Below are 121896 nucleotides of genomic sequence, written 5' to 3'. Positions count from 1 at the left end.
AGACACAACAAGAGTATTAGCTTAAGTTGCTGTCATGACCTTCCTCACCTGTGTGGATGCTTCCGGACCCAGAAAGTGTTGACAGTTAGTTTGAGTCAGTGAAGTGAAAGGCAGGTGGAGATTTTCCTGGGTAGATAGTTGTGGGTTTTAGTTTTGTGTTCCCCCCAGGGGTGGGGGCACACCTGGCTCTGTGCTCAGGAGTCATTTGGGATTCCAGCTTGTAGGCAGTTGCATGCTAGGCAAGCCTTACCTCTGTAGTATCTCTTGCCCTGTCCAGAGAACCCCCACTTTTTTTTTCTTTTTGGGTCACACCCGGAATGCACAGGGGTTACTCCTGGCTCTGCACTCAGGAATTACTCCTGGAGGTGCTCAGGGGACCATATGGGATGCTGGGATTTGAACCTGGGTCAGCCGCTCAGCCGCATGCAAGGCAAACACTCTACCCGCTGTGCTATCGCTACAGCCCCCCAGAGAATCCCTTTTTAAGAAAGTTATCTCCACTTCTTTTGCATGTGGGAGCTCTGGGTTCGATTTCTAATATCTCATAGTCTCCCCACTAGGTATAAACCCCAAACTAGACAAAACCAACAAGACAGAAGTTTACTCCTCTTTTCAGGGAAGATGGGGTGCAAGGTTGTCTTCTTTGTAGCAATGTATCTGGGCATTCCTGCCTTCAGCTTAAGTAGCTTGAATCTCCTTTTTAATGAGTATACATGGTATGAGGCCCTTATCTTTTTTTCCCCCCCGCAGGGCATGCTCCCAATTAGTGCTCAGCACTCTGTGCCCACTCCCAGCAGTACTGGCTAAACTGACAGTTCAATGCAGGAAGCTGGATGATGCCAGGCCCAATGGTGCTGGCAACTCCCTGAAGATGCCCTTCATTTTTGAGGATCTGGACTGGTACCCAGGAATGGGTTTGCAGTGGAGACTTTTCAGAAGGACTGGTGAAGTGGTGGAAGTAGTTTGGACCTTGCTAACTGTTTCTCGAAGTCTTCTAAGATGGAGTGTCCTTTCTTAGGGGAGGGGCGTGGGGCCAGCCAATGGGACTCAGGACTTACTCCTGGCTCTGTGCTCAGGGATCATTCCTGGCAGGGCTTGGGAACCCTGTGTGGATCAAAGTTCAGTCAGCTATGAGCAAGGGAAGTGCCCTATTTGCTGTACTACCTCTTTGGCCTGGGGGTGCCTCTTGTAGCAGTACAACGATAATGTCAGAGAGAAGGCCACTGGTTTTGTAAACAGGGATTTATGAGGAAGCTGTCACAGTTTTGAAACCAATGCAGCTACAGTCACCAGGCTGTCAGACACTGGCTTACATGACCCAGGCTTGCTAAAGACTCAAGAGGGAACAGAACGCTACTTCACAATGGGGCTGTCATTCCTCAGTGACCCAGAGATGCATGTTATGTTCTCATTGCTAAATCCTGGACTCCCATAGAATCAGACTAGTAATCTAGAGGTTGTTTGGATCTTAAAGTCACGAGAGAAATGGATGGTGTTAAGGGTTGAATGGAGTTCCCCTCCAGTTCACATGTTGAAATCTTAACTCCTACTGCCTCTCCAAGGCCTTATTTAAAAATAGAATCATTGCAGATACAATCAATAAAGATTCAGCATTGGAGAGATTAAACAGGGGTTAACTGCTTGCCTTGCCTTGCAGTGCCAGGGATTGAATCAATTCAGAGTTCAACTCCTGGCACTACGCACGGTCTCCCAAGTACCACCGTCATCAGTACTCTTGAGTGTAGAGCAAAGAATAGCTTCTGGGTACTGCTGGGTGTGACCCAACCCCCATAAATAATATGCCTTTTATCTTGGAAGGTACTGGGAAGGCACACCCCAGATTTTAGTATTTGAGTTTCCTTTTCCTAAATCCAAAATACCTTGTGTCTTTTGTTTACCAATTATTCTGGTAGGTTAACACCACGGACTATGTCTCACTTCTCCTCTTCTTACTCCGGTTATGTCTCAGAGGATCCTTGGGTGGCCCAGCCAAGCACTTTTATACACCCCTCGATTAGTTTCAATTTCGGTGAACAGAGGAACCACCTGTTGGTTGCTGACTTTTTTTTTTTTTTAAAGTAAAACAGATTTTATTTGGCGGTTTTTGAGGAAGGGGAGGAGGAAGAGAAAGGGAGAAAGAGTAACAAACTCAAGAGAGAACGCAGGTTTCTCCAAAGATGGAGAACCCCAGTACACACCTCAAGAGGAGGGACGCAGGCAACACATGTGCACAGGCACCACGTGTGCTCGGCCAACTTGGTTGCTGGCTTTTAACACAAAGAACCACCTATGGGCTGGGACTGTTACTCAGTGGGCTGGGTGTGTGCTTTGCATGCTGAAGCACAGGTTTGATCCTGGGTACCCCATGGTTCCCTAAGCACGGGCAGCCATTGCCCTTAGTCACTGAGCAGGGAGGAGCACCTCAACACCAGTGGTGACTTTGAAACAAAAGCAAACAGAAAGGAGAAAGAAAAGCTGATTTATGATGTCTATGCCGTGAGATTTTGATCTTCAGTCTGGGTCAGAACCCAAGAATAATCATTTAAATGAGAACCACTGGTGCCATGGATGCCACTGACAATTGTTGGGGTCCCAGTCCTGGGACACTGCCTTGGACCAGCTTCGGGAGGTTCTGCTCCTGGCTTTCAGGATACAGGTTTTCCCCAATCAAGAGTTTGAAAGTAAAGTGGATGTCCTAAGCCAGTCCCATCCATTCATTGAAGAGTTTTTGAATTCCTATCATTAGTCAAATACTGTTCTAGGGCCTGGGAAGACATTTTAAAAAGTAGGTATAAATGTGTTACATTCTAGCTGGAATAAACAGTTGATGTAATATGTATGTATGTATATATGCATATGTATATGTATATGGGACTGGAGTGATAGCACAGTGGGTAGGGTGTTTGCCTTGCACTCAGCCAACCCGAGTTCAATTCCTCCATCCCTCTCAGAGAGCCCGACAAGCTACCGAGAGTATCCTGTCCACAGAGCAGAGCCTGGTAAGCTCCCCATGGCATATTTGATATGCCAAAAACAGTAACAAGTCTCACAATGGAGACATTACTGGTCCCCGCTCGAGCAAATCGATGAACAATGGGACAACAGTGACAGTGCTACACACACACACACACACACACACACACACACACACACACACACATAATACATGTGCTATATAAATAAGCAGGTAGGGTAAGTGTGAATGCCAAGGGTCTGTGAACATTTCTGGGTTTCTGGTGTGGGCATGACACTCATCACTGTGCTGTGCTCAAGGGGCAGTGGAGGGTGAGGTGGGGTTGAAGCCTCACATGGGCAGGGCTTGTGCTCTACTACTTCAGCCACATTCCTGACCCTTGAGCCTGACAATTTAATTCATTAATACTTTCTTTTCTTGTGGGGCCACCCCCGTGGTGCGAGATGACACCAGGGCTGCACATGTTGGTGCCTGGGAGGCTGTGTGATACCAGGACTCAGACCTCAACTCCTGCACTGGCTAGGTATGTGACCCTTTGCGCTATCTCCCCACACAACGTGGCAGTTTTTAATGGGGTGTTCTGGGTAGGGCCTCAAAAATGACTCGAAGGTGAGTAATTCAAATCTCCAGATGAGTGTCCCAACCCGGAGGGGACCACAGGCACCAGGCCCCTGATTAGAAGCTGAACACATCTGGTGTCAGTAGAAACAAGAGGCCAGTATGGCTGGGGTGGAGTGAGGGGTGACAGGGTGTCTGGAAGCTGAGATCAGAAAGATTTAGGGGTGCGGGGAGATAGTACAGTGGGTAAGGTGCTTGCCTTGCATGCAGCCAACATGGGTTCGTCTCCGGCATCCCAGACCATCACCAGGAGTAAAACCTGAGTGCAGAATCAGGAGTAAGCCCTGAGCATTCTTTGGGTGTTGCTTTAAAACCAAGAAAGTAAACTGAAATAAAAGGTTACAAAAGAGTCAAGTCATACCCTTATAGCACATTTAAGAGCAATTCTCTGAGCGGGGAGCAAACCCAGGCCCTATACCTGCAGACCATGAGAACCATGTTCTTTATTGCTGAGCCTCATCCCGGGCCCTGGTTGTTGATTTTTGTCCCACTGACTTAGGAATTATTGGAGGATGCTGAGCAGAGACAGAACAGACATTTTGGGTGGTTGTCTGCTTATTTGGGGGGCGGGGCCTCACCCTGTAGTGCTTCGGGAACCATCTGCAGTGTTGAGAATGAAACTGGTGTTGGCTGCATGCAAGGCAAGCTTCTCACCCCCTGTACTATTTCTCTAGAGTCATGATCTGACATTTCAAAAGTCACTGGCTACAGGGCCGGGGAGACAACACGAGTGCTCGAGCACCTGCCCAGCCTGAGCAAGGTCCTGGGTTCTGCAGCCAGCACCATAGAGTTGGGTGTAGGCCTGATGGTCTCTGAGTTCCCACCAGGTATGGTCACCCCCTGAGTACCGCACTGCCAGTCTGAGGACCACAAACATGGGCCTGTGCTAACCCTGTTTTGGGATATGTGTGGTGTCTTGGGAGACAAGTTAGGAGGAATCTAGGTGGAATATTGATGGCTAGAGTAGGGTCTTGGGGTAGCAGTGATTATAGTAGAGGTGGTTGGATGCCGGATATATTTTGGAGGTAGAATTATCTAGACAGACTGGAGGTGGAATGTTGAAGAAGAGAGATGCTGAAGAGGAGTCTAATTGGGTAAATCTCAGTGTGTGTGTGGGGGGGTTGGGGGGTGAGGGTGTGGGTGGGGGGGGGTTGTCAGGGATTCAAAATCCAAGGTTTTTAATGCTATTGAATTTTTTGGGTTTGGGATCATACCCACTTGTGTTCAGGATTTATTCCTGGCTCTGTGCTTAGGGATCACTTCTGTCGGCTGCCCCATCCCTGGTAAGGCAAGCACTTTACCTGTTGTACTCTCCCTCCAGTCCTGAATTCAGGGTCATATGCATGCAGGCATGTGCTCCACCATGCCATAGTCCGTCCCCTGAATCTTGGGAACTTTATTTGGAATGTTGAGCAGAAGCGTCCCCGAAGAAAGAGGCATGTGGTCGTGTGGAAGGGGGATATAATCCTTGCAGTTTGGTGAAGGCAAAGTGGGGCCGGTGCTGTGCTTCAGGGCAGGTTAGTAGCAAGAAACTGACCCGAGGGCAGAGCTGAGCTGAGCCACACGCCTGTGTCTCCCTCTGTGTTCAGAGCAGCCTCACTCACAAGTCCCCTTGGGTGAGTTACTGCTACTCTGACTCAGACTAAGTGGCGTCTCCCAGATGTGCTCTTGGCTTAAACAAATGTTTCATGGGGCCAGTGATCTAATGCAGAGATAGAGCACTTGCCTTGCTTGTGTGAGACCCTGAGTTCGATCCCCAAAACTGCAAAGAAGAAAAGGAAAAAGTTTTTTTTTTCACAGCTACTTTCCAAATGTTAGGGTGACTCCTTAGAATACTATGTCAAGAGCAGAACCATTGGATCTAATACAACAGGTCACCTGACTTTATTAACAGACCATCCCTAGTGGTGGTGCTTGTAGTATCCCCTCTATTTTGCTTTGTTTTCTTTGAAGGTTTTGGGGCCACATGCAGCAATGCTCAAGGCTTATTCTGGCTCAGTGCTCAGGTATCACACCTGGCAATGCTCAGGAGACCATAGGTGGTACCAGGGGTCAAACTGGGGTTGGCCCTGTCCAAGGCAAGTACCTTAATTCCTATACTATCTCACCTGTGTTTTTCAAATAAAGTTGAGAGCAGAAATTAAGAAATTTACCCATGAAGCTATAGCACAGTGGGTAGGGCATTTGCCTTGCATGTGGCCAACCTGGGTTCAATTCCTCTGTCCCTCTCGGAGAGCCCGGCAAGCTACCGAGAGTATCCTGCCCACACGGCAGAGCCTGGCAAGCTACCCGTGGCATATTCGATATGCCAAAAACAGTAACAACAAGTCACAATGGAGACATTACTGGTGCCCGCTCGAGCAAATTGATGAACAACAGGACAACAGTGCTACAGTGCTACCCATGATCAGAACATCTTCAAGCGGGGCCTGAGAAATAGTGCAGGGGTTAAGGCTCTTGCCTTGTCTGTGTTTTACCCCAGTTAGATTGCCGGCACAACATACGGTCCCTTTGCCATCACAGGAGTGATCCCTGAGCACTTCTGGGTATGGCCCCTCCATCAACAACAAAAAAGAAAGTCCTCAATTTCAAATATAATATTGATTTGTGGGCCTGAGAGAGAGTACAGAGGATAGGAAGTTTGCCTTGTACGCAGTTGACCCAGGCTCAATCCCTGGCATTCCATGTGGTCCCCTGAGCTCTCCAGTGATTCCTGAGTGCAAGTCAGGAGTAAGTACTAGGCACCCCTGAATGTGGCCCCAAAAGACTGATTGATCTGGTTAACCAAGTACAATGTAATGCATCTATAAAATAGATAAGATTAGAGCTTTTCGTGGGGCTGGAGCAGCAGTACAGCAGGTAGAGCATTTGCCTTGGAAAAAGCCAACCTGGGTTCGATCCCCAGCAACCCATATGGTCCCCCAGTACCATCAGGAACAACTCCTGAGTATAGAGCCAGGACTAACTCCTTAGCATTGCTGGGTATGGCCCCAAAACCGTACAAACAAACAAGCAAACAAACAAAAAAAGGATTAGAGCATTTCCAGACCCTATCAAATTGGCTGCTTCAATCGTGATATGTAGGTACAGATATCACAAAGCTGATCTTAAGCTTTGCAGATTCAGTAGTTACTGGGTTGGAAAAGACATCGATTTTCTATAGGCAAACATGTAAAAGACTGATGTATAAACCAGCTCATCAAATTACTTAGGATAGTAAGTATTTATAAGATTTGAAAGTTGTAGACTCTTGGATGTAGCCATGTTTGAGAAATACTTCATTCACACATTATGAAACTTTAGGTGATCACCTGAGCTAAACACTCATAAATTGACATTTGGTTTCAGTGTTGATATTACATGGCATTTTTTTCTATTAAAAACATGGCAGGGACTGGGGGCATTGGTGGTGGGAAATGTACACTGGTGAAGGGATGGGTGTTGGAACATTATATGACTGAAACCCAATCGTGAACAAATTTATAACTGTGTATCTCACTGTGATTTAATTTAAAAATAAATAAATTTAGGGGCTGGAGTGATAGCACAGCGGGTAGGGCGTTTGCCTTGCACGCGGCTGACCCAGGTTCAATTCCCATTATCCCATATGGTCCCCTGAGCACTGCCAGGGGTTGTTCCTGAGTGCAGAGCCAGAAGTAACCTCTGTGCATTGCCGGGTGTGACCCAAAAAGCAATAAATAAATAAATAAATAAAAATTTAAAATATATGTGGCCGAGAATCCTGCATAAGAGACCCTCTCTCATACCATAGGAGGCTTCCTGCCTCTTTCCCTTTCCTTACAGTTTCAAATAAAATTTTCTGAATTAAAGAAAACATAAATAGTGAAGCCAAGTCAGCTGGGGTTCATATTAAATTTTTTTTGTTATCCTGGCCTGGACAAGACAGCTTAACAAGCTGAATCCTGCTTTGCTTGCTGAAGGCCTACATTTGATCTCCAGCATCTCGTGGTCCCCAGAATACCACTGGGAGTGACCCCTGAGCATCACTGGATATGGCTCAAAACACTTTTCCCTCTAGTATCTTCAAAGTGAAAAACAAAATGTAATAAATGTTCTGGCAGGAACTGGAGAGATGGAGCAATGGGTAGGCCTTGTGTGCAGCTGACCCAGGTTGGATCCCTAATACCATGTATGGTCCCTTGAACACTGCCAGGAGCGATTTCTGAGCACTGATCCAGAACTAAGCCCTGAGCACACCTGGTTGTGCCTCTTCCCCCACCTCAGCTCCAAAAGTAAAATAAAATTAAAATTCTGGGCAGGAGAGTTAGATCAACAGGCTAGAGTACATACTTTGCATGCATGTAGGAACTCTGCATGTGACCCCCGTTTCTGCATGATCCCCCACCCAGCACTTTCAGGAGCTATTCCAAAGTACTGACCTGGGAGTAACCTGCAAGGACAGCCAGGGCTGTGGACCCTAAAACAAAATGAATGAATAATTCTTCACGAGGGTCCCGGGGTGTAGCTCAGAGGTAAAGCACATGTCTCCAATCTGTGGGGTTTGAACCCTGGCACTGCAGAAAATTAAAAAGTAAAACAACAACTAAATTGTTCATGGACCTTGAGAATATGATGAAAGACTCCAATCTGGAAAACAATGTAGTAGGAGAAAGGCTTTGTTTGAAAAACTAGGGCTGGTTCTATACACAGGATGCTCCGCTGCAGGTCCGTCCCCTCAGGAAACGGGATTGCGATCGGAAGATGGTTAGATAAAGATTAAGAACCCAGGGAGTTGGCTGCTGGAAGGAAACACAGCAGCCGATGAGGACAGCTCACTATCCCTTCTGTATTTGTGACACAAATATTTTTTTTGAGACAACCAGTTAGAACCAACTAACCTCCATTTTTCTCCGTTTTTGTAGAGAAAGACAATGTACCCCATTTGTAGGTAACTAGAAATTGTACTTGCTACTGACCTACTATAAAGAAAGGGGCAAGTAGAGGGGCAAGTGTTCTGGTGAGTAGGAGCTGGTTTCTGTCTGAAAGTATGTGGAACTGAAAGTATGTGGAAGTTTTACAAACTTTAGGTCATAGTAAAAGCAACTTTTCTGTCCTCTTCCCAATTTTGTCTACCACAGACTGAGTGGCTCATTCTCTTCAAATAACATCTCCCCGGGTTCTCTGCCTACTCCAACTTGCCACCTCCTTTTGGTCAGCCCTCATGTTTCCACCTCCTTCCTCAGTTGAGTTAGTAGGAACCAGGGAGCACCCACCACCCAGCGCTGGTCCTCCCTCCTGGCTCCAGGAGCATATTGGACTAGAGCCAGGCTCGGCGCTGGGCTGCCTCAAGGCCACCTGGGAGCTATATCCTGTTCCCAGGACATGATCCCAGGGCCAGATCCAATCACCAGATCTTCTCTCAGAGCTGGGCAAAGAGATGACCCTTAGGTCGCTTTGTAAATGCCTGCTTGTGCATCAGTATGCATCAGTGGTCAGACAGGGGACAGGATAGTGCTGGCCAATTCAGAAATGAGAAGGCTTGCAGCAAGCACGCCCCCAACCCTCAGCAAGCACTGCTCTGGGGCATAGTTATTGGGGGAACCATTCCTTATCTGTGCTAATGGCTGTGCCTGGGCCAGTGGTCTCCAGCCAGGCAGGTCTGCAGCTGCTGCCTTAATCTTTCTTACTGTTTCTGACCTGTACGTTGCTGCTCTGTCTTTTCCCTATAGTCTGGAATGCTCATCCTCCCATTTAGCTTCTTTTCTTTTCTTTTTTTAAAATTGAATCACCGTGAGATAGGTACAAAACTTTCATGATCGAACACCCATCTTTCCATCAGTGTACATTTTCCACCACCAATGTTTCCAGTATCTTCCCTTCTTCCTACCCCCTCCCCCTGCCTCTATGGCAGACAATTTCACCCATACTCTCTCTCTACTTTTGGGCATTATGGTTTGCAATACAGATACTGAGAGGCTATCACATCTGGTCCTTTTTTCTACTTTTAGCACACATCTCCCATCCCAAATGATCCCTCAACCATCATTGACTTAGTGATCCCTTCTCTATTCCAGTTGCCTTCTCCCCCAGCTCATGAGGCAGTCTTCCAACTATGGAGCAATCTCCCTGCCCTTGTGTCTACTGTCCTTGGGTGTCAGTCTCATATTCCTGCCACTTATCTCTTTTTCAACAAATCATTCCCATCCTTTAAAAACCATAGCTGGAGGTTGGAGAGATGGTTCAATAGCTGAGTGCATGTTCTGCTCATGGAGGCTGGGGTTGAGGGCTCATCCAGTTCCAGGCACGTGTTCCCAGGAACACTACCAGGAGTTATCTCTGTGCTCAGAGCCAGGAATGGTCCTCAAATATACTGGGAGTGAACAACAACAACAAAAAAAATGAATTGGATTTTTAGCATGATAGTGTCATTTTCTGTGTCTATGAACATGATATCTGTTTATAGTACTTCTGTAACTATAGAGTAAATGCACCAGGGCTATCATAAACTAGAGCTCAATAATAATATAAAAAAAATTAAAGCACTGAAACCCAACGTTGGTATCGAAGAGCTATTTGAACATGCACTGAACCCGAGTCTGCTGCATGCAGACCAACACCGTAGCTCCTGTACTATCTTTCTGGGAGGCCCTCGGTTCCATCCCATGGAACTGCCTCATCCCTGAAGCAGTGTCAGGAGTGCCCCTGTGCAAATCCCTCTCCCCACAATACTGCAGGGTGTGATCTACCCTGTCCCCACACCCCCAAACAAAATAAAATTGAAAAAAATAAAGAAAAACCCACAGTGCAGGAGGCTGGTTCCATCCCTGGCATCACCTGGTTCTCTGAGCACCATAAAAGTAAAACCCATGGCTGAAAAGAGCTCTATAGAAGAAAGTGTTCTATGAGCCTCTATCCTAAATGATCCCTCCCCCCCACCTTTTTCCATTTTTTGGTCATTTGCCATGCCCTGGGGCCATCTTAAGCACAGAAAAATCTAATTTCTATTGTGATTATTGAAGTGCAGCTCATATCTATTCTACCAGGACATAAGGTCCAATGTGAGGACATGCCTAACTGCCTTTGTTTTTTCCACAGTGCTCTGAATGGTGCAGGGATGGAACATTTTATTGGATGACTAATAAAATCAGATACACTGTACATGTGGTACGCAAATTGAGACAGGATTTTTAAAAAGCTTTATTTTTTAAAAAATTTATTTTATTAAAATTTTTTAAATTTAGTGTTATTTTATTTTGTAGTGTTACTCTTCCTGTACTTGTATAATTTAACAGTGAAGATGAAAAGTTAAAATGTTAAAATGATTATCACTGTATCACTGTATCACTGTCATCCCATTGTTCATGGATTTACTTGAGTGGGCACCAGTAATGTCTCCATTCGTCCCTGTCACATGCTAGTGTTGCCCAATAGCATCTGCTCATTCCAGGAACATGAAGATCACGTTGTTGTTACTGTTTTTTGGCATATCAAATATGTCACGAGTAGCTTGCCAGGCTCTGGCTTGGAGGAAAAAAAAGAAGAAAAAAAGAGGTCTCATGTCTGCGAGTGGCGTCGAGAGCTCCAGGAAAAACTGCGTCGCTCTCTTCCCAGAGGTTGGTTTTATAGTCTCTGGATCTTGACCATCAATGAGATTACATGGTTCTGGGGGCAGTTTGTGGGTTTGACTGCCAAGTTACTGGAAAACTGGGGATCTGGGTGGAGGAGGCCCAGTCCTGATCTGAGCAGGCTTGGAAATCTCAGTCACGGGTCCCGCACACCAAGGTTCCTCTGTCCGTTCCTTCATGGGTGAGGCTCATCCGAGCATGTGGAGAGTGATCTTGAGCATGGCTGTGGTTGGGTTCTGGAGGTTTTTGGCTGCTGGGGCTTTGCTTGGGGCAGGAAAGGAAACTCAACCCACTCCCCTCCTAGTGGGCCCTGGTGAAGACAGCCTGGTGAGGGGGGCAGGATATTCTGCTGTTAAAATGATTAAAAGTTTAAAAATGTAAAAAGTTAAAAGTTAAAATGATTGAGCAGAACAAATTATGAGCTGAAGAGATAGTATATTGAGTAGGGCACTTACCTTGCACATGGCCGACCTGGGTTCAATCCCCTTGCATCCCATCTGGTCCCTTGAGCACTGCCAGGAGTAATTCCTGAATGAAAAATTTATTCCTGAGTGTAGTACTCCCTGAGCATCATCAGGTGTGACCCCCCAAAACTTTTTTTAAAAGAATAAAACAGATGCCTGTGCATTGATTTTGTTACAGTATAATTTTATTGTTTATAAGGAGTTTCTATGGAGTCAATAGGATATGTCACGCTATCTGCAAAATAGTGATAGTTTGACTTCTTTACCAATCTGAATTCCTTTGATTTCTCTTTCTTGTATAATTGTGATAGATCCTTGAACAAGTTTCCCTTAATTTTGTAATTTAATTGTTTGGGTTTTGTTTTTGGCTTACTCCCAGTAGTACTCAGGGCTTACTCTTGGCTCTGTGCTCAGGGATTACTCCTAGCAGTGTTTGTGGGCCATATAGGGTGCTGGGAATTGGTGGTGCTGGAATTTCTCTGAACTCCCCCAACATCTGAGCCAAAGGAAGGAGAGCCTCCATGGTTTTTGTTTGTTTTGGGGGGGACACACTGGGGTACTCTGGGGCTTCTTCAGGTGCATTAGAGCTTCCACATGATTATCTTCCTAGCTGCCTCCAGGTTCTTGATCCAGCAGCAAGCCAGCATGTTGGGGTTTTGTTTTGTTTTGTTTTCTTGTTTTGATTTTTGAGTCACACCGGGTGGTGCCTAAGGGCTGACTCCTGGCTCTGCGCTCAGGGATCACTCCAGGCAAACTCAGAGGACCATATGGGATGCCAGGGATCAAACCTGGGTTGACGGCATGCAAGGTAAGCGCCCTACCTTCTGTACCATGGCTCCAGTCCCCTGCCAGTATGTTGTTATGGCAGTCTTTAACATTGCAAGGTAATATAGGTTGTTGAATATTTGAGTATCAGCCTGTGTTGAAGACAGGTCAAACTTTCTACCTTTCTACCCAATATCATAGGAGGCACAATGGCCAGAATTGCACCTTTCAGCAGTCAGCCTTCCCCTCCGTGCTAGGCACAGGCTGTAAAGGAAGGGCTGATGGAGAGGAAGGGAAGTTGGGGGTTGCTCAGAGCTGGAAGGCAAGAAATCATCTTACCTTCAGTCAATTAGTCATCTAGCCTGGACAAAGAGCATTGGCAAGGCACTGAGGTCAAAGTTCTAGTACAGCTGGTTGGATCTTGGGCTTACTGCTTCTTCTAGTCATAGTTTATTGGCACAGTAAGACAGATGGTAGAGGTTTTGGTGAGACACTGGATTACTCTAGTGGACTTTAGAAGTCATAAATGAAGCCTTGAGAATGAATAGAACAAGGCTGGGGAGGTAGCTTGAGTGGTAGAAAACATGCTTGACCTATGTGAGTGCCAGATTGCATCCCCTGTACCACATAAATCCCAAGAATTGCCCGATTTGGCCCTGGCGACCCTCCCTGGCCCCAACACTGCTGGGTGTGGTCCCTATAAATGAAATAAAATAAATGAACAGATCAAAGGGAGAACATTTATATGCTAAGCCCGCCTGTGGAAGACACATCTATTTTATTACTGTGCTTTCACAGGACGTAAGACTTTGGAGTTGAGTGTCTGGGAATGATGGAGAAAATAAATGATTTCAACATCAACCTGATTATGTACACCAATAGCCTACAATATTTTGCATGAAATAAATTATTTATTGTTAGGTCAAAGTACAGTTAAACTTTGCTCCTATGTCTTTGTAAGGACACTTTTTTGGGTCACTTTAATCCTCTGAGAGTGCTCACAGCACATCATCAGAGATGCCCAAGCATAGGAAGGACCTGATGTCTGTCTCTGGCAAAGTTCAGTTTATCACCACAGCTTTTTTTAAAAAATCATTTGTTAGTTATATTTTTCTATGCAAATAAAATTTTTTAATTTAAAAATAAAAGTGAGGGTGGGAATAGTGCAACTGTTACTGAATTACCCCAAAGCAGAAGCTGAGTTCCTTTCATGCGTGTACTCAAGTGTTTCAGCCAGACACTGGTCCTGGAAGCTCAGAATGGGGGAAGGCGGAGTAGTGTGGAGCAGATCAACAGTGGTGATCTGTGGGCAGCCAGAGGAGTTGGGGCAGGAAGTAGACCTGGGACGCTGGCCTGAGGGATGGGCCTTTGCAAAGAACCACTTGGTAGCTGTGAACAGCAGAACAGTGCTCACAAACTCAGTTCCTACGGAGAATAAGAGACAAACTCAGATACAATCTTGTGTTTCAGGAATCTTGATAGCTTCCTTGGAAACTTTCTCTGAATGACTTTTGTTCAAGACCAAACTTCTAACTGGCTGACCAGAGGGTCAATTTCCTAGATTTGGGAGGCACTTTCTCAGGTGGTCTGGGGGTCAGTTCCATGTGGACCTGACAGTTCAGTGCTAGGGGTATTGGCACGGTGTGAGATGCCACCCACCAGGGCCACACATGAAGGTTGCTCATATTTATAGTCCCTAATATTTACAAGGCATGTGTTTTAGCATTGAGCCACACTCCTGGCCCACAACGAGAATTTCAACAAGCGAACTTTGTTGTGTTAAGTAAAGTATTTGGGATTTGGTATTTTAATATATCCTACCTTGGAAAACTAAGTTTTCTGATTGCTTTTGTTGTTAAAATGTAAGAGTATAAATAGGATTCTTCAACCTTTCTATACCCAAGGAACAGTGATTGAAAGCCACCAGTATAAAATATGAGTCTGAGGGTAATTGCCTCTGCTTATTTAGATATAAGTTGATGCTGTTTTTTCTATTTTACTGTAAGCTTGATGTTTCAAGAAAGTCTCAAGCTGGAGAGATAGCTGACTGTGTTGAGCTCATGATTTGTATGTGGGAGACCCAGGTTTCCATTCTCAACAGAGTATGGTCTCCTGAGCATCACTGGGAGATGACCTTTGAGCAAAGAAGCAGAAATAACCTCTGACCAGCTTTTTTTGGAAAACAATATGGGCATTTCTCAAAAAACTAGAAATTGAGCTTCCATATGACCCAGCAATACTACTTCTGAGAATATACCCTGGGGGCCCAAAGAAACACAGAACAAATGTCATCTGCACTTGTATGTTCATTGCAGCCAGAATCTGGAAACAACCCGGGTGCCTGAGAACAGGTGATTGAATAAAGAAACTATGGTACGTCTACACTATGGAATACCATGCAGCTGTTAGGAAAAGTCTTGAATTTTGTTTATAAATGGATGAACCTGCAGAGTATCATGCTGAATTTGAAGTGAGGCAGAATGAGAGGGACAGGTATAAAATGACTGCACTCATTTGAAGGATTAAAAAAAATAGTATGAGACTGATATTCAAGATCAGGAAAAACAGAGGCCAGGAGGACTGGTTAATAGTTGGAAGCTTAACAAAAGTGTGTGTGGGGCAAATGGCAATTAGGATAGAAAAGGGACTAATATGACAATAATAGTTAGAAATTCTCGTTCTGGACAAGAACTGAGTGTTGAAGTAGGTAAAGGGATGTACATGATAACCTTTCAGTATCTGTATTGCAAACCATGATGCCCAAAAGGAGGCAGGGAGAGGATAGAGAGAGAAAGAGAGATGCAGGAATAGAGAGAGAGAGAAAGACAAGTGAGAGAGAAAAAGAAAAGTACCTGCTATAGAGAGGCAGGTAGGAGAGGAGGGGGTCAGAAGGGAAACTGAGGACATTGGTGGTGGGAAATGTACACTAGTGAAGGAATGGTTGTTGGAACATAATATGACTGAAATCCCATCATAAACAACTTTGTAATATTTTGCTGTGATTCAATTTAAAAAAATGAATATCTATGAAGGATAAAAAAGAAGTAACCCCTGAGCATCACCAGGTATGGTCCAAAGCAAAACAAAGAGAAGACTTTAAATTTAAGTACTATAACTAAGAGGCAACACAAACTGTTTTAATGTTGTCCCCTTACGGCTTCTGATCAATGTCACTATTTCCATAACACCTTCTTTGTCCACTTACAATTGTGATATTGGACCCAACTCCATATTCTTTCTTCCACAGTACATATCACTCTCCAGCTTGATAATTTACTTGTTTATGTCATTGTTATTGCTATTATTATTTGCTATAACCCTCTTCCAGGGAAACAGTCAAGGGATTGGTCTAAATGACAGGAACAGGTATTTAACAGGTACTGTTTTAAGTTCCCTAAAAACCTCAGGGCTACCCTAGTGACAGGCCTGCTCAAGGAAAGACTGGAAATTATCTCTGCTATGGACAATGAGGAATCTGGGAATCTGCAATGACTGACTAGGCCTGGGCCTTGTAAAAGCCTGGAAACCAGGACCACTCCCAGCCCTGAAGAAAGGATGGGGGAGACTCCTTTCTGCCGGGTCATCTCTGTGGAAAATGAGGCTGAAGGTCACATCATTTAACCTGAAGGCTCGAGGCACCTCCAGTTCATCGTGGGACACCTTATGGCCAGGCCTGGGTAACTCTGACGTGCCAGATATGATCAACACCATTATTGGTGTGTCTCCTGTCTTTTTTTTTGCTTTTGCTTTTTGGGTCACACCTGGCGATACACAGGGGTTACTTCTGGCTCTGCACTCAGGAATCACCCCTGGCGGTGCTCAGGGGACCATATGGGATGCTGGGAATCGAACCCGGGTTGGCCGCATGCAAGGCAAACGCCCTACCCGCTGTGCATTGCTCCAGCCCCTAATGTGTCTCCTGTCTTTAGCCAACCCCTAGGACTTCTCAGTAATGGGGTACCCCAAATGAGAGTTCTCCAATTTTGCTGTGTTTGTGCAAAAGAATGAGCCAGGTTTGTTAAGCCATCTGGCAAGTTTAAAATGAAGGTGGAGAGAAAACTGTGCTTCTGTAACTTGTTTTCTATAAGAATCAGATTCTAGTTTTACAAATGTGATTGAATAATTGGGTAATTTAATGAGTAAGCTGTCTAGTCTATAAAGAAACTTAGTGTTGAGCATGCTGTCACCAGGGACTGGAGCAATAGCAAGCGGGTAGGGCGTTTGCCTTACATGCGGCTGACCCGGGTTCAATTCCTCCATCCCTCTCGGAGAGCCCGGCAAGCTACTGACAGTATCCCGCCCCCATGACAGAGCCTTGGCAAGCTACCTGTGGCATATTCAATATGCCAAAAACAGTAACAACAAGTCTCACAATGGAGATGTTGTGGAAGTCGATGTGGAGGTCTTGTTCTGTTTAGCAGGGAGAACCCTTCATGGGGCTGAGAAGGGGACACAGCTGAATGAACAGACGCAGAGCCTGGAGGAGGGAGAAAAGGCATTTATTCTATGGCAGTTACAGTATTTTATACCTCCCTGCTGGGAGGAGGTGGTATAGTATGCATGCCGGGACCCCCAATAGAAATGCAGGGTGTGGCACCAGCTTTAGCTAGTAATAAACAAATACAGATCAGTAAGATTAGCAGTGGCAACCTTTGCTAGGTGTGGCATGGGGTTAGCTAGTGATAAACAAATAGTGACAGGATAAGATCAGTAAGATAAAATGGTTCCCTACAAGACATTACTGGTGCCTGCTTGAGCAAATTGATGAACAATGGGACGAGTGCAACTATCTATCTTCTACTAGAAGGTAACTCTCAAGAAGGCAAGATTGTGTTGTTCACAAATCCATTTTTTTTTTTTTTTTGCTTTTTGGGTCACACCCAGCGATGCTCAGGGGTTACTCCTGGCTTTGCACTTAGGAATTACTCCTGGCGATGCTTGGGGGACCATATGGGATGCCGGGGATCGAACCCGGGTCGGCCGGGTCGGCCGCGTGCAAGGCAAACACCCTACCCGCTGACAAATCCATTTTAAGTGCCTTAAATGGTGCCTAGTATACAATAGATGCACAGCAAGTTCTTGTTGAGTGAATGAAGGGGCATCTGTATGTTGAATTTTCAACTCCTCTTTTGATAATAGACTGCTACTGACATCTAAAACCCTTAATGTGCATTTCTTTAAGACACTGTGAGTGTATGTGATCAAATTAGAGTGAGAGAAGTAATGCTGGGCACACTTACTCGGCACTTTAGTGGTTCTTTGAATATTTACTAGGAACAGCTAAGTGTCAGCTCTGCATAAAACAAGAAGGAAAGCTGTCTCAGTTACTAGAAGTTCAAGGTGTGTGTTTGTAAAGAACTCATTTCTTTGTAAAGGGACTGAGCCCACTGGGAGGCTCTTTCACAAGGAACAGGACATGGCTTGGTTCCTGTCAAGTTGGCTACCTGGGAAAAAAGTGTCTATAGCAATTGCTCCATATGGTTAATCTCTCTGGTTAGCAAGAGGAAGTGTGTAAGTTTGACAAAAGAACTGCTCCCACTTGAAGACTTACTGAAAAACAAAAACAAAACAACTCGGACGAAGACAGATCATTAAAAACACTCTCAATCACTGGCTCCGACCAGTACTTTCAAAAGATTTGTAAAAGGAGTGAGGCTGGACTGAAGATTTCCAAGTTATCTACCTAAGCATGCTTGTGATGAGCACAGGCAGGCTTCTCAGCTGTCCTCTGCTTGCTGGAAATAATCCTGACATGATGGCACACCTGAGTCTTTTACCTGTGTTAGATACAAGTCTGTGCATGACGCTCTCCTCACTCACTAAACAGGGCCCCGGGTCCTTCCCAATAAGGCCCTCAGCTTTCTTCACTGATACAATCATCTGCTGGGCTCATGGTCTCTGGACCCTCCACCTCCAGCCTTTGCTTCTTGCCACAGACAGATAAACACTTAAAAATCATAGCTCTGACCTTAAGAATTTAGGAATAACAGACCATTGAACTAATTCCAAATTCCTCCTCACCCTAGAACTTTAGCCTTCCAGCAAATACTTCTGCCTGGCTTCGATGACGTTGGTTCTACTCCTTGACACATTTGAGCATTTACTATGCTCCAGTATGGTCTCATTGCCATCCACTGCTTCATTTTCCTTTTCCCAGATCCTTCTCTCCATCCTTATATTATCTTCTTGCTTTTGTATATGCTGTTTTTCACTCATTCACTCTCCCATTCATTGATTAAGTTGTCAGTAAACTTCTTCCATATAAGAGGCAGAAATGAATTTGGGCCTAGAAACATAAGCCCGGTGACTTGATTTGTTTTTTATAAAGTAGTTCACAATATTTGATTACATTTAATATTCGAACACCAATCCCACCATCATTACACCTTCCTATCACCACATTTCATATTTCTGTTCATAGCAGAACTGAAATAATTTATTTTGTATTGTTTTTTAGGAAAAACCGCTGAAAATGCTCCAAAAAAGTTTCCTTAGAATAAAGAGTACGAAGATTGTTGTATTTTACCCAAGGCCATTACGCCCTGCTATAAGAGATCACTAACATATTGTTAAAGGTTGAGTCTTGTGTGCTTATATATATATATATACATACATATACATATATATCTGTAAAAAAAAATATTTCCCTAAGACTGCAGCAACTTGATTTATACCTTCTTCTCTTTCAATCCTAGCTCATCCAAATCATGTCTTCAAGAGCCAACTCAGTGAACATTTCCAAAGGTTTTCTGACCCACTTGGGCCATGAAACGCTATCAAATGCAATGGCTTAGAACAAACAGTTAAAAATTAGATAACTTTGAGATGGAATTTTTGATCTGCCATAAAATAGCCCTAGTGGGTTGGGAAGATAGTACAGCAGGTAGGGTGCTTGCCTTGCACGTAGCCAATGCAGGTCCATCCCCAACACCCCTGGGCACCTCCAGGAGTCATCCCTGAACACGGAACCAGGACCACTATGGGTGGTCCAAAAACCAAAATAATAATAATAAAATTATTTAAAATAATAGTTCTAGACTCTTAGGAAAATTAGTTTTTTCCAAATCTCCTATTACCTTAACTATAAACTATAAAAGAGAAGAAGGTATATGGATCATAGTAGCTCAAGGGTGTGTTTTATATGTATATATGTGTGTGTGTGTGTGTGTGTGTGTGTGTGTGTGTGTGTGTATGTATTCCTCACCCATCCAAGAATGAGGTTTGGGCTTATACCCAGTAGGGCTGTTCCTGGCTCTGTGCACAGATTGTGACAGGGACCAGAGGAATAGTACAGAATGTCGGGTATTTGCCTTGCACTTGGTTGACTGGGGTTCAATCCCATCTGGTCCCCTGAGCACCACCAGGATTAATTCCTTTATGGAAAGCCAGGAGTAAGCCCTGACAATCACCAGGTGTGGTCTAACACCTACACACACACACACACACACACACACACACACACACACACACACACACGTGATTCGTAGCAGCACTCTGGACAGCATAGGGAATCAGGTTATTAGCTGCACGGAAGGCAAGTGCCTTAACCCTGCACCATCTCTCTGGCTCCTGTCATTATCTGTCTTCTGAAACCTTGCAGTATACTATGGCTGGCTCCTCAAACATGAGTGATTGTTGCCTGTATTGCTTTTGTGTGTTTGGTGGAACACCTTCCTGACTTGGCACAGGCTCACAGTTATGCGATGAGGGTAGAGGATGCTTGGCACTCCCATCCTCTTTCTCCTAGACTCCCCAAATCCTCCGATACTACCACTGTTTCTCCTTTCCACACCATCAAGACAAACCCCTTTTGTGATCTGAAAGCTGTCAGGATAGAAATAAAGGTGCCCTCTAGGAGCTGGGGCTAATGGGAGGGGGCAACTTTAGCAAACTGGAGGGCGCCTGAATTGCCAGTGTTAAGTAGCCATAGTAAAGTTAAACCCGCAGCTTCAATTTGGTCTGCCAGAGGCAGAATTAAAAGTAAATTTGAAGTTTCACAACATAGTTCTCTCTATTATGGGTGCTGCTGTGCATTAAAATCATCTGTGTGAGGCTCACTGGGACGGGCAGAGATTCAATCATTGCTAATGGCTTGGGGAAATGGGGTGATGAGAATTAGGGTGATCCATCCCAATTGGGGCAAGAAAGAGAACCAGGAAATGTGTTTTTCAGTCTTGACATCTTGCCAGCTGGAGCTTTTCTGAAGTCATTGAGCACAAATCATGGAGCTGGCTGCGTTCACTGAGAAGGGATGTAATTTTTATGTGGTCTAGTTAAAGGTTTGTACCACCCACTCAGAGCTGAACAGAGCACCCTTTAGAGACCTTTGAAACAGAGCATATCACTATGTAGAAGCCCATTTTAGCAAAGGTCAAGAGAACTGGTTTTATATACTGAGGCTATTTACATATTTTCAGTAGCAGGTTTTTTTTTAAGGGGTTTGAGCCAGCACCCAGTGGTTCTCAGGGCTTACTCCTGACTCCGTGCTCATGGGCCATTCCTGGTGACCAAGTGCTGGGGATCAAAGCAGAGTTGGCTATGGCAATGCAAGTGACTTAACACGACTCTCCAGCTCCAATAACAGTTTGGCAGATTATAAGAAAAAATATATAGTTGTATCCACCAGATTCCACAAGCTTTACTATGAAAATATTATCTACTAGGTATCTATTATTTTGTAGGTATCCACGTAGGTGTTGTGGTGCCTGGTTTTTAATTTCTATTGGCTTTTTTTTTTTTTAAGAGAATGAATATTCTATTCAGGCGGAAAATCAACTTCACAGGATTTTGTTTGGTTTGTTTATTTGTTTTGGAGTCATACCCTGCAGTGCTCAGGGACTTACTCCTGACTCATGGCTCAGGGATCACTCTTGGCAGGCTCAGGAGACCGTACAGGGTGCTGGGGATCAAACATGAATTGCCCACATGCAAGGCAAGTGCTCTGCCTACTGTACTATTGCTTCGGCCCCCTCAACTTTGTAGTTTTCAAGAAACTTTCATATAATCTCACCTGTAGGACGACCTTGGGACAAGGGCAAGGTAAAGAATTATCACCATTTTACAGGTGAAGAGAGACTAAATGACTTGGCCCAGATCAATTACTAAGTAGCAGATCTAGGACAAGAATCCTAGTAATGGTTCTTTAATTATTATCTTGCTTTTTTTTTTTTATTTTGCTTTTTGGGTCACACCTGGCCATGCACAGGGGTTACTCCTGGCTCTGCACCCAGGAATTACCCCTGGCCGTGCTCAGGGGACCATATGGGATGCTGGGATTCGAACCCGGGTCGGCCACATGCAAGGCAAACGTCTATCTAAAAGGCTGTGCTATCGCTCCAGCCCTATTATCTTGCTTATTATAATGACTCCCATTCATACTTCTCTGCTTTGCCTGCTCTTTTATCTTGTACACAGAGATTTCTAGGGGCTGGAGAGATAGTACAGGGGTTAAGGCTCTTGCCTGTAGCTTGATTCCCAGCATCCCTGGTCTCCAGCACCTCAGGGAGTGATCCCAGAGCACAAAACTGAAAGTAGCATCCCAGGACTGCCAGATGTGATCCAACACCCTCTAAAAATATTTACCATTATTACCACCACCATCCCCGCCGCCTCCCCAAATAATACAGATTTAGAATGCAGGTACCTTAGAGTGATTTCTGACTAGTTTCAACTGGTGGGGAGCAGGATATCCCTGACTTCTGTGGGGCCAGAAAGGGCTGGGAGCCCCACTCGGGGTGCTGCCTGGGGCCAAGCATGGGTGAGAGTTTTGAACTGGAGCCCTTTCTACCTTTCATGTTTTTCTGGTTTCTGCAAGTGCAACTGAGCAAGAAACCCCTGCAGTGTCAGTGTCCTGTCACTGTTCCAGGCAGGGCGCTCTACACTGGTCCCCTCCGCCTCCTGTGGAAGGCTCTGTCTTCAGGCATTTCTTCCCCACCCCCACCCCCACCTACACAAACACACACACCTTGATATATGATCACTCTGATACGTTTTAAAGATAGATATATTACATTCGGTCTCCACATCTGACTCTTGGCTTAGAAAGCAAATGCAGCCTACATCCCAGGTTATGTGGTTTCATTTCATTAAGAAGCAGAGCAGGCTGGGAGTATGCCTCGGAGCGCAAAGCATGGGGGGACCACACAGTCCTCTGAGCACCATAGGGAGTGACCGCTGAGCACTGAGCTGGGAGTAGCCCCTGAGCCCTGGCTATTGAATAAGGCTCAGAGACCCGACTAAATAGAATCCCACCCACCTCCCCCCCTGAAAAAAAAGCCCCCAAACTTTTCTTTAAATATAGAGGTGCTCATATTTCCTCATGAATGGGTTGTGAGAGGGGAACATGCCTGGCCCCCAAAAGGGTCAGGAAGAGCTGGTAACCAGCCGGAACTAACACACACTGGATCTGTGCCTGGGCTGGGGGTTTGGCGGGGAGTTGTTATCTTAGAGGTCTTTCACTCTTCTCTGGTCTTTGTTTCAGTTTATTTTGGAAACAGAAAAGAAACACACCCAAAATTCCAAGTAATGAAACTTCTCTAAATCAGAGGCCCCAGGGTGGCACCAGAGGGGAGAGAAGAGAACGGAGGAAAGGTTCTTGCTCCTTCAAGGTCAGAGTTCACTCAGGTGGGCACAGCGGCCAGAGTCCCGCTGTCCACTGCCGTTTCTGAGGGCAAGGATGGGACACGGGAGCCGAGGCAGAGGAAGCCTGCAGCAGCTCTCCCCAGACCCGGCAAAGCAGTCACAGAGCACTTAGGCTCTGGGCTCCTGATTCTGGGTGGCTCAAATGGGCGGTGAACCGAGCTTTGCCAGGTACACGCAGTTTTTTTTGGGGGGAGGGGAAGGGAGGGAGAGAGAAGATGGAGGCGGGGAGGCCTTCTCTGTATTAAATGGCCAAACAAACATGGGGCACGGGTGGGGGGGGAGAGCAAGCGATGGAGCTAGAGAGAGGGAGAGAGAGGAGAGAGAAAAGAGAGAAAGGAGGAGAGAAAGAAAGGAGAGAGGAGAGAGGGGGAGGCAGAGGAGGGAGAGAGAAAGAGGAGAGGGGAGAGAAAGGAGACAGAGAGAGGAGAGAGAAAAGAGAGAAAGGAGGAGAGAGAAAGAAAGGAGAGAGGAGAGAGGGAGTGAGAGGAGAGAGGGAGATGAGAAAGGGGAGAGAAAGGAGAGGAGAGAGAGGACAGAGAGGAAAGAGAGAGGAGAGAGAAAGGAGAGGAGAGAAAGCAGAGAGAGGGAGAGAGAGAGACAGAGAGACAGAGAGACAGAGAGAGGTCCACAGCAGGCAGGCCAGCTCCCAGCACCCTCCCCTGTCCTGAAGAATCGGATGGTGCCCTCCAGATGCCTAAACAACTGAGGGTGGGAGCTGGGTTTGACCCCTCTGGGTTTCCTTAGAACTCTAAGTTCTGAGGCAGGGAGAAGGTGTGGATGGTGAAGGTATGCGCCCAGGAGCAGGGTGTGGGGGGGAGGGGAAGAGGGGTTCTTATTTCGTCTCAACTACATGGTGAGCAGCTGGAGGCTCAAAGGGACCGTAGTGTTGTCGTCCCCCTGGCCCTGGCCGGCTGTGTGACCAGGAGTGGATCTCATCAGAGCAACAGCTGCTGTCTCTCCAGCTGTGAGATGCAGGGAAAATCCTACCCGCGACTGTCCAGCCCTGCCAGGGGAGACGGGACTTACTGAGTAAGTTGCCTGTGGTTGGCTGGAGATTGTATTCAGCGCCTCAGAGTCACTGGAGACAGTTCTGGAAGCTGTCTCCCTCTCAAACTCTGCAAGAAAAGAAAGATGCATTACGGCGTTTGAAGTGTCTGGGAGGGGGCAGAGAGATAGTACAATGCGTAGGGCATAGAGTACTTACCTTGCACACAGCTGACCCTGGTTAGATCCCTGGCACCACATATGGTCCTGACCTGGCCCAGTCAGAAGTGAGCCCTGAGTGCAGAGCCAGGAGTGACCCCTGGGCTCCACATGGGATTAGTACTGCCCCAGTGGGGGAATCGGCTCCTCCCCCTTGCTTCCCTGGGCCAGCCTCCCCCAAACATCAGCCTTCCCCCTCTGCTCAGCCCTCTTGCCTTCTAATGCTAAACTCCTAGACTCTGTTTTCTGCTCCCAGAGATCTGCTATATGAGAACAGCAAAGGAATCTCTTGGGTGTGTTTGGGGAGGAAGCGCGGGGGAGGGTGACCTCTGAGCTAGCGGAATCGAAAGCTCTGAAGTCATTTGGGAGCTGTTCAAAACTCAGGCACCCTGCCCAGAGAGCCAGTTCAAAGAATCTGGACAAAGGTGATTTCTTTAAAAAAGTTTATTTTAATTTTTGCAACAATTCCCAGGTGGTTCTGAGGGCCAGCTAGGCTTCGCAGCTGGACACTAGCACAGATATCATCTGTCCTGGCCCCCCCCCCCACCCCTGCCTGCCAGCGTCTTCCTCTCCCCTTCTCCCATCCCCCCATCCAAACCTTCTTCTCTGACAGGAAGCCCCTCCTTTTGGGAATGGGGCATGGGGGACCCTTTGGTCCTCTCTTCAACTCCAAGACACACCTATATTGCTACAAACTTGAGGGAGCTGGTCCTGGGGGTAAAGAAGCCAGTTTGGGGGGGGACCGTAATGGTATAGGAGCTTGCACAGAGTACGCAGAGGGGCTGAGAACTTGCGAGCATGGGGTGGCAGGAGTTGTGGGTGAGGAGAGGAGAGTAGTGACTTTTGTCTTTACTAAAAGAACTGCCAGAGGAGGGGTAGGGCACAGAGGAGAGAAAAGGAAGTGAAATGGCAGACACGTGGGTTGTCGGGAGAGGGTCCAGGAAGAGACCCCAACTGCCACACACCTGTACTTCAAACTTCTCTGAACGTTGAAGCTTTCAACTTCAGCCATGAAAATGGTCTGGAAAATTGTCGCTCATTTATGAGCAGCTATCACTCTGGCAGCTGCTTTGGGACAGTTATTTCAGAGTCCCAGAGGAAAGATATTTTGGGGTTTAGTCCTTGCCAGAAATAAGAACTAAAGGAAAAGGAGAAACATGACAGAATTTCCAAAAATATGTTGATAGCAATGCAAAAGTTTGTAGAGGCTGAAAGAAAAATTAGACTTAAGCTCTGCGCTCATCTGGGAGCTGTTCAAAACTGTTCAAGACATGCGTGTTTGGAGAATGCTCAGTGCGGTGGCTTTGTATTTGGACTGGCAGATTAACTCTGTTTCCCTGTGTTCTCACGTGTGTGGACGTGTCTGTAAGTGCAGTGATTAGACACACAGGCATGTGTGTGCAAATGTGTGTATATGTATTCAGTTGTTGATATCTCTTCTGTGTTATAATTGTTGACTGTGGAGCCACCACCTGGCAATGCTTTGGGGATCATGTGACGCTGGGGGTGGACCCCAGGCCCCTACCTGCAAAGCCTGCTCACTGGCCCTGCCAGCCATCTTCATAACCCTCTGGTTTTTGCAAGGTTCTCTGCATGATGCTCTGAGACTGGGGGACTGTTGCTGGGTGCTGGGATCAGTGGTGTGAACTGGGGAGGCTTAGACCTGGCAATACTGGAGTCTTTTTTTTTTTTTTTTGCTTTTTTTGGGGGGTCACACCTGGCGATGCACAGGGGTTACTCATGGCTCTGCACTCAGGAATTACCCCTGGCGGTGCTCAGGGGACCATATGGGATGCTGGGAATCGAATTCGGGTTGGCCTCGTGCAAGGCAAACGCCCTACCTGCTGCGCTATTGCTCCAACCCCGCAATACCAGAGTCTTGAGGGAGGGCTCCACCCTGCATTGTTCTGGAGGCATCATGGTGTTGGGGTGAAACTTGGGGTCTCATGCATGGGAAGCCCTACATTCTCACCTTGGTCCCTTTAACTTTTAAAATAATGTAGAAATGTTTTTATTTTGGAGAAGAAGGGAGATGATATCAGGTCTAGGTTTGGGAGGCAAGTGAAACGATAAGCGATTGAAATCAGTTCGTGAATTAAAGTGGGTTTCTCCAGGGGCTAGAGAGATATAGTGCAGGAGGTAGGGTGCTTCATTTGCACACAGCCAACACAGGTTCAGTCCCCAGCATCCCATATGGCCTCCTGAGCATTGCCAGGAGTAATTCCTGAGTGCAGAGCCAGGAGTAATCCCTGAGCATCACCAGGTGTGGCTCCCCCCCAAAAATGAGTAAGTCCTGAGTACAGATGAATATGATCCCCCTAAAAGAGGCATTCTTCATAGACTATCCCCTTCTGTGGGCCTCCTGGTAAGGGGTGGCCTGTTTCTGTCACGTGGGAAATTTGGGTGGCCTGCAGGAAAGGAAAAACTCTCCTTAGCTTGATGGTTCCTTCTCTCCTGATCCTTTCCTATACTAATCCCTCCCCCTCTAGCACTGTTCAGGAAAAAAAATCTCTCGAATGCATCCCATTCTTTGCTCATTCACAACAAGATTATTAAACAAGTTCTTATTTTTAGATTTGTTTAAGCTATTAGTTTAGTTTGTGATATTTTATTTGTTATAAGGTGCCCATTTTCTCTACAAATGACCCAGGACAAGAGTTGCACAGCAGGCAATTTATTTTTTATTTTTTATTATTTTAATTTTTAAATGAATCACCATGAGGTATAGTTACAGACTTACAAACTTTTGTGCTTACGTTTCAGTAATACAATGATTGAGTACCCATTCCTCCACCAGTGCCCATGCTCCACCACCAATGATCCCAGTATCCCTCCCACCACCACCACCCCATCCCCCCACCCCTTCCTGCCTCTGTGGCAGAGCATTCCCTTTTGCTCGCTCTCTCTCCTTTGGATGTTGTGGTTTGCAAAATATGTATTGAGTGGCCATCATGTTTAGTCTGTAGTCTACTTTCAGCTCATATCTCCCATCCCGAGTGGGCCCTCCAAGCACTCTTTACTTGGTGGTCCCTTCTCTATCTGAGCAGCCTTTTCCCCCAGCATGTGAGGCCGGCTTCCAAGCCGTGGAGCAATCTATCACAGCAGGCAATTATTTTTAATAAAATAACGTGGACTGGAGAGTGGATAGGGCATTTTCCTTGTCTGAAGCTAACACAAATTCCATTCTAGCACTTATATGGTCCTTGGAGCTGTACCAACAGTGATCCCTGAGTGCAGAGTAAACCCTGAGCACCACCCCAGGTGTGGCCCAAAGAAGCAGAAATGAAAAAATAAAATGTTAATTATGCCCTGGAGGTTCACTGTATCACTGTCATCCCGTTGTTCGTCGATTTACTGAACGGGCACCAGTAACGTCTCTATTCCTCCCGGCCCTGAAATTTTAGCAGCCTCTCCTTACTCGTCTTTCCCAACGATTGGAGGCTCTTTCAGGGTCAGGGGAATGAGACCTATCGTTACTGTTTTTGGCATATCAATACACCACGAGTAGCTTGCCAGGCTCTGCCCGCGCAGATAGGATACTCTCGGTAGCTTGCCGGGTTCTCCGAGAGGTGTATATTACTCTCTATGATTTGTTGTCTACTGTCTGAACTCCATCAAATATGGTGTGGTAATTATGGAAAATGGGTAGGAAGTATCTTATAATGTGTCTGGAAAGCGGCCTGGAGCATGGTAGCAGTTGGGTAGTGCAGGTCGGCTGCCATGGCTGGGTCCCTTGGGGCGGGGAGAGTTCTCACCTGAAATCCTCTGGTGCGCCCCAAGTGAAAACAGCCTGGCTCGGAGTCTGGTGGTATGGCTATGGGGGCCTCATTTTATACTCCGTCTGGAAGGAGAAGCCATTGAGATCTGGAGGTTGGCTGATGGAATTTAAGAATTACTGCATTGTTGGGACAAACAAAACAAAACAAAAACAATAAAAAAGAATTATTGCCTTGTAAGGGCATCCCTCAGTTCTGCACAAGCTCATAAATAACTGATCATCCTTACACTTGTCTGGGCAATCATATCTGTAGACTTTGTTTGAGATTAAAAGTACCCACAATGGCACAGCATTGATTATCTCAACACCAAAGGTCTTCATGAGATTTGGGGTCTGCTAAAAAACATTTCCATGATGAAAATGAAGACTTAGGCTCAGAAGGAACAAGATTTTTTTCCCCCAGCTGTTCAAAGTGTGAGCCCCTTTGGAGGGTGAGCAGTACCTTTGTTCTTTTGGTATTTGAGCCACAACTGGTGGTGCTCAGGGTTTATTCCTGGCTTTACACTCAGGGATCACTCCTGGTGGACTGGGTGGGTAGGAGAGGTGGAATACAGGGTGCTAGGGATTGTGTCCAGCTCAGCTGTGTGCTAGACAAGCATCCTGCCTGCTGTATTATTGCTCTGGCCCTAATTGGGATTCCATTTGCTCCCACGCTCCGCTATAGAGTCAATAGGATCCCATGTACGTTGGAGATACAACATAGAAGACTGGAGCGATAGCACAGCCTTACGTGCAGCCAACCTGGGTTCGATTCCTCCAACCCTCTCGGAGAGCTTGGCAATCTACTGGGAGTATCCCGCTCACATGGCAGAGCCTGGCAAGCTACCTGTGGCGTATTCGATATGCCAAAAACAGTAACAACAGGTCTCACAACGGGGACGTTACTGGTGCCTGCTCAAGCAAATCAATGAACAGCGGGGCGACAGTGCTACAATGCTAATTTTAGAAATATTTTTTCTCAACAGAGGGTTTCATTGTAGGTATTATTAAGCAAATAAAGAAAAAGTTTTTGTGGGTTTTTTGTTGTTGTTGGACTTTTTTTTTTGCCACACTTGGCAGGGCTTATTCCTGGCTCTGCACTCAGGGGTCACTCCTGGCAAGCCAGGGGGAACCATATGTGGTGCTGGAAGTAGAACCTGTGTTGGCTTCGAGCAAGGCAAGCATCCTACCCACTGTACTATTTCTCTAGCCCCAAGGCAAAGTGTTTTTATTTATAGATGCAGGACTTCATTTTGCTTCTTTGAATTTTAATATAGAAAACATGGCAGTTTCTGTTCATATTATTCCTAAATTTGAGGTGAGTTCAATTAGGATGGCCTTCTTGTTCATCGATAATAATAATCGGCATTTTATAGTGCTTTGGAGTTTATGAGAGCATTCACATGCTTACTCATGATTTTCACAATGCGTGGAGGAAGTGGAGGCGAGCTTTATTATATCCACTTTATGGGAGTACAGACCAAGGCTCAGTAAAGAATCTTGTTCCTCAAAGGCAGAGCCGTAGACCAATGGAACAGGGTGGAATATCCCTACACACAACCCCAAATGTATGACCATCTAATCTTTGATAAGGGAGCAAGAGAAGTGAAGTGGAGCAAGGAAAACCTCTTTAACAAATGGTGCTGGCACAACTGGACAACCACATGCAAAAAAATGGGTTTAGACCTTGACCTGACACCATGCACAAAAGTCAGATCAAAATGGATTAAAGACCTCAACATTAGACCACAAACCATAAGGTACATTGAAGACAAGGTCGGCGAAACCCTCCACGATATTGAAGATAAGGGTATCTTCAAAGGTGACACGGAACTAAGCAATCTAGTAAAAACAGAGATCAACAAATGGGACTACATTAAACTAAAAAGCTTCTGCACCGCAAGAGATACAGTGACCAGAATACAAAGACTATCCACAGAATGGGAAAGGATATTTACACAATACCCATCAGATAAGGGGTTGATATCAATGGTATATAAAGCACTGGTTGAGCTCTACAAGAAGAAAACATCCAACCCCATCAAAAAATGGGGCAAAGAAATGAACAGAAACTTTACCAAGGAAGAAATACGAATGGCCAAAAGGCACATGAAAAAGTGCTCTACATCACTAATCATCAGAGAGATGCAGATCAAAACAACCATGAGATACCACCTCACACCACAGAGACTAGCACACATCCAAAAGAACAAAAGCAACCGCTGTTGGAGAGGATGTGGGGAGAAAGGGACCCTTCTTCACTGCTGGTGGGAATGCCGACTGGTTCAGCCCTTCTGGAAAACAATTTGGACGACTCTCAAAAAATTAGATATTGAATTCCCATTTGACCCAGCAATACCACTGCTGGGAATATATCCCAGAGAATCAAAAAAGTTCAATCGAAACAACATCTGCACATGTATGTTCATCGCAGCACTGTTTACAATAGCCAGAATCTGGAAAAAACCCGAATGCCCCAGAATGGATGACTGGTTGAGGAAACTTTGGTACATCTATACAATGGAATACTATGCAGCTGTTAGAAAAAAGGAGGTCAAGAATTTTGTAGTTAAGTGGATGGGCATGAAAAGTTTCATGCTGAGTGAAATGAGTCAGAAAGAGAGAGACAGACATAGAAAGATTGCACTCATCTATGGTATATAGAATAACAGAGTGGGAGACTAACACCCAAGAACTGTAGAAATAAGTACCAGGAGGTTGACTCCATGGCTTCGAGGCTGGCCTCACGTTCCGGGGAAAGGTCAACTCAGAGAAGCGATCACCAACTACATTGCAGTCGAAGGCCATGTGGGGGAAGGGAGTTGCGGGCTGAATGAGGGCTAGAGACTGAGCACAGCGGCCACTCAACACCTTTGTTGCAAACCACAACAGCTAATTAGAGAGAGAAAGCAGAAGGGAATGCCTTGCCACAGTGGCAGGGTGGGGTGGGGGGGAGATGGGATTGGGGAGGGTGGGAGGGACACTGGGTTTACGGGTGGTGGAGAATGGGCACTGGTGAAGGGATGGGTTCCCAAACTTTGTATGAGGGAAGTGTGAGCACAGAAGTGTATAAATCTGTAACTGTACCCTCACGGTGATTCTCTAATTAAAAATAAATAAATTAAAAAAAAAAAAAAAAAGAATCTTGTTCCTAGTCAGAAACCTAGACAAGAGGAATTTCTGTTCTCAAATCCTTGCTCTTAGCAGTGAATTGCTTAATTGGTGAGATTGTTAAAACTTCTAATTACGCAGGGGTGCCTTGGAGCATGTGGTTTCTCATTCAAGTTCTAAAAGTGGCAAGGGTTCTTTAAGGGAACTCCTCCCTCAGTGAGCAAGCCCTGTTCCCTGGGGTCTGCCTCTCCCCCTTACTCAGCAGCTTGGTGGGCTCTGGGCTGCTGGTGCTCCTCATGCTCACGTTGAATAAGATCTCAAAAGATTTCTTCTAAGCTGAATCCAGCCCAGCTGTGACAACACTGGACTCTTGGGCTCATCCCTCTGAACTGAGAAAACAACGATCAAAACATATAAGTGGGTTTGTTTATGGAACTCAGATTTTAGACTCTAATTTAACTCCCTGTTGGCTGGCCTACTTCCTTAGCAGCTTTCCGGACACCCAGTGCCACTTCCGGTTGCTTTTGTCTCCTTTGGGGTGGCAGAGAGGATGTGAAACCAAGGTGTTCAGATGCCGCGCCGAGGGTGGTTTCAGGTCTAGCAATATATTCCGTCTCCCAGGGTCTGCTTTGCACATGTGCGCACTCTCTGGCCATGAACTTCTGCTGTACCTCTGTGCTGTACTAGAGCCACTTTAGACCATTTGGCTTGTTAGATTAACCAGGGTGGTATGTCACTATGTCACTTACAATGTAGAAGTACTGGACTAAGAGCAAAAGGCCAGGAGATAAGCCCAGATCCCACCATAAGACACTGGAAAGTCCTTTTGTGGGGGCGTGTTTGTAGGCTATGTTGGGTGGGAAGGGTGCTGAAAATTAAGAGCCTCACATTGGGAGGCATGTGCTCCTCTACCACCAAGCTATCTCCCTGGCCCCCTACCTAGCTTTGCTTTTTCTGGGTATCCCTTTCCACCGGTGCGAAGAAAGTAGGTGAACTCATAGCCCCCTTCATCCCCCCTGCCCTCCATCTTTGTCCTGTCAGCCTCTCTTAGTAAGTGTAGATATCAAGAACTAGTTTCTAAGATTAAACAGCTGTAATAGGGAAAAGAATGCATGTGTGTGTGTGGGGAGCTGGGGGTCAGGATGGAGAGGGTACCCCTCTGAGGATCTGCTTGGACTTGGGACCCAGAAATGCAGAGACCCTGCTTCTTCAGAGACCTAGGGAATCAAACACAAACCCATTCTGAGTCCAGTGATGCAGATAACAGAGACCAGGGAAGATGCAAGATTTGAGACTGAGAGAAAGTACAGAAGTGCCAGCAGGATCAAAAGATGCCCTGAGGTTTCAAGAAAAACTCGGAGGGATCAGGATTTTTGTTCTGTTTAAGGAAGAATCCCATCCAAAGACATCTTGAAATTCATGGTGTGTGTGTTTGTGTGTGTGTGTGTGTGTGTGTGTGTGTGTGTGTGTTTGGGCCACACCCTGCAGTGCTCAGGCCTTACTTTACTCCTGGCTCTGTGCTCAGGATCACTCTTGGTAGTGTTGGTGGGGAACCATATGGACTGCTGGGGATAGAAGCCAGGTCAATAGTGTGAAAGACAAGTGTCCCACCTGCTCTACTACCACTCAGGCCCAAAAGTCATGATGATTCTATTTAAAATAAAAAAAAAAAAAAAGACTGTTGACTGGCAGTGACTGTTTTAAGCTTGTCATAAGCTCAGTGAACCGTGTGAGATTAAGTCATTTCTGCAGCTGCATTCGCCCTCAAGCTGCCCCTTTGGCCTCAGGCAGGTCTCTGGGCCTTGGCAGTTCATTCAGAGTCCTGAACCGCGTCCCCATCCCGGTAACCTCTCACTGGCTGCCTGCCTTCTACTCTTTGTCCTTTCTCTGATCTAACGCTTGCCTGGGAACGGCTCCATTCCACGAGTACTCTGCCTGCCCTCAGTTAATAAACATCTCCAGAAGAATCATACTGTAACAAGCACGTCACCGAGCTGACAGCGTCAGCCTGCTCACACCACCCTCTTGGGACTTTGCCCTGGACGACGGGTACATGAAAGTGTAGGAGGATATGTCCGTCAGTAAACATTAAACTGAGGAAAGGAGGCGGAAGGGAAGAGAAAGCTGCCAGGCCTCCATGCATGCCCCTCTCTCTGGAAGCCAGGGGGTGCTCAGACCTGAGTAGACTCTGCTCAGCCTAAGCTCCACTCTGGAAAGAAGACGCCATCACACTGTCCCATTAGCATCATTTTACACATGATCATGGCATCCAGGGTGTTTCTGAAGACCAGGGAAAGGCCTGGCACACATATGGAACAAACCAAGTAGGGCATTAGGACTAGAAAAAACAACAAATACTTTGGCAGGTCTCACAAAACCCAGGTGGAGGCAAAGTGAAGGCTCTGAGCTGTGGCCGGCTGCACCTCCTGGGGGAGCTGCTGCTTCTCCCGCTCGTCCTTGGGCCACATTCAGGCCACCCTCCTGGTTTATCTGCCGTTCACAGAGCAGTCCTGACTCCTGATGGCTCTCCTGGTCTGTTACCAGTCACTGCTTCCCCCACCTCCTGCCTTTTTCTGCCAACCTCTTAGACATCTGGGCCTGTGTCTTCTCATTGGCAGGGCCTCTGTGTGTGTGTGTGTGTGTGTGTGTGTGTGTGTGTGTGTGTGTGTGTGTGTGTGTGTGTGTGTGTGATGGCCCTCACCTGTGTGTTCCACCCAGCCAGCAGGTAGGTGGACTTAGCCCAGCTGGATGTGACCCTCAAGCACTCTACAACCATAAGCAGATAAGGCAGGTAAATAAGATGAGAGAAATAAAGTAGCAGCTTAATGATAACAATAAAATGACAAGGGATGCATCAGTTAAAAAAAAAAAAGAGCGTTTTGTTGTGAGAGTCATGGTTATTCCTGGATATATATAGAACAGGCCACGGGGTTCAGGGTTCAAATCCAGGGCCCCAGTACACAAGGCACACACTCTGCCATTGGAGTATTATATTTAAGGGAATATTTATTTATTTAAACAAATATCTTTAAATTTTTTTGTTTATTAATTTTGGAGGGCTTTTTTTTTTTTTACACAGACTTACAAACTTTCGTGATTATGTTTCAGGCATACAATGTTCAAGTACAAATTCCTCTACCAGTGCCCATTCTCCACCACCAATGTTCCCAGTATCCCTCCCGCCACCCCCACCTTTTCCCACCCCCTGCCTCTGTGGCAGGCACATTTCCTCTTACTCTCTCACTCTCGGGTGTTATGATTTGCAATACAGGTACTAAGCAGCCATCATGTTTTGGCCCGTAGCCTACTTTCAGTGGAGGTTTTTTTTGAGGGGGGAGGTCACACCCTGTGTTACTCAGTTGTTCTCCTTGCTCTGCACTCGGAAACGGAAACCCAGGTTGGTCACGTGCAAGATAAGCACCTTACCCACTGTACTGTCTCTCTGGCCCTGAAGGAAATGCTTAAAATGTGCAATTTCTGAAGCAAGGGCTTGAAGGACAAAGAGCAGGCATTGTATTCAGGAGGCCCTGGGTTCAATTCCTGACACCATATGGTCCTCTGAGCACTGCAGGGAGTGACCCCCAAACTGGGCCTGAATTAGGCCTACAGCATCACCAGATGTGGCCCAACAATCAAAATTAAAGATAAACTGTGTCCTAGGGACACAAGCAACTCTAAGATAAGGGAACAATGAATTTTGGACTGCTGAAGATGCAGGCACATTTGAGGTGGGCTTGAAGCATAGATACTTCACGTATTTTGTGTTTTCACAAAGTATTTTATTAGGTCACTGAGATCTCGAGGTGAAAGCAAGTCTCATTAACCAGTAAAAAACAACAGTATTTGTTTAGCTTTGTGCCTGTTTTGGGGGACAAGATCATACCTGGCAAAGTTCAGGGGTTACTCCTGGCTCTACACTCAGAAATTACTCCTGGTGGTACTCTCAGGGGATCATATGTATTTGGTGATCCAACCTGGGTCAGCTGTGCACAAGGTAAGCGCCCTCCCCACTGTATTATCGCTCCAGCCCCACTTTGCACCATTTCTGCCACTATGGCAGTCTCAGTATCAGAGAATCATCTGGCCCCAGTATATTTTTGGCAGTTGCCAGTTCTTAAACTTTCGAGGATGACTTCCTTTTTTTGAGACTCTAAGAAACACAAGAAAATATTTCCAGAAAAATGAACCTGCTGTCTGTATGTTGCAGGCAGTTTGCAAGAGCTCCTGGGCCCTGTGCCCGCTCCTGACTCCCTGGGGTGGAGACCCCACATTTAAGACATTTTTGCCACAAGGAACCCCTGAAGTGGGCAAACCAGAGGTGTCCTGACACAACAGGGCCCACACAGCTAGTGCCTTGGGTACTCTCTGTGACTATGCTGGGGATCAAACCCAGAGCCTCACACGGGGGAGGGGGTGGGGGCGGGGGCAACAGGTCTGCCACTGAGCTGCATCCCTGAATGAAGCTTTGGGGAACTTTTTTGTGGGCAGGGTGTTGCATTCCTGGGTCTGATCAGAGGACCACGTGGTTCAAGGGATTAAACTTGAGGCTCTTGCATGCAAAGAATGTGATCCAGCCTGTTAAGCTGTCTCTCTGACCCTGAAGTTCTTGGGAACTCAGGTACTGCAGCCATGGTGTATTTCTGGGGTCCTTGGTGCTTCTGGGGCAGGCTGATCTGCATAACTCCAAGGCCAGTTTGTCATTCTTTGCTTCATGTGTCCCTGTGAACACATCTATGCCCCCAATCCCCAGTCAGAATGAGGGCTGCATTTGTGCCAGGCATATGTGAGTCTAAAAGTTTTCCTTTTGACTCTGATACTTGTGATGTGTCCCCCCAACACCCACTGCCTTAGGATGTTATTTTCTGAAGCTTCATCAATCTGTCATGCCGAGAATGCTGGCAAGCCCTGCAGACATGCTCAGACGGATCCGAGTCCTGGCTCAGAGCCCAGCTTCGGCTCAGGCTGGGACATCCCTGCACTCCCCTTCCATGCTAAATTAATATTGAAACTGGATGGCGAAATAAGGTCGCCAATGAGGAAACGCTACGAGCAGGCAGTTTACGAGTGCTAAAGAAAACATTTCTCTAACACAGCTTCATTGAGCAGGAACTGGGCTGGAGCCTCTCAGAATTAGGGATGTGACTGGGGTTTGTGGGCTGAATGTTGAGTTGTTCTGATCTGCAGCTTTTAGACTGAGACCAGATTCTAGGAATTGTGAGTAGCTTCATTGAAACACCACACCCCCGTCACTCATCTTCGTACCATTTAATGTCAGTCATTGTGGGATGTTCTTCAGGACCACAGCTGGGTAGAGTCAACTCATGCTTAAGGCCCCAGAGGCACCCCCATCCAGTTTCCACTGCCATTTTCATCAAGATCTGCTGGATACTTCTCTCCGTCAACACCTCTTTTCCAAGTGAAAAGGGTCAAGCAGGCAGAATTGTAGTTTATTTCTGGAGGGCATTCTACATCTCTGAAAACTTGAGGACAGACCTCAAGTATTCAGTGTTTCCTGAGAAGGGTTGCCTTTCTAGTAGCCACTCACAAATACTCTGAGTATTGGGTCACACAGTTAGGTAAAGCGTCATTTATTGTGGGTTGTGGCAGGTAGGTATTCTGTGGAATGTATGAGGAGGAAGCCTTGCCCTGACCTCTTGACTCACAACACAGAAATGATTATATTTACTGTCTTCCTTGACTATGTTCTGCCTCCCTCCCTTCCTCCCTCCCTCCCTCCCTCCCTTCCTCCCTCCCTTCCTCCCTCCCTCCCTCCCTCCCTCCCTCCCTCCCTTCCTTCCTTCCTTCCTTCCTTCCTTCCTTCCTTCCTTCCTTCCTTCCTTCCTTCCTTCCTTCCTTCCTTCCTTCCTTCCTCCCTTCCTTTCCCTCTCCCTCCTTCCTCCCTTTATTTCTTATTTTTAAATTTTAATGTAAAACCTGCTATCTTAAATGTATTTTTGTGTGTGGGGGGTACCCACACCAGATGGTTCTCAGGGTTTACCCCAGGTGGTACTCGGGAGACAGTACATAGTGCCAGGGATGGAACTGGGGTCAGCCACATGCAAGGAAAATTAACCCTTGTGCTGCTCACTCTCTGGCTCCCTTAAATGTTGCTTTTTTTTTTTAAAAGGAGACAGAAGATTTTAAATCTTTCTGATCCTTTTCGACAGTTTTCAGTCCTGTCATCTGCTTTGAAGTTCTCACATTCTAAAATGGAGGTAGAAGAAGGAGCAATAGGAAGAGAAGTTCTGGCTTCCTCAAGCCTCCCAGCCTCTCTTCCCTGTTGTGGGGGGACCCTCAGAAGGACTTGGAGGCTGGGGTACAACTGAGCAATGAATTGGGGTTCCCTCTTCTGTGCAGCACTAGACCTATTGAGAGCTGGTGATTTGGGAGCGGAGTCATTTTCAAAGATTCACTCTTTGGTTTTCTTTTTATTACTGTCCCTAGGATTGATTTCACTGGAGGTGGATAACAGCCTGGATTTAACGTGTTTAGGTACTATGCTTTAAAGTTGTTTTCTTCACTCCTCAGTGAAGGGGCTATGGAGGTCTAGGCATTGCCTTTTGTGCTGAGATGGCTGGGCCAAGGCTTCCTAGACACATCTGAGTTGTTCCAACATGAATAACCCAGGCTCAGTACTGAGCTCAACAGAACCCAAACCCAGACTAAACCCAACCCCCTATCAGTTACCAAATGGCGGATGACAAATGAAAACGATTCTTGCCTCTGAACCAAAAATATCCTTACAAGGCAAATGAAAATCTGGGAACAATTTTTGCAACTAGTAGGAAGAAAACCGGAAGGAAACTGGATGTCATTCACAGGCACTTTCAAGCCAGTAAAAAATTAAGGAATGCCTTCAGAGGGAACCAAATAAACAAAAATGCATACTATTAAGAATGCAAATAGGGGCCAGAGCGGTAGTACAGCACGTAGGGTGTTTGTCTTGCACACGACCAACCCAGTTTTAATTCCTGGCAACCCATATGGTCCCCGAGCACCACCAGGAGTAATTCCTGAGTGCAGAGCCAGGAGTAACCCCAAGCATCGCTGGGTATGACCCCCAAAAAAGCTCAAAAAATGATAAAAAAAAATACAAATGGCATCAATCATTTAAAAATTGCTCATTCTTAGTGATTAAAAAAAAATTGCAGCTTAAAAGAAGTTGCATAGGGGCTGGAGCGATAGCACAGCGGGTAGGGCGTTTGCCTTGCACGCAGCTGACCTGGGTTCGATTCCCAGCACCCCATATGGTGCCCTGAGCACTGCCAGGAGTAATTCCTGAGTGCAGAGCCAGGAGTAGCCCCTGTGAATTGCCAGGTGTGACCCAAAAAGAAAAAAAAACAAAAAAACAAAAACAAAAACCAGGTTCTTGCTCCTGAATATGTACTTTTATGAACTCATGTTCATAAAATTGGTAAAACCAAGCTGGCAGTGCATGTCAAAAGCCTTGCAATTGTGCATATCCTTTATTCCAGCAAGTGCCTTTAAAATTTTTTACCTTAGGAAATTATCAGGAATTTGTGAAACGGTTTAGCTACACAATGTCAAATAATATTTGAAGTCTCAATATTTGAAGCATTCAAAATTAGCCTACAATCATGTCACCTTTTCTAAAAATCTTTATTTTTTTCTGGGGGGGCACATCTCGTGTGCTCAGGGCTTACTTCTCCCTCTACACTCAGGGATCACTCCTGGCACTTGTGCAGCCATATGGGATGTTGGGTATCAACCCAGGTTGGTCACGTGCCAGGCAAACGCCCTACTCACTGCACTATTCCTCTGGCTCCTCATGTCACCTTTCCCAAAGAATGTCTTTTATTATTTATTTATTTTGCTTTTTGGGTTACATCAGGCAATGCACAGGGGTTACTCCTGGCTCTGCACTCAGGAATTCCTCCTGGTAGTGCTCAAGGGACCATATGGAATGCTGGGAATCGAACCTGGTTCAACTGCATGCAAGGCAAACACCCTACCCACTATGCTATTGCTCCAGCCCCGCCTATTTTAATCTTAAAAAATAAATGTCTAATAAGGTTGGAACAATATCTCAATAGACTGGAGCACATACTTTGCATACAGGAGGACTGGGTTCCATTCCAAAACTGCCAATTTCTCTGAGCACCACCAGGAGGGACCCCAGAGCACAGAATCAGTAGTTTCTGAGCACTGCTGGATGTGGCCTAAAGACCCAGACAAAACCAGTCAACCAACATATCTATGCTATGGATATTATGCATACATTAAAAATAATTCCATAAATAGTTAATTGTAAAAATATATCTATATGTTAATTTTAATTTTCAACTAAAATTAATATATAATGGAATAATATCATTGTTTGTTGTTGTTGCCAGGGATTGAATCCAGGGCATTCCACATTCAAGTGCTCTTTCACTGAGCCACATCCCGATAATGCAACTTTTATTCAAAAAATGTATATGTATATGCATAGAGAAAAGACAAGACCTATATACAGAAAGGTTAACAGTTACAATCATTTTTTTCTAGGGTGGTGAAAGGGTGTGTGACTTAATTTTCATCCTTTTCTTTAGCACTATTTTCTATTTTTGGTTGTGGGCCACACCCAGAGGTGGTCAGAGCTTACTTTTGACACTGTGCTCAGGGATCGTTCCTGGCAGGGTTCAAGGGACCAAATAGGATACCAGGGATAGAACCCCATGAGCTGCATGCAAGGCCAAAGCCCTACCTGCTCTGGCCCCCATTAACACTGTTTTCTAAGTTTTCTACAAAGAATATTATTTTCCAGGCTGGGGAGGTTGCTCAAAGGGCTGAAGGCATGGTTCACCTGGAGAGGTTTACTTGCACTCTGGGAACAACCCCTGATCATCAAGTTGGGAATAGCTCCTGGGTGGGTACTGCTGGGCTAGGCCCCCGAAAACAAAAGAAAAACACTCCAGGAAGGAGCTGTGCTAGTTTGTGGGCGGTAAACATCCAAAGATGGGAGAGCTGGTGTCCGGAAGAGACCACTACAGCCATCTCCCTGTGCCTGGTGCTCGGGGCCTCTTCCATCTGGCTGTTCCCTTAGGCTTTGTAACAAAGTGATGCTTTTGTGAGTGAAAAACAAAGTTTGTACTTCTCACTCCTTTAGTTTGCCCTCCAACCATGTATTCTATTTACCAAGTATTCATTACTTTGTTTTTATGCTCCCATTGTTTTCCTTGAGAAAGCTCCCACCTTAAGCCATGTTAACCCCCTCTCAATACAGGTTGTATGTTATTTTCTTCTAAGTCTTTAAAGATTCTATTTACTTTTTCTCCCGGTTTGAAAAGTCAGCATATATTTTACATAGTAAAACTCACCCTATTAGGCATAATTCTGAATGTTTACCTACTAGATTTTGACTTTTCTAATTCAAAACATTTGCATCTTAATTTTTAGTTTAAGATCAAAGAAATGCATCAATAAAAGTGATTTGAAATACTCTTTGTTTTTATGTTTGCCTTTGGGCCACACCCAGAGGGGCTTAAGGGCCATGTAGCTCTGTACTTTGGGGTGGAGGGGGTCTCTCCCCTAAGTGCTGGGGGACCATGTGGTGCAGTGATCTGCCCAGACCTCCTACATGCAAAGCCTCTGCTCCAGCCCTTTGAGCTCTCTGGTGCAATTTGATTTTGTTTGTTTTGGGTCATACCAGGTGGTGCTCCCGGAAGTCTCCAGTATCAGGAATAGAACCCGGGTCTGGATCCTGCAAGACCAGTGCTATAGGATCTCTCTGGCCCTTTGGGCTTACTTGGAAAAATCTTAAAATTGTTTAGATTTGCTATAACAACAAGCCTCTCTTTTATTGTGCATTTCCTATATCCCTTTTCTCCTCAATGCAAGATTGATAATCTTTCATTTCTTTGAAGGATAAGATAAATTTTAAGGCATTGATGATTTGAAACACTAGAAGATTATGGGTTTTTATTGGTTTCTTTTGTGGGGGAGTCACTGGGCAGTGCTCAGAGGTTACTCCTGGCTCTGTGCTCTGGGCTCACTTGAAGCATTTCTTGAGGGACCCTGTAGTAGTGGGGAGTCTAACCCAGGTTTCCTACATGCAAATCATGTGGCTGGCTTGTTGAGCCCTCTCTCCAGCTTCTGGGAAGTTATGGTTTGATGTGACGAGCCAATAAGGATTCAAATCGTCCGTGCTCAGTGATACGGGTAAGTCAGGATCAAATAAGAGCCAATATCAGTTGAGAAACTCACAAGCCAATTTCTTGGGATAAAGCACCAAGCAAAGAATACTACAAACAACATAACTAGAAGTTGAGAGGTATGACACAGAGATTAGTTACTTAAGCAGATTAAACATTGACTTTAGTTTAAAAAAAAAAAGTGAAATAGTTTGGAATGGATGGATTACTGAGCTCCAGGGATCAATATTAGAACCAATTTTATCCATTTTATATGTCAGTGACTTTGAAGAAGGAACATGCAGTAAGCTTGTCATATAAACGTAGAGGGAGGGGAAGTCCATTGAAACAGGGAATTGACTACTTGAGTAGACGAGGAACATAGCAGGTAAGTGGCTTATTTAATTCAATGTAGAGGAAATATGAAGTAGAAAGATTATCTACTTCATATAGTATGTGAAATCAGGATGTTCAAAACAGAGTGAAGGCTGTAGTGAAGGCCGGAGAATAGCTCAAGGGGCTGAGCATATGCACTGCATAGAGGAGGCCTGGATTCAATCTCTTCAATGTTGGGAGTGACCCCTGAGTACCAAACTAGGAGTAGCCCTTGATCACTGCAGGGGGTGGCCCCAAAGAAAAATAAAACCAGAAAAACAGAGTAAAAACAAAAACTTAGGAGTGAATAACCACGCTGGAAATAAATTAAAACAATTTAAATGCATTGAGTAAGATAAAATGTTATATATTTAATATACTAGACAAAGAAAATAACTCACTGGAATATACCTAAGGGCAAAAACAGTGACACTTGATGTCAAAGATGATAGGTCCTTTACGTGGTGATGGTATTTCAATTCTAGAAATTTCTTTAGAATGAGGTGATGAGATCACTTCATTTATTATGCTTTATTGTTTACATGTACATTGCACATATTGCATATACATCATCAAATAGTGTGCAATACAAACATTTAAGGATTTCATTAGCAGTGTTTTATGATTGGTTCAGCAGTGAATTCTAGTGTAGTGGCCCCTTTACCATCAGTCAGTGTTCTTATTACTAGCAGTTTCTCTATTGAAGTTGGAAGTTGTTTTCTTTTCTTTTCTTTTTTTTTTTTATTGCTCTTTGGGTCACACCCCGTGATGCACAGGGGTTATTCCTGGCTTTGCACTCAGGAATTACTCCTGGCAGTGCTCAGGGGACTATATGGGATGCTGGGAATAGAACCTGGGTTGGCCGCATGCAAGGCAAATACCCTACCCGCTGTGCTATCGCTCCAGCCCCTGGAGTTGGAAGTCTTAAACTTTCTAGGGGCCATACCTCATAACCCTTAGGGGCCACCAGGGCTATTCCTGGCAGTGGGCTGGTGGCCACACCAAGCCGGTGATCAAGCCTTTGAACATGCAAAGCATGTGCTCACCACTTGAGTCATGTCCTCAGTGAGAGGTTTGGAACTTTAATTCTAATAGAATCCAAGTTTATGGAGCTCACATGCTCATTCAGTAGCTCCTGTGAATCTTCTACAAATTCAACCTTGTAACATTGTTTTCTTGAATTTTTGTGTTAAATATCTTTTTTTTCTACATGCCTCTTTTGATAAAGCATACAAATATAATGCTTTCCTTTAATATTTGAAATTCAAATGAGTTAAATTCATTGTTTTAAAGAAAAGTGCGGGGGCCTGGAGCCATAGTACAGCAGGTAGAGTAATTTGCCTTGCCCACGGTCAACCCCCAGATTAAACTATATGATTTCCAGAGCACCACCAGGAGTTATTCCTGAGTGCAGAGCCAGGAGTAACCCCTGTGCATCACCAGTCCCAGTGGGACCAATGAAGAACTATTTGGTCTTCTAAGTTTACCTTTCTCTTTCCTGGAGGGCGCACTGGATGAGTTGCCATATTTGTGCATAAAATGCAGATGATTCAAACAGTGGAAACAGAACTTTCAGGAATTAAAATTAGGGTACAGTGGGGGTGTGTGGAAAGATAGTTCAATAGGTAGGTACTTCTCTTGTATGTGGCTGGCCTGGGTTTAACCCCTGCACCTCAGAAGTAATCCGTAAGTGTGTTGTTAGGAGTGAGCTCTGAGAACTGGCAGATGTGGCCCCAAAATTAATTAACTAAGTAAATAAAATAAGGGTATATACTCTAAATGTGAAAGATAAAGGCATTACAAATATCTGGAAGCAATGGCCTCATGGAAAGAAGTTAAGGCTTATGAGAATTTGCCTGGCTGGAAGGAAGGACACCTGACAGACAGTAAGCACTCAAGGGCTACTCCTGACTTGGTACTCAGAGATACGCCCTGGTGGTGTTCAGAGGACCATAAATGGTTTCAGGGTTTCAAACAGTGGTTGGCCACATGCAAGGTAAGTGCTTTAACCACTGTCCTATCTTTGTGACCCGTCATTGAAGTGTTTTGAGCAAGATATTGAAAGATTATTACAGTGGCACCTGTCTTGCCTGTGGCCCAGCATGCTACCCGAGGTGGCAGACCCACAGACCCGTTGCTTCCAACCTTCCTGCCCCTGCAGACCCACTCGGGTCTATGAACCAGCAGTTAAAGACCACAAACCTAGATCATAGATTCTTAAACTGTGGGTCATCATCCCCCATATAGAATCATGTAACTGAATGTGGAGACTGAAAAATTTGTCAGCAATAAAAGGTTTCTGAATGCGCCAATGAACAAAAAATTCGAATTTGAAACCAACCTCTAACAAAGCCGAAGTGTTTTTGGCAACTCTTGACGAGTTGGATTTCTCAGGTGCAAACAGGAAGGGGGAACGTTGAAGCAGGGGCTGGAGAGATTAGGACAGTAGGTAGGGCATTTGCTCTGCACGCAGCACCCCATCTGGTTCCCAGAGCCTGCTAGGTTCCTAGAGCCTGAGTGCAGAGGCAGGCACAGCCTTGAGCACAGCTGGGCGTGACCCAAACAAACAAAATGTTGAAACAGCCCGGCCTAGAGCTGCAGCCAGGGTAAAGCGTGCTGAGCTCGCTCCGACAGAGTTGTTGGTCTCTCCAGGAATTTCTGGATGTGGAGGCTGCTGCTTTGGCAATGTACTCAGCATCCTTTAGACTTTGTCTTTTCTATGTACCTGAATTTGTGTTTCTATTTTGTCGCTTCATGGAAGCATTTGCTTCTAAGGCTAGGAGCTGCAATATCCTGCAGGGGAAGGGGCTGGGTAAATCTTGTGGTTTCAATGAACGTGTGGTTCAGAGATTGTGTGGGGAAATCTTGTTGGCACTTGCCAAGACAGGGGGAAAGCCAGAGAGTTGTCAAAGGTCATTTCATGAATGGGCGTCAGAGAAGGAAGGTGTCATTGCTGTCGGAGACAGGGAGGTCAGAAGGGAGCAAGGAACTCGTCTGCAGAGATCAGCTTTGAACATTCTGGGGGCTGGAGGGATAGTACAGTGGGTAGCATTCTTGCCTTATGCAGCTGACCGCACTTCAATCTCTGGCACCCACAGGGTCTCTGGAGCACTGCCAGGAGTGACCCCTGAGCACAGAGTCAACAGTAAGCCTTGAGCACCCTTGAGTGTGACCCAACAACCTTCTTCCCCCAAACAATGACAACTTTGACATTCTGAATTTGAGGAGTAAGTGAGGAAGGAAATGGAGATGCACAGTGCTTAATGCTGGAACTCAGAACTAGAACTCAGATGACAGGAGTCAACAAAAGGTAAGATTTGGGACTACATTTGGAGATGGGTCACATCCTTAAATGGTTGAGAGTCTGGAGGGTAAACTTGTAAAGAGAAGCTTATAAACTCAAACATAATAAAACTGAAGTAATATTTATAACTAAGGGGCTTAAAGGGGAAAGAAAATCTAAACTTCACTGTCCCAATTTGGTAGCCGTCAAACACATTCTGACCGTTTATATTTTTAATTTTTGTTTTGAGGCCACACCGGCCTGTGCCAAGGGCTTACTCCTGGCTCTGTGCTGAGAGATCAGTCTTAGGGTTCTGGGGTGTGGGGGAGAGGCATACAGAATGTTGAGGGTCCAACCTGGGTCAGCTGCATGCAAGGCAAGTTCTGTCTCCCCAGCAGCTGACCATTTATCTCTAAATTCACTAAATTAAGAGAAAAAAATTCAGTTCCTGCTCACACTGACCACAAGGGCTCAATAACCATATGGAATTAGTGGCTACTGCAAATGGAAACGGCAAACAAAATGTTTCTATTATCACAGTTAGCTTTATTGGACGAGGCGGCACACATACAAAGAAAAGAGAAAAAACAGAGGAGATAAACATTTGTAGAGGAAATGTGTACAAAGCTATGTGTTGAGAAAAGCTAAAAAAGAGTGAAAATATGGGGGGAGGGGGTAATTCATGAATTTGGCAATAAGGAAGTCATTGAAGACCTTTAAGAACTCGATTTTGGGGGCTGGAGCAATAGCACAGCGGGTAGGACGTTTGCCTTGCATGCGGTCGACCCAGGTTCGATTCCCAGCATCCCATATGGTCCCCTGAGCACCGCCAGAGATAACTCCTGAGTGCAGAGCCAGGAGTAACCCCTGTGCATTGCCAGGTATGACCCCCCAAAAAACAAACAAACAAACAAACAAACAAACAAACAGAATTCGATTTTGGGGCTGGAGCAATAGTACAGCGAGGAGGGCCTTTGCCTTGCATGCTGCTAGCCCGGGTTCGATCCCTGGCATCCCATATGCTCCCCTGAGCACTGCCAGGAGTGATTCCTGAGTGCAAAACCAAGAGTAATCTCTGAGCAAAACTGGGTGTGACCCAAAAAGAAAAAAAAAAACTCGATTTCAAGTAGGATGATAGGCACAGAAACTGTGTGTAGAGGTAAATTACAAAGTCAGCCAATAGGGATCAAGGGATTGAAACCTTGGCCAAGGAAAAAGAAGAAAACAGGGTCGCAGGAGATGGCTCAGCGGCTAAGGCACTGGCTTTGCCAGCAAGAGGCCAAGATTTCCATCCCTGGGATCACGGGCATGTGTGCAGTGCAGTCCTGGCAGTTGTGGGCACCATATGTGTTTTCCTGGCATACTACAGCCAGGTGAGTTTTACATGAGTCCACCACAAAAGGTGTGGACCTTTTGGTGAGCACTGCAGCTCAGATTCTCCTTAGGCACTAAGGTCAGGCTTGCAATCCTGGGCAAGCACGTGTGTGAGTGCTTTAGCCAAGTGTGCGAGCACCAGAACAAAGCCGGTTTGCTTCTGGTCACTGCAACAATAGGATCAACAGAGGGAGGGGAAGGGGTGGGTTAAGAAAGAAGACAACAGAGAAGCATATTCACCTGGGAGGCTTTTACAGATGGAGAAACAAACTTGTTCATGTGTGATAAGTGGACACAGCCCTGAGAAGATGGTGAGGGGATGCTCTTTCTCTCCACTCTCACACATATGAAGTCCTCACTTTAACATTGTCATCAGTAGGTTCTTATAAACAGCAAGTTTAAATAATAGCATTTCTTTAGCATGAGAATAATGGTTAACATCGGGAATAATGTTTCTTTAACATTGGCTAGAAATAGTTTCTTTTCCTCATCAAGGCTATGACAAAATGACATTGAATGAAAAGATGTTGAGTGAAAGGTTAGAAGTGCTGTACTTAGAACACTTCACTTTTAGTCACTAAATGTGTGTTTATTCTCTAACCCCAGCTGGGTGTCCTACAGTTTAATTGTTCTGACACTACCTGGAATTAGCATCAGATCATGCCGGTGAAGGGCTTAGCCCCATAAAGTGCTCACTTCAGACATCAACCTAAGTCTCAGGCACTTCTGATTGGATGTAAGTAAAGTTCTGGCAACCTCTTGCTTGAATGTGATAGATAATATGCTGGAATGATTCAAAGAAATCAAGGCAACACCGAACATTAACCAGTTTATTATGTCTCATGTAGATGAAGAACCAAGAAAGAGAGAGAAGGTATTGGGAAGGAATGTGGCACTGTCTGGTCCCAGGCAAGTCACCTTCCTAGCACTATGCATTCAACAACCCAGAAATTCTCCAAACTCCACACCTTAGGGATTTTTATGGAGGCTTCATCATGTGAGACAGTTCTGCAAGTTTGTTTGGTTTTGGGTCACATTTGATAGTGTTTGAGGACTACTCCTGGCCCAGTGCTCTGGTATTGCTCCCAGTGGTGCATCATGGACCACGAGGGGCCGAGGACTGAACCCTGGTCTCCCGCAGACCAAGTATATGCTCAGCCTTTGAGTATTTGATTGATTTTTTGATTGATTTGCGTGAGCGTAATCCTCACGCTCCAGATAGGCTGTTTTCCTTTTTCAATTTTTTCCAGTTTTTCAAAAATTAAAACAATTTCTTTCATTTTAGTCACTGTGAAGGTTCTTTTAATTTAGTTACCATGAAATGAAAAAGTTATTCATGATTGGGTTTCAAGAATCCACTTGTCACTTGTTATCCCATCGATCCTCAATTTGCTTGAGCGGGCGCCAGTAACATCTCCATTTGTCCCTGTTGAGTGCTAGTGTAGCCCAATGATATCTGCTCGCTCCAGGAACAGGAAGAGCCTTAATCGTTCATTCAGGGTTTTGACGGAGAAGTCTGACCATCTCCTTGATGGGCGGCCACGCAGTCTTTTGATGTCCTGTGGAATCCAATCGGTAACAGCTCTAGTCCAGCAGTCGTCTCTGAATCGAATTACGTGTCTGGCCCATCTGATTTTCGGCGCCTTGACAATTCAAGCATCCAGTGTTTCAATATAGATTCCTTACCAGTGTCTGCACCAATGTCCCCCATCCCACCTGTTGGCCTCCCCACCAGTCTGCTTCTTGAGAGGTGCTTTTTTTTTTTTTAACTTCTTCACACTGTGGTTTACAGTACTGTTGCTGATAGGTTCTATATAATGCTTCACTAATTTTCAGCACCTCCTCCTCTCAGTTTAGTGCTTCCCCCCACCATAGACGTTGTCTCCTCTCCGTCCTATTCCCCAGCTTCCTCAAGTGACGTGTTTCCTACCAAATACCAGTTCTTATGTGCTTTGTTTCCATTGAGATGGCTGCTTTTAAACTCATTTCAGCCTCTCTTGGAGGCTCATGGTGTGTATGGCTAAAAGTTCCAAACTTCTAATCATGACTTAACCATTCTACTAACCAGTTCCCATCCAGAAGCTTATCAGGACAGAGCAAAAGATACTCCTATCATTCAGGAAATTCCAAGGATTGGGAAGCAATCTCAAGATCCAGGTTCAAAGACCAAATATCAGAATAAAAGATGAGTGAGTGCTCTTATCACTTAAGAAATCAGAAAATGTTTTAGGAGCACTTTGCCAGGAACTGAGGATAGGGACAGAGACTAATATGTCACTGTATCACTATACCACTGTCATCCTGTTGTTCATCGATTTGCTTGAGCAGGCGCCAGTAACGTCTCCATTTGTCCCTGTCGAGTGCTAGTGTAGTTTGATGGCATATTGGAGGCTCTTTACAACATCGTTACAACATGCCAGTCGGCCAAAAGCTTACATTCAGTAGACTGGGAATACCTGTAAAGGCGATTAGAGGCCTCCCCAAAAGCCTCCATTCCTCTCGGAGAGCTGGGCAAGCTACCAAGAATATCCCACCGCACGGCAGAGCCTGGCGAGCTACCCGTGGCATACTTGATATGCCCCAAACAGTAACAATGACAGTCCTCATTCCCCTGATCCTGAAAGAGACTAATATGTAAATACACATTTTTTTTTTTTGAGGGGGGACTCCCAAGTGATGTTCAGGTGACTCCAAGTCCCTTCCCAGAAATTCTCAGCTAATTTGGCTGGTGGTACATTGCCAAGGGCCTGAAATGCACATCAAGGAATTGCTAGGGATTACCTGGGCCACCTGGATAGTACCCAGGGTTGTCCGGAGCTGCACCTGGCAATGTGCGGGGAACCATGTAGTGCTGGGAATGGACCTGGAGCCTGCTGGATGCAAGGTATGTGCTTTAACCCCTTTCTGGCTCCCCAAAATGTCTGTTTTCTATCTTATAGATTTCCAAATCCATGCACTACTCGTGCGTCTCATTTTTAGCCCTAGATTCAAATTTATAACAGGCTGCTGATATCACATAGATCTCCTCCTAGCACTTAAAACATCTAAAACCAACTCATGACTGTCCCTCCCATGCCCATATTTTATATTTTTTAATACCAGCTCATCTTTCCAGTAACTGAAAGTCACATATGAATCACTCTTCCCTTTACCCTACCTTCGTCAATCAGTTGCCTGGGCATGCTTATTTTACTACCTCTGCCAAGGATTCATTTATTTATTCATTTTCTTATTTGTTTAATGATTATGAAGTATTTTGGGCAAACAGATTAGTAATAGCAAATGATATCATAATATACTCTGTAGGCCATAGAAATTTCTCAGAGGGTTGAAGCTCAGAACTGGCTTGTGGGAGGCCTGGGTCTGATCCACGGCAGCTCACGGTCCCCTGAGAACCCCTGGGAGTAACCCCTAAGTAATAAGCTGGAAATAGACTCCAAGCACTTCCTAGTGTGCCTCCCAAACAAAAAATAAAATGAAATAAAGTAAAACAATAGGAACTGGGAGAAAATATAGCAGTTAAGGCACACGCCAGACATGTTCCTGATCTGGGTTCAATTCCTGGCACCACATGGTCCTCTGACCATCAGGGCTGCAGCCTGAGGTTCCCTTCCACCGCCCCCTCACCTGTCACCCCTACCCTCAGCACTTCTGAGCATAGCCCTCGAGGTTCCCAGCATTGACACGGTGATCCAGGCAGGTATCCCCTGCACTCAGGGCTGAGCAGCATCATATCCTTGGATCCTTGCATTGAACTACTGTCTTTAGACTGGGGATTGCCAGTGGTCCCACCACCCCCACCCAACTCCTGAGAACCACTTAGGAGGCCCTCTACCTTAAAAAACAAACAAACAAACAAACACCACCACCCAAAAAACCTGCTTTTACAGGGCCAAAGGAGAGATACCATCTCTCAGGAGGTAAGACCGCCTTGTGTATGGCCCCGGTACCACATATTATCCCTTAGCACTGCCAGGGATCATATCTGACACTGATCCCAGAGCTCAGGAAAGCTTCTGAGCACTGCCAGGTGTGGCCCCCAAATCCACATATCAAATAAACAAAAAACAAAACAAAAAACCCAGACTTGTTTTCATCATTTTCTACAGTTTTAGCCAAACTTTTCCATGCTTTCTTTTCTTTTTCCCCCTACCTCCTCTACCTAGGCTTTGGATATAATTGACTGTTTTTAGAAGTTGTTGGGGGTTATGTCTTATTTGCAGAACTAAAGGAAAGGACAAAAATCCAATATAAGATAGAGATTGAATCACGAAGTAATTATGGATACAGTTCAAGCTGACGGTTGTTGCTTATTATTTAAGGATACTTTACTCCAGGGCCAGAGATATGACTCAGTGGTAGTCATGTGACCTACCATGCCCTCAATTCAATCCCTGGTGCTAATGGGGTGGGGGTGAGGGGAACCAAGGACACTAAACTTAGTGCCATCAGGTTATTATTACTTATTAAGTAAAGCTACCTCATAGTTTGCTGCTTTACATACATGAGTTTTCTATATTCTTCTAAGACAAATTCTACAAGGTGGAACTACAGAAGCCATCTTTTCTCAGAAAATTGGGATGATTCAGAAGTGTGATGTCAGTGGACTAAGCTTCCTGAATTAACATGAAGAATTAGGGGTAATTAGAAAATCCAGAACATTCAGGGTTGTCAACAGGCTGGAAAAGAGAATGGGATTCCTTGAATTATGAGAACCTCAGTCCTTTGTACCACGGTAGTATTGTTTGTGAGGAGCTTGAATGAAAATGAGGGCCTAACTTTTATGGGGAAGGTGCTCTTGATAGATGTGAACTATTATAAGGTGAAAGAAATTTTATCATACAGTATTAGTTCATTGTAATTTTTAATTCATCATTCATTTCCCCACAAGATAATTGTCTTGACAGACTTTCTGCTGGATATTAAACATCCACAACATATTAGGGATTGGTTAGTACATTCAAAATATATGACCCTGAACACAAGGAGCTCACACTTTAAGAAAAGTTTTTCTCGGGGCTGGAGAGATAGCACAGCGGGTAGGGCGTTTGCCTTGCACGCAGCCGACCCGGGTTCAAATCCCAGCATCCCATATGGTCCCCTGAGCACGGCCAGGGGTAATTCCTGAGTGCAGAGCCATGAGTAACCCCTGTGCATCGCCAGGTATGACCCAAAAAGCAAAAAAAAAAAAGAAAATTTTTTCTCAAAATGATTTTTCCTGGGGACAGAGCAGTAGTACAGTGGGGAGGGGAGGGTGTTTGCCTTGCACGCAGCCAACCTGGGTTTGATCCCTGGCATTCTATACAGTCCCTGGAGCACTACTAGCAGCAGTAATTCCTGAGTGCAGAGCCAGGAGTAATCCCTAAGCATCGCCAGGTATGACCCAAAAAGAAAAAAAAATGATCTTCCTTATAAATAGTATGTACTGTATCTATTTTTCAATGCTTTATCCTTTTTTTCTCATATAATAGGTGGGTAACTGTGAAATTGATCATTTAAGAAGAATTGATAGGTGATTTGTGTGGGTTTGAATATTGACTGCCACTTAATTTGAAAAAGAAAGAAGTCATAATATCTTACTAAGCCTGTTTTCTCATCGATAAAATGAGAACCCAAAAATAATGACTGTGAAGATTCAAGTGAAACAGTGAAAGGGGTGGCTTACAGCAGAGGCTTGAAATGTTTTGGTAGGTTAAGAAAAAAAAATAATAGGGAAGAGCTAAGGTTTTTCAAGCATATCTTTTAGAAAGTAGAAGGGATATGAAATATAAAAGTGGTTAGCTTGACCTAGTCAATGCCATATGACAGTGATAATGTAAGACCAAACATGAAAATTCTTTAAATTTAGTGTAAATGGGTTAAAGAGATCCAGGGACGTGTAGGAGGGTCATAATTTCAGCATCAAAATTTATATACTTAGACATTTATTCAGGTGGAACTACATTACATGTTAGATTAAGAAATGGTTAGATTCTAGCAATCTCATGGGACCTACTTAACAGATGCTCAGGAGGGAAGGAAAGCAGCAAGGGCTATGAGGGAAACAGGAGAGAAATGCAGGTAACTAGGGTTGGAGCTGTTTTCAATACATAATGGTTAGGCACCTGCAATTGTATAGAAGGCATTACTGTGTGGCTTTCTCTTTGTAGACAAAAGGGGGCTTGAAGGTGGGTGAAAGAACATGTAGAAGTGGAACTGTAGCAATCTCTTAGATTCATTGACATTTCTGATGTTTCCAAAGGATTTGAGAAAACATATGGAAACATGTATAAGATGGAAAAATAAGCAGGCTGGAGTTAAGGGGTTAAGGCACTTGCCTTGCATGCTGCTGACTCCGGTTTGATCCCTAGCATCTCCAGGAATCACCCCTTAAACAGAAAGCCAGGAGTAAGCCCTGAGAAGCCCTGGGTGTGACTCCAAACTTCCTCCCCAAAGTGTTGAAATTAAGAATAAGGGAAAATGAAGTAACACCACACCTCCTGTGATGCAAACAGTGGCCAGCAGAGCTTCCTCAAAACACCTTTGAAAAGGACAAAGTATCAATGATATCTAGCATTGACCTTCCCTTTCTCCTTAGCAACTGCAACTCAGATTTCTAGGTAATGGACCAGTAGGCACAACAGTGTCTTTTACTGAGAGAGCAAAATATTTTAATTATCGTAAACTACTGCAAGATTTGATTTGATTGTGGTATTGGACTAGAAAGATAAAATTAGTATTCTTTCCAGACTCTATTCGGTCTTCATGTTTTATAACAGTAACTTTTACATATAGCCTGAACGGGTTCTCTGTATCTGTGAAGTAGTGGTATTTTTGATGCATACCTCTAAAAATATTGCACTAAAAGAATAGTTTAATTTGGTAGGTTATTATTGGCTCTTTCCAGAAAGACTAGAGGAAGTGTTTTTGCTTCTTATCCGAATCGCCTATAGACCAAAGAGTTTGAAATGATTCCTTCATCTCAATTTGATTAGTGGCAATGAGGAAATGAATTGAATTCCTGTGGCCTAGCACTTTGCTCTTTGGTGGATGAACTAAGACTTCAGTTAAATAAGGCATGGTCAGGCTGTGCTGAGACCCATAAAACATACCCCCACTTCTAAGAAACACTGGAACATCTCTGAAACATCTCTTTTATGGAGATAATTTCTATCCAGCATATCCATGAAAGTGATAATACAGAGACAGAGACCTGGACTTGCACGTGAAGGCCTTGGGTTCCATTTCCTCCACCCACACCAATAGTGACAACACAGATTTTTCTCTCTCTCCACTTCCATTTTCCCTCCTTTTCAAGCACCTTTCCTTACTTTTTAGAATTCAACATATTCTACAACTTTTCCTTTGAGACCTAAATGTAATATGGCGCATCATTTATACTATTTACTTTTTAAAATTATTCTTCTACTTAACGTGGGACCAAAAATCTGTTTACTTTTTTATTAAGTGAATCACCATGAGTTAGTTACAAACTTATGAGCTTTCATGTTTGCATTTTGTTTATATCCCTCCACCAGTGCCCAGTCCCCTCCACCAGTGTTCCCAGTATCCCTCCCACCCTCCCACCCCAAAAGTCTTTCTGTTTAGAAGAGATCAACCCAATTCTTGGATTCAGGATTTCAAATCTTATTTTAGCAAGTTTGTTTTTTTCAGGGTCATTGCATTTCTTTGGAAATTCTCTCCTGCAATTAAGTACCAAGTCGCTACACAATGCTTCCCTTCTTATGAGAAGTCACAGGTGCTTTAGAACTGAGATGCAAACTCAGTCTGAAAATTTTCTTGGGGGGAAGGATTTGGGCACCCAACATCTAACTATTCATCTATACTGACTGCATCTACACCCATATCCCCCAGGCACAACTGCTTAGATATTGCAAGATATTATGGTCACAATAATCTCCACTGATTTCTCAGGAATCACTGTTGGCTTTCTAATTACAAAACTACCGTGTCCACAGCTGGCATCCTACCTACCTCTGCCTCTTTCCTGGAAGAGCTACCAAAAAAAAAAAAATCACAAATAGGCAAAGCCATCTATCTCAGTTGGCCTCGCACTCACTCACATATACACAAAACCTGGGCATTTTTTTCCTCCAAGGACAGTAGGCAGGAAGGATATCAGAGTAGAGTGTTATCCTAGAGCATTAAGTGAATGGGACTTAAAAATGCAATCAAAATGTTCCAAAAACAAAACTTTGCCAAAATTTGCTGTGTAAACAATGTGGGTAATGGATGAGGGGCTTTATTTTTTTTAAGTTTAACCTTGTCAAGTTTTTTTGTTACCAAGAGAATGTGCAGCAAAATTGTGACTGCGGTTTTTGAAAATTGTGTTTTGATTGTATTTAGTTGCCACGTATTCCGTGAAATGCACCGCCTGTGTCGGGGCCAAGTGGCCAGACTGAGCACTCCTCCCCGTAGGTGAGGTGCCCTGAGATATTTTCTTGTTTGCGTTTTACACGCCGGCCTCCTAGGGTACCTAACAGCGGGAGTCGGGCTGGAAACCCCGGGGCTCAGGGGGATGGGAAGGCGATGGCTCCGGCGGTGACTCTAGAAGCTGAACGTGTGTGCGAGAAAAATCCTCCTCCAGCCTCGGAGGGGGTGTCTCCCCCAATACCAGCTCCCTCCCCTCGGGCCCGTGGGGCGGGTCTGGTTTGCTCAGCAGCGGCAGCGGCCGCAGCGGCAGCCCCGGGGCTGAGCGGCGCGCGGCTTCCCGGCGGTGCGGGGCAGCGGCGGCTCCGCGAGAGCGAGGCCCAGGGGAGATCCGGCGGAGGCTGCCGCCGCGATGGAGGAAGCGTCGAGCGGAGCCGGAGCCGCCGGGGACGGATTTCCTTCCAGGCCCGGCTCCCCCGCGACCTGGCGGGGGCCGCCCCGAGAGCCTGCGAGGTGGGCCAGGCGCCGGCCTTGGGGGCCTGGCAGCGGCAGCCGGCGACCGAGGCGGGCACAGCGGGGTAACAGGCGAGCTTTGGCCGCTCTCGGGAACCTACGCCGCCGCGGCCGCTCATTGTCTCTCCCCTTCCAGCCGGGGGGGCAAACAGGAAGCGCGCCGCCGGCCCGCACGACGGACGGGCGTCCGGGCCAATGAGCGCCGTCGGTGGGGAGCGCGGCAGCGAATGAGCGCGGAGAAGAGGGGCGGGACTTCCGTGCGGGTTGTCACCCTCTTCCCCCCTTTTGGGTTGGAGGCTCCACCTTTTGTGTTTCCCGCACAGTCAATCAAAATAGGAAAAAAAAATCCCCGGACCGCTCCGGCCGTGTCCGCCGCCGCTTCCCGCATCCTCTCCCGCCGCCGCCGCCTTCGCTCCTCACCATGTGTAAGGTGGCGGGGAGCCCCGCCTGAGGTGCCCTAAACACACTATGACCGGTACGTAAAGCCGAGAGAGCAACCCTTGCCGCCGCCGCCGACCACAGCCCGCCCGGGGCCGCCGCTGGCGGCTCCCGGCCCCGTCCGTGCGACCGAGTGTCTGTGACAGGCGGAAGCCGCACTCCCCTCCGCCTTCCTCTCCCTTTCCCCGGCCAGCCACTGTCCGATCCCCCGCCTCAAGCCCCGGCCACGCTGCTGTTTTCCCCCCCGCGTCAGGGCCCCGGGGTTGGGCGGCCCGGCCGGCTCCGCCGGGAGCGCATCCCCCGGCGTGCGGCGCGGGCGGCGGGCGGGCGCGTGTGTGTGCGAGTGACTGACGGTGCGAGAGAAGCGAGCGCGAGTGCGAGCGAGCGAGCGGCGCGAAGGGAAAGGGGAGGAGAGGAGAGAGGAGAGGGGGCAGGGGCAGCGCGGGGAGGAGGAGGAGGAGGAGGAGGGAAAGAGGAGGAGGAGGAGGGTTACAGGCAGCGGCGGGCGGGGGCAGCCGCGGGAGGGGAGGAGGGAGCCGCCGCCGCGCCGCCGCCGCCGCCGCCATCGCCGCCGGGGGGCGGGTGGGGGAGGGGCGGGCGCGGGTCCGGGCTCGGGGAGTAACCTCGGCGCGGCCCGCGGGCCCCCTCCCTCCCGCCTCCCCCCTCCCCCAACCCCTCCCCCCCGCGCTGTGCCTGCAGCTCCCGAAAAGCCCGTGAAACAAGAGGAAATGGCTGCCTTGGACGTGGACAGCAGCGGCGGCGGCGGCGGCGGCAGCAGCGGCGGCGGCCACGGTGACTATCTGCAGCCCCAGCAGCAGCAGCCGCCGGGGAACGGCGCGGTGGTGGCGGCGGCGGCGGCGGCCCAGGTGAGGAGCGGCGGAGCCCCGGGGCGGCGCCCCCCACCCCTCCTCCCCTCCTCCTCCTCCTCCTCCTCCTCCTCGCCTCTCCTCCCCGCGCGCCGTTTTCTCCTCCCCTCGCCTCTCCCCTCCCGCCCCGCGCGCGCCTGGTCCCCCCGCCCGCTCGCCTGCCCGCCCCGCGCGCCCCTCCCCCCGCCCGCCCCGGGAGCTGCCCGCGCGCCCGCCCGCCCGCCCGCGGCGCCAACGCTCCCGCCCCGCGCGCCCGCGCGCTCCCCCGCCCGCCGCCGCCGCCGCCGCCGCCGCCACCGCCGCCTTTTTGTGTGTGTGTGTGTGTGTGTGTGTGTGTCCGCGTGTCCGCTCGGGTGTGCCTCTGTGTGTGTGTGTGTGTGTGTGTTTGTCTGTCTGTCTGTCTGTGCGCGCGCGCTCCACCCCGTCGCCAGCGAGTGTGTTGCGCGAGGCCGCGGGGGCGCCCGCACGGGGGTGGGGGCCGGCCGGGAGGTTGCAGGCCCCGGCGCGCTGCCCGGGGTGCGCGCGAGGCCGCGGAGGAGCGGGAGCCCGCGGGCCGCCGCAGGCGGAGGAGGAGGAGGAGGAGGAGAAGGAGAGCGCGGGCTGGCGAAGGAAGACCCGGCTCACTTCCTGCGCGAGCGGCGGCCTGGCCCTAACCGCCACCCCCTCCCCCCTGTCTCCCTCTCTGAACCCGCCCACCGGGGGTAGGACACTCAGCCGTCACCGCTCGCTCTGCTGGCCGCTACCTGCAGCAAGATAGGGCCGCCATCGCCGGGCGACGACGACCATACCTGCAGCACGATAGGGCCGCCATCGCCGGGCGACGACGACCAGGAGGCGGCCGCCGCCGCCGGGGCCCCCGCCGCCGCCGCTGCCGAAGCGGTAAGTGTCGCGCGGCCCGCCTCCGCCGCGGCCCGGCCTGCCCGCCGCCCGCCCGCCGCCCGCCCCGGCCTGCCCGCGCCCGCCGCCCGCCCCCCGCCCGCCCGCTCGCCACCCGCCGCCCGCCGCCCGCGCCCGCCGCCCGCGCCCGCCGCCCTTTCTCCTCCGCTCCCCGCCTCCCGGGAGCAGCTTGGCGGCCCCAGGCGCGCTCGCTGTTGTCACTGCGGCACCGCGATCTGAAAAAATTCTCGACAAAATGAAGGCGGAGAGAAGGGGGGGTGGTAATGGTGGTGGTAATGGTGGTAGTAGTGTGTTGGGGGCGGGGGGATGAAGGGGAAAGCGGGCTCCAAAATGGATGTTGGGGCAGTTGGTCTGCGTCCTGGGAACTCCGGGGCCCGAGCGCGTCCGCGTGTGCAAAGCACAGCCCTCCAGGCGGGCCGCCCGCGGGGAGCAGCAGCCGCCGCAGCCCGCGCTCGCCTTTGGGGGGCTTTTCCTGCTTCTGATGCCGGCGCCTTCTCTGCGGTTGTGAAAGGGGTTCGGTGCAAGTGATGGAAGTCGTAATCGGTTTAAAGAAGCGAGGAAAGGGACGGAGGCCTACCTACTCTTTGAATTGGCCTTTTGTGTGCTGTGGTGAGCGAGCACACTTTTGGAATACTTTTTTTTTTTTGGTGGTGGTGCTTGGTGGTCTCCTTCTTGTTGAGGTTTTTGGGTCCTGCAGATCCGAGTTAGATTTGGCCTTAAGTTCCCGTGAGTGAAGTGAATCGTTTGATTAACGACCCATTGCAATCTTTCAAGTTACTTAGGGCTTTTGAAACTGAATGTGAATACCAGGGTTAGGAACAAAAGTACTTGTAAGAGATTGTCTTTTACGTCCTTGTTAATGTTGGCCATGCGCAGAGTTGAGTTTGGTTGAAAAAGCTGTATTTTTATTTTATTGTAATTGCTAGTCTGATGGGTTGTGGTGGAATCCTTGTAGTGCTTTTTAGTGGGGCAGGGGGAGGAGCCGACTGATGTTACAGGAAGGCTTAATACAAATTAGCTAGAAATTGGTTTTTAGACTTGTGAATTTTGTATTTGTTTGGTTTATTGTGCTAGTTTAACTTAACATGGTTGAAACCTTTTTCAGTGTTGCTTTGTAGGAATTAGTTTGTGAAAAGTATACACTTTCAACCGATTTTTCAGGACAAAAAGTTTGTTATAGTTGGTAGGAAATTCTTAATAGGGCCAAGCATTAAAAGTTAAGCTAATGTTATGTTAAAGTTAGACCAAGTTGTTAAGTATTTAACATTTTAGTGATAGAGATTATATTGGAGAAGGATGTGAGTGGTTTTAGTGTCTTGAAAGTATGATACTGGATTTAGTCGCATTTTATAAGCAAATTAACAATTCTGAGAGATGCTGCTTTTTAAGAGAATTTAGGATGAACTTTTAAGAAAATGAACTATACCCCTCCAGCATCTCAGTGCCAAAATAAGTCGACTGTTAATCTTGATAAAAGCACTGTATAAGTGAAATTGCAAAAAGACTGCTTCTAATTATTATTATTATTATTATTATTATTATTATTATTTTTTGGTTTTTGGGTCATACCTGGCGATGCACAGGGGTTACTCCTGGCTCTGTACTCAGGAATTACCCCTGGCCGTGCTCAGGGGACCATATGGGATGCTGGGATTTGAACCTGGGTCGGCCGCGTGCAAGGCAAACGCCCTACCCACTGTGCTCTCTCTCCAGCCCCAACTTCTAATTATTTTTTAAAATTTTCAATTTGAGCAAAATAGTTTCTCTGCAGTGAAGCAGATTTAAGTATTAGCTCATTGATGGGGGTGGGGAGGAGCAAAGGAGGAAGTCAGGGATGAAAAATATTTATATACCTGTCATAGATACGACTCTGCCCAGGGAATAGAATACTATGTCCAAGTTTAGCTTTCTTTGATGATACATACTTGTTGGAAAGTTGTTTCCATGCTTCCTTCAGTCCCTCCTGTGAACTGGTAAATCTCTGTTCACATCACATTTCCAGCCAGGTAAATATGATCTAGACTAAGTCAGCATCTTTCTCCTCCCCCACCCCCTTTTTTCCCTGTGTATGCCTGGTACCTGTGTATAAATTTTTGACCGAGTAAAGACCTGCTTGATAATGTTTGACTTAGCAAATGAGTTGTTTCCCCACTTCAAAAAAATGAAGTTTAGACATGTAGCTCTTAGGAAGTAACTTTAAGTGATTTCATAGGGTCTTTTCCCTATTTTTCCTATAAAAATGTGTGCACGCAATCTTAATTACTCAGATAACTGGAAAAATACTTTATTTTCAATAATTTACATTCATAGAAAAGTTGTAGGTGCAAGTATGACCCTGTCCTCTTCACACTGCTTCCCCTGATACTAATAGGACCTTGGCACATGTCAAAACTGGGAAACAACAGTATGAAACTATTTAAAATTATAGACCTTATTCTGAAGTCACTAGTTTTCCCTTCTAAATGCCCATTTTCTATTCTGGGATTCAGTTCAGTATTCCCTATTGCATATTTTCATGCTTAAAATCAAGTGGAAAAATACATTCAATTCAACTTGAAGTCAGAACTTTTAAGAGGGGAGTGTAAAGTCAGTTGGGTGCACTTGGCATTTGTTTTAAGTATTTTGAATTTAGAATTTGTTGAAATATAATAGGGTTCATCCTGGTCCTTGCCAGGAGTGTTTGATTACCCTCAGAACATTGCTGAATGGGTGTAGCCACAAAGCAGTCTTGACCTGTAATGTCCCACAACCAAAGTTGGCAAGGCTCTTTTTTACTTTATTTTAAAAACTATGTCACTAATTTAGTAGTAAATCAGGGAATACAAAGAAAAGGTCGACCTTTGGGATACTATTGACAATTTGCACTGGTATGAATTTGTCATTTGTTTTTAAGTATAATAAACTTCACGGGTAGATATTTTGAAAATCATAACCTGCTGCTATGTAGGTTGTACATTTTGTGTTTAAATGTAAATGTTGGTGAGCTTATACAAATATTCATGTTATTTTTTCTATTTCTTGAAATAAGGTCTATCATAACTCACTGACTAATTGTTTTATTTAAAGTCTGACTTGTTAGTGTTTGTGGAGGATTTTAAGAAACTTGAATACTTAAGAATGGCTGTTAGGTTTTTACCTTAGCTTCAAACTTCAGACTAGTTTCCAATTATACTCCTTTGCTTGTTCTGAGTTTCATAAAGCTATTTGTGGGAATTGTGTCGGTCCTTCTCAAATGCTGTGTAACTAGTGGTATGATTTTTCTCACCCATTTCCATAGATAGAGAATGCATATATTTTATTCTTTCTTAGTGTCCCTCCATTTTTTTTTTTGTGTGTGTATGTGTGCTTGGTTGTGTTAGAGATTTTCATTGTAATGCATTACTATGGCAACTCCCAGGACCACTCTAGGTTGTCTAGTGATTTTTTATTTGTGTACTGAGGGAGATGTAGGATACCTCAGTTACAACTTTTTAGATAATGCCACTTCCTATGTTGGATGGTGTTTTGTTCAAAAGAGTTGAATTACTGAGAAATACTGGTGGATTTTTCTTGTGTATATTGAAATGAAAATACTAGTTCTGATTAAGCTTTTCTGTTTTTCTTTCTTTGTTTCTGTGTTTTCCATTTTTTTAAGCATTCAATATTTTTACAACAGTTTTTGTAAGGGTATCTCAATTTTTAAGGTTTATTTCTCTCCCATGTGATACTTAGCTTATCGCTAATGGTATAAAAATTAGCCTGGTAGACTTTAGTATTTTGAAACACTTGGGCATTATTCATTGTGAAATTATGGGTATAAAAAGGTTTTAAGGAGGTGTGGAGTGTTGTAATAAAATATTCTTATTCAGAGTCATTTTTATCAATCGATTTTATCTTTTTTTTTTGATAGTGTTAAGCCAGAAGATTTTCAATAAATATATACTAATTTGTGCCAAGAATTATTGTGGAATTACATAATGCTTTATAACTGAAAGCTTAACTGTTCTTATAACTCTTTAAGGTAATATTTTTGCCACTTCTTATGAGGAAATTAATTACTTTTGTAAATCGCACAACTGAGATCCAAACTAGAACTATGTTGTGCATTCTTTTATTTTTAGTATAATACACTGCCCTCAAGCATAGTCCTAATAAACTTTTAGCCTAGTAGTTTTCTAATAGATACAGTATTTTTCTTTTCATTACAACAACTAATAGGGTGAGGAGATACAAGGTTTAGCCCAGTTGGCTCCTGGCATCAAAAAAAAAAAAGTGATGTCAGCATCAAACGTTTATATCTGAACTGCAGGGTTGTGTTACTGGTGTGGTCTTTCGGATACCAGAGCACCACTGAAAAGACTCCTTTAAAAAATGAACACAGAAAAAGTTGTTAAAACTGGAGTAAACATGGGGCTGGAGTGATAGCACAGCAGGTAGGGCGTTTGCCTTGCACGTGGCCGACCCGGGTTCGAATCCCGGCATCCCATATGGTCCCCTGAGCATGGCCAGCGGTAATTCCTGAGTGCAGAGCCAGGAGTAACCCCTGTGCATCGCCAGGTGTGGCCCAAAAAGCAAAAAAAAAAAAAAAACAAAAAAAAAAACTGGAGTAAACTTGAGGGTTGGAGAGAGATAAAGTGCATAAGGCTTTTTACCTTGCACAGGGTCAAGGTGGGCTCTGTCCCTGGCACCACATTATGGTGCCCTTCCTGAGCTCAGACAGGTATGGCCCCTAAACAAGCAAATATAAAACCTGTAAACTTGGGGTCCAAAGATGGTAAAGGGATTAAATTGTTTTTCTTTGCGTGCTAACAACTCCATTTTTTTATCCCTGCACCCCTCTGGTAGTGACCCCCGAGCACCTCCAGGTTTGTGGTCCAAAACCAAAAAAAACAAAAACATAAAACAAACAGAAACAAAAACCAACCCTGAAAAACCACAACCAACCCAGTATATTTGTTTCATTAAAAAATTGTTAAGTTAACCAAAGAATGTCTTTCACTTACATTTTTTTTTTATCTTGCAAATATGTCTTCCCCATTTCCCCCCTGCCTTATGCTTTTTCTTAAGTTCTTTTAAGAGGCTGGTTTACAGTTTTGTCAAAGATTTGGGGGGGGGTTCTCCTCAGTTTAATGGTCTCCATTATTGGGAAAAATAATTCTAGATCAGTGCTTGGGCTCAGCGATGAGGCGGTGTAGGTTCTGTAGTGCTAGGGCTATAAGGGCCACACCTGGAGTGCTGGGGGTACCGGGATATATTTTGGCACCTCTTGTATACAAAGCACATGTTCTAGCCTCTGAACTATCTCCCCAGTCCCAAAATTTGTAATTTCTATATTAAAACTTGAAGAATGACTTGAATGGTTATAATGCCCATTGCTTTATTTAACCTAATTTACTTGATTTATAATTGGGTAAACCTATTTTATTTTGAGGGGGGTCTATATTTGGTGGTGCTCAAGACTTATTCCTTACTCTTTGCTTAGTTAGGGATCACTCCTGGTGGGGCTTTGGGACCATACTGTGTGCCTGGTATCAAACTTGGGTCAGCTTGCCTTACGTCTGGGCAAACACCTTACCCACTGCACTATCTCTGCAGCCCCTGAACTTAAATTTTGTTGTGGGATCACTCTTGGTATTACTTGGAGCACTACTGCTGGGGGATAAAACCCAGTGCCCCGTGTAACCTAGTATCCTCATACTGCTATCCTCATGCATGCAAGGTATTATACTAGTACCCTTATACATGCAAGGTATCCATTCAGCCACTTGATAACTACTCTGCTCCATAATTTAAATTTCATATATGAAAAATAGACCACTATTTCAGTGTTCAGGTCTAGACATTTGTGATGGATCTCAATTTTCCTGCCTTGAGTCTCTTTTGCTTTTCAGTCTCCTTCACTGGGTCTTAAGTTTATCTTTATAAAACAGATCTGATTGCACTACTCACTTGCTTAAAAACCTTTTATAGCTTTCTTTCATTATCTGTGGGATAAAGTCCAAAGTTGTTAGCCAGAATCTACAAAACCACTTACTAGCAGCACTGATAAAAATGTCTACTCCTATTCTCCATTATTTAACTCTTTAAATGTGAGCTTTTTCTGGATCCTTTTATGAACTTCTAACTATATATTTTTCTGCAGGATTTCTTTTTTATCTTTTTAATGCTTTTATCTCTGTATCCTAACAGGCTGCAATGAAATCTTGAATTTTATTCCAAGATTATGTGAAAAGATTTTTTTCCCTCTAATCTTCTGTGTTCCCAAATAGTGTTTTGATATATGGCTAGTATATACTACTGTTCACATTTTAATGAGTTCATTGGCTAGACTGCGAACCATTTGTAGATAGAGATTGGATATCTCATTTGCTTACTCATACATTTTATCGTGGCAGATATGTGCAGATGTTTTGAATTGTAAACTGATTTATCCATTGAAGCATATATACTTTTCAACCCTGTTGTCTACATGAAAATTGTGTAAAGTTTATTAAGAAAATTAATATCTTCTGGTCCTGAAATGTTAATTTTTGTGAAATGATTTATGTTGAGAGAACAGTATTTGTCTTAATAGTTTTGAATGTTACATAATACTCCTTTTGAGACTATGTGAATCCGTAAATTGTATCTCCCTTTGGTTCTCCTTCCCTATTGAACTTCCTTGTGTGTGTTGAGGGGGATTGTTGGGTCATACTTGGCATCTCTCAGGGGCTACTCTACTTGGGAATTGCTCCCGACTTTGCTCCCAGCGTTGCTCAGTTACTGTGTAGAGCTGGGGATTGAGCTGGAGTCAGCTGCATGCAAGGCAAGTGCCTTAACCTATACTGTTTGGGCCCGTTGAATTTTTTTTCAAAAAGTCAGTAAAGGATTCAAAGATCCCTTGAAATAGAGGCATGGATTTAGAATACCGGGATTAGTGAAATTAGAAGAAATTGTAGATGGAATGATTTTTTAATAATGGTAATTCACATAAGATCTTCAATTCCTTTTTTGGGGTGTTTTTTGGCCACACCTAGTGGTGCTTTGGGCTGTCTCCTGGTTCTGCACTCAGGGATCTGTACTCAGTGCACAGACGGGGCACAGGCATATGAAGTGCTAGGAATCAAACCTGGTCATCCATGAGAAAGGCAAGTGCCCTACCTGCTATACTAGCTCTCTTACCCTGTCTTTAGTTCTTTATATTTTGCTATACCCTTGTCTTGGTGACAGTAAAATCCAGTGTTTTAAGAGCCTGGGTTCTGGGGCCTAGTGATGTGGCTCAAAGGTGAAGTATATACATGTCTTGCATAAGATCTGGATTCAATCCCTACCACTCTTAAGAAAAAAAATAAAAAATTTGTCCTGACTGATAGTTGTGTGATTTTCGTTCCTCAATATTTGTTACCTTTGAAATTGGAATTAATGACATCTACCTCCTAAATCCTTCTAGGATTGTTGTAAGGAGTAGTAGATAATGAGTTTCTTTTAGAGTGAAATTACTGTGAGTGAGGTTTTTTTTTTTTGGGGGGGGTGCATCTGAGGTGATGATATTGCCAGTGCATGGTGGGATCACTTTGTACTCAGGGGACCATGTGGTATCAGGGATCAAACTATGGTACCTTAATTCCTGTACTATCTCCCCGCTAAGAACTTAAAATTTCTATCTTAGTACTTCGTACTTGGTATTAAAAAGGCAATCTCAAATGGTAAGAATTGTTAATTTCTTTTTTAAAAAAGAAAACTTAGGGCCAGAGTAATATTATAGCAGGTAGGATGTTTGCCTTACATCCGGCCAACCCGGGTTCAGCTCCGGCATCGTATATGATCCCGAGCACTGCTAGGAGTGATCCTTGAGTGCAGAGCCAGGAGTAACCCCTGAGTACCACTGGTGTGGCCTAAAAAACAAAGATAGCTTACACTTACACTTTGACATTGGCCTTTAGGAGCTTTTTCAACTTTCTTGTTTTCTACATTAATAATTTTCCAGTTTTACTCATCACATCTAACATTCTAGTAGTAGTAGTAGTAGTAGTAGTATTTGAGCAGAATGTGAATTGTTGTGCCTGGCATTACACTATAAATACAAAGAATACTAAAGGCATAAACTTGCCATGTAACAGGGAAGTAACCTTTTGTTGTTGTTATCAGTGGTTCAACTCCAGATCTTGTTCATGTGAGATGGTACTCTGCCATTAAGCCCATATCCTTGAACTTCATAAAAATATTAAAAAGTTATGTGCACACACATGCATCTACATATTAAAAACACACTTTTTTGGGAGGGGCCCAACTGTGGTGCTCAGGAGCTACTCCTGTCTAGCTCTGGGGTCACTCCTGGTGATGGTCAGGGGACTGTATGTTTTGCCAGTTAATTGAGCTGGGGTCATCCACATGCACTGCAAGCACCTTAACCCCCATTTTGTCTCTTCGGCCATAGTATATATTTTTTTATTATAAGTTTTAAGTAGTTGAAGGTTTAAAGTAAAGACTTTGATAGATTGCTAATGGAATAGCCCTAGCTATGAGTTTACTCTGGAGTACACCACTACAGTAAGAATGGTCTCAGTTAATTTTCATAGCAATGATATGCAAATTTTAACCTTTCTAATTAATATGAAACTACTTAAATGCTTCATTTTTGCACACATAAAATGTACCATTTAGTGACATTTATACATTCATAAACATTCTGAACTCTGTTTTGGTATACTACTTTATTTTTAAAGCTGTATAGCATTAGAGATTATACCTGAAAGATTAGATTAGTTTGAAGATTATTCTGATGGGACCTTTTTTCCCTGCTCAAATAGCATGGATTGTCTTTGCAATACCTAACAATTGAAAATTATCATTGTTTATGTGATACTGCCTTTGTATGAACTTTTGTGTTATTAAGATACATTTATTTTTGGGAAATGGAATTTATATTAGTTTCTAGGGTTGGCTTAAATCTACTTTAAATATGTACCACATAAAATCTTTTCTTTTCTTCACCCAGACAGGTGATTTGGCTTCTGCACAGTTAGGAGGAGCACCAAACCGATGGGAGGTTTTATCAACTACACCTTCAACTATAAAAGATGAAGCTGGTAATCTAGTACAGATTCCAGGTGCTGCTACTTCAAGTGGGCAGTATGTCCTTCCCCTTCAGAATTTGCAGAATCAACAAATATTTTCAGTTGCACCAGGATCAGATTCATCAAATGGTACAGTGTCCAATGTTCAATATCAAGTAATACCGCAGATTGAGTCAACAGATAGTCAGCAGGTTCAGATTGGTTTCACAGGTTCGTCAGATAATGGGGGTATAAATCAAGAAAGTGGTCAAATTCAGATCATTCCTGGCTCTAATCAAACTTTGCTTGCTTCTGGAACACCTCCTGCTAATATCCAGAATCTTATGCCACAGACTGGTCAAGTCCAGGTCCAGGGAGTTGCAATTGGTGATTCATCTTTTCCTGGCCAAACTCAAGTAGTTGCTAATGTGCCTCTTGGTCTGCCAGGAAATATTACCTTTGTACCAATCAATAGTGTCGATCTAGATTCTTTGGGACTCTCGGGCAGTTCTCAGACAATGACTGCAGGCATTAATGCCGATGGACATTTGATAAATACAGGACAAGCTATGGATAGTTCAGACAATTCAGAAAGGACTGGTGAGCGAGTTTCTCCTGATATTAATGAAACTAATACTGATACAGATTTATTTGTGCCAACATCCTCTTCATCACAGCTACCTGTTACTATAGATAGTACAGGTATTTTGCAACAAAACACAAACAGCTTGACTACGTCTAGTGGACAAGTCCATTCTTCAGATCTTCAGGGAAATTATATCCAGTCGCCTGTTTCTGAAGAGACTCAGGCTCAGAATATTCAGGTTTCTACAGCACAGCCTACACATCTACAGCTTCAAGAGTCTCAGCAGCCAACCAGTCAAGCCCAAATTGTGCAAGGTATTACACCACAGACAATCCACGGTGTGCAAGCCAGTGGTCAAAATATATCACAACAGGCTTTGCAAAATCTCCAGTTGCAGCTGAATCCTGGAACCTTTTTGATACAGGCACAGACAGTGACCCCTTCTGGACAGATAACTTGGCAAACTTTTCAAGTACAAGGGGTCCAGAACTTGCAGAATTTGCAAATACATAATACTGCTGCCCAACAAATAACTTTGACACCTGTTCAGACACTCACGCTTGGTCAAGTTGCAGCAGGTGGAGCCTTGACTTCAACTCCAGTTAGTTTAAGCACTGGTCAGTTGCCAAATCTACAGACAGTTACAGTTAACTCTATAGATTCTACTGGTATACAGCTACATCCTGGAGAGAACGCAGACAGTCCTTCAGGTGAGTTATAACTCAAGTTAATCCATAGTTAAGGTTATTGATTGATGTTCGTAGGGAAAGTTTTTGCTTTAAGTTTTTTATCAGCATCAGGCCAACTTCATGTGTTTGTATGAAAAATGTAGTCATTAAGATGTCTTCTAAATTGTACTTCATGAAATACGTAGTTTCTAATGTCAAGGATTTACTCTCCAATATTTTAGTTTCCTTAACTCACTTTTATATACTTTCTTCACACCTGATTAGGGCATTATAAAATTTCTGTTTGGTGGGTGGGGGCGTCCTGGATATCCTTCTGATGTAGGTTAAATGTTTCATGTGCTGTTTTTGATAGGGGAATAGGTTGGGGAACTGGGAGTAAAGATAATTTACACTGTCTGATTCACTTGCTAGCTGCTACTTGAACTATTTCCTCAAGTAAATTTGGACTCTTGAATTGTTAACAATACGCTTTGGTTCTCTATTTTGAGAGTTTATTTGTAAGTGTGTAGTGGTCATTAAACTTAGTTGTGCTATTTTCAAATACACTGATGACATGAATGGAATTTGCAGAATTCTGTTCATTGAATGTTGTACAAGTACAGTTCTGAAAGGATATCATTATTACCTTATCGTTATTTACATGATGTGTTACTGAATGCCTTGTTGTGCACTAAATCCTTTATTCTACATTGTATTTGAGTTTTTGTGGAGATTATACTAACACAAACTTTTAATGACTCAATATCTCAGGCTTTTAAATTGGGGTATTTTAATTAGTTGAAGTCATTCTTACTGCAATATTAAGTTTTTTTTCCTTTTGATAAATTTGATACATTGTTAGAACTTATGACTTGTAATTGGGTGATAAAAGATCTTTGTGAATTAAAATTTTTTTTGGTCATCCCAGTAGAGCTCAAGGGTATCAAACCATACAGTGCTGGGGATTAGACCTTAGCCTCCCACGTGAAATGTGTGTGCTCTAGCCTTTTGACCTCTCCATCCTTTTAGAGGTCTTTAATTACATTTGAGTCTTCTGTAGCTATGGTTTTAGAGCAGCAATTCTCAGTGTATGGTTTGTGGAATGATGGTGGATCCCTGAATCTTGGAGCTTTGTGTCAAACCAATTTTTATTGCCTTTTTCATTGTGTTGACATTTTCACTGATGCAAGCTGCTTTTTTGTCTTAGCACAAATCAAAGCACTGGCACCACTTGTCATTTTATTTTTTGTGGCCATGTCATGTACTTGGCAGTTAAAGAAAAAATGCAAGGTGAATTGAAGAATGTTCTTAATGAGGCAGAGTAGTTGTTTGGAGCTGTACTCAGCAGCACTCAGAGCTTATTCCTGGCCCTCTGTGTGGAGATAACTCCTGGTGAAGCTGGGGGGCATATGCCAATCTGGAGATCCTACCAGGACGTATTTATGCCAGGCACCTTAACCCTGTACTGTCTCTCTGGCCCCATATAGATGTACTTTATTTGCTTTTTGGGCCACTGATGGTGCTACTCCTGACTTTGCAGTCAGGAATTAACCGGACAGTACGCATGGTACCATATGGAATGTTTAACAAATCGGGGTCAGCCGACATGCAAGGCAAGGACCCTATCTACTGTACTCTTAACTCTGGCCCCAAACCATACACACACACACACACACACACACACACATATGTACATACAAAGTGCATGTATACAAGTATGTGAGCAAAAGCCAAAAACTTGAAACTTAATATTTAAGAGTTTAAAAACAGTTCCTGAGGCTTTGGATGTGACTCAGGAGTCATGGTCGAGTGCCTGTCTTGTATGTATCGATCTCTGGGTTTCATCCCTGGCAACTCAAGGAATTAAAACAAATTCTGAGACAAGGGACTTTTGAGAGAACTACTGGAGGAATATGACGGACTTATGAAGTCAGTTTTTTAGAAACCAGTTTCTAATGTTTCTACAGAGTGAAAGTTTACAGAATGGTATATGTAAGTAAAACATCTCTTGAAACTAATTTTTGGCTTTGTCAATAGTCGTGACATGGGCTGGAGCCATATCATGGCGGTAGGGTGTTCGCCTTTCACGCGGCTGACCAGTGTTCGATTCTTCTGCCCCTCTCTGAGAGCCTGGCAAGCTACCGAGAGTATCGTGCCCGCACGGCAGAGCCTGGCAAGCTACCTGTGGCGTATTGGATATGCCAAAAACAGTAACAATAAGTCTCACAATGAGAAAGAGACGTTACTGGTGCCCGCTTGAACAAATCGATGAGCAACGGGATGACAGTGACAGTCATGACATTTAGATTGATACAAAGCAGGTTTCTTAAACTTTTCACTTATGACATCTTTTTGCCAGAGAGCTTTTTGTGCATCTCCAGATTATATGGGTATATGAAAAGGTATCCAAATCAAATATTCATTGTTAATAAATTATTCTGGAAATTGATTTCAGAACATTTTATTCAGAGTGCTCCCATATGGGGTTGTGAACTACAGTTTAAGAAGGTAGGGTTTATGGCACCGAGTACCTCACTATGGAGCAGTAATTTCTAAAATGCTACCAAATAGCCATATTGTTTGAACTAAATGCAAAGGGGATTTTTTTTTTTTTTTTAAATTTTTATTATATCACCATGTGGAAAGTTACAAAGTTTTCAGGTTTATGTCTCAGTTATACAATATTCACACACCATCCCTTCACCAGTGCCCATATTCCACCACCAAAATCCCCAGTATACCCCCCGCCACAGCCCCCCTAACTGTATAACTGATGAATTTCACTTCATTTTCTCTCTACCTTGCTTACATTCCATATTTCAAAACAAAACTCACTATTGTTGTTGGAGTTTCCCCCCAAGGAAGACAGCCCTACTAAGGAAGCATTTGATAATTGGTTTGTCATTAAAAGATTGTATGTTTTCAGTTTTTAGAAAAGGACGCGGCCGCGCGGCTCGGATGTGTTCCAGTCCCGCAACCCGGAGCCGTGTTAGTTGCTTCTCAGTGTCGCCAGGGTTCCATACGGAGAAGGTGTACCAGCTGTACCTCCTCCGTCTGGATCCCTGGTGTTGTTGGCCCGGATTCGGGTCCGGAGCATTTCTCCGGCCGCGTTGCTCACCAGACTGCCTGGCCTCTTCTCTGTTGAAGGTGGGAAGATGGCGCCGAGGGTGGGTCGAGGGCGGGACTTCTGGCGGCCGGGACCATTTGGAGTTTGGGCAGGCGCTGCCCCACTCCAGTGCCCCCCCGCGGCTCGGATGTGTTCCAGTCCCGCAACCCGGAGCCGTGTTAGTTGCTTCTCAGTGTCGCCAGGGTTCCATCCGGAGAAGGTGTACCAGCTGTACCTCCTCCGTCTGGATCCCTGGTGTTGTTGGCCCGGATTCGGGTCCGGAGCATTTCTCCGGCCGCGTTGCTCACCAGACTGCCTGGCCTCTTCTACACAAAGGGGATTTTTAAAGTATTAATTTATTGAGTGATGGAAAGGAAGGAAAACAACCACTCTAGAAGACCACTAAGTATAAATATTCCCTCACTTTTAAAGCAGTGTTTGGAAGTTTGAGAAAATTGAAGTAAAAGAACCAAATTAAAAATATGGCATATAGTGCACTGTAGCATATTTAGTCATAATTTTTTTTTTTTTTGGCTTTTGGGTTCACATCCACCGATGCTCAGGGGTTAGTCCTGGCTCTGCACTTAGGAATACTCCTGATTGGTACTCGGGAAACCGGGATGCCGGGGATCAAACCCAAGTTGACCACGTGCAAGTCAGACACCCTACCCCGTGTTACATTGATCTCGCCCTTTCAGATCTTCCTTCCTCCCTCCCTCTCTTCCCCCCCTTTTTTTGGTAACACCTGGTTTTGCATTCATGAATTACTCCTGGCAGTGATTGTGGGGGACACTATGGGATGCTGGGGATTGAACCTGGGTCAGCTGTGTGCAGGACAAGTGCCCTGCCAGCTGTGCTATTGCTCTCACCCCCCCTCTCAACCCCCCCCCACTTTTTTCAATTATTATTATTGAAACATTTTTTTACATTTTTCCCATTGCTGGCAGCTTGAAAACTGCCCCTGCTGGCTGTTCAGGGCCGTTCAGTGCTGTTTCAGTGCTCAGAGTACTATGCTGGGATTGAACCTGGGCTTCCACATAATTCCACATCTTAGAGACATTACCTTACCTTTGTTATGTGGGTAGGGGCTGTTGGGCCATGTGCCATGCCCTGTGTTGTTTAGGGTTAGTGCTTGCTCTTTGCTCAGGAATTATTCCTGACAGTGATAGGGAGACCATGTGTAATATCGGGGATAGAATTGGGGCCAGCCACCTGCCAGGCAGAATGCTTTAACATCTGTACCCTCTCTTTGGCCCCATTGCAGCCAAAATCTTTAAAGCAAAACCTAATATTTATGATTCACCTATCTGTAGAAAAGTGCATTACTGTGAAGTACGTGTTAATGGCTTTTTTAAAAAAAAAAATAGTATAAGAAATGAAAGAGGGGCCGGAGCAATAGCACAGCGGGTAGGGCGGTTGCCTTGCACGCAGCCGACCTGGGTTCGATCCCCGGCATCCCATATGGTCTCCCTAGAACCGCCAGGAGTAGTTCCTGAGTGCATGAGCCAGGACTAACCCCTGTGCATCGCTGGGTGTGACCCAAAAAGCTAAAAAAAAAAAAAAAGAACTGTCCCCAAACTTGGATATTTTAAAAACCATGTTTTAGTGTTGAAGGACAAGAGAGACTAATATCTCTTAATATTCCAACTGTGTCAAATGGTGTTCAGATATTTCTAGATAGATTTCATATGATCTTTATTGCAGTAATCTTGTTCCTGTTCTGATATTAGAGTAGGAATATTACACTGCCATATTACGCTGAACTGGTGTTTTGCTGTTCATTTTGTACTAGTATTATATTTTTCTTTCTTTTTTTTTGTAGTTTAGATTTATTTATTTTTGGGGGGGAAACTTTTTTTAATGGTAAGTGGAAAAGTTTTCTGAAACATTTAGTGATTTATTTATTTTGCTCTTTGGGTCACACCCAGCAATACTCAGGGGTTACTCCTGGCTTTCCACTCAGAAGTCACTCCTGGCAGTGCTCAGGGGACCATATGGGATACTGGGAATCAAACCCAGGTTGGCTGTGAGCAAGGCAAGTGCCCTTCTTGCTATGCTATCACTCTAGCCCCACATTTAGTGATTTAAAAAATTAAAAGTAATATGCATTTAATTAGTTTTATTTAAGGAGTTTCCTTAGAATTTGCTTACTACTGAAATGTACAAATATTGCAGAAAGGGTCACATTTGACATTATGTGGTGCTGGGTTGGGCATGTGCTATTACTTTCATAGTATCTCCCTGGATCAAGGTATTACACAGTATGACCAGCTTTGTTTCTAATTGTGGCTGGCCTGCAGAATTTTGGAACTTTGAAAAATTAAATCTTATTCTGAATTGTGGGAAAACTCATTCAAGTTCCCACAATAACATTATTTTTGACTTATTTCCGGTTTGCTTATTGTGTTTTCTGCAAGTTATTAAAACTTACTTCTTTGGGGTCCAAGTAATATACAGCAGGGTAGATGCTTGCTTTGTATGTGGCCAAGTTAGATTCAATCCCCAGCAATTGTCCCTCAGACAATTCCAGGAGTGATTCCTGATCGAAGAGCCAGGAGTAATCCCTGTGTATCACCAAGTGTGGCTCAAAAAACAAAGATTTTGTTGTCTATTTGGTAAGAAAAAAATATCACGGAAGTTTTAATGGAGAAAGTGAAAATCCCTTTGATCTCATTTATCCAGGGATAAATGTTGGATACTGTTTTTAAAATATTTGGTCTTTGTGAACTTATATTTTAGGATATTCTGCATAGTAATAACCTACCTCACATTGTGGGGGTGTGATTCATATTCACTACTTAAAATCAGAAACTTGTGTTTGTTTTGTTTTTTATTTATTTTATTTTATTTTATTTTTTTAATTTTTACTTTTTGGGTCACACCTAGCAATTCACAGGGGTTACTCCTGGCTTTGCACTCAGAAATCACCCCTGGCAGTGCTCAGGGGACCATATGGGATGCTCAGAATTGAACCCGGTCGGCCGCATGCAAGGCAAACGCCCTACCCGCTGTGCTATTGCTCCAGCCCCTGTTTTGTTTTTTAAAGAGGAATTTTAAAAAATGTTTTGTTACCCGAGAGGGGTGGTTTAAATAGACTGTACATTTATGAGATGAGAAAAGCACATAGGAAAGTAAGAGGTCATCAAAAGTTTGGTAACCATTGAACTGTGTCTACTATAATAACTAAATGTCTCAATTTGTGATATTGTATGAATATTACCACCAAAGACTATTAAACCTGGGTCTACACTGGGCCGGAACATTGTCCAGTGGAGATGGTTAGAAGCACTTAAAATATGCCAGTCATGGAGGTATATCATTTTGTTTATAACACGTCAGTGAGATAAGGGGAAATTGTTGCATCTTTAAAAAAGGAACTTGTGAAACCAAACAGGCAGATTTATAAAGGAAGCAATTTGAAATTCAGGGAATGAAAAACATTTCATTGACTTTAAGATATGTGTTGTTAAATCTTTTCTTCATATCAGTATACTATGCAATGCATGGCACGTCAACTTTTATTTATTTTTTAATTTTTTTTTTGCTTTTGGGTCACGTCACACCCGGCGATGCTCAGGGGTTACTCCTGGCGGTGTTCAGGGGACCATATGGGATGCCAGGGATTGAACCTGGGTCGGCCTTTTGCAAGGCAAACTCAATACACGCTGTACTATCGCTCTGGCCCCACGTCATCTTTTGACAGTACCCACCACCCCTTTTTAAAAAAACTGCTAATGGTGTGCCTTGTCAGTATTGTTTCACAGATTGGGACAAATAAATGCCCCTCAGACCCTCAATAAATGACAAGATATGTTCAGTAGACTACTGTAGCTGGCATTGCTAAGAATGACAATATTAAATCTAACATTAAAATTTTAAATGAAGACAGTGTAGGATGTACAATTTTAGGAAATAACAAAGCTTGTAGGTAATGTTCATACCACATTACATTGCATTGGGATTACTCTATATTTAAAAAAAGCTGCTTCTAGGGAGCAATCTAAGGTTAAAAGAAAACGGAGTTAAAGGAGGACAATAGCATTTTTTTATAATTTTCTATACCTTCTGAATTTGTGTAAATATTGATTACAAAAGATACAATTTTTTTTATTGTGAACAACTTTATGAAAATAAAGTCATTTTGTTATTAAAATTATTAAGAAAAGAGACTTCTATCAAATTATATAGATATATGTATATAGACATGTATACATGCACATACACACAAATATACACACATATATTCAGGCATATTATATATAAAATTGTATTACATTCTGTTTTTCTTTTTTTGAATTTTGTTTTTATTTTTTATTTTTTAATTTTTAAATTTTTTTTTATTGTTATTTTTATTTAGGGATTCACAGTGAGGGTACAGTTACAGATTCACACATTTCGTGCTTGTTTTTTCCTCATGCAGTGTTCGGGAGCCCATCCCTCCACCAGTGTCCATTCTCCACCACCAATGAACCCAGTATCCCTCCCACCCCCAGTCCCATTCCCCCAACCCCATACTCTGTGGCAGGGTATTCCAATTTGTTCTCTCTCCTTTTGGGTGTTGTGGTCTGCAATAGGGGTATTGAGTGGCCATCATGTTCGGTCACTAGTCCACTTTCAGCACTCATTTCCCTTACCACGAGGGATCTCCAATCACATTTTATTTGGTGTTCCCTTCTCCATTTGGTATGACTTTCCCCCAGCGTGTGAGGCCAAGTTCCAAGCTATGGAGTCAACCTCCTGGTATTATATACTACTATTCTTGGGTATTAGTCTCCTACTCTGTTATTTTATATTCCACAAATGAGTGCAATCTTTCTATGTCTGTCCCTCTCTTTCTGGCTTATGTCACTTAGCATGATACTTTCCATGTTGATCCACTTATATGCAAATTTCATTACTTCATCTTTTCTAACAGCTGCATAGTATTCCATTGTATAGATGTACCAGAGTTTCTTTAACCAGTCATCTGTTCTTGGACACTGGGGTTTTTTCCAGGTTCTGGCTGTTGTAAACAGTGCCGCGATGAACATCTAAGTGCAGATGTCATTTCGACTATACTTTTTTGTTTCTTCAGGATATATTCCCAGAAGTGGTATTGCTGGATCAAATGGAAGCGCAATTTCTAATTTTTTGAGAAGCGTCCATATTGTTTTCCAAAGGGGCTGAACCTGTCGACATTCCCACCAGCAGTGCAGGAGGGTCCCTTTCTCCCCACATCCTCTCCAACAGCGGTTGCTTTTTGTTCTTTTGGATGTGTGCCAGTCTCTGTGGTGTGAGGTGGTATCTCATGGTTGTTTTGATCTGCATCTCCCTGATGATTAGTGATGCAGAGCATTTTTTCATGTACCTTTTAGCCATTCCTATCTCTTCCTTGGAAAAGTTTCTGTTCATTTCTCTGGCCCATTTTCGGATGGGGTTGGATGTTTTCTTCTTGTAGAGTTCAACCAGTGCTTTATATACCCTTGATATCAACCCTTTATCAGATGGGTATTGGGTGAATATCCTTTCCCATTCTGTAGATTGCCTTTGTGTTCTGGTCACTGTGTCTTTTGTGGAGCAGAAGCTTCTTAGTTTAATATAGTCCCATTTGTTTATCTCTGTTTCTACTTGATTGCTTAGTTCCGTGTCCTCTTTGAAGATACCTTTAGCTTCAATATCGTGAAGGGTTTTGCCGACCTTGTCTTCAATGTACCTTATGGACTGTGGTCTGATGTTGAGGTCTTTAATCCATTTTGATCTGATTTTTGTGCATGGTGTCAGGTCGAGGTCTAAGCCCATTCTTTTGCATGTGGTTGTCCAGTTATGCCAGCACCATTTGTTGAAGAGGCTTTCCTTGCTCCACTTCACATCTCTTGCTCCCTTATCAAAGATTAGATGATCATACATTTGAGGTTGTGTGTAGGGATATTCTGTCCTGTTCCATTGGTCTTCGGCTCTGCCTTTATTCCAGTACCATGCTGTTTTAATTGTTACCGCTTTGTAGTAGAGTTTAAGGTTGGGGAGGGTGATGCCTCCCATCATCATTTTCCCAAGAATTGTTTTAGCTATCTGTGGGCGTTTGTTGTTCCATATGAATTTCAGGATTGCTTGATCCGTTTCTTTGAAAAATGACATGGATATCCTTATAGGGATCGCGTTAAGTCTGTATAATGCTTTGGGGAGTATTGCCATTTTGACAATGTTTATTCTCCCTATCCATGAGCAGGGGTATGTTTCCATTTCCTCATGTCCTCTTTTATTTCATGGAATAGCGTTTTATAGTTTTCTTTGTAGAGGTCCTTTACTTCTTTAGTTAAGCTGATTCCAAGGTATTTGATTTTCTGGGGTACGATTGTGAACGGGATTGCTTTTTTCATGTCCCTTTTCTCTCGCTTGGTTTGCATATAGGAAGGCTATGGTTTTTTGGGTATTGATTTTATAGCCTGCGACTTTACTCTACAGGTCATTTGTTTCTAAGAGTTTCTTAGTAGAGCTTTTATTTAGGCTTCTCTAGATATAGTATCATATTGTCTGCGAATAGTGAGAGTTTGATTTCTTCCTTTCCTATCTGAATGCCCTTAATAAAGATATAAATTTTTTTTATAAGAACTCCAAATACACCGGAGAGAGAAAAGATGAAAGGCATGGAAAAGAAGTTATATGATGTAGCATTAGCCTAAGACCAGTAAAATTTAGCCTAACATTGAAAATAGAAAAACCATCCCAAAGCCATGGCAGAGATTTAAAAAAAAGGAAAACATCTAATGGATTTGGAAATCTCTACCCAAGGAAAATGAAAGTTGCTGCTGCACCTGTATCTAAGCAGCTAAAGGGTGGGGGAATGACACATGACTGCTAATTACTCAAGCACACTACTTTGCACCAGCGATTTCACCTTACAATTCTTTCAGATAATTGTATCATGCCATTCTAATATATGCTATCTTCACCGATATGCTTTAGTACAAAATGAAACGTGAAGCAATTTGATAAGAATTGCTTTCTCTTCCAGTGTATTTGCATTTCTAAAGTTTTATCCTGTGGTCTTCCAATTTTATGATTACCTTTCTTGCCTAGGGTCAACTTCACTGTGTTTTGTTTAGCATCTTGCTTGCCTTAAGCATTTTCTGTTTAGTTTTATCTTCTCTTTGCATCGTGTGTTTCTTACTCTTCACAGACACATATCTGGAGAAAAACTCAGTCTCATGTTTACCACTCATCTATTATTTCATGACCCTCTATAAAGAAAAAAAATATGTAATTACTGTTCCCATTTCCCCCCCCCCCATCGCCTTTTAAGATATTTTCTCAACAATGCCTCGCAAAACACCACTGAAGCCACTTTAGTTGGCAACTTCTAAAAAATAAGACCCACACTGAATACTCCCAATTTACTCCCACTCCAACATCTGTGTGATTACAGCATTTATAGACACAAGTGTAATAAATTCTATCATTTCTCACTTAAATTCTATCATTTCTCACCGTTTACCTTTATTCTGTACTGGACTGCATTTTACAACTCTGGAGAAATAATTTGAGACTCTGAATGATAATCTCTTTTTAACCTTTTCCCTAATTTTCAAACCAGTTGCACTTAAAATTCATTGAGACTGGATGGAGGAGGTATGTGGTTCACATTGCCGAATACATGTCTTAGGAAGAATACATATCTTAGCCTTATTTCATAGTCTCCTAGTACCACAGGATATATTCCCTCAAGCGCCAGGTGAAGCACCTCTGGGAGTGAGCCCAGGATCCCTGCACACTGCTGGAATGTGGCATATATATATATATATATTTTTTTTTTTTTTAAGTCCCTTGAGGATTTTAAAAATATTTATGGGGGTAGGAACAGTAGGTAGGGCACTTGACTTCCATGTGGCTGATTTGGGTTTAATCCCCAGCACTCCATATAGTCCCCTGAGTCCACTAGTAGTGATCCCTAAATTCACAGAGAGGAGTAAGTCCTGAGCACAGTTGGCCCTAAAGCTCCTGTTCCCTTCCCCCCAAACTCCTCCCCCAGTTACATCCTTTCTAGGCCTGCAAGGCAATTGTATTAGAATTGAGAGGAAGGTGAATGATTATTGGCATTTTTTTTTTTTTTTAACTCCTGGCTCATGCACTCAGGATTTATTCTTGTTGGTGCTCCCGGGACCATATAGGATACCTGGGATTGGGTCAGCCGCATGCAGGGCAAACGCCCTCCCTGCTGTGCTATCACTCTAACCCTGACTGTTGGCATTTCTAAAGTTCTGTAATATCCTGTCATACATACAGATTGACCATGCTAAAAAGTTGACAGTGCACATTGGATTCAATCCATGGCACTAATAAAGCAGGGAAAAAACCCTATGACTTAATTATTTCATGTGGTCACATCTGTTTATATTAATGATTCCCCAAATTTTATCCATAGCCCAATTTGAACTTGGGATTTTATTATCTACATGTTTAACCATCCACTTGATTATCCCATAGATTTTTTTTTTTTTTTTTTTTTTTTTTGCTTTTTGGGTCACACCTGGCGATGCACAGCAGTTACTCCTGGCTCTGCACTCAGGAATTACCCCTGGCCGTGCTCAGGGGACCATATGGAATGCTGGGATTTGAACCCGGGTCGGCCGCGTGCAAGGCAAACGCCCTACCCGCTGTGCTCTCTCTCCAGCCCCATCCCATAGATTTTTAAAATTTAACATGACCAACACAGAAGTAATAGTTTTCCCCATCCTTTCTCAGGCTTTATTACTGGCCCTGCCAGACCCACTACTCTTCCCATTTGCCTATCATGTTAGCCTTATGCTTACTTTGCCATTTCAACTCCCATCGTTAATCACTATCTGCAGAGTAAACTTATGTTTAAAAATGTCATTTCTCTATTCAGAAGCCTAATTAAAATAAGACCTGGAGGGGTGAAAGTGCTTACAGCCGACCCAATTTGATCCCAGTACTTTATATGGTTCCCTGAGCTCTCTAAGAGTCTTCCCTAAGTGCAGAGCTGGGATTAAGCCCTGAGCACTGCAGATGTGTCCCAGTAACCAAAAACCCACATCGTAAGCAAAGAATGAGGAAATATTTTCTTATGCATCTGTTAATAAAATAATCCAGATGATAACAAAGTTACAAAAGCATCAGGTGAAAAGCTAGTGGTGGCACATGAACTAATGCAATAAATAGTCCTTGTTTGAATCCTAAATTGAACACACCACTTCTAAAGACTTTAACTTTGGGAAATTAAACACATGGCTCAGGGGCCAGGTGATGCCAGGGACAGATCCTTTGAAGATCTCAGGCATGCAGCCCTTTGAGTTCCCTTCCCTTGACTTGTTTTTGGACTGGTGTTTCTTAATTGAATATTACATTTTGTGTCTGAAGAATCTTTGTTGTATGGAGTGTCCTCTGTGTTATAGGATGTTTAGTAAATTCCCTCACATTGAACTGCTAGGTGCCAGTAGCAGTAACCATCTACCTCTAGTCATGACACTACAAATTGGTTCAGATACTGCTAACTGTTCTCTGGTAGGAGGAATCCCTTCTCTTCTTTTTGAGAACTGTTGTGTCAGATAACATGTAGGTGATTCTGATATAAAGTAGTAACATTTGGACCATGATTGCTTGAATGCTTTAGGAACTAAAGGTAGAAGATTAACCTTTGGTTTGACATCTTTCAAGGCATAGATCTTAAACTTTGTTTCCTTTAAGCCTTTTCTCGAAATTACTGCTTAAAAATACTACTGTCTCTCACTGTTTCATATTACAGTGAACATCTCTCCTTTAGGAATTTAGCATTTGTTTCTTAGATACATCTTTCTGTTTTTATTTTTTGAGAAAAAATAAACTGTTAATTATGAAGAAGTACATTTGTGTGGTAATGTATCAGTTTGCCTGTTTGCTTCTGAAATAAGTTTGTTTCCAACTTGAGGTATAAGTACCTAATTAATACTGTCAGTTGTGTGATTGCTTTTAATATGTGGCTTTTAAAAAGGCTTTTTAAAAAATTGTTTAAAATTATGCTTTTGAAGCCTATGAACCTGTGAAGAACAATTCCAAAAAAAGGCAAAGGTGTCTCAAATGAAGTCTTGCCTTCTAGAGGTGAAATCGGAATCATTCCTCCAAAGGCCCCAAATCTCCTATCCCTTTACGAAACATTGCAGGTTCATGGATTTATACTAAAAATAACGAGAAGTTTTAAAAATTTTTTTAAAATGTAAACTTTTGGAGTCCGGGCAATAGTATAGCGGGAAGGGCACTTTCTTTGAACACAGCCATGTTGGGTTCGATTCCCGGCACTGCACATGATTCCTGAGCCCTGCCAGCAGTGATTCCAGAGGGCAGAGCCAGGAGCAAACCCTGAGCACCACTGGGAGTGGCCCCCCAAACTGGTGATACTTATGGGTTATTCCTTACTTGTGTTCAAGAATAATTTCTGGTAGGGCACTGGCGACCTTATGGTATATTGGGGTGTGTTGGCTGCATGCAAGGCAAACTCCTTACCCACTGTAATATCTTTCTGGTCTGTTGTCATCTTTGGTCAGTATGTACAAAAATACATATGATGAGAATGGTACATCTAAGATTTGAGAATGTTTAGGAGGTGTTGATAGAAATGAAATAGCAGCTAAGAGTTTATTGTTGAAACTGAGTTAGGACATTAGAGCATTGTTTTGCTTTTGTACCATATTTGAAATTTTCAGTAGTAAAGGACTGTTGGAAATGTAGGTTTTATCATTTCCAAGTTTTGCCTAATGAATAATTTTGGATTAATATTTTGTTGTTATTTGGGGTAACAGGTGCTTCCTCATTTTTCGGGGTGACTCCTGATGATTCTTAGGGGACAGTGTGACATGTGCTACTGGGATGCACTTTGGCTGTTGAGCTTTATTGGTTTTTCTTAAAAGAAAGCTTAATATGCAAGTAAGACTTGCACTTTAATTTTGGTGTCAGAATCATCTGTGATGTATGGTTTGGTGAGCCTTTTTCTTATTAAAAGCTTGACTTCCATGATTCTTAGAGTGAAGCACTAGTCAAATTTAAGTCAGATAATTAGTACTTTTTTGATGTTGTGTGGTCTGTTAAGAGAATTATGTACCTGTTTATACTCCCAAGAAGCTTACAGATTTATTGAGGATATTTAACTCAGACCCATGGAGCATTAATCAACATTTTGAGCCTATGTATAATTGACATTGTAAATTAGTATCCTGTTACTAGTTGCAAGATACAGATAACTGTAAGCTGAGAGATGTGGGAATTAAAGAGGGCACCAGTTGTAAAGGAAGATTTTGTAGAGAAGGGGTGGGGAAATCTAGATTTATATAGGTAGATCAAGAAGAAGCTATTTACTAATAATATAAAAAGCAATAATTATAGAATAGAGGTCTCCTATAAGAGACAGTAAAGTAGCCCAGCATTTTTCCCTAAGTGATTTGTTAGATACTAATAGATTTTATTAAATGTCTGTTTCCTAATAGCATATCAAAGTTTCTCAGAATCCTGTGGAAACCTTTGAATTCTCTAGCCCCAATAATTTATAGTTGTTCTTCCCCATTCCCCGCCCCCCTCCCCTCCACACACCCAGTAATCCTCAGGGCATTTTCCTAGCAGGGGTTGGGGTATCATGAGGTGCCTGAGATTGACCCAGGGTCTCACATGCAACTTAAAAAAAATGAATGAATCAATGGTTGGGAAACACTTCAAAGATAGATCAGATTGATGTTATCACTTAAAATTATTGTATCACTTAAATTTTCTTTCAGGGGTAGGAATAAAGTAAGAAAGCTGACATTTTTCAAAAGATAAATCCACAGAATTTGGTAATTAGCAATTAGGAATAAGAGAAAGTTCTGTTTTTTAAACTGTTATCATTGACAGAATAGGGATAGTCTTAATGAATTGTGTTGCTAGGTTGAAAAGAGTCTTGGTAAATAGAGATAAGAGTTCTGAGCCCAGGATGAATGTCTTGAGTTTTATAGAACAAGAGTATTATTATTATTTGCTTTTTGGGTCACACCCAGCGATGCTCAGGGGTTACTCCTGGCTCTGAGCTCAGGAATTACTCCTGGTGCTCGGGAGACCATATGGGATGCTGGGAATTGAACCCCGGTTGGCGAGGTGCAAGGCAAACGCCCTACCTGTTGTGCTATTGCTCCAGCCCCTAGAATAAGAGTTTTATGTACTCCCTGTAGATAAACTGAACAAGGGAGATATTTTAAAAAGGATGGTTTAGGGAGGTGGGTCTATAAACTACCATGTACCTATAAATAAAACAAAGATGCATATTTTTTTCTGCTTGTTTGGTTTTGGGCCACACCTGGTAGTGCTTAGGCCTTACTCTTGGCTCTGCACTCAGGAATCACACCTGGCACACTCAGGGACCATATTGGGGTGCTGGGGATTGAACTGGGTTGGCCATGTGCAAAGCAAGTGCCTTATCTACTCGACTAATCCTCCAGCCCCTTCCTCTCTCATTTAGTTTCCCCTTGGGGCTGGGCACAGCAGCTAGGGCGTTTGCCTTGCAAGAGGCTGACCTGGGTTCGATACCTCTGCTCCTTTCGGAGAGCCCGGCAAGATACTGAGACTATCCCTCCTGCACTAGGCAGGGCCTGGCAAGCTACCTGTGAATTATTCGATATGCCAAAAACAGTAACAACAAGTCTCACAATGGAGATATTACTGGTGCCTGCCCAAGCAAATTGATGAGCAACTGGATGAACAACAGGAGGACAGTGCTACAGTGTTTGGCAGGTTGGGGGGGTGGGGGTAGGGGAGTGGTTGAGCCACAGCTGTCAGTGCACAAGGTTTACTCCTGGCTCTGTCGGCAACTCAGGAGTCACTCCTGGTGGACTCAGGGTGATATAGAGTGCTGAGGATTGAACCTGGGTTGACTGCTTGCAGGGTAAATTTTTGAAGCCCTAGGACAGTTTTTGTTAAAGTATTTTTGGTCTGAGAGGTTAATTCAGAGGACTTTTCTGTGCTTTTATGGTGGGCCTGTTTTTGATACCTGTACAACACTGTTCCCTGAGCACCTCTGATTAGGGCCAGCACTGTTAAAATTTCTGAGTAGGGTGTTTCTAAACCTTTTTCTGACCTTGCCTCCTTTCTGACTTTGTTGTTTCTTAGCCATGGCCTTCATGGAATATCCTGGGAATCCATGGGATGCATATGGCTCTCTGCCGAGAAATACTGACTTACAGGCTAAATTTAAAGACAGGGAGCGAGACTAGACATGGATTCCCTCCCAGAGCCGGCTAAACCCAAAGTCGACTAGAAAGAGTCTTGTGAGGCAAAGGAAAAGAAAAATGGTAAATCTATTTAAGAGATCTATCTCGGAAAAAAGTGGTGGTTGTAAAGAAAACTGGCATTTAGAACTAGCTAGAATTAAAGTTTCTAAGTTTTCTAGGGACTTATATTGTTAAAGAAACCACAAACTTGGGAATAAATGTGAAAAACAAAATTGCTTGAGATTTAGTGTTCTTGGTCCCTTTAATCTGCCAATAGGTTGAGAATTTTGCTTAGTTGAGAAGGCACAATCTTTGTGTCCACTTTACTTAAGGTAAAGGGGGCCACAGATAAGGAAAAATCCTGGAGACATGCAGCATAGAAAAGGGTCAAGCAGTTCACCATAAACGGTCAGAGCTTCGTTTCCTGTCCACGGTGCTGGGAGCCGTTTAACTTGCTGTTTAGCTGGGTTTATAAATCACTGCGAACCACTATTGTTTCTGTTCGTGCATTTTAAAAACACTTTATGCTTACCTCATTCTGTCTATATTGTGTGTGTAATGGGAGATACTCAACTTGTTTTGCTTAATAGAGCTCTGAAAAGGGGCCACATCTGGACTTGATTGAGAAGTTATTTTGACACTGTCCACAGACAGATGCTGGTCTTTGAACTTGATGCTGTAACTAACTGGGATTTTCAGGTTTTTTTCTGCAGGGAAGGGGATATATGGGAAGAACAGTACTTTGAATATTTGACCAGCCTGGAGACTTGAAACCTAGCATCAAACCTGATCGCCCTTTTCTGTCATTTTTGAATTCAAGTGACTTATTAAAGCTGATAAAATGTGACTGCAAATTTTTGCACAGGATGTGATTTACCACATTTCTCTTCACCTTCCTTCAAATATGACTTTCTGAATGTTGCAAGTGGGGTTGGGGCCTAGGTTCCTGAGGGACTGCTATTAGTAGTTCTCTTCTACCAGTGAGCTCTCTTCTACTAGTGAGAAGTAAGTTTTTGGAATGTCACATCAAGATTTGGGCTATTACCTGGGACTCTCATATGTTCTTCTATTCATCCTGAGTATCCTTTAAGCAAGCAATTTAAAAGTTCCAGTATTGCAGCAAGGTAAAGTCACTTTTTTTTTTTTTTTGGATCTGAGTTTCTTAGGAAAAGATTTGAATCCTTCCTTTTATCTTATTTTCTTCTTTCCTTTTTGTTGCTGCGATGCTTGGTGGCCAATCATTTGTTTGGGGTGGTTGTACGCTTGACTGGTTGGTCCTCGCACAATTAGTTGCCTTGTTCACTGGAGGGTCGAACACTTGGTTGTGGCTTTTTTTTTTTCTTTTTCTTTTTCTTTTTCTTTTTGGGTCACACCTGGCGATGTTCAGGGTTACTCTTGGCTCTGCACTGAGGATACTCCTGGTGGTGCTTGGGGGGACATTATGGGATTCAGTGAATCGAACCCAGGTTGGCTGCATGCAATGTCGTTGTTGTTAGTATTTTTTTGTGTGGCTTTTATTGTTTTGTTTATGGGCCATATGTGGTAGTGCTCGGGTAGTCCAGGCTGGCTCATTTGTGGTGCCAAAGACTGAACCCAGACCCATCTCATGTAAGGCAAGCATTGAATACTTGCCTAAGCATCATCAGGTATGGACTATTCCCACAAGGAATAAAAACTTAAAATTTTAATATTTTTACTGTTGTGTTCTAGGATTTCTCCAGGGAGCCTACCTGCTTTACTGTCTCTCCAGCCACCCATAATTTTTTTGAACTATCTATGACATTGTAGTGTTGTGTGTTTGAGGCTCAAAATATGCAGTCCACTGTGGAAATAAGCAGCAAAGGAGATTTTTCTAAATAGTAGTGTAAAAGAAATAACATTAAGTTTACCATCTTTACTGTTTTCAAGTATAGTTCAGTATTAAGTATATTCACATTATTTGTTGCATAACAGGTTAGACACCTTTACAGTCTTTCATTGTATAGAGCTGAAACTCTTACCCATTCTCCTTTCCCTTCACTAGCATGGCAATTGTGACCTCTCTGATTTTTGTTTCTGATTGCTGCTACTACATTAGGATACTTTGCGTTAATATTGAGTTGTACACTTTCCTTCTGTTACTTGCTAATTTTACTTATTCTAATGTCCATGTGACAGGATTTCCCTTTTTTTTTCCCTCAAGGTTGAACAATATTCCATTGTTTGGCTATATATATATTTTTAAATCTTTCCCAGATTTTTAAAGGCACATTATTTTTTTATTGACTATAATTTTAATCACATGTTTGGGAAAGTGTATACTACGTTAAAGTGCAATTCCTGGAGGTAGTCCTGACTTTGGGAACTAATCTTTAGTAGTACTTCGAGTATGTTTTGCCTAATTCTTTGCCTGACTCCGTGCGTTTTTAGTTGTGTGACTAAGGCAAATGGATTAACCTCTTTGTTTTCATTTAGGAAGCAGGGAAAAATAATACTTATCTCAGCTGGGAATGGTTGGGAAGTAAGTTAATAGTTGGTAGGTATGTTAGTATCTCTTAAGTGCTTACAGTAGTGCTCAACAAGAAATGAAATTTGTGGTGCCTATATCATTTGGTCAAATAGAGCAGTTTCCTTATCAGGATTTAAAAAAATACTTAAAGTGAAATTTCTATTTCACCTAACTACAAGTTGCAATCATTTTATTATAGTACAACTAATAAAGGCGTACGAGAAAATCAATCATTTCCATGTTTTGTGTGTGTGTATGTGTATATGTGTGTTATAAAAGCTTGTATTTTCTAAACCAAGTTGTGGAAACCATCCAGACGTCCAATGACTGATGAACAGATAAGTAAGCTTTATATATGCACAGTGGAATACTATGAAACTGTAAGAAAAAGATGTAATCTTTCAGTTCGCTGCAATTTAGATGGAACTAGAGGGTATCATGTTAAAGAAAAATCAGGAACTAGGATAAGTATTGGATAATCTCACTCATCAGCAAAACATACAGTATTAAACCCTTGATGTTAAAATCTTGGATCACAAACTGAGATTACCAAACAGGTGGGGAGAATGGGAAATAAAGAGGACTAGAAATAACATAAGGACAGTAGTAGAGGGTCTTGGGCATGTTCGTGATTTGGGATATAATAGCGGTACAGTAAAATCATAAATGTTACTCATGTAAAACTAATTTTTAAAAAAGAGTCATATATTTTCTAGATTTAATAGTCGTAAGACTTTTATTTTTTTTGGGGGGGGGTGTGGAGAGGGTACACCTGGTGGTGCTCAGGGCTTACTCCTGGCTCTGCATTCAGGTGTCACTTCTGGTGGTGCTTAGGGGAGACCATATTGGGTTCTGGGGGGGGATTGAACCCAGGTGGGACAAGTGCTGAGGCAAGTGAATTACTATTGTTCTGGCCCTAAGTATAACCCATTTAATTGGGTAGGATAGTGTGGTGATAATTTGAAAAACTGCCATAAAAGGAATTTGAAAAGATTAGCAGAAATGAAATGAAACTTTCTTTACTTACTTTACCCATTTCCTTCCTGTTGCCATGACTGAGGACTGCGCATATAGTTAGTTGCGCTTCTTGCCGAGGAGTCACACATCTTGTTGCAGCCATGGTACTCACTGAGGGTTGCATACTTTAGTTATGCTTGCACATGTTCTCTGCAGAAGTTGCACTTTTAGTTGTTCTCGCACACATTCTGTTGTAGTACTCTTAGTTGCTGTGTTTTCATTCCTGTTCACCAAGGGTTTCACTTCTGCCCATGGTGCAGTTTGTACACTGTGTGGTGCTTGAACATACCTGGCTGTGCAACAGAGATTGCACATTCTTGAGGTCCTGGGAGTGGTGGTGTCTTTGATAGCAGAGCTCCAGGGACTGTGCCTTTTTTTTTTTTTTCTCACACGTGGGCAGCACCCAGGCATCCATCTTTGCTTCAGACTTGCAGCAGGCTGGAGCTTACTGTCACTTAGTCCTAAACATCGATGCCCAGCCCTTAATCATTTTAAGAACAGTCATATAATAATAATAATCATCTAAATCTTAGAAGATGGGTTTTGGGGAAGGGAGATTGCAGAATACTAATGCAGGGGTCATTTTTATTTAGTAAAAGGATGAGATTTGGTTTTAATACCATCCCTAAAAGTGTTATCTTTTAATTACACTAATGATATTTTTAGGAATTCATGTCTATAATTTAGAGCTACCCTCCTAGAATAAAAATGGGAAAAGGTCTCTGGGAAATGCCCAAAGGAATATGAATAGTTATGAATGTAAGTGATATATGAGGAAGGGCGTGTGTGTATGTGTGTGTGTGTGCAGATGTGCATGTGCGCAAGCCAAGCACCACAGCAGTGTGTGGCTGGAGGTTGTACAGAGTTTGGAGGAGAGTCTATCAGATCTTACAGAATTATTCCTTACTCTTTCAGTGCTTTTTATGGCAGATGAAACTGATTAAAGAGAAACTATTAACTTTTAGAATCAAGTAATTTTATCAGTGTAAAAATACCAGAGAATATGAAGCCTTTAATAAGAACCACAAGATATGCGACTGATAAAGAATGTCTTATTTTACAAACAGCCCTGTAGTTTCTATTTAGTGTAGTTTTTAAAAATTAAAGTTGCTTCAGACTTGACAAACCAGTTCAGGATTTACCTTAAAATAATCTATTAGCTCTGTTGATAAATAGCATTTAAATTTGGGAAGTGTATAACATTTATATGTGTTTGTGTTGCTGGGAATCAAATCCAGGACTTCATGCATGTAGAGCATATGCTTCTTTGCCCTATTGATAGTATTTTTAAGAGAAATTTAAGGATACCTGTATTGCCTTTGGTGCCTTCACTAATTCCATGGGTCATGTTTGTGTTACATATACCCCCCTTTTGCAGACTTTTAGCTCGCTGTTTATGCTTGGATATATATATATATATATGCATATATATCTTTAGAATCAACTCTAATCTTCAAAGTGGTGTCATGAGTATAGTATTCATGTAAAGATGTAATGGTAGAAAAGGCACAAAAGCGAATATCACTAACAGGAAAGTGTCAGAATAGTTATTTTGCATCTCTTGCTGATAATACTGAATCTTACCCTAAACATTTTGTTGTGGCTGATACTGTATATGGAGATACATATGTGATATTGTATATGGAGATAAATGTCTGATATTGTATATGGAAATATCCTGTGATCAAACTAAGGACCTAGCACATGGCAGAGCATACTCTGTAGTCTTGAATCATTTCTCCAGGCCTTGCTATAAACTTCTTGATAGTGTCCTGATATCAAATCTGTTAGCAAATGTGTTTGGCTTTACTATAAAAGATTCTGATTTCTGGCCAATCCTGACCACATCCTCGTTAATATTTCTACTTTTAGGCTAATATATTTAAGCCTCTTAATATAAATTAATCCTCTCCCTTAAAGTCTCTTAAATATGACATTTAGACTGATTCTGGATTTATTATAAGTAAATCCGTTTTATGTTATACCACAGCTTTTAATTTCATGGTGATTTTCTTCATTGTATAAAACGTAAGGCTCTTTTAATGGCCTCGGAGGCAATAAACAATACATATCATTGTTTCTTTTCTCTCCTCTCCCTCCCTCTCTTCTTCCCCTTCCCCCTCCGGGCATTATGGTTTGCAATCCGGATACTGAATGGTTATCATGTGTTTCCCTTTACTTTCAACACTCAGTTCTTGTTCAGATTGATTATTCCCAACTATTATTGTCATACTGGATCCTTCCCTATCAGAATTACCCTACGCCCGCCTCCCATGTGCTGCCGCCGCCCCTCCCCCCAACACACACTTGTGGTAACTTCCAGCCAGTTACCAGTCCTCCTGGCCTCTGTTTTCCCTAGCCTTGGGTATTAGTCTCGTACTACCTTTTTTTTTTTTAATATTCCACCAAAGAATGCAGTCATTCTATATCTGTCCCTTTCCTTCAGATTCATTTCACTCAGCATGATACTCTCCATAAGCAAATTTTATGATTTCATTTTTTCCTAACAGCTGTGTAGTATTCCATTGTGTAGATGTGCCATAGTTTCTTTATTCAGTCATCTGTTTCAGGCACCCAGGTTGCTTCCAGAATCTGCCTATTGTGAATAGTGCTGTGGAAAACATAGAAGTGCAAAATAGAGTTTCTGGTCCCCCACGGTATAGTTCCAAAATCGCTACTGCTGGGTCAAATGGGAGTTTAATTTCTAGTTTTTTGTTTTGTTTTGCTTTTTAAATGTTTTATTGAATCACCATGTGAAAAGTTACAAAGCTTTCAGGCTAAAGTCTCAGTCATGCAATGATCAAACACCCATCCCTTCACCAGTGCACAAGTTCCACCACCAAGAATCCCAGTATACCTCCCATCCCACCCCCACTCCCCGCCTGTGTGGCTGATGATTTTCACTTTACTTTCTCTTTACTTTGATTACATTCAGTATTTTAACAGAAAACTCACTATTATTATTTGGAATTTTCCCTCCACAACCAGACCTGCCCAAAAGGCATCATTTGATAATTTGTTTTCCATTGCTGAGAATGAAGAGCATATGAGGTCGTGGCCGTGCGGTTTTGGATTTCTGGTATTTTAGTACTTAAGTCCAGAGAAATTTCTGCCAGAAATTGCATCATTGCAAGCTGTTTAGTGGGCCTTATAAGATGGCTGTCGCCACACCGCCACTGGGGAAAGGAAAGGCTGAGAGAGACCCCCCTCCCCCCGCCCCCGACCACTTGGGGCCATTTCTTAGTTCACAGTCTAGAGGCATTTCTGCAAGAAGCCACTGGGTACTGAAAGTAGTTAGTTGGCCTCCTGGATCATGGGCATTCAGGAACGGAGGGGTCGCTTGGGGCCGCTCGTGTGCAGCTGCTTGGGATCACATCTGGGCGGAGAGAGGCGTCAATTTCTAGTTTTTTGAGGCATGTCCATATTGTTTTCTGAAGACTGCACCAGTCGGCATTCCCACCAACAATCTATATCAGCACTGCTTTGTTCTTGTTCGTTTGGACGTGTGTCAGTCTCTATAGTATGAGATGATATCACATTGTTGTTTTGATATGCATCTCCCTGATGATAAGTGAGGTAGAGCATTTTTTTTTATGTGCATTTTGGATGTTTGAATCCCTTCCTCGAGGAAGTTCTCTTTTTTAAAAATTAAAGGTTTTTTTATTCAATAACTATGAGATTGGCCCTTACAAAGCTGTTCATGATTAGGTTTGAGTCACACAGTGTTTCAACACCCTTCCCTCCACCAGTGTACATTTTCTAGCATCACTGTTTTAGTTTCTATCCCATCACCCCCACCCCCACCCCTAGCCTGCTTCTATGGCACTTTTTTTCTCTCCCCCCTCCCTCTCCCTTGCATTCTCCTTTGGCCATTGTGGCTTCCAATGCAGGTACTGAAAGGCTATCAGGAATATATTCCCTTTATGAGGAAGTTTTGGTTTGTTTCCTCTACCAATTTTTTGATGGGTTGGATGATTTTTCTTGTAAAATTCTACCAATATCTTATGTAACTTGGATATTAACCCTTTATCAGCTTGGTATTGGTAAATAATTTTTCCCATTCTGTGGGGCTGTCTGTACCTTAGACACCATATTTTTTTGAGGTGTAGAAGCTTCTTAGTTTCATGTAATGCCATTTGTTTATCTTTGCATCTACTTGCTTAATCAGTGGTATTTCATCTTTGAGGATGCCTTTAACTTTAGTGTATGAAGGGTTTTGCCTACGTTTTCTTCCATGTATCTTAATGAACTCAGGCCTGGTGTTGAGATCTTTAATCCATGCATATCTGACTTTTGTGCATGGTGTTAGAAAGAGGCCTGAGTTCATTTTTTCATTTTTTCACATATAGCTGTTCAGTTTCCTCAGCACCACTTGTTGAAGAGAAGGCTTTCCTTGCTTTACTTTACATTTCTTGCTCCTTTATCAAAGATTACACGATTATATATTTTAGGGTCTTTGTCATGGTAGTCAACTATTTCATTCTGCAGGTTTGTCTTTATTCCAGTACCATGCTGTTTTAATTACTACTGCTTTGTCGTACAGTGTGAAGTTGGGGAAGGTAATGTTTTATGTCTTTTTCCCAAGGATTGCTTTAGCTGTTCATGAGAGTTTATTGTTCCACATGAATTTCAGGAGCATTTGCTCTATTTCTTTGAAAAATGTCATGGGTATCCTTAAGGGACCGCACTGAGTTTATATTATGCTTTGGGGAGTATTACCATTTTGATAATGCTAATTTTCCCATTCAATGAGCAGAGGATATGTCTCCATTTCCTAGTGTCCTCTTTTTATTTTTTTTAAGTAGCGTTCTATAGTTTTTCTTTATACAGGTTCTTTACCTTCTTAGTTAAACTTATTCCGAGGTATTTGATTTTATGATGCACAATTGTGAATGGGATTTCTTTTTTAATACCTCTTTCTTCTCTTTCATTATATAGGAAATTATATAGGAAAGCCATAGACTTTTGGGTATTGATTTTGTAACCTGCCACTGTACTATATAAATCCATTGTTTGTAGGAATGTTTTGGTAAGAGTCTTTAGGATTCTTTTAGTATCAAGTCATCTGCAGATAGAGCTTGACTTCTTCCTTTCCTGTCTGGATACCCTTGATATTTATTTTCATTTTTTATTTTAATGAATCACCGTGAGATACAGTTACAAACTTACAAATTTTCGTGTTATGTTTCAGTCAATGTTCCAAGTACCCATCCCTCCACCAGTGCCCTTCTCCACCACCAATGTTCCCAGTGTCCCTCCTGCCACCCCTGCCCTTGATATTTTTTTTCTTGCTTAACTGCTATGGCAAGTACTTCCAGTACTATATTGAAATAGAAGTGGTGAGAGTGGGCAAACTTGTCTTGTTTCTGATCTTAAAGGGATAGCTTTTAGTTTTTCTCCATTGAGGACAATGCTTGCTGTGGGCTTGTGGTAGATGGCTTTGACTATACTGAGAAAAGTTCCTTCAACTTGTCTTTTGAGAGTTTTTGTCATGAATGGGTGCTGGATCTTGTTACATGCTTTATCTGCATCTATTTCTATGATCATACGGTTTTATCTTTTCTTTTATTATGTGTATTAAGTTGACTGATCTGCAAATGTTAAGCCTTACTTGCATTCTTGGGATTAATTCTATTTGGTCATTATGTATGATCTTTATGTTCAGTCATTGGATTCTGTTTGCTAGTATTTTGTTGAGGATCTTTGCATCTGTGTTCATCAGGGATATTGGCCTGTGATTCTCTCTTGTGGTTCTCTGCCTGCTTTTGGTATCTGTATGATACTTGACTCATAGAAACTGTTTGGGAATGTTTCAGTTTCTTCAATTTCTTGGAAAAGCTTGAAAAGGACTAGTAGTAAGTCTTCTTTAAAGGTTTGGAAGAATTCACTAGTGGATTCATATTGTCCTGGGCTTTTGTTTGGGAAGATTTGATTAGTGTTTCAATTTCATGGATAATGATAGTCTGTTTAGGTATTCCAAATCTTCTTTGGTTCAGCCTTGGAGGTTATAGGAATCCATTGGTGTATCCATTTCTTTGGGTTCTCTTGTTTCCTGTAATATAGACTCAAAGTAATCTCTGATGATCTTTTGAGTTTCTGTGGTATCTGTTGTGATGTTCTCCTTTTAATTTCTGTTGGTTTGCTGGGGTTCTCTTTCTTTGAGTTTCGCTAGTGGCTTATGTAGCTTATATTTTCAAAGAACCAGCTCTTGGTTTTGTAGATTTTTTGGTGGGGGGGGGGGAGATTGCTTTTTGAGATTATAGCTCATTTATTTTTTCTCTAATTTTTATTATTTCCTTTCTCTTGCCTGGTTTAGGCTCCTTTTGTTGGTCATTTTTAAAAAGATCGTAAGCTGTGAAGTCATTTATGTGGGCCCTTTCTTGCTTCCTGATCAGTGCTTGCAGAGCTATAAACTTTCCACGTAACACTGTTTTTGCTGTGTCCTCCAAGTTCTGATAGCTCATGTCCTCATTCTCATGTGTTTCCAGGAATCTTTTGATTTCTTTGATTTCCTCTTGAATCCACTAGTTCTACAGGAGTGAGCTGTTCAATTTCCAGGCGTTTGATTTGATTCACCCTTTCTGTTTGTGATTAACTTCTATTTTCAGTGCATCATGATTTGAAAAGATAGTTGATACAATTTGTATCTTATTGATTTTATTGAGGTATGTTTTGTGGCTCAGCATGTGATTTATCTTGGAGCATGTTTCATGTGCACTGGAGAAGAAAGTATATTTGGCTCTTTGGGGATGAAAAGCCTTTGTATATATCTACTAGCCCTCAGTCTTCCATTTCTTCCTTCAAAGCCAGTATTTCCTTGCTGAGTTTGTCTCATTGATCTCTCACGAGTTGACAAGGCTGTATTGAAGTTTCCAACTACAATTGTGTTGCTACCAGTGTCCTACTTGAAGTCTGTTACAAGTTGTTTTAAGTATTTTGCACCCTTCATTTGGGTACATATATGTTTAGGAATGTAATTTTTTTTTTTATTTTTGGGTCACACCTGGCGATGCATAGGGGTCACATTTGGCTCAGCACTCAGGAATTACCCCTGGCAGTGCTCAAGGGACCATATGGGATGCTGGGAATCAAACCCGGGTCAGCCACGTGCAAAGCAAATGCCCTGCCCGCTGTGCTATCACTCCAGCCCCTAGGAATGTAATTTCTAACTGATGTATATATCCCTTGATCATTAAGAAACAGCCATCACAGTCCCTTCTGAGCTTTTTCAGCCTGAATTTTATGTTGTCGGATAATAGTGTGGCCATCCTGGCTGTTTTGAAGTTCTTCGCCTGAAGAATTACTTTCCACCTTTGACTTTGAGTCTGTTTGTTCAGACTGTCCAGTTTGTTTCTTGTAGGTAGCAAAATGTTGGATTCAGTTTTTAAATCCATTTTGCCATTCTATGTCTCTCTTAATTGGTGTGTTTAGACTATTGGCATTGAGAGATTATTGTCATGGGGTTTTGTGCAATCTTTCTGTACAAGTTTGTTGTGTTTGTGGAGCTTGTCTTGTCTTACAGTAGCCCCTCCATTCCTTCTTTTATTTTTTATTTTTTAAATATTTGCTTCTTGGGTCACACCTGGCAATGCACAGGGGTTATTCCTGGCTCTGCACTCAGGAATTACTCCTGGCAGTGCTCAGGGGACCATATGGGATGCTGGGAATCGAACCCAGGTCAGCTGCTTGCAAGGAAAATGCCCTACCTGCTGTGCTATCGCTCTAGCCCCCACATTCCTTCTTTTAAAGTTGGTTTTAAGTCTGAAGTTCCTGCAGTGTTATTTATCCATGAAGTTGTATATCATTCCTTCAAATCTTGAGAGACTAGCTGGGTAAAATCCTCTTGGTGAGGCTTTCGTTTTATTTAGTTTTTTTCACTATATCCCACCACTCACTGTCTTCAGGCCCTGAGGGTTTTGTCTGATAGCACTGTAGCACACAATCTCTAGTTGTTCATTGATTTGTTCGAGTGGGCACCAGTAACGTCTCCATTGTGAGACTTGTTACTGTTTTTGGCATATCGAATATGCCACGGGTAGCTTGTCAGGCTCTGCTGTGTGGGTGAGATACTCTCGGTAGGTAGCTTGCCGGGCTCTCCTAGAGGGATGGAGAAATTGCACCTGGGTCAGCCGCGTGCAAGGCAAATGCCCTACCTGCTGTGCTATGTGGATGCAAGTCTGATTAGTCTGCTGTAAATCTAAGGGATGTTCCTTTGTATTTAATTTCCTTCTTTGATCTTGCTGTGCAGTATTGTGTCTATGGTATTCATAGTTCTGATTAGGATATGTTGTGGAGTCTTTTTTTTTTTTTTTTTCTTTTTGGGTCACACCTGGCGATGCACAGGGGTTACTCCTGGCTCTGCACTCAGGAATTACTCCTGGCGGTGCTCAGGGGACCATATGGGATGCTGGGAATCGAACCCGGGTTGGCCGCGTGCAAGGCAAACACCCTACCCGCTGTGCTATTGATCCAGCCGTTGGAGTTTTTTAATTTGGGTCTCTTTTAGCTGGTACCTTTCGGGCTGTATGCCTGCTTTCTCCAGCTCTGGGAGTTTTTCAGCAGTGATGTCTTTAATTGTTACCACCTCATTGGGTTTACCTCCCATTCCCTCTGGGACTCCAGTAGTTCTTAAGTTGTTCCTCTTGAATTCCTCATATAATTTTCTTCCCAACTCTTGAGTTACTTTGAGGTCTTTTTTTCCATCATTTTTTGTTGCCAGGAGGTTTTCTGTAGCTCATCTTCAAGCTCACTCATTCTGTCTTCAGCTGTTGTTACTCTTCTTTTGAGGGCACCCATTAACTTTTCATCCACCAGAATTTTTATTAATGATATTTCTGTTTGTAGTTTTCTTATTTCTGCTCTCAATTCCTCCTGTATTTTATTGGCAGTTTATTCTACTGTTTCTATCCTTATATTTTATTGGATGTCTGTTCCAGCTGTCTCTTTGAGCTCAGTAAACATCCTCACCATTTCATCTTTGATTTCTTGATCAGAGATGATGGTTGTGGGTATTCCTTGATGAGGCTTCAGGGCCCTTACCTTAATCCACCTCACATGGTGGGGATCCCCATGATGCCGCTGGTAGTCTGGAGCTGAATTCTTTCAGTACGTTATCAGTTCCCCTCTCTCACTGCCAGGACTCTGGGGGAGCTCCATGGATGGTGATCTCTCCTTTCCTCTTCAAGGATATTACCTTTCTCTTTGCTCTTGTGTGACTTGCATCAAGACTTTAATGCTGATTCAAGGCATGTTCTTTGGCCACAATTTACTCTTACTTTTAGATTGGGATTGTATTGATTTTTGTGTTAAATGTTGTTTTTGTGAGTTTGGGTGTTATGTTGATTGGAGTAGGGGTAGGCCTAATGTGGTTGAGTACTAGGCTGCCCTCCTGAGAATTCTGTAGAGGAGCCAAGATGTGGATCCAGGGCACTCTGTAAAGGGAGATTAACTGGAGGCTGCTCCGGAACCACACCCGCCTCCACCACAGGCCTACCTGAGGTGGAGGACCCATTCATTGGTTGGTGCTAATCCTGAAGTCACAGTTCGCTTCTCATAGCAGGATCCTCACTTCTAAAATTGTAGTTTTCACCTCTCACCTAAACACTTATCTGGGCACCTGTGGCTCCAGAGAGGCCTCTGTGTGTTGGGGACCACCCCTCCATTTTTTGCTTTTCTAAAAAGTTGTTGGCTGGAGATAGTAGAGTGGGTAAAGCATTTGTCTTATATGTGGCCAACCCATGTTTGATCCCCACTATCCCATATGCTGAGCTCTCCCCCCACCCCCCCCAGCACCACCAGGAGCAATTCCTTACTAGTGCAGAATCAGCAGTTAATTCCATTGTCTTCTACCCCCACCCTCCCCAGCATCACTTGATTGGTGTGGCCCAAAAACAAATAAGAAAAGATGTTGTATGGCCCTATGCTGGGGCTTCGGGCTAACCCTGGAGACGCTAGGAGAAATGTGTTTCGAGGGAATCAAACTGCTACTTGTTTTGAGCTTTACACTAATGAGTTATAACACATAGTGCACAAAGAATGTATCTGTTTAAAACTATTTTGTGACATTTTGTTATATATAAATAACTGTTAACATTGTGCTTTATGAATGAATATATAATTTATTTTCCATACCAGTACTAGAGGCCTATATATGAATTGTATTTTCAGTTTGGGGTAAATTTTAGTATTAGTGTCATGCATATTATTCTTTTGCAATAGGGTTGCTGTGTTAAATACTATGCATATGTGAAGGTTCAGCTTTAGAAGCTGTAGTCAATGTTTTCCAGAGGCAGGAGTGCTAGTACAGTGGGTAGGCCATATCCTTTACACATTTGACCTTTGTTTGATCTCCATATAGTGCCCTAAGCACAGAGCTTGGTGTATGCCCTGAGCACCATGGGTGTGGGTCTTCCCTGCCCTTCCACCCCACCCCCCAGCTATAATCTACATACTTAGCAGCAGTGTGGGAAAGGGTAATTGCTGCATTACTTTTCCCACGAATTGGCATGATCTTTTTCAGCCTTGAGCTGATTTTGGTGGGTGTATAGGTATCATTGTAATTTTGATTTCTCTGCTATATAATAATGAGTTACCTTTTTATACTTTATGAGCCATTTTGATAAGTTTTGAATGCCTCTTTTGAACTTCATAAACAATAGGTTTCTAAGAATAGCTAAGTGCCTTGTAGGACACTGAAAAACTATTTTCCTATGATATACTCAATATTGAGGAAGTTACAAATTTGAATGCCTTCTTCAGTCCTTTTTTTAGAGTATTAACTTACAGTGCAGGTGACAGAGACATTTATTAGGTAGGTTACTTATTAGATTGTTTCTAAAATATCTCAGATGTATATTAGAAGGTAAAATGATTAAAAATTGGGTATAACACCCATTGGAAAATTCACTGTCTTTAGTGATATGGATAGAGTCTACCTGACTCTGATCCATAATGAACAGATTTTTAATCTCATTAAGATCTTTATATGGGGCTGGGGGGAAAAAAAAATCTTTATATGTTATTTTCGGAGAGTAGAAGTGTTTAACATTAGAGGCCCATGTCTTTCCTTGTAGGTTAAAAAAAATTTTTTTTTAAGTAACATTCAGGAGAAAATATGGTCTTTTCCAAAGAGGAGAGAGTCCTATGAAATAAAAGATGGTAACTATAATATCCCAAGTTGGGATGCCTTTCCACATAAATAGCTATATTGGAGATTCTTCTTTTGGGAAGTTTTGTTCACTTAGTCAGATTGTATTTTCTGAGTACTTTAATTTATTTTTTTTTTTATTTATTTTTTTTTTTTGCTTTTTGGGTCACACCCGGCGATGCACAGGGGTCACTCCTGGCTCATGCACTCAGGAATCACCCCTGGCGGTGCTCAGGGGACCATATGGGATGCTGGGATTCGAACCCGGGTCGGCCGCGTGCAAGGCAAACGCCCTACCCGCTGTGCTATCACTCCAGCCCCTTTCTGAGTACTTTTAACTAAAGTGTTCATTATCTAGAGAAGAGTTCCCCAAACATATTTGGCTTATTGTCTGTTGAGTGGGGCGAGGATATATTCAATGCTTCCTGTAAATCTACCTTCTCAAAGTGAAGGAGAAAATACCCTTCCTTCATGGTTGATCACTAACTCCTTGGAGAAAGGTGTCACTCTTTGGGAAAGAGTGGCTTAAAGGAATATATGAATTCATGAATATAATGAATTTTTCTGTAAGCAACTATAAAAGGTATGTGATATTTGAACCAACTTTGAGGGATAAGTAAAGGTTTGTTGGACAGCAAGAAAAAAGAAAGAAGCATATTCAAGGGTTTGACATTGAGAAAAAGGGAATATTCTAAAGATGAAATTTTTATTATTTTAAAGCTGAAGTTTAGGGCAGGAGTCTAGATTGAGAGTGTTTATAATATCAAGATAATGAATTTGGATATTGTTTTAGAAAAGAGAGTGCTTGTTGAGAAAAAGTGATGCTATTTGATGCTTACCTACAAAGGAAATTTTGCAAGCTATGTAGATGATGGATTAATGAAAATGTAAGCCTGGATTGATGATACTTAGTAGCTATTGATAACTTGCAGTTAGAAACTTGTGCTCTTATCATCTAGGAGATGCAAAAGGTTTGGTGGGTGAAAAAGATGTGTTCAGCTTGGGTGTGGTTAGTCATGTGCCCATTTTGTATGCAGGTTCAGTAAGAAAGGAAATAAAGTTGCAAATAACTATGTCCATGATACAGTCATTAAACATACAGGTTCTAGTAAGATAAAATTAGCAGTAAGGTGTGAAATGCCCTACAATCCTCCCCCTCACCCCCATGGAATACTGGTCACATTTCATTCCAGTCTCTCACCTGTTGCTTTTGTTGTCTGTGCTTTTAAGTATTCAGTCTCTAAAATTCTTCATTTTTAAAAAATAAAAATCTTATATTAGGCACCGTAGTTTATACTGCTGCTAATGGTAGAGTTGCATATATCATTCCAGCATCTTCCCTTTACTAGTGTCTACTTCTCTCCACCATTGTCCCAGTGTCAACCCTCCCTCCCGCCCCATCCTATTCCCCACCCTCACCATTATTTATTTTTGATACTAATGTTTTACCCTCCCTTTTTCATGCTCTCTTGCCAAAAAAATATTTGATTAGCAACTTTAAAAGTAAAACTTCTGACGATAGTGCTTATTATAGACTAAAATTTACCTAACTCTGGATGATTTCACATGCCTTTTCTTTTAACTTGTAAAAATTAGCACGGCATTCTATTTGTTAAGTACCAAAAAGGGTTTTTGTTACAATGATAGAGGTGATCATAAAGGGACATCTAGAATAATTTTATATATGTGTGTATACAATTTTATTTGATCTGATAGCTAGAAAATAGAAATCTGTTCTCCTTAATTTCCAACTATCAGATTTTCTCTGCATTTGGGTTATAGCAGAGTTTGTAACACACAGGAGGTAAGTGTTTATTTGATCAGTGCTTATGCTTTATTTTTTCTTTCTCATGTAATAGAGAGGAAATGGTGACTGTGCTCTGTTGGCTGATCCTGTAAGTGCTCTGTATGACTACCCTCTCCTGGTTTAAGGATGTCAGTCCTGTTTTCTTCTCTAATGGATTTTTCTCATAAGCATCTAAACATGATTAAGTCTTTCTTACTTTTAAAACTAAAATACTACTACCCCCTCACTCCCTCCCTCCCCAACTCTTCTTTGGTTCCCATTAGACTCACACTGCTGTATTTCTCTGAAGTTAGATTTCTTGAACAGATTATAGTTGTTACTTTAACAGTTACTTTCTAATTTCTTTCTCATGTTCTTTTTTTTTTAACCCCCTTATCTATAGTGTTTGATGTTGACCACTTTGTTGAAGCATCTTCTTTCTTTTAGTTTGACACATTTTTCTGGTTACCTCCTTTCTTTGCAGGTTTCTCCTTTTTCTATCTGTTCCTTAAATATTTATAGTCCTTACAAATTTTTCTCCTACTTTATCTTCTCATTCTGTTCATGGTTCTTGAGTAATCTAACCTACTTTGTTGTTGCTTAGGTCCAGCTGTCCTCAGGGTTTACTTCTGGCTCTGTGCTCAGTGTTTACTCCTGAAGGGTATGGGGGATTATATGGTGTGCTGGGAGTTGATCCCGGCTCAACCTCATGTAAGGCAAGCACTCTAACCTGCTGTACAATCTCTCTGGCACCTTAATCTACTTTTTTAGATAGCTATACAAATCTGCACATGTTAATATCTGATATGTCTCTAGCACAGTAGACCTTTTCCTGAGCTCTAGCTTATGACTATCATCTGTGTTTTACAGTTCAGAGATGGTCATCAACCTTTAATTCTTTAATTGTCCTTCATTACTTCCACCTGAACTCTTTGTCTCTTTAAAAAGCATCATTTACCTTGTGGTACAGGTCAAAGTCCTCTCTTTCCATGGGCTTTCCCCATCGTCCAATTATTGGTTTTAGTAAAATAATAAACTTACTTGGTTTTTGGGCCATAACTGGTGGTGCTCAGTAGCTACTTTTGACTGTGTGCTCAAAGGACCATATGTGATGCTGGGGATTACACTGAGGTCAGTCACATGCAAGGCAAACATCTTAACCCTTGTGAATGTCTCTTCAGCTCCTTCGATTATTATTATTTCTCTTCAACTACTTTGATTATTTTTGTTTTAGGGCTGGCTACACCTGGCCCTGCCCATGGCTTACACCCATCTCCACACTTAGGGATCACTCCTAGTGGTGTTCAGGAACCATATGGGGTGCCAGGGATTGAATCCAGATTAGTTGTGTGCAAGGCAAGTGCTCTCCCTGTTGCTACTGTTTGTAGTACTTTAAATTTTAATTTTAACTTCCAGTTTTCCCATTAGTACTACTAGTTCAGGAGGTAGTAAGCAGACAAGTTTGATTATTTTTCCACCTTCTCTTTATTCTTGTTGCTGTTGTGATAAACAGGATTCACATGCATGCATGATTATAGTGTTCTCCTGGGATCACACTCCTTTATATGTCATGCACATCCTGGTTGTAGTGACTTCTGGCGGGGCTCGGGGAACACATTTACTCCTGATCACAGTGGTTGGTAGCTTTTTCATATTTTGGGCCACAGACATGTCAGTGCTCAGGAAGTCACGTGTATTAGAAATTGAGCCTGGGTCTCCCATACGCAAAGCATGTGCTCCTGCCCTTTGAACCATCTCCCTGAACTACAGTGTTTTTGCTGTATGTATATGTCTGCACACTACATTGGGGATAGGACCCATGACCCCAGAAATACAAGGTTGGTTTCTCCTGTGTTTTTAGCTGTGGTGTTTACTGCATGATGCACAGTTGAGTTGTGATGCTGGCATAAAGCTAGCTGTGTTGCTCCAGATATTGCACTTTGTTGTGTTACTGGGTTGCAAAGAGCTGTTGGGATTGTGCTTGGTCCATGTAGATGGCACCAGGGTTTGAGTTTGTAACCTTCTTCTTATAAGACACTTTGGTTGTGGGGATTCTTATATATTGGTGCTTGGGTTTGCTTCAGGCAGTATGGGCTGGGTGGGGTGAAGGGAAGAAAGGGATATGGAGCTACCACGTATTGATCCCAAGATTCCCACGTACTAAGCTTGTGCTCCAACCCTTTGACCTTTCTCTTTGGCCCCAGGCAGGCCCTTTTGCCACTGTGCCATCCTTCAGGCCCTTCACATTTATATGAAGATAGTTCTTCAAGACTATGTTTACCACATGATATTGTGACTAATGAATCTAAGATAATGTTTTCTATTAAGGTGTCTGTTTATACAAAGTTTTTTCGAATGTGGAAATTTATAGCCAGCCACATTAAAAGCCAAAGGCTAAGGTTAGGTTCATTGTTCATTCTAAATCTTGAATTGTTTTTTTTAAACAAAATATGTTTTGGTTAAAGAACTATGAGAAATAAAACATTTTGAATCACATAGAAAAAATGTATCCCTATAGAAAGTAGGGATGTTTGACTCTATTTAGAAAATAATATAACTCCTGCTACAGTCACTCTTAAATCATGCTCATTTTGTTTTAAAAAGAGAAGCTTTTCTCATGCTTCCTTACCTCCTTCTGCAGTGATGCTGTGTCTGTTACAGATACTTTATTAATTGTTGGCTTTAATGCCTAACATTCTGAAGTGAACACCTTCTTTTGTATTCAGATAATGTCTACAGGTAGGCATAATTAATGCAGGTTGTAAAAGAGGTTTAAGACATTAAAATTTGTTCCAGTCTGAACTATTGGATTTCTTGACTAAATGAACTATAATAGAAGTTAGAGATTGTTTTTGTCTTACAGCTTTACTTGCTTAAAGAAATATTACCTGCTTCTTTTAAATAAGTCTGAATGATAAGCAAAATCTCAAGCTGTCTTTATTTCCGTTTTTCCTTTATCTCTGATATTTAGAATAAAATATAAGGAGCATGCTCCACACACGATTTTTGACTTTTACGTATTATTCACTTTACCTTAGAGAGATTCAGGTCTTCTGCTATGTCTTTGGGCCAATGGATTGATTCTTATCTATTTGTTTTTTCCTTAGATATTAGGATCAAGGAAGAAGAACCTGATCCTGAAGAGTGGCAGCTCAGTGGTGATTCTACATTGAATACCAGTGATCTAACACACTTAAGAGTACAAGTGGTAGATGAAGGGGACCAACAACATCAAGAAGGAAAAAGACTTCGGAGGGTAGCTTGCACCTGTCCCAACTGTAAAGAAGGTGGTGGGAGGTATGCATACATAACATTCCCCTCTCCTGTGGACCCCCTTCCCCCAAGAGTTCTAATGTTGTCATCCTAATCTAAAAAAAATATTATGCCATGTCACTTTTGGGAAATTATTCATGACATGACCATTTTGTGTGTATATCTGTATATAAATGTGGTAGAAAAAGTGAATGAATTACATGGAATCATCTTTTTAGAGCTAAATAATTTACTTTAAAATAGCTTAGTTTGCAAAAAATAAATAGGTAAGTGTAGCATGCCCTTTAACAAGTCTTTATCAGAAATCAGCATGTTTGCAAAGCAGCAGTGGGATGTTACTTAATATAGACAAAAAGTTGATTCTTGACTTGAGAATAGCAGTTAACAAAAATAAGTTCAGCAGTATTTGATAAAGCATACGCATTTTTATTTTTGCAGAAGTGAACAATGAGCCTTAATGATGAAAATTTTTACAAAGTGAAGCTGTAATGTTTCAATTCTCTATTTAAAAAAATAAATATTAAGATTATGACAAATAGGAATAAATGCAGAACATCAGTAATTATGTTAAATATGAACGAATTGTGCTTAATTAAGATTGGGACTCAACAGATTTACAAAATAAAATGTGTTAGGTTGATAAGGAGCACCTCAAATTGACATAGGAATGTTGAAGATAAATGATAAGAAATTTTTTAAAATGTGGCACGAGATAAGGCAAATGTTAAAAAGAAAATTTGGATAGTAATGTGTTAACATCAGACAAAGTAGAATGAAGGTGAAAACCACGAAATGGGTAAGAATATATTTCTTAAAAATGAGACGTCTTTAAGGGACTGGAGAGTTTTTATAGTGGGTAAGGTGCCTTGTATGCTGTCTGTATGGCTTGATCCCCCATCCCCGTATGGTCCTTCAAGCCCTACCAACAGTGATGTCCCAGCAGAGAGTCAGTAGTAAGTCCTGAGCATTGCCCGCTGTGGCCCAAAAGCAGCATGAGAGAAGTCTTCAATAAGGGGATTTATTTAATAGCCACGACTTCTTTTCTCTGTAATTTTGAAATATTTAGAGCAAAAACTGAAAGAACTCTGAAGACATGCTAACCAAATTACCAAAGTTAACATTTTAGCATACTTCTTTCAGAAACGCACTGCATATACTTAAATACTGTGGACAAAACATTTCATTAATACATAATAGGAATGTATTGATATAATAGACCCTGTTTTGAGTTGGTTCTGTTGTTGACTTACACATTGGCCAACCCATTTGCAGTAATAATAATGACTACTAACTACTAATGTTGGGAGCTTACTGTGTTTCACAATAGTGGTTTTCACTTGCTCCCCATGGATTAAACCATTAAAAAAATGACTGCTAGGCAATTTTATATGTCAGGCATAGAAAAGTTTAAATAACTGGTCTTTGGACGCAGTTTATAAATCAGAGCCTTAATTTGTATACTGCCACCCAAGTTAATTTTGCTTCTGCATCTATTCTCAGATATTTATTGGTAACTTGAAATTTTATTCTTGGAAATGTTTTGGTCAGTTTGTGTGTAGTGTGGAATTCTGGTTAGGCAATGGCTTTTTGGAAATTGACTTTCATTTTAGAGAAACTTATGAACAATTTATGAAAGTTTAAGGGTTCTGGTTTATATTTTACTATTAGGAAAAAATTAAATTTATGTTAGACTAACGTATAAAGTAAGGAATATTTAAAAGAATACTAATATCTTACTTGTACTTCAAGATAATCACTGTTTCTTTACACCTGTCATCAGCAATGTAGGCATTTCAAAATCGAAGCATCTACTCCCAATGTTTACATGTCTACTCTTTCTGTGAAAATTTTTGTGACCATATTTCTTAGTCTATGGAGTCTGCATCAGTTTTTTTAATAGATCATGCTTTTCTGTTGTAAGGATAAGAATTTTGTTGTGTAAGAATTTGATATTTTTATTAGTAGTTCGCTTGCACTGTAATCCTTACACATCTTTGCATGCTTATTTCATCAGTATATGGTGGCAGAAATGGAATTGATTATATCAAAGGGAGCTTTCTTTTGGAAGTTATCAATTTATTTTTCCATTATAGTGTATGAGGATATTTGCTTTTCTACAATCTTGCCTATATAAAGTTTCATCACTGAAAAACTCTTTAAAGCCTATCAAACAGAAAAGAATACCTTAACATTGCTTTATATAGCTTATTTTTGGTTATGAGATTGGATTTTGGGGGGTATATTTTGCCATTTTAGTATTTTTAATGTGAATTGTTTGTCTTGTGAATCTGTTAGTTTGTGTGTTTAACTGTCACAGATGCAGGTATTCTCAACTTTCACATTGAACTTTGTCAGTGGTTTGCAAAATACATTGTTAGGTAAATAGCATTTTGAGTTTGCAAGTCATAGTTTCAGTTAATTAGTTGTTGCTTTACGAATTACTTGTTATGCTGTTAAAAGTCTTGCCTAGCCCAAGGATTATAAAAATATTCACATATTTTTCTAGACCACTGTGAATTCGTTTTTAAATTGCTTGTTTTAAGCAGTAAAAATTAAAAACTGTAAGAAAATGAGTTTTTTAAAGGTTATTCCCCCAAATTCAACTTGTATGTGCATGATAGGGCACTACTGTATGTTTGACATTTACTGTATCTAATTAATAAAAGGATAGCAAAGTAAATAAAAATATCCTAGAGGTAAAGTAGGTGATAATTAAAGATTTTTCAAACTTTGGCTGTTCTTTCCTTAGCTGTTTTCTTTTAAAAAGTAGGGTGAGTGGAGATAGAAGGGGCAGTTTCAATCAAAACTTTGTTTTGTTTGATTATCCTTTTGAGCAAAGTATGCAATATAATTAATAAAATGTTGTTATTCAGATATTTAGCCAGTATTGGGCAGTACCAGCTTTCAGAAGCTTTTTAATTGTGTAAGAGACCAATAACTTGAATAAAGTAAAAGAAATTTTGAAGGCATGAATCTTGTTTGGATTAATCATCAGTCCATATATATATATATATATTTTTTGCTTTTTGGGTCACACCCAGCAATGCTCAGGGGTTACTCCTGGCTCTGCACTCAGGAATTACTCCTGGCAGGAATTACTCCTGGCGGTGCTCACGGGACCATATGGGATGCTGGGAATCGAGCCCGGTTTGGCCACGTGCAAGGCAAATGCCCTACCCACTGTGCTATCACTCCAGCCCCTCATCAGTCCATATTTTTATAATTACTTTTTTTGTCAAATGTTTTTTCTCCTGGGGGCCGGAGCGGTAGTACAATGGTTACAGCACTTGCCTTGCTTGTGGCCAACCTGGATTTGAACCCCTGTATCCAGTATGGTCTCCTAAATACCGCCAGGAGTAATTGAGTGCAGAGCCAGGAGTAACCTTTAAGCATTGCTAGGTGTGGCCTGAGTACAAAAATAATCTATTTTCTTCTGTTAACATTTACATTTGTGTCCTGTTTTTCATTCTAAACAAAAGAAAGATTGATTTAGCTTTTTATAGTTCCGCTGCCTAGAATTTAGCTTTATTCTGTAGCACTTTATCTTAACATTATTACACTATTGGAGCAAATTTAGCCATTGAAGAATGGAAATTGAAAGTAGTCTTTCCAGGTATATAAGGGAGTATTGGTGGTATGGTTATGTAAATCAGGAGAAAAATGTATGGCTAAATCTTTTATTATCTATTTTGTTGAGAAATTCACTTGAGTTCTTTTCTTTTCTTTACATCACATACCATAAATTCATTTCTAGTGCATATAGAACTTACCTTGTATAGCATTTCATTTTTAGGCAGTACCTTAAACCTGGGTTTGGGTTTTCCCTTTAAATTCACCTGGTGCCCACTTTTTCTTTCTTTAGATACCAATCCCATTTTCAAACAGTGACAGTTTCTCCTTTTCTTACACTTGAATTAAAAAGATCTTTCCCTGGCTTCTTGGTTCTTTAAGAACCCAGATTTGTTGCTATAATTAGTTATAATTCGTGTTTTGTTAGTACTCTTAAGCTAATTCTTGCTAAGTTATTAAAATGGTGCTTTTGGGTTTATAAAAGCTGAGTAGTTTGTCAGAGTATAGGCTTGGAAGAGAGGCAACAAGTCTTAATTAAGAGTACTGAATGAATTGAATTAGATTCTCTGTGAAATTGCTGTGGTGAACATAATATGAAAAAAATTGGTTTGTACACCAGTATTCACACACAATTGCTTTATTTCTTTGGAATATTAGAGAATAAAAGTTAAATAACTAAATTGAATGGGGAAAAATTGTCTTTGCTTAAGACTTTGGCATTGCAGGTGAGCCAGAAAAACCTGTTTCACACAACTCTTGTAGAAATTGGGGGTGGACTGGAGCAGAAATTAGAATTGTGTTAGATTATGACATCCTTGCCCTTGAGACAACAGCATGACTCCTCCTTGTCTTTACTTATGCTATTCCTCTGCCTGGAATGCCTTCCCTCCTTTCTATCTAAATCCTACCCACCTCCTCCACGAAGCCTTCTCTAACTACTGGAGCCCACATTGATGTCTCCCTGTTCAGAACACCTATGGCACCTAACAGCCAGCACTGCACCGTTTAGCACTGTTTGTCCTATGGCAATTTCACATGCTACTGAGTGTGAGTACATTAAAATATAAATGTGGGGAAATATGCATTTTCCAGTAAAATTTGAAAAACAGGTTTATTGTGTACAAGAGGATTTGCAGGCTTAGGAAAGGTTTATATACGTATACTTTGAGATTGGGGGAGGATTGGAAATTGGAGGGTTTTAAATTATATTTTTCCCTTTAATCTCAGACATGGCAAAATTTATATAATGTCATGTCAAAACTGTCATGTCTTTTATAAACTTGTAAGTTATTTTATTCATTAACTAGCCAAAATTTTTAAACGCTTGAGATACAACATTTTAAGTAGTGTTTAATACTGTTTGGATATCTCTGGTGGAATAAAAGAAATTAATGTTTTTTCTTAGGCTAAGATAACTTTGTTCACCCTTCTAAGTGCATATCTCCCAAACCCGTTCTTGGTATTGAATGCTGATATGTAACAAATGTCAGACTTTGTGATGTGGAGAAACTGTATTTTATTATCACTAATGTATAATTTTAAGGTCATTGCATGAATAATAGGAGAAATTTTAACTGTAAATATGATTTTGAGTTATGTTTATTTCATATATTGTCAAAGGAACTAAGACAATAACTTTGTCTAGAATTTTTTTCTTTGACTTTTCTCCAAATCAGTGTATATTCAGGATGTGGCCATACATTGTATGAATGGTTATGCTTAAATTATGATACTTTGAAATACGCTTAAGATATTATCTATCTTTAATGTACTTGCAATTATTCATGCTTTCTTGGTTTATTTACTTTTTAAGTTAACTGACATTGTGACTTTGAATTAAAAAAAAAAAAGACATTTAGTGTCCCATACGGATAATTGGAGTGGGCATATGTATAGGATTTTAATGGTTCTGACAGATGTATAAAGTTCTTTTAAATTTTTTAGTGTATGAAGTAGCCTTTTAAATTATATGATTCTTGAAATATATTTACATTTGGACAGCAATCAACATTTATTCCGGAATATATATATGAAACTTGTTTGAGAAGAATTAAATTTTAATGGTCTTGGTTCTGATTGATCTCCAGCTGAAGAAGGTTTATATTTGAAATTCAGTATGTGTATATAAGTGATAAGACATTCATTTGAATATTTTAATCTAAATTTATTATTTTGTGTGCTTTTTTAGAGGTACCAATCTTGGGAAAAAGAAGCAACACATTTGTCATATACCAGGATGTGGCAAAGTCTATGGGAAGACCTCACATCTGAGAGCTCATCTTCGTTGGCATTCTGGGGAGCGCCCTTTTGTTTGTAATTGGATGTTCTGTGGTAAAAGATTTACTCGAAGTGATGAATTACAGAGGCACAGAAGAACACATACAGGTTACTAATATTTACTTTTAATAAAAACGAGTTGTAGAGCTACATGCTAACTTGAAATTTTTTTAGCGTACCTCGCCGAGGTGAATTTTTTAAAAATGTGGGTCAATTACATTTTTATGTTTGGTAACGCAAGTTTTAAAATAAAAAGCACCTCTCATTTTCATATCTGTGAGTTAAGTGGAAGACATTTAAGCATAATAACTTTGAAATTATTTTCATGTAATGTGGTTCTCTGAAATGAACTAGGAATGATTCAAACTGAAGTCTAATGAAACTTAGGAGATAATGTCCTCCTTGTACTATTAAATGATCCAGGTGTTTATCTGTGCTTAATACTGGAGAATTGAATATTATGTAGAGTATGTATTTGCAACCCCAAGACAGCTTGGTAGGAAATAGAGCAAAGGATTTTGAAGTTTCTTAGAGCTTGATTCAAATCCAAGTACTCTGTTAGATTAAGTAAAACTCTTTCTGATTATGCTTTACGTCTCCTACATTGACTTTAAATATTAAATTATTCCATGAAGCATGTGATAAAAACACAAATTAGATGTTTCACTTTTTTCCCCTCACCAAGCAGATGAGCTTAATGAGTGAGCTTAACTGTTTAAAACAGATTCAAAACAGTATAGGCAAATGCATGTGTTAGGTAAAGAAAAGGGGAAAATAGGGTTCATTCTACTCTTGAATACACCCAGAAAGGCAAAGATCATTGTTGCTTGTCATAGAAAGGGACTTGAGCAGTAGGTGAAACATAAACAGATGAAACATAAATTCTGTCCTATAATAGAATTTCAGTTAATTTGAATATAAGGATAACAAAAAGGAATACTTTTAAAAAGTTTTAAAATTGATTCATAATCAAGCAAGTGTGGGAAACTTAGAATAGTAGGGTACTACAAGCACCTTCAGGACAGCACCTGGTGGTACTTTTAGACGAATGTTAATGAACACTATTGTTCACCTCTCTTAAAGTGGGAGGTATAGTGTATGTAGCACATCCTAACCTCCTTTGATCACTGTGTCATTAACCATGGAGCACCTCTCAGGATTAATGTTCCAAAAGAAACTTTCGGAAATACCTTCTCAGAAGAATAGAATAGTATGTGAGAAGAATAGGTGAGAGCCATTAGACATAAGTAGAGATGAGGTTTTAATGACACATTTCTGTTAACTAGGATTGAACCACATCATAGATGTTCTTGTAAGGTGGTTAACGGTGAGACTCAACCAGCTAGTTACCTAAAAGTAACTCTTGCTTTCTCACCCATTTTGTACCGTAATAAAGTTTTTCATGTAAGGAATATTTGCTTGCCTTTGTTTTATTGGATTGGAGAGGCAAAGAGAAGGAAATCATTAAGTTCAGCTTAAGCATGAGATCTGATGAGGACTTGAGCAGTAGAGGTGGGATAAGAGACATTTTGAAGAAAATATTGGACTTGCGTATTTGTCTCATCATCTCTTGCTTTACCTTCCAATAGCGGGCTTTCAACATAATAGAATTGAGTTGTTAAACACTGGAAATTGGAGCTGGAGCAATAGCACAGTGGGTAGGGCTTTTGCCTTGCACGCGGCTGATGTGGGTTCGATTCCCAGCATCCCATATGGTTCCCTGAGCACTGCCAGGAGTAATTCCTGAGTGAAGAGCCAGGAGTAACTGTGCATCGCTGGGTGTAACCCAGCCAAAGCAAAACAAAAAATCTGGAAATTAAGTTTAGGCAACAGCTCTTAAACTTTTCATATATCAGACTTTTTCTTGGTAATTTAAACTGAAATTCAACAACTAGCCAAATCCATTATTCTCAGTTTTATTTGGACATGTTATGTTGTTTCTTGAATTCATAGTTGAGGGTTGAAGGTTTAGTATTTTTTAAATTTAATTTTATTTTATTTTTGCTTTTTGGGTCACACCTGGCAGTGCACAGGAGTAACTCCTGGTGGTGCTCGGGGAACCATGTGGGATGCTGGGAATCAAACCTGGGTCGGTTGCGTGCAAGGCAAATGCCCTACCCGCTGTGCTACTGCTTCTGCCCCTGAAGGTTTAGTATTTAGATATGACATGTTCATATCTTAAATATATTACTTCTTTGAACTTTTTTTTCAATTTATTTTGGCTTTCTTTAGAGGGTGTCACACATGGCAAATGCTCAGGATTATTCCTGGCTATGCACTCAGAAATTACTCCTGGTGGTGCTCAAGGGACCATATGATATGCTGGGGATTGAACCCGGGTCGGCTGTGTGCAAGGCAAATTCCCTATCACTTTGGCCCTAAGACTTCTTTACTGATCCTTTTTTTTTTTAAAGCTGGTATCTTGTAACATCTTTCAAAAAGCTTCAAACTATTAGCAGATTTTGAAGTTACGATTTTATGTACTGTTAGCATAATTTAAATCTTAGCTAATTATTAACTTAAAAGTTTGAAGATTGCTTCAAGATTTCTTCAGTAAGCAAGGTAATGGGTTTATTTTGAGGAGAAGTATTACAGGAGAGAAATCTTGGTATAAATTGGACAGCTCATGAAATAGATGCAGTTTTAACTCTGCTCTCTACCCCTGTCACTTATTGGCTTGCTTTCTCAGGGACCATTCTGTTTAGTGCTGAGCTTGAAGAACTTAAGTAATCTTTTTTTCCTTTTCTTAACAGGTGAGAAGAAATTTGTTTGTCCAGAATGTTCAAAACGCTTTATGAGAAGTGACCACCTTGCCAAACATATTAAAACACATCAGAATAAAAAAGGTATTCACTCTAGCAGTACAGTGCTGGCATCTGTGGAAACTGCACGAGATGATACTTTGATTACTGCAGGAGGAACAACACTTATCCTTGCAAATATTCAACAAGGTTCTGTTTCAGGGATAGGAACTGTTAATACTTCCACCACCAGCAATCAAGATATCCTTACCAACACTGAAATACCTTTACAGCTTGTCACAGTTTCTGGAAATGAGACAATGGAGTAAATATTACACAAATACTTATTCATTGTGGTTATTTTTATACAGTAGTGAGAAGAATATTGTTCCTAAGTTCTTAGATATCTTTTTATTGATGTGCAAAAATTTTTGGATTGACAGTAACTTGGTTATACATGACACTGAAATGCCTTACTTTGTATGATATTCCATAGTATATTAAAAATGGTAAAATTGCATGGGTTTTGTAGGTACTTTTGGAATCTAGAAGAAATGAAATTTTACCAAGTTATATAAAGAGAAAATTGAATTTAACAATGCGAATGGTAGTCTAACCAAATGCATCAATCCTGTGTGGTTTAGTGTAAAAATGAGAACATGTTGGTATTTATCTATTGTAAGATAAAAAAAGTTGGTGGGTGAAAGAAATCATGTTATGATAAAAAAAATTTTGTAATTTTCTTGATGACTGGAATTTTTATTATGCATAACTGACAAATCAAGTTTCCAAGCAAATGTTACATAGTGTAGGCTTTACTTAGCTTATCAATTTGTCATTTTGAAGCTAATTATTTTAATTAGGTTAACTATGTACAATATTTTAAGCATTACTGTTGTAAGATTTTGAAAACTACATTTTAACATGGAACTCTAGGGATAGTCACCTTTTAAATCCTGTTGAAAAGCCATGTTTAAGATTTAATTTGCCAAAATAATGTCTTGTTAATATTATTTGAGCAATGAAGTTGGGCAATATAACCAATGTTTTAAAAAGGTTAAAAAAATGTATAGGTTGAGGCATTTGGATGGTGAGAAAATATTATAGTGAATTATCCCTTTCCTTGAATATTGGAGGACCAAAAAAAAAAAAATTAAGGTGTATTGCGTCTTAGCAGTGATTTTTTTTTTTTTTCTTTTCTTTGAATCTTGTTTCCAAAACCATATGTCTGCCAGGGCCTTAAAAGCCATCATGTAAATTACCAATAAAGTATAACATATGCAAACATAACAAAATCACTTCCATAGTGACGATACTCCAACCATATGGATATTAGTCATAGAAAACTAGAGGTTTTATGATATTTTTTAAGTCCTTTTTTTTTTGTCTAGGTAGTCAGTCTGCACTTAAATATCAACCATTTTCCTTCTTTGCTTCTTCCCTTAAAATTTATATGTATCCAGTACATTTAATTGAGAAAAGTATGTTTTTTATTATGCTGTATTTTCTTTTTATTTTTTAATTATTGTTTATATTTTCAATTATTAATAAAATGTACAAAATAAAGTTTCATTGCTGGTCTTGTAAGAGCTATACAATTTTCTTAAATGTATACCTATAACTGCAGCAGTTCACCTATTCAGAAATTTGGGATTCTGTTCATTTGTTATTCTTAAGACCACCTCAAATTAAAAGGCTACCTTATTGTACGTTTAAAGTGTATTATAACAGTGTGGTAGTTAATAAAACACTATTTTTTTTTCTTTTGAGTTTGTTGTATTCCTATGCGTTTAAAAATTGCAGTGGTGTGGGATAAGAAAATCGGTGCTTTACTGTTCTTCAGCTTAGCCTTTTATATGTAGATTCTTGATTTCAAACTAAAATTTCTAATAGTTAAATTACATTTACTTATAAATAAGGGATATGAGGGCCAGAGAGAGAGCTCAGTGGGCTTTTCTGCAAGCAGGAGGCCTGGATTTGACTCTCAGCTCCATGTAATTACCTAAGCAATGCCAAAACAACCCTCGTGCACAGAGCTGAGGAGCCCCCCTCACCACCCCTACAGAAGAATAGGTGTAATAACATCACTATTTTTCGTTTAAGAATAAGTTTGATAAATAAAACTTCACATATCTTTTTAATTCAGTCCCTTCTGTTTCTAGCAGTTTTTGTTTGGTTTTGGGCCACAGTAGACTGTGCTTAAGGCTCACTACCTGGCTTTGTGCTCAGGGATCAATCCTAGCAGGGCTTAGGGGACCATATATGACTCGGGGGACCAAGCCCAGGTCTGCCATGCACAAGGCAAGCATCCTGCTTGTGGTATTATCACTCCAACTTTTTAAACATTAAGGTACTCTGATTTACAAACGTCCCCATTGTTGAGTTTCAGGCATCTAATGCTGCAGCACCAACCCTACCACCAGTGTTCCCAGGTTCCCTGCCTCCTTGACAGGCACATTATATTTTTAAGTTTTGTTGTAGTTTGGATTTCCTGGTTTCAGTGGTGGTGACTTTTGTGATTCAGGTATATAGATAAAACACATCTCTTCACTGATAGACCCGAGGTCACTGGCCCCTGCTCCTGTTAACTTTCTGCCTTTTTGTCTTTAGTGTCTTTCCTTCCTTGTCTTTCTTCCTTACACTAGAGTCAAAGGTGATCTAGGTATCCCTCTTTTAATACTTTATGTTCCTTTGTCCTGTTACTCAGTATGCCACAGCTGAGTGAGATCTGTGTTGGTCCTTCCAACTTCACTTAACATGATAAACTCCAATTCCATCTAAATTACTGTTAATTGTGCGATTCCTTCTATTTTTACATTTGGGGCCCACTCCAGACTTAGGAATCATTCCTGGGGAGAATCATAGGGGAAGGTGGGGATCATACCTGGGTCATCCACGTTCAAGGAAAGCACCTTCTATCTCCAGCCCCAATTTCATCATTCCTTGCAGCTTCATAGTATTCCACTGTGTATATATTCCACATTGCCACTTATCTGTCATGGTGTACCTAGACTGATTCCATAACCTACCTATTCTGAGCACTGTAGTGAACAGTGCTCTGCAGATACCCTTCTCTATGAGTATTTTTGTGTCCTGTGGGGTAGATGGATACATAGATTTGGAATTGCTGGGTCATTTGGAAGCTCTAGTCTTAGAAATCTCTATTGTTTTCTATAGGGGTTGAATCAGACAACATTCTCAAAGCAGTGGATGAGTTCCTTTTTCACCATATTCCTGACAACACACATTTCCTAATTTTTATGATATATGCCATTCTACCTGGTGTGATGATAATCTCACTTGTCTTCTTGATTTAGAATTGTCTCATAATAAGGGATGATGAGCACTTTCTCATTGCTTCTTGGTTATTCACCTTTCCTCTTCAGAGAAGTATCTTGATCGTATTTTCTCCCCACGTTTAAATTGTGTTTGTTTTTTGTTTTCTGTTTGTTGATCTTTGTAAGTACTTTATGTATCTTGGATATCAACCCTTTACCTGATGTGTTCAGCGTAAATATTTTCTTCTATTCAGTTGGTTGTCTTCCGCCATATGTGTCTTCTGCCATGAAGAGACTTTTAATTTGGTATAGATCCATTTATTTATTTTTTATTGTTGCCTTTGCCATTGGAATCATCATTGAAAAAGACTTTTGAGGTTCAAATCTTAAAACATTCTGACAAAATTTTCTTCAGTTTATTTTCTGGATTCTGGTCTGATCTTGAAGTCTTTGGTCCACTTTCAATTGATTATTGCACAAGGTGTAAGGAATGGATTGAGCTTCATTTCTTTTACACATGCTTATCCAGTTTTGCCAGTACCATTTGTTGAAGAGGCTGTTGTTACTCCCATTTCAGTAGCCAGCTCCTTTGTCGAAAATGGTTGCTAGTAATTTTTATCAGTACCACTTTACAAGTATTATTTTCATAATCAGTTTTATTAATGCCAAGTCTTGTAACTTGTTTCTTGTATCCCCTGATAAAGTAGTGCAGGATTTTGATTTATCAAAAACTTGACTTTACATGAGAACTCTTGAAAGCTAGGTAGACTGTAACCACTGCACAAATTTAGTTTTGGATTTTTGTGTCTAAACCATGATAAACTTTGGCAAACTATCAGAAAAAAAATTAATCTGAATATTTTAAGATGGAAAAAAAGAGACGAGGGTCAATTAAAGTACATGTTATCTATTTCCTTCCCTGTGGGGGGAGGGAATAAAACCTAAGTACTTTCTACATGGGTACTGTGGTGAGTGAGAAATTTTTTGCTGCCTGTATTTTGGCCAGTCTGCTATTTTACAGTAAGCTTGGTGCTGCCTTTTTTTTTTTTTTTTCGGTACCCCATGAGGCTGTACTCCTGGCTTACTCCTGGCTCTCTGTATGCAGGGATCACTCTGGTCAGTACTCAAGGGACCATATGTATTGTCAGGAATTGACCAGGGTCAGCTGCATGCTGTCTTGACCCTGTCCTGTTTCTCCTGCCTGAGACTTTTTTTTAATCTGAGTTTACAATCATTCTATATTTTTTCCTTAGTAAATGCAATGAAGAACATGTCATCTTGGAAAGTTATTTACAGTTTTAATTTCAGTGCCCTCTTAATCATTGAACAATGGGTCTTTACAAAGAGGTGTAATCATGAAGACTGAAGTGAATACTCAAAATTATTTTTCCAGATCTTTATTTCAAAGAATGTGATTATATCGTTACCCTAAAGCTCTTTATTTTTTTTCGTCTTTTGGTCACACTTGATGAAATTCAGGGATTACTCCTGGCTCTGCACTCAGAAATTACTCCTGGCAGTGCTTGGTGGACCATATGGGATGCTGGTGACCAGACCTGAGTCAGTCTTATGCAAGGCAAATGCCCTACTCACTGTACTATCACTCTGTCCCCTCTTTTTTTCTACTTGTAAAAAAAATACTATATGTATCAACGGGATGACAGTGACTGTGTACTCTAGATGTTTTGTCACTTTCTTTGGTAAAGACTAGTGTTAGTGCTATGCCATGTTTCGTTTATTTACATACAGATAATCCCTACTAAGTAGAGTCTAGTGGTCTGTACTTTATATGTAATTTTAAAGGGAATATCACTTAAGGTGGTTTCGTTTTTTGGACACGAGATTTAATGACTGAAAAATGATTCAGAGGCTTTGGAGACGGCATCATGAGTCTCAAACCCTGGTGCTTCCTGCCTGTGTGGAGCTGCTGACAGCTCTGCTCCTTGGGACCTTTTAAGAATGGGCCCAGAATATGGATAAAGTGTTCTAGGACAGGCATGATGCTGTGAGCTAGCTTAATTCTTGCTTCCAGCAACCCGGAGGGCCTCACTGTTTGCGATTCAAGGGGTGGGGAGGAGGAGTGAGTCACCCAGAAACCACTTAGCTTATTTTGTTTAATCCTTCGTTTCCTTTGTCTCTCACTTGTTTGTGTTACCTCTTTGCCTTATTAAGAGTTTTGGGACCACACTCATTTGGGCTCAGGGCTTACTCCTGGCCCTCAGCTCATGATAGATCAACCCCGGCTGTGCTCAGGGGACTGTATGCAGTGCTGGGAATCAAGCCCATGCTGGCAGCTTTCACATCAAGTGCTCTACCACTGTACTCACTTGAGACCCCCACTTTGCTTATTTAAAGGTGTACCCACCTATTACAAAAAGTTAGGTGCCATATAAGTAACAGACATGTTTAAGTAGAGAAAATGGTTCAGTGCTTAAGACATTTAACAAATATAACAAATGGAAATAACTATGTAAGTAACAGAAATGTTACTAAAGTAGTGAAACGGACAAATGCTTAAGTAGTGAAGATGTTCATGTAAGTTGAAGGCATGCAGATATCTCATAGACAGTGGTTCTTAGCCAGTATTGTAAATTATAAAATATTTTTGAGTGTTAAAAACTGTACACAGGCCTAGCTCCAGAGATACTAGACCTAAATCTAGATCTTTGGGATTTGCAAGTAAATACATATTGAGTAATAAGTGGCTCTAAAATATACTCTGAATCACTTAAATAGAGCTAGTATCTTAATTGTAGTTCAGATCCTTAATAGTTGTAGGATCAATACTCAGCATCCCAGTTTCTATTTTACTAATGTTGCTATATTCAATATTTGAAACGTTTAGTCACTGTAGAAATGATTTTTTGATTTTGTGCCATCCCCATTGCTGGCTGGGTGCTCAGGGGTTTCGTGGTACCAGGGATTGAACTGTGGACTCCAGCATGTAAAGCATGCACTTCAACCCTTTGAGCTATTCTCCCTGACCTTAGTGATTTTGGGGTGTTGTGTTGGGACCACCGCAGGTTGTGCCCAAGGGGCTGTTTCTGGCTCTGTACTCAGGAGTGACCCCTTGTGGTACTTGGGGAACTAGATGCATTACTGGGGCTCAAAACAGGATCAACTGAAAGAACCACAGGCAAGGCCTTACCTCCTGGACTATCACTGTGGCCCCATAAATGATTTTTAAATTAGCATTTGGTTTGAAAAATCTTTAAATTGATACAGTGGTTGTGGTGCCTGTTAATATACAGTTTGATTTGCAGTTTGAATTAAGTTAGTGGAACTGTTGGAAATGTAAAAGAAATGTTTGTTATACTAACTAGTATGTTTAAAACTTTTTGCCATGAGTGAGAAGTTACTCTGCTGTCTAATTAGAAGCACAGTATAAATTAGTTTGTTGATGTCTAGGGAATAGATGTGTTAATTTAGTGAAATCACCTGCATCTAGTGTTGGAATCACAGTGATAGTGATTTGACCACTTGACTCATTTGGATAGATTTGTACATAATCATACATTATGCTAGGTATAGGCTAGTGTGAGATACAAAGTGCTTCAGAAATTTAGAAGAGGAAGGATTCTGCATGAAGATGTCTGGGTCTAACTCAGGCACTAATAACCAAAGTTTAGAGTGCCTCATTAATTTAAACCTGAAAACTTTGTAACTTTCCACATGGTGACTCAATAAAAAATTTAAAAAAAAAATAGAGTGCCTCATTATGGGTGAGGTGAATTTGAGCAGGGAGGTGTTTAGGAGGAAGGACTGTCACTGGAAAGGAGTTCAGAATCTAATGGCTGCCAGTGAGGCCTAATCTTTTTGGAATTTGACAGTCTCAGAAAACAGCAGTATTCAGGTGCAGGTGATTTCAAGCCCTGAAGGAATCCGAGCGAAGATAGACTTGGAACAAGACACTTCAGGAGACTGGTGGAGGAAGGAGTCCTCAAGGAAACTACCAGACTCCATAGGAAACTGTCAAGAGGACAGGAAATGAAGAGACAAGAAAAGTGGATTTCCTAATACTAAATCTTTGAAATCAGTAGTAAGCTTGTTTGGGTAAAAGAGGGAAGATGTGAAAAAAGAGGTTCTATGTCAAATGTCTCAACACTGTCTTGGTGGTAAAGACAAGTGACCAGGTCAAATTTGGGGACATTGTTGGACATGCTTCTCTGATTAAAAAAATGACACTTTAGGTTGCTGAATATTAGTAGAAGAAAATTTTTTTCAGTATTTAATATTCTTTTATTTAAAATTTTTAATTCTTTAATGAATCACCATGAGGTACAGTTACAAACTTACAGACTTTTGTACTTAAGTTTCAGTCATACAATGATCGAGTACCCACCCTTCACATGAGCCCGTTCTCCACCACCAGTGTTCCCAGTATCCCTCCCATACTCACCACCTCCCTCCGCCTCTGTGGCAGGTGCATTCCCTTTTTTCTCTCCTTTAGGGTGTTGTGACCTGTAATGCAAGTATTGAATGACTATCATGGTCGGTCTATAGACTACTTTTGGCACACATCTCCCATCCCAAGCGGGCCCTTCAAGCACCCTTTACTTGGTGGTCCCTTCTCTATCTGAGCTACCTTTCCCCGCAGCAAGTGAGGCCAGCTTGCAAGCCGTGGAGCAATCCTCCTGGTACTTATCTCTGTTCTTGTGTGTTAGCCTCCCATTCTGTTACTTTATATTCCACAAATGAGTGCAATCTTTCTGTGTCTGTCCCTTTCTGACGACTCATTTCACTCAACATGAAACTTTCCATATTGATCCACTTATATGCAAATTTCATGACTTCATCTTTTCTAACAGCTGCATTGTATTCCATTCAGTACATGTACCAAAGTTTCTTTAACCAGTCATCTCTTCTGGGGCACTTGGGTTTTTTCCAGACTCTGGCTATTGTAAACAGTGCAGCAATGAACATACAAGTGCGAATGTCATTTCTACTATACTTTTTTGCATCTCTGGGATATATTCCCAGGAGTGGTATTGCTGGGTCAAATGGGAGCTCGATTTCTAATTTTTTGAGAATCGTCCATATTGTTTTCCAAAAGGGCTGAACCAGTCAGCATTCCCACCAGCAGTGAGCGAGAGTCCCTTTCTCCCCAAATCCGCACGATCACTGATTGTTTTTCTTCTTTTGGATGTGGGCCAGTCTCTGTGGTGTGAGATAATATCTCATCGTTCTGATCTGCATCTCCCTGATGATTAGTGATGAAGAGCATTTTTTCATGTGCCTTTTGGCCATTCGGATTTCTTCTTTGAGAAGGTTTCTGTTCATATCATTGCCCCATTTCTCATGGGGTTGGATGTTTTCTTGTAGAGTTCAACCAGTGCCTTATATATCCTTGATATCAACGCCTTATTAGATGGGTATTGGGTGAATATCCTTTCCCATTCTGTAGATTGTCTTTGTATTCTGGTCACTGTAGAAAAAAATTTAAGCTCAGGTTTAACTATGGTTTTCTTTTAAAATGCTTAACAAAAATGGAGTTGAAGTTCTAAAAAAGCTAAGTGGGCTTTTTTTTTTTTCTTCTTTTCTAATTGGGCTTTTGTCTTCTCACTGGTTCCCAGCTTTTAAGTTCCTTACTTCTCTCCAAAATCCTTATCAAGCTACGTACTGGGTATGTGAGATTGGCAAAGTTTTTCACTTAAGATATAAATTTCATCTATAAAAAGAGGGAGCAAATTCTTTTTCTCTTCCCTCAGCCCCAACACATGCATCTGTTGCATCTGTTTAACTCTGGAACTTTTTGTGTAGTGAAGGGAAAAATATTTGACTTTTTCATAGTTTTTTTTGGGGGGGAGGCAGGAGTCGGGTTTGTTTTGGGCCACAACCAGCTATGCTCTGCATCCCTTATGCCCTGGTTGGTTGCATGCAAGATAAATGCCCATCCTGCTGTGTTACTCCTCCAGACCCCTGGTTTCATAGTTTGACCTTTAGTTGATACATTGATTTTTTTTTTCTTCAGATGAGGAGCAAGGTGTTTTTTTTTTTTTAAATATAAAAATGTAGCAAAAGCATTTTAAATGATGAGTAAAGAGAGGCTTCTAAAATCTCAGGGCTAGGACAGATGGAGATGTTACTGAGACCGCTCGAGAAATTCGATCAATGGGATGATGATGATGAACAAAAGCAAACCCAAAAAGCCATAGAATTAAAATTGGTAGTGGATATTGTGTCTGGTTGCTCCCATCAGAAATGATGGACTATGAAGAAAAGCCGTTGAGTAGAGGACAGATAAAGATTTTTCTTAAACTACCATGTTACTATATTTTGCTCTGTCTTAACATTTTTAGGAAAGAGCCAGAGAATATTTTCTGTTGGAAGATAGGTTTGCTAACATTTAGTGATTTCAATCTTGGTTGGAAAAGATGAA

At 42.2% G+C, this 121896-nt stretch overlaps 1 protein-coding gene and 1 long non-coding RNA gene across 3 annotated transcripts; one reads left to right on the top strand and one right to left on the bottom strand.

The window, feature by feature from the left end:
• Nucleotides 1-10859: 10859 nt before the first annotated feature.
• Nucleotides 10860-24458, bottom strand: LOC129400050 (uncharacterized). The gene is made up of 4 exons (XR_008627391.1): nucleotides 24253-24458; nucleotides 24075-24163; nucleotides 11634-11706; nucleotides 10860-11527 (listed from the first exon to the last, which is right to left on the bottom strand). It is a non-coding gene; the product is annotated as an uncharacterized LOC129400050 (long non-coding RNA).
• Nucleotides 24459-54956: 30498 nt separating this feature from the next.
• SP3 (Sp3 transcription factor) lies at nucleotides 54957-114008 on the top strand. 2 transcript variants are annotated; one of them, XM_055121152.1, is made up of 7 exons: nucleotides 54957-55642; nucleotides 56305-56471; nucleotides 57177-57350; nucleotides 66325-67678; nucleotides 103486-103675; nucleotides 109410-109606; nucleotides 112252-114008. In XM_055121152.1, exons 1-7 carry the CDS (start codon nucleotides 55636-55638, stop codon nucleotides 112566-112568), a joined length of 2406 nt encoding a protein of 801 aa, XP_054977127.1. In that variant the 5' UTR covers nucleotides 54957-55635; the 3' UTR covers nucleotides 112569-114008. The 2 variants fall into 2 exon arrangements, with proteins under 2 accessions (XP_054977127.1, XP_054977128.1); XM_055121153.1 differs by lacking the exon at nucleotides 57177-57350 and having other exon boundaries at nucleotides 54958-55642.
• Nucleotides 114009-121896: the final 7888 nt, after the last annotated feature.

Source organism: Sorex araneus, chromosome X (genome assembly GCF_027595985.1).
Source record: "Sorex araneus isolate mSorAra2 chromosome X, mSorAra2.pri, whole genome shotgun sequence".
Lineage (NCBI taxonomy): Eukaryota > Metazoa > Chordata > Mammalia > Eulipotyphla > Soricidae > Sorex > Sorex araneus.
The sequence above is the reverse complement of the archived record's forward strand: the minus strand, read 5'-3'. Positions and strand labels throughout refer to the sequence as shown.

What these genes read in the sequence shown, in the direction of transcription:
- SP3 (XM_055121152.1), top strand. An exon ending in CGGCGGCGGCGGCGGCCCAG is followed by an intron (nt 56,472 to 57,176) that starts GTGAGGAGCGGC and finishes CACCGGGGGTAG; the next exon opens with GACACTCAGCCGTCACCGCT. An exon ending in GAACGCAGACAGTCCTTCAG is followed by an intron (nt 67,679 to 103,485) that starts GTGAGTTATAAC and finishes TTTTTTCCTTAG; the next exon opens with ATATTAGGATCAAGGAAGAA.